Below are 129,242 nucleotides of genomic sequence, written 5' to 3' on the forward strand. Positions count from 1 at the left end.
CACTGATGTTGGCTGTAAGGTGGCAAGAAAACTGCCAGCATACAGTACATATAATGTAAATGAACAGGCTTGGAAATGGAATCAAAGTCTTTTTTTAGTTAAAGAGTTAATTATCTAAACCCCTACAGATATGAAGTAAACAGAAATATTCTACACTAAGACTTATGTAGCTTTAGGAAAAAAATCAAGCACACATACAGTATCTTGAAACGTTTTTCCTGTCTTTATGAGGTAAAACAATAAGGGCAAGAAGGAACTAAAGCAAACAAACAAAAAAAAACTATAACATCAACATTAAAAACCCTTGAAGGAATAGTTTGACATTTACACTGCACATGAAGCCAGAGCCAGAGGAAGGTAGCTTAGCTTAGCATATATATAGCGGAGGTGGGACCAAGTCATTGTTTTGCAAGTCACAAATAAGTCTAAAGTCTTTTTACTCAAGTCCCAATTTAAGTCCAAAGTCAAATTAGCATGGACCTAGCACCAAATTCTGGGCCCTATGCATAAGCAGTCTCTGTGAGCCCCCCATCCTTCCTTTCTTGATCCATTTCTCTCTCACACAACTTTTTTCCCTCCACAAATTCAGTTTGCTGTCTTTTCATTTCCTTTCTTTTCATTTTGGACAGCAGCATACGCAATCACGCACTCTGCTTCATTCAGAGACGAATTCTAGTGCAAGGGAGGACCAAACCATTTTGCGCCATTAAGGGCTGAGAGGGGTCTCAGAGAGCTTCTGCTATTTTTTATACAAAGCTCAGACTTCTATCTAATTTATTCTGCCAATTTGAATTTAGTTAAGGAATTACATAGAAAATGAAAAAACAACTGCAAACAAAACCAGGCTTCTTGAAGGCCTTCTGTTAGGGCCCCTGGGAAATCCTACTTTTCCCCCAACTACAATGCCCCTGCAAATCAGCTGAGTCCCAAGTCAAGTCCAACTATTAAACTTTGAGTTTTGAGTCCTAAACAAGTCATAATTCACTCCTTGCCAAATGTAATGCCATCACAACAACAGAGTATTAATATAGAATAATTTACAAAAATCATGAATGCTTTCTAAAATGTGTAGGGTATTTCTCTGTAAGCAAGCTGTCCAAAACAAGTCAGACTTAGTCATCAAAAGCACTGCTGACATGGTACTTTCAAAGCATATAGCATTATTAAACATCAACACAAGAGAAGGAATTTTGTATGTTTCTCTCCTATCTTGTCGTAATTAACTCATCTTACTTTGGAAAAAATTCTATAACTTTCTCTTCCCAAATTGGCTTGGAAGAAGATAATGAGTATTTTAAAGTCAAAAGGCCCAAGTCCAAGTGAAGTTATTGCTGTTAAAGTCCAAAATGAGTCTTTCTTGAGTGTAAAATAATCAAATTGGTCACTAAAGTTTAAGTCGTGTAACTGGGGAATAACTTTTGGAATAACAGTAAAAATCACAACTTTTCTTGTTAAGGGCGTATCTAATTTTTTTCTTTTTTTTCCAGATAGATTTAAAAAAAGGATATAACTTGCTAATTAGTATAAAAACATCAAGTTGTAGTTTTGCCACCACAGTTTGGACTATGTCTCGGAGCAGTGACTTTCAGGAGTGTTAATAATCTTTAGAGATGATTGTAGTTTGATTTTTCTAAACCTGTGGACAAAGCCAGGCTAGCCAGCTCGTCCTCTCACAGTTTTAATGCAAGTCTAAGCTAACCAGCTGTTGGCTGTGGCTTCATATCTAGCGTAGATAAATTATAGTGGTATCGAACTTCTTGTCCAACTCTTAGTAAGTACGCCTGTTAGTGTATTTCCCAAAATGTCCAACTGTTCTTTCGTTGCGTTTTTTGAAATTGTGAAAGAAATAAACATATATGGCTACAATTTTTCTAAGATGAAATGAAATCAACATAAATATATTTCTTTAATAGCAGCCAACATCTGTGCCGAATGTTTTAGAAACTGACAATCAACTCAAGAATTATTAAGCGTGGATTATAATCTGCATTTTTTGGGAGCGCCAAAAACATGAAAAGTTTAGTCTCTTTCACATTCACTGCTGTCAAAAAATAGCCTTTATGATCTAAATCGGCGGGCTATGTTTTATAGTGGCACACATGCAAGTACTAAACATGCAAAACAAAAAAAAGAAAAGAAAAAAAAAAGAAAACATTCATACACATAAACAGTGGAAAAGCATAGCTGTGTATCATTCATGGACATGTTTAATGTCGAGGTTACTTTTTGTGACGTTGATGAAGCTCAACATGTTAGATGAGGTCATTAATACTGTGCAATTATCAAGTTTGATTACGCGTAAAATTGGCAAAAAAATAAGACACATAACCTCCACACGCATAGACGCCATGTCACTTTCACCCGCCCCTCCCTCCCCCTTCCCTCCATGACACTGTGGCCAATTGTCTAAGCGTCATTACTCTCATATGAACGTAGAGCAGACGTTGTGTTTGAGGTCAAAGGATGCAAAAACATGAAAAAGAGGAAGAGAGACTGACAAAGGACAATTTTGCTTGTGGATGGCTGCAGTTTAGCATTTTTCAAAAAAAATAAAACAAAACAAAACAAAGAAACAAATATACATATACATACAGTACATACATACAAATATATCTGTCAATTTATAATACAGTGATTCTTTTTTATTCATAATCATCTCTTAAATAAATTGCTGTTCATTGCACTTTGTTAAAATAATTAATTATATGATTTCTCTTAAAGGCAATAGTGTGATTTTTTTTTAAAGGTGAAAAAGATAGTGTACCATAAGCCTGATTTAGGATAATAGTAAAAATAACAGGATCTGTAATATACATACTGTATCTGTAAAAGACCCTCACCTCCTCATATACATGAACGGTTGTTCGTCTCCATATATGTAGCATGTCCTTTTTGATATGACATGTGTGCACCGCGCACACCTTCGTGTACATGCTAATGCATGCTTGTATGCCCGTTTATGTCATACCATGTATCCACGCATACATATATATAAACATACAATATTATAAAATAAATAAATACAGGAAAACATTCTTGGTTCGTGGTTTAACGGTTTCTTTCACAGCGGTTTTTGGTGCAGTCTTTGACCGACCGTTCTCTCTGCTTGTTTGGGTTTAAGTCCTTGCTGATGGGATCAACAGTCGTCTGAGCCTCCCTGAAAGATGCACAGGTGGGGAGTTGCATTTGTGTGTGTGTGTGTGTGTTTGAATATGTGTGTTTATGTGAGTAAAAACAGTCTATGTCCAGTGTAAGAAGGGGGGACCAAAGTCTTTGGCCTGAGGAGAAAATACAGCGAGCGCTTGTGTGTGTGTGTGTGTGTGTCTGTGTGTGTGTGTGTGTGTGTCTGTGTGTGTGTGTAGGCGAAAGGGACGGGTCTGCATGCACCCTGTCGTCCTCTGGTCCAAGTCACCGCTATGAAAGTGTCAGATTGTCCCGAAAAAGAAGCTCAGTCACAGGTTCTGTCTGAGTGCACCCTCTGTCAGAGGGTGTAGTACAGCAGGGATTCTGACAGCGTTCAGGTGGGGGGCGTTCAGGGTGACGTAGCACCCGTCTTCCCCTCTGCCCCTCCATGAAAGGGTCTCACTGACTTACTGACTGGGGGCTACTGGTCGGAGCAGAACCCTCACTCCACCCGCCTCCCTACTTTCCCTCATTTCCATCTACGCCACCACTCCTTGTGTGTCCGAGAGACAGGGTGGAGCGTCTGGGTCTCCACCAGGCTCAGTGGGGGCTAGATGGGTCCCTCGTTGTGGGCGCTGTGGTTGCTTCTGCTGAGGCCTACACAGTTCTGCTGCTGATTGAGCAGGTGGGACGTCTCGTTGGCCACAGACACGGACACGGCAGGGGTGGTGCTAGTGGTGCTGGCTGTGGTGGTGACAACGGTGGGGGGCTCCACTCCGTCATGAAGCTCCGTTAGCGTGAGCTCGATCTTAGTGAACTCACTGTCTGTGGATTGAGGCGTTTTGTCCATCCGTGACGCCATGACAGCGTTTTGATACTGTTGGCGTGTTACCTAGGAAACAGAGGGGATGGATGCACGAAAATTCTAAGAATTATTTTTTAATTTTGTGAGATTAGCTGATGCATAAATAATTGATTTATAATGGAAACCAAACATTTTTAAAGTGCTCCAATTATTAATAGAAAGCTATTCATTTGTACAGAATTTGAGCTCCTTAAAATTCATTTATTACACTCATTTATTACAAACCTGAGCAAATCTTTCTTTCAAAAACATGGGAAGAAAGCAATGAACAACTTAAGAAATTAATTACCCAAAAATAAACAAAAAGGAAGTTGCCTGTAAAAAGTGCCTAAAAATAATAATTCTATAAAATATTTTAAAATACAGAATTATGATAATTTATATATATATAGCTGTTTTGTAAATTTTTTTCCTCTCTTTATTAAAAATAATTTCTAAATCTTTCAGGCAATTTGTCGAACATTTCTTACCAAGTTGCTCATTGCCTGTTTTCCCATGTTTTCAAAAGAAAGCAAACCAATTTGTTCACAGTTCAAGTGATTAAATGCTTTTGAAAGGTGTCAACGCAGCACAAGAGAAGTGATGTCAATCCTGCTAATTCATTAATTTGTTAATTTGTTGTGTCAGATCTTTTATTTAACATTTTTTATGGATCCTTTTTTCAACTTTACACTTAATCTATTTATAGATTGCCTTGTGATCATATGCAAGAATCTTTCTTACCGGTATTTATGTATACACATGTGAGCCTCACTTTACCTGACTTGCTCACCTGTGTGTGTTCTCACCTTTATATACTGCAGGTCTGTGCGCGCTCGGACTGAGTAGTCAGGAACATAGATCTGCAGGAAAGAGTTGAGCTGGTTGTTGCTGCTGCCGAGAGTCGGGGTGATGGCATCTATACGATCACTCCTGTTGAGCGAGTCCGAATGGTTGAGTCCAAACGGGCGTGGAGGAGATTTATTTTCTGCAGTGAGGTGACGGGAAAGGTAAATACATTTAAACACCCCAAATGTATGAAATACACATTAAAGACCAAGTCGAGATAAAGAGCAACATAGATGAGTTATTCCTTAAGCCTTCGAAACCTGAGCAAATTAGCTTGATTTCTCTCAAAAACATGGGAAGAAGGCAATGAGCAGGGAAAGAAGAAATGACCCCCAAATTAGCTAGAATTTACTAAAAAGTACAAGATAATTACTTGAAAATGAGCAAAACAACAATAACAAACAATAAGTGATAATGATATTTATTCAGGGTTCCTACACATTTTCATGGACAAAATTTTGAAACATTTCCATGACTTTTCAAGGACCCATAAAACATTTTTTATGCTCCAATTTTAATTTTTAGCTAGCTAAAATGGAGAGATAGAATACAGGAAGGCAAATAAAGAAATGTACGAGATGGTGAACAAAATGTCACACGATTCAAATTACAGCTACGTAACGCTGGCAGCTACAGCAAATAAATTTGCCTTTATGTTACAAAACATGGAAGTTTATCTTTGGAGGATCGCATTAACAATTTCATTACACACAATAAACTTCCATGATTTTTCCAAATGTTTCAACAATTTTTACTAATTCCATGACTTTTACAGGCCTGGAAAAATGTAAATGAGAAATTCCATGACTTCTTCAGGTTTTTCATGACTGTGGGAAACCCCGAACATCGCAACTTTTTGACATCAGTATGTTAGCATCGTCATTGTGGGCATGTTAGCATGCTGATGTTAGCAGTTAGCTCAAAGCACTGCTGTACATAAGTACAGCCTCACAGGCCTGTAGACTCTTATTCGTGTTAATAAACAGGGATGCCAGTCATCAATCACCATCTCTCACATCCCCACTGCTCTAACTGAATATAATTCCAAGTTTATATGACACTTGTTATTGATCCATATGATTGTTTTATCTGGTTAGATGCTCTCATCAAAGTGACAAGTACAGTACATCATCTGTTTGGACTCTGACACTATCGGAGTTGTTCAGCACTTCAGCTCCTGTGTGCTGGTAACATTTTTCCAGGTTAGTGTTCGACGCCAGCACAGATGCTGGCTGTGATTTATGGAAATCTAATTTCTACATAAAGTCTTTAGGTGAGGGGAGTTTCTTGCAGCAGGTTTTGAGTTGGTGGTCTCCAGTGATGCTGCTTCCTTCTATGTGCTACCACATAGACGACTTGTTCTGTATTTTTTATTTTTTTAAATTTTTTAATTAAAGCCAGATTATGTTTTCCACTTCTTAAAGAAGCCTAGTGAAAATCACACACAACAAAGTGGAAACGGCTTGGCCAACGCTAATGCTACTACGCTGACTGGAATGTATGTAATCCCATGTTGGAATACGTGTGTGAGTGCGTGTGCGTGCGCACCGAGCGCAGTGGGCAAAAGACCTGGCATGTGAACTCTTGTGGATTAGTACTCTACTTCTAGGGGCTGCAGGGGCCAGGTCAGCATACAAAAAAGACAACGTGTATCAAGAATACACACATAATGCATTCATGAACACGCAGACACTTAAACGTGTGCGCAGCGGGGCACAATGAACACGTTTAGAGGTGCACTTTGGGTCACTGCTAAAGAGAAGAAGAGACTGTATTTGTTCAACTGCATTTCCGGGTACATGTGGGTGTGTTTGTGTTCGTGGCAGTTATGTGTGGAGTGTGTGTGACTCTGCGTACATGTGAACATATGTGTACGTGCGTGTCTTTGTATGTGCGCTCAGTGGTGTGTCCAGCAGGGGGCTGTAACTGTAGGTCTTGTTTATGTAGTCAGAGGGTTAAAGGTTAGGGGCGAGGGGGGCGGAGCCTGGGTCCGCTCTGGGGCCTCCAGTCTCCAACACCATTCAGCCACTTGACTAATGGCTCAGGGGACGAGGGTGTTAAGTCTCAATCTGAATCTGTTTTCCTCTCTCACTCTTACTCTTTCACTTACACACGCATGAATATACAGTAAGTGTTGCATCATTCAGGGACCAGCAGACTTTCAAGCATGCAGCCTTTGACATCTTTTTGGTCACATAAAACAAAAAACTATGATCAAAATGACCAAACACTTATGCAAGTTTACATAAAGAATGCAGGTCAAACTTTGAATACAATCTTCTGTTCAATTTCTTTAAAGTTCATAAAAAAATTTGCTTTCTTTTTCAAACTATCTCATCTAATCAGTGATATTAGTATGATGTCATATGTGAGGATGGGTGTAGGAAGAGACAGAAAAAGTCCACTGTACCTGGAGATCCTGCTAATGATTCAGCCCTACTGACCACAAATGTGCGAGACAGGGACAGGGGCACTGCGGGGGAGAGAGGGAGCGTGCAAAAGAAGGACAAAAGAAGAAGAAAAGAAAGATGAGATTGTCAAAGCGAGAAACAATCAATGCATATACACACATAGTAAACTTGGATACATTCTAGTCGTAAAGCAACAGCGGGAGCAATCAGGTTAACTGCTACCGAGCAGCTAAAGTTGAAGTCAAAGAAAATTCACATCATGTCTTATTATGAAGTAACTGATTTCTGACGGATGGGCGCCGCACACATGACATGAAGGTTATTCTGCTATTTCACCAGTAGGTGTCTCTCAGATCTCACCACCCATGTGAAAAAAAGAGTCTTTGAAAAAAGGCTGAAAATAGTTCTGTAGTTTATGAATGAACTGAGAGGATCACTAGGTGACGCTTTCTCATGATGTCACTGCAAGACAGCCACGTCAGTCTTACAATCATTGTTCATAATCCTTCATCAAAGGGAATGTGGGCTTTTAATAACAGATGGTGTTAAACTGATCTGCACAATGCCAGCATGGTGACACAAACAGTGATGGAAAAGTATTCAGATCCTTTACTCAAGTAAAAGTGGTAATACCACCCTGTGAAAATACTCTGTTACATCTGTCTGTCTATGTATCTCAAAATTATTTGAAGAAAATAGAAAAACACCCTAAAATTAAAAATTATTTTTTAATTTTAGGGTGTATATCCATATATATATCCGAAAAACTCAAAAGTATAAAAAATAGGACAAACGCCCAAACTTCGAACTTCAAAAGAAAAAAAACATCTTAAAACTCAAAATTATTGAAAAATAAAAATGGAAATGTGAACATGAGCTACTCTCTCTCAAAGCCAGAAACCAGTGAAGTAACTCTCAAAACGTGTGATTTCACAGGCAAAGGGTATAAAGTCTTGAAATGCTGCATAGATGATGAATGGAAGCCTGATTTTGTGGACCCACAAATTATTTGTTTTCTTTTTGTACACCCAAATGATCTTTATGCAACTGTTGTGTTCTCAGTTGTGAAACAAATTAGGTACCCATATATTCAGAACATTCCCCCCACGCTGCTCTCAGTGTCATCTATAATATCTTTCATCATTCATTGTCTATGAAGCAGCTCCAGACTTTACAACCCTATAACATCACAAATCTGACTTTAGCGCTAGTTTTTGAATTTGGAAAAAGCACACAGTCCCCTTTTAAATGTTGCCACAAGAACAGAAGCAGCTACCCAATAACTTTGTTTGAACAGAACATAGTCAAAGTTTGCAAAGTGTGGTGGTATGGATTTTGTCTGTTTACTGGTGTTCTTTTTTTCTGCATTTTTGGGGCTGTTTTTTCTGCTGTGTGTGCTTTCAGAGGCTGGTCGTGGCTGCCAGATTGTTTCTGCATCTCTCAGTGATGCTTTCGGCTCTTCTCAAGTGAAGTTTTTTGAACTTTTTTTTGAACAAGACGCATGAATCATTCTTATGTGTTTTCTGGATTCGTAACAATTTTTTTCTTATTCCAGTGCCTCCTTCCTCAGAGCTCCAGTGCCTCTACCACAAGCCACCCATCCTCTCACCACCTGTGCCTCCCCCCTCAAACCACTGCAATCAGCCAACTTCATCCATCTGCAAACTCTACAATCAACCCTTTTTACCAACACAAAGTTACTATTTAATCCCTAATTATCTCGGCAAAGAATAAACTAAAAGGAGCATTTTGATACTTGGTGCCACTGGTGATACTTGGACACATTTCAGTCAGAGCCAAAATGCAGTTATGTTTGGTGACTAGCTTTGGTTGTGACTTATCTTAAACTGATGTAAGCTACAGTCAATTCCAATATGAGTGGACTGGACCTTCAAAAACGAGAGAAGAGCTGCCTTTAAAGTTTCGTTCTGTAGTTTTCTCTCATGACTTAGTTCAATGTAAGATTTTTCAAATGTTAAACCGACAAAAAAACTTTGTTCAACCACTCTAAGAAACTTCAGTTTACTTTTGACATCCGTAAGAGATTTTACCTGGTGAGGCAGTCAGAGCCATCATCCCGTAGAAGGAGAACGGTCCTGCTTCAAACTTCATCCCCTCCTTCCCTGCCTCCACCTCCACTTTCCCCTGTGACGGAAAGATCCAGAGATGACAAAGAACAAGGAGTTAAACAAGCAATGTTCTCCAATTTTGTTATTGCTTTTGTCCACATTAAACCAAAATCAACAATCTAGGCTTTTAGCGTTTAAAGTTTTGTATTCATCCTTTCAGACTGTACATGTGTTATCACACTTATTTTATTTCTAATTAGCTCTCAATTGCACATTTTCCAGTTTGGAGCATTAGTCCTTCGATGTGTTAATTATCCTTTCTATCTAGGATTTCCGCTACAGCTTTGCAGTCACACTTTCACCCTGTTCAAAATCTGCCACTTTTCCTGCTCAAATATATTTATTCATCCTACCCGTGAGTTTAGAACAAATCCACCCCGCCCCTCTTTCCTTTCCTTTTTACTACTTGTCGAAAATCCGTACTCTGTTTAATAACTCCCAATCTACTCCAAAACCCCGTCTCAAGGGCAGTGACCCCAAAACGTGTCCAACCTGGATCTTATTTGAATCGGGGCTATAACACATTAGTGCAGTGGTTCCCAACTGGTCCAGCCACAGGGTCTAGATTTCTCCATAGTCATTAGATCAAGATTCAGATATTAGATACATTACCAAACATTTAACTTTATTTCACAAAATATAAACAACATGTTGGCTTAGAACACAAAGAACAGAAACGGCACTTCAAAATAAAAGCTCTGTGCTGGAAATTCACTGTACAACGAAATAAAGTGTGCTTTTTTTCACAAACTTGAAATGTTCTTAAGTCACTGGACTACAGGGGAAATATACAAAGAATGAATATATAAGACTTTCAGCTCCACTTGAGCACCACTGATTTGGGATTCCCCTTGATCTAGATCCTTTTTAAAGACTTAATACTCCCCCTAAGACTAAAGAAGAAGATGCAATGTTGGCAGTGTCAGAGACAGCACTGACATTCGGACCAGTTTTCAATTTGTAGGCTACGTGAAGGTCAGCAGCGCTTGTTTTGATCTGCTTTTGAATAAATAATTGTAACTCTATAGCAGGATTTCTTTTAGGTGTCTGCAAAGAGAGAATGGCAGGGAAGAAAGAGATGGATGGTATACAGTAATACTACTGATGCACTACATTTTTAAGTATAGCACAGTAGCATAAAAACATGAAAATAAATGTATTTCACTTTCTATTTGTGGTGTTTTTCAATAAAAATGGAGACTGCAGTCATCATTTTCATCATACTAATCATATTTTTTAATTTATTTTGAATCGTTCTTGTGAGTGTCATATCTTAGGCCAGATGTTTATGTTACAATATAACTGTTTAAATTAGGTATTGTTGCTTGCTTTAATCCAAACTGCTCTGCAGTACAATCATACCATGCATACCTTTTTAGGATGCGTGGCCCCTGTGGGAAAAAAACTGCAGTACAGTTTTGTTAGAAGGATGGCTAAACTGTGAAAAACTGCAGGAACAGGGAAGACAATAGCTACCAACAGCAGCATATCCCTTTTTTAAATGTGTTTCGTATGATGTATAGTTTAGTGTAAGAGTGCAAATACTTTTTTACTGAATGAAATATCGTTTTATTTTGTGAGTGACATGGACTACTTTGCACCTCATTGTGTCCACACACCTGCAGTACGAGGATGAAATAATCCACAGGCTTGTTCCTGTGGAAGAGGTAGTGCTCTGCCGCCCGCTTGTTCTTCTCATCGTATTTCAGCTCCTGGATGACGTTGGGGTGCTTCAACAAGCGCAGCAGAATTTTTTCTGACATTTGCACTGGTGCGAACGGTTCGACCTCTGAAGAACCAGAGAGAGACAGAAGGGGAGACTGTGAGAAATATGAAATATGAAGCACAGACAAACACATACACACGAGGCTAATATCAATATCAATATTTGAGCTTTCAAAGTCAGCGGTATATTGGCTTATAATGTTTTACTCACACAACAACTGATTGATTTTTTTCTATAATTATGAATCACATATTTTAAAAAGTTGGAGTGTGGGTTTGACAACACAAGCAATGTGATGATGTCACCTTTTGCAATGATTTTGATTCCATTTTCACTAATTTCTGACATTTTAAGGACTAAACATCCAATTAACAAAGTGGGCCTCATTGCAAGAATTACCCATACAAACAGCTTCATTCTTCAGTGGCAAGAGAATTGGTGACCAATTCCCCTGCAGTAATTCTCAACCAATTTTCTTGTACATAAGAAGGAGCAAAAAAAATAAACAAGGTGTCCAGACCCGTCATATGAGTCATGTATTGACAGACCGACTCTCTCCACATGAGGAAAACACACTCATTTGACTTAAGAACTATAATGCTATCATCTTGATGGCTGTGGAGTATAAAAAAAAAACATATAGTTCAGTATATTATCACCATTTGGCCACTACTGGGGACTTCTATAACATCTTATATTATCTGATTTTCTTTGCATATTCTGGGCTGTAGTCCAGTCGATGTGTCAGGTCTACTTTATCGCCTCCCATCTAAGACATTTTGCTTGAGAAAGTTGTTTCATGGCATCTAACTTCATGTCAAACTATTCACTCTTTAAGTCTGTGACTGCTCTAATGACACACTGCTGGCAGCAGTAACCTACAGATGCTTTGGTATTTGCAGTTTCCGGTCTTTTGATACAGCAATAGACACTGCTTAATTTGTTTGTCTGCTGATCTTCAGCAGGACTTAAAGCTCTGCGGTGTGAAATTTTTTTCAATCTTGTGTGTCACACACGAACAGGGCTGAAAAAAAGCCTTAAATGGCAGTTTTAGGGGTGTCCATTACACTAATGATGAGTAGTATTATTATATTAAGTATAATAATAATAATAATAATAATAATAATAATAATAATAATAATAATAATAATAATAATAATAATAATATAATAATATATAATTATTATTATTATTATTATTATTTTATTATTATTGTTATTATTATTATAATTATTATTATTATTATTTATCACTTACAGTGACCCATGAAAGACTGAAAACACAAGAACTTTTTCTGGCTAAACAGTGCTTCATTATAAGTGAAACTTGAGACCATTTTTAAATGGAAGTATATATAAAAAGTCTGACAATCAGCAGAGTAGGAAAGGAGATGCGTGCGCGCAACTAAAATTTTGCCATCGGGTGTTCATTTTTTTTTTTTTTTTGATATGGTAGACAAGAAAATGTGCATGGTGTGATAACCGTCAAATTTCATACAATGATGTACAGTTTAAAACTGTCTATCGTTACCTTTATCAGGTCAAAAAAAGTAAATTTAAGTTTGTGCAATTGAGAGAGTTTAGTGAATCTTACTTGGAAATCTCATATAAACAAACCTTAACGAAAAAAATTGGAGAATTTTAGGAAAAGAACACAAAAATGTAGTTGCGTGAGGCCCAGTAAATTTCTCCATATTGTCATTTAAAAATTGTTACTCAAGTCTGCTCTTTGTTTATATGACACTATTGCATCTTGTCCCCTTAGAGGGTTATTATTTGTGGAGTTTTTACTTCTCCAAATCATAAGAATGCATGTTCTGTTGACTGTAAAATTATTTGAGGCACATTTGTAGTTTGGGGTAGTAAAGGTAAAATGAAGCTGATGTGACTATATCTTAAAAAAAATAATTAAAATATACTGTTGCAGCCCAAGTTTAAGCTGTTACTACATTTATCCAAGTGAACAAACATACGAAGTTGCCTAAAAACTCCATAATACATTTTAAACACTGTATCTAGATTGTGACTGGTCTGCTTCATCCACCCAACGGGCCAATCAGCTCCTTCAACTGAGCGGCGGTGATATGTGTCAGCTGGCTGCTGGCTCCACCACCAGGAACTAAACTCCCTAATAGCCTTTAGAGGAACTTAATCAACGCTTAGCTGCTAGGTCAAAGTTCTGAAGCAAATCCAACTGCAACGAGGCATAGTCAACTACTGCTACTGCTGCTGCTGCTGTAGTAGAGCTCGGATATTCTGCAGCCTGTTCAGAAATCCATTTCCCAAGGGAAAGCGGGTGAAATATTTCACATTTTACACTAAGTATGTCGACTTGTGTGAGAACCCCGATCATAGGCCAAAAATGCTGGACGTGATGTCACTGAGGAACGCGTGTAAGCAAACAGGGCGGTGTTTTTAAAGCTGTGAGCTAAGATCTCAACATGTAACCATCAGTGCATGACACGCAAGTAAATAGACGCCTGTTTTTTTTGGGAGGGGGGGGTTTGGATCTGGGCACAGTGTGCACAGACATCCCGTGCCGCGCTCCCGAGAGGCCTTCCACCTCCGTCCTCACACAACTCATTCCCTCTCACACACACACACACACACGAACAACAGATACTCATTCTACACACATACTCACTCCTCCCTGCACCCAATTGCCCAAAACTCAAAGCCCACATGGGCACATGCACACACAAACAGCTCTCACATACGCACACACAAACTTTCTCCACAGTGGGGGCTGAGGGCACACTGGGGGAAGTCAAGCAGCAACGCAGCCCACTTGCCTGTTGCTAGGAAACGCAGGGTAGCCAGCAGAAGCTGAGGTGATATTTTAACCTTCATTTCATTGTCGGTAGGCTTGAAGGCCGAGAAATCCTGCTTCCTTTCCCGATGGGTGATTTTCTTCTTGGTCTTGTTGTCAGCTGAGAAGGGAACATGAAAAGTCGAGTGTAAGACACAAACTTAAAACTTTTAGTGCAACAGCACAAGGTTGATCCTCGCCACTCCACAGACAGTGAGCAAGTCCTCCCAGGTCATAGGGTGACTAAACTTGAGTTACCCAAAGCTTATTGCTTTTTCCGGAAATGTAGCTGTGGCGTTCTTTCTCAGAACTAAAAGAGAGCTATAGGGGGCTACATTGTTAGCTTACCACATTCTTAGCATTACTTAAAGCCATATGTATTAGGGCAACAAATAGACTGGCACGTACTCCAAGTCTGCAGGCCTTTAGCAATAGAGGTGTGACAGTACAGTCAGGGCAGGCTTTGGTATGGTGCACTGTACTATGAAGTTAAGAAATAAGTTTAAGTTATTAATTCCTCCATGAGTATAAAATGTAAAGTTTTGGTGCATGAAGCATTTAACTGAATCTAATCTAATCCTTGATGAAAAACATGAAGAAATTCTTTATCCACATAGAAGTGAAGGAAAAAATATCATTACGATTCTGAAATTAGTTTAAGTTATGCTCCTGAAAGACCACAGCTGGCCACAGACCTTCATTTAAACATTGTCACACAAAGTGACTTAACATTTCTGACTCAGGACATTTTTCAAGTTACTAAAATCAGTGTTTATATAAAAGACTTATAATAGTAACTTGACAAACACTGATCTACATGTAATGTGAAAGTGGTCTCTCACAGTGACAGTTCCCCTTGGCTCTTCCTTGTTTTTAGCATCTGTCTGATCATTGTTTTGGTTTTCTTGTAGCAACTTTATTCTTTTTGAAGTCACGCTCACTATTCTCATTAATTATGTTTTCAGGCGCAGCAGGCATATGTTGTCATCAGTAAATTTAGGAAAATCAACTGTATGCTACCTGCTCAACCCCGAACAGCAGACAGACAAAGTCGGTAGTAGTCATTTGATCCTTTGTTAATGTTAAAATATTGTCAACTGCAAGTTTAATGATGCACTTTAATTGGAGTTTATGGCATGAAAACAAAACTTAGTATCATTCAGAATTAATGACTGATAAAATGTTATGAAAACTGTAATCAAAATTCAGCTCCACATTACATTTTTGTACAATTATATACTGTGTCATGACCATAAAACATTTCTCAATGGCCTAGCAGTGCTGGTTTTTATTTGAAAGCCCATGCAAGTTCACAAAAAAATGTATATTAAGATTGTTGCTGGATAAGTTAAATAAACATCAAGGTTAACCCTTTGAAACATATGCAACTGGATTGATATCTTTCATTTATAAACATGGGAAGAGGGGAATGAGCAATGAAATAAGTAATGACCCATAAATTAGCAAGAAATTACAGGAAAAATTAGGGGGGGACTTGGAAAAACAAAGAATTTCTGAATATGTAATTTAATGTAAGTTTTTCCCTAGCTTTTTTCTTTTTACCTAGACATTTTCCCCAAGCTTTTAAAAATTAAACTATAACTTCCACTAATTTCTTGCAGTTTGTGGAACAGTTCTTACAAAGTTGCTCACTATCTTCTTTCCATGTTTTTTTTCAATGTACTTGCACAAATGCCTTTAAGGGAAAGTGTCTGAAATTATGTCACTTCAGGTTTCAAAGGGTTAAATAAGTGATACTCAACTTATGGCCCGTGGACCAAATCTGGCCAATGATAGGGTTCTTTGTGGCTAGCTGACCATTGTTTAATTCACGATTAAAATAAATTGACTCAAACTGGATTTTTTGTACTGTTAATACATTGCCTAATACATCGCCATAAAAAGCATCAAAACAGAGCTTGTCTTTACAAAGCTGACAGGGGAGGATCCCCCAGACACCAGACAGAGGTCCAGCCTAAGCTCAGAATGTCCTAAATTCTAGAAACGCTCTTGGCAAAGATGAGTGAGGACAGCAAAAGTCAAAAGGTTGGGAACAGGCAATTATTTTATTATATAGACTGTTGAATACTCATATTTGTTAATCAACAGGCCCCTTGACATCTGTCATTTTCCAAAAGTTGCCCACAGTGTAACAGAGCTTTTAAACAGAGCCACATTGCTGGGCTTGGTTTATATCGGGTCTTGGATTTTATACCAGTTCTAATACAGTGACAGGCTGGAGATGTCATGAAGTCTTTTAGTCTATGAGGGTATGAGCTTAAAAATAGGAACCTACTGTACAAGTCAGTCTCGTCCAGGATCTCTGACTTGATGATTTCTTCAATTACGTCCTCCAACGTGACAATACCCAGAACCTCGTAGAAAGGGTCTCCCTCACCCTCATTGTTCACCCTTTGAACTATGGCCAGGTGGGATTTTCCTAGCAAAACATACACAAACACACACGCAGATACACAAACACAGGTCATAAAGTTAGGGTCATATAATGATAAAGGGAGTTTAATAGAGGTCAGACAGTGATGGTGGTACAAGGGCAAAAACAGGCAAGGACACACATGGCTGTTTATGCTTTGATACATTTTATAGGGTAGCAATTCAACTTGTATCACAGATAAATACTTTATACATAGTATTTATTACTGTGAAATATTTGCAATAAATCACTCATGTTGAGTAGTGTTGTGACTGTCATAAAACTGAGGCTGCAGTATGCATTACAGCAATCTGATGATTACAATCACTCACAGAGAAACTGTTCTCGTATCAGACCAGGGATGCAGGACAATGGCAGGTCAAGCGTTAACAGAGCCAGCAGAAACTCAAACAGCCAGACAGACAGACTGACAGTCAGACAGTCCTTAATTTCATCATACGAGTCCCCTTAGCTTTCCCTCCCTCCACTTCTGTGTTCCCAGGACCCTCCTGTGAGCTTTACCATCTGAAAAAAAAAACACACAAACTGCCGTGTATGCAGAGAATACTGTCAAGCAAAACGCTAAACAAATTCTTTGCCTTTTCTCAGCTTGTGATCATTTAAAAGGAATTTTCCAGAGGCCCAGGCTAATATTAGCCCCTGCAAAATGAAGTTTCCATTCCGCCCCGGCGATATTCTCACCGAGCGAAGGAACAGACCGGGCGAAGCCTCCGCTGTGTGATCAGATTGTCTCGGAATGGGCCGTTTGCATGCAGATACACCTTGGTGAAAATAGTGGAGTGTCGGTGTGCCTGTGTGTACGTGTGCATGCACATGTGTCCGAGCGTATGAGTGTATGGGTGCGCAAGCATGTGTGTGTGTTTATTTCTGGAGAACACAGGTACATCACTGAGTCGGTGCTCACATGCTGTTTCAGCTAATGCTGTCAGCTTTGGTGCAGGCGAGTGCAGACTCAGAGAGCTGAGAGGGCTGATCACCAGGAGTGTTTTATTGCACTGCAGCTCACTGCTTCCTCACAACCCAGTGACAGCACACACTGATGTGCGGCGTACATAGTCTGAGTCTGAATTTGAGAATGCTGCGAGCATTAGATGCAGAATTGATGCTTTCGAGAAATATACTCGGGTTTCACCTAATAGGCTCGCAGGGTAAGATCCTTAAAGAGCGGTATTAATTATGTAAACACCAGAAATCCACCATGACAAAGAGTCTGCAGACGGCAGGCGATATTTAAGTCTTGTCCGAGGAAAAGCGTCTTTCTATTTCTATTAAGATGTCAGTGATATCTTAAGCATGTTCCTTTATCGGTAAAGGGGTTGGGTTTAACTAGGACAAACACAAAAGGAGCCTCAGTGGGTTAAAGCAATCAGGTCTCAGAAGTCCTTGAGCAAGCAATTACTCAGAACTGCCCAGAGATGGAAAGGCAAATGGAGAGGCCCGCAAAGCACAGTACAGTGAAACAGATCAATGCTCACTTCCTTTTCTTTAATGGCATCCACTCCACTCATATCAGGTTTTTAAACAAACCTTTCAAATGTAGGTTTTCAGGCAAAGAATGTCAGCATGACATGCCAACATGACAACTTTTACCACTTCATCTGTTTTTAATGTCTCTCTTTGATGTCATACACTTTTAGTGTTATGAGTGGATCTTTAAGTGTTTAAAAATATATATTAATTGCGACTGCTTTATGTTAACTGTATATATTCTATTCTAATCCTCACTTGTAGGAAAAAACTTAGCGGAGTGTCGTTCCTGTACACCCGGGCAGCATTGAACCCCGCTCTTGCCTGACAAAGAGTAACTGCACAAACCCGCTATTTATTAACATCTCACTGCGGGAGACTCTCACTCCAGCCTGCAGCCGTATTCTGTCGATGATAAACAGGGAGCAGCATTCACTCTGTATCGCTGCTGAACAAAGAAACACAAAATACAGCGAGTGCTGCCGTAAAGAGCAGAGAGTGACAATGACCTCACCTACATGCAAAAGCACTGTCTGCAGTGGAAAAGCTCAACAGATCTAGGGTTTAGGTACCTGTTCGTTGGTGTTACTTTTGGTCCCAAAACTACTTTACCTAAAGCTTTTTCTGGAAACGCAGCGTATGTGTCAGCCCTGTGACTGTCTGGCGACCTGTCCAGGGTGTACCCCGCCTCCTGCTCAAGGTCAGCTTGGACAGGCTAGGGACCACTAATAGGATAAGTGGTTACAGCTAATGAATGAATGAATGAATGAATGAATAAATTAATATAATATAAAATGATCAATTTCCAGCACAAATAAGCATTCTTTGTTCCTTGTCATTTAAAGGAATACATTTTGATAAATACACTAATGTCATTTTTACATAGATGAGATCTACACCATTGCTGCAGCCAGTTTTCTTAGCTCAGCATAAAGACCGGGAACATCAGGATACTGTTTGCCTGTTTTTGTTAAAATATAACAAAATCCAACAACCAGCACTTCTAAAGTTCGCTTATTAACAATTATATCTTGTTTGTTTATTCTGTAAAAGAAACAAAGTGTATATTGAACACTTTGTGGCTTAATGCCGGAGGGGGGCATGTCCTGAACTGTTTTCTGTCTTGGATATTTACTTCCTGAAGTCTTCACTAGAGAGAACCAGGCTAGTTGTACATGGATGTACAAAGAGAACCTGATGGAGCATCAAAGGTGGAGCCCCCATTAATCCTATGAAAGTTGCTCTGTACCAAACAAAGACAAAATGGTTTAACTTCCTTGTATACAATCACCCATTCGATCAGAACTGCTTGCACACTGTGCAACCCATAAAACCCACTAGAGAAGACTTCCTTTCATTATATAGGCTTCTGTGAACTTGAATTGGGATTAAATAATTTAATTGTGTCCTTTAGACCTTACAAATGTTATCAGACTGAATGGATCAAACCCCCATAAGGAAACAAGTCACTTTGAAGGGGTTGTGACACTTTAACAGATGTCTCTTTTACCATGTAAGTCAATGTGAAAAAGTCTTTTTGGGCCACTGGGCATCACGTAACAGATCCAGAAATCGTGATTACACTGTTCGGCCACAATGAACATTGGCGGGCCTGTAGCTGTTTCTTGTCTTTATGATTTTTTTTTATTTATCACACTGGCATGAGAGTGGTACCAATCCACTCATCTAACTTTCAGCAAAAAGGCAGATAAACATATGTTACTAAAGTGTTTAACTATTCTTTTAAGGGATTGGGTTGGAAGCAAGAATAAGTAGTTTGACCTACAAATCCTTAAGCAAGGATGACTAACCAGCTTTTTATAGAGGTTTCAACCTCTACAAATAAGTTTTCATTATCAAACTTATACATAATTATTGTTTACATACCAATATCCAAACTAGAATTATAAAGCTTATGATCTCACCCTATATAACCCCACCAGCCTTCACATGACCCAAGCCTCATACTGAGGTCACGTGGTGACAACTAAGAAACTACTTTGAATTGCTGTTGAATGCTCAGAACAAAAGCTGATAAGTGGACCTTGGGTTGAGATTACTGATAAGGTCAGGAAAGGACATTCACTCTCAAGAAGACAGAATTTTAAACAATATCTATATTTTGTGTTAAAATTAAAACAGCTATTAATATTCTACAGACACTTCCCCAATGGAAAATAATATTATATACAACATAACAGGAAACCTTTCAGTACAGTACACAACAATATAACATACCGCAACCACAACAACTTCCAGTCTGTGGGCCAAATCTGGCCCCCGATAGGGTGCCGGCTGCCACCCCTCCAACCATTTTCTTATTCACTATAAAAATAAATTGATTCAAACTGAGAATTTTTTGTACTTTTTAGTATAACAAGATGCCAGAGTACATAAAACAGCATGAAAATAGTGCTTGTTTATTCAAAAAGTGCCAGAGGAGGATACCCCATAACCCTCATAAGAGGTCCTAGTTAAGCCCCTTGTGTCCTTAAATCCTAGAAACATCCTAAAATCCTTGAAATGTCCTAAAATCCAAGAAACATCATAAAATCACAGGAATGTACTATAATCCAAGAAATGTGCTAAAATCCTATAAACATCCAAAAATCTGAAAAATGTTCTAAAATCCCAGAAATGTCTTAAAAGCCTAGAAACATCCTAAAATTCTGGAAATGTCCTAAAATCCTAGACACATGGGGTTGCTGTGACTGGCCCCTGGCCTCCTGTAATTTTGCAAAAGTACCCCCCAAGAAAAAGCAAGTTCAGTTTCCCTCAGTTAAACCATCACAAACAAAAGTGAGTATTGTAATTATTAATTTAAGTATCCTTTGCAGGGATATAGTATTCAGTTGAATGTTTAGTAAAACTGTTCTTGTTACTGCATTCATCCCGCGTGGAATGACAGGTTTTGCTTTATCAAAGGAAGAGGAACAACCAATAGGAATGTGTGTCAACACAACCTTACCTTTCTGTCACTAACCGAGGCCCGAACTCCGACCTTTATGTAAGCCGGCTGATAAGAATTGGAGGACATCACTGAGATCACACACAATCTGTTCTGCTCTTCAAGAGGCCATGTGCTTAACAGTGCAAGTCACTTGTTTGACAAGTTAAAGTAAACCCATCAGGATGTTTGTTCACACCAAGAACACTTTCCATCACCTCGTTCTACAGAGGAGTTTACTCAGGGTTAACTATTAGAGATGACCCGTTGTAAGAGCTTTAAATGAGGTTGCATAGGTCACGAGTGAAAAAGAAAAAAAAAAGAATTAGGGAAAAAATGAATGGGAAGCTATTCAGTAGAAAAACATGTTCATGAAAAGTTTAGTGTTTATTCTAGAGTCTGTCTCATGGGCTAAACTGTAAGAAGAAACATTTCACGAGTTCCATGGAAGAAACAACAAAGGGATATCAAACACCCACCGCTCCCTTTATACTATTCATATATTTTCTATGGAAATAATTTGGCTGCATATTTAACTTGTGACAATTATTGAGAAAATATTTTTGCCATGCTGGTGCTGTGGTTCCAGGGATGGCAACATCAGTCAGGAGTACAGCTGAACGACCACTTTGTTGCAGAGTGAAATATCTCAACAACTACTGGATGGGTTGCTAATGAGGTTTGTGCAAACAATTCCAGGTGCCAAGTGGATGGAGCCTTCTAACCCTGGTGATCCCAGACTTTTCCCCTAATTCAAACCAGAATATCAAGTATATTACTCTTCGTTTGAAATATATTCAAATCTTCTGGCACACAGTTTGGTGCAGACATTAATGGCCACCACATGATGAATCCTTATTACCACCAATAGGTCATTTCCTGTTCCCCATGGCTTGAATTGTATTAACTTTGGTGATCCCTTTTCTTTATACCAAGTTATATTTGAACATCTACTTGGTAGATTGGCCAGCCTGTTCTCATTCTGCTCGTATAATAGCGCTGCTTTGTCAGTGCTTTTGGCATAAGACTGTGATGCCAAAAGGCACCTTTCACATGTGCATGAAACACCACTGGACCGTGTCAGGTGAGAACACAACTGGTTCGGTCGAGCCGTGGTGTTATTATATGCCAACGGACAGCACCTGTCGTCCTCCAGGTCCGAGTGACTTGAGAACGTGAAATGCTGCTGGTAATGAAGGAGCACAACAGCACCTATAGGGCGGGTGGAAGAGGCAGTGGATGGGTCGAACAAACCTGGACTTTGATGCAGGAGTCCAGTGTTCACTTCCCATTTAAATGTGATGTTTTTTTTTCTGCACCTACCCATGTGCCTCCTTACCCCAATCCTAACCATCGATGACTTTTCCCCCTAAACCCAACCATCCATATCAGCATGTGTGTTTGTTGATGTTCGGGTATGGGTTGCCATGTGCTGAACATAACTATGTGCAGTGTCATCCCACCATGTGCATTTGTTCACATCAAGGTGGCGGCATCCTGAAACGTAAAGAGCAGACGCAGAGGATACCTAAAATGTAATATGTGGACGTGAACTTCCAATGACAAAGCTGCAATATGTGAAAATTCGGGATGAGAACGCCCTGGATTGGCACAAACTTTTGTAAAGGCATTCATGGTTCCAAGAATATGAATCCTTATGAGTTTAATGATCCTTTGACTTTACCTCTAGTGCCAGCATTGGTTGACACTTTTTGTTCTGACAAGCACATGTCATTCCTTAGCTCGATTTGTAATAATTTTCCGGATTTTTTATCCCTGCTGAACTTATGACAAACTAATCCACCTCAGCTGTACTTTTTGTTATTTTGTATCAACTAACATATGTTAGCATTTTAACTTGCTGATGGGAACCTGGTAAATATCACAACAGAGTTTTAACATCTTCACATATTTTATCAACGTTATGTCAACAACTACAGAAAATAAATGTGCCTTTATGTTACATTACATGGGAGATTATCCATGTAAGATCATTATAACAATTTCATTACCCACAACAAAAATCCATATCTTTTCCTAAACTTTAAATGATTTTTACTAATTCCATGACTCTTCCAGGTTTTCCATAGCCATGAGAACCCTGCATTTAGTCTTACCATGAACAAGATTAAGAGTCAGTAGGATTCATCCTCTGGGAAACAAGAATGGATATACAACATTTTGTGGTAATCCATTCAATAGTTGTTGAAATATTTGAGTTTGGACCAACATAGCTAGAGCCATTGTGCAAGCATACATATACATCTTGCAATTTATAATTTATTTTTCCTTTTTACTCCAAATACTCTTACATTTATTTTGGGGATGCAGTTAGTGTTATGTGTCGTGTAATATACAGTAGTGGTAAATGAGCAATATAACAGTCAACTAGGCAATAAAACATATCTGACCACCTATATATATTGAATTTTAGCCTTCATAGTGAGAGGAACAGACACCTAAGTTGAAAATCACACAGTGAAATTGGACTTTTTGCCCAACTTACAAATTTGTCAAGCTGGATGGATATTTAGGTTTGAATACTTCCTTTCTATACATCAAATTTATGTGCAGACGCTTTTGTCAGTAGTGACTTACAAAAGTTCACTGAAAATTGAAATCAGCTTGATCAACTGATCTTTATGAGCACCACATGCTTCTACAATGACAGTAGTTTAAAACTGAACTATTTTATGTAAATGATGATCTAAAAGTTTCCAGTTCACAACAACTGCATGTAAACTCCTCTTCTATTGTTGTTGTCTAAAGTAATATCTAGAGTCTATTTCTGTCTCTGTCAATGTTACACACAAACATACACACACACACACACACACACACACACACACACACACACACACACACACACACACACACACACACACACACAGTCGCCTTTCGCACAGTAGCTCCACTCCAAATCGTTTTGTCTCGCAGTCCCACAAGATGAGTGCATATTTTCTAGTTTCCCACAAAGACAAAATACCACACAAGCAATAGAAAAAAATGTAGCTTCTGTCTTCCATAAATATATTACGAGACAATGACAGCCTGTTTATTCATAGCTCCTTAGCTGCTGTTATGGCAGTGGGTTTTGTGAGGGGGGACTGGAGGTAGAGTGGGGGGGCTGACCCTCTGGACCCTCTGAAGCCTGGAACTTGGCCGCAGGCCACAGGGAGAGCGTGTCCTTGCGAGGACCAGTCGTCTGGGGTCCTATAAGCCACCACTGACATCTGGGGCTGTCTAGCTGGGCTGAGGCTGAATGCATGCTGGGTATTCCGGCACACAGGCACACTGCACACATCAGGGTCAGGGGCCAATTCACTTTCAATTTCATCTATTAAGGAAGCATGTTTTCTTGGGGTCAAAAACTAAAATGCTTCAGTCATTAGCTCTTATGTGCGATTTCAAAAACATTTCTGGGAATAAAGGTTATGCCATTAGACCTTTAAATGGCAGTTTAAGTTTACATTTGTATTTGAAGTAAAAAAAGAACACACACACAGTATTATTTTGTTTCCCCTAACAACACAGCAGCAGATGACATAGGTATCAGGAGGTGCTTAATCTCACTGAGTAGAGAGTCAGGGACCACAATGCATTTATTCAGTTGTGTGCATTAAAATACTTGCTGTGGAAGGATGAAGATGCATGGTAAAATATCTGCTACACAGGGTTGTAGTCAGAATTTTAAAAATTACTGAGGTAACTCCTGCGTAAACCTCCTGGTGGTGGAAAAGTCAGAAAATAACTAAACTCAATGGACTTCCTCCTCTGAGAACCATGACTGTCTTTGCAGTAGAAAGATGCAAATCTTATATTATTTGATCAGCACTGCTTAGTTTTACTTTTTGATCTCTGTTTTTTCAGCCACAGTTTTTTACTGTGCAGGAAGCAGTATGGCATCCACTTCCTGTTCACAAACTCTTGCTATTACAGTTACACAGGGCACTACAATATGTTTCTGAAAACATTTTTGTTGAGTAAAAGGTAACGCAGTAACAATCTTGATTTATGTGCGATCAGCACTACTTAGTTTTACCGTTCGAGTTTGAGAGAGACTGAGAGGAGCGGGTAAGTGTCTCCATCCAGCTCTATACTCTTTGTGTCCGAAGTGGTGGCATGGATGGCGAAATACGAGAATGCAGAAGTGCAGCCTGTAGTTTGAGCAACAACTCCGAAACTATGGTATCTAGGCACTTATTAGATGGAGGGAAGTTTACCACAGTTCATCAACATATACTACCCACATTGTTTTGCTGGTTGAAAATTGTTGGAGTATCTGTTTAACATGAATTCCCACCACACGGTTGTATGCTTCTCCACACCAGTCAAGATGCACTAACAGTTTACATCCATGTCTGTGAAAACATAGATGGTTCACACACTTCTTCCCCCTAGCAGCGCAGAAGATATATACAATCAGCACGGCTTGAAGGACCAAAGATTCTTTAAATATAGCCAAAAATATGCTTTGTAAGGTCACAGTGACCTTGACCTTTACCTTCACCTGTTCTTGAGTTATTGTGTTCACAGGAATGAGACAAATGCAAGGTCAGAGAGACCTTTGATCACCAAAATCTAAAAAAACTCATCCTCGAGTCTACTTAAACATTTGTGCCAAATTTGAAGAAATTCCCTCAAGATGTTCTTGAGATATTGCTTTCACATGAATTAGACAAACGCAAGGTCACCATGACCTTGGCCTCTGATCACCATAATCTAATCAGTTAAAGTTATTGTGTTCACAGGAATGTGCTACATGTATGTATGGAAAAAAAAATTCCTCCGGCCTTGGCCAGTGCTAGCACATAAACAAATCTTACCTTGTGCAACCATAAATTATAATATGTAAACTAGACATCCTTTAATTTCCAGATAAAACATCACATTGACCAATAACCCCGGTGATAACTACAGCCCTGCTACTGCTTTGCTTGAGGGATACACTATCTGAAGATATGAACGGCAATAGATCAATAGAACAGCATGCAATTGTGGCAAAAGAAATAACAAGGTGATAAACAGGAGATAAAAAATGAACTTTTAATGCCCGGTGTGCCTACATATTTGTCACCACAGTAAAGAGAAATACCACCAGCACTCATAAGACTTCATTTATTTAGGGCAATCGTGGATATGAATGCATTTTAGCTCCCAAGCTGTCTTGTTAAAGCTGAAGATAGCTTGTTAGTCTTATGAGTTCTGGTGGTTTTTAATGGAAAGTGCTTATTTTACCCTGTAGATTGACAAAGCCCAAAATCAAAAGCACTTCAACTCTTGATAGCTGCAAAGAGTAAAATCATCCATCCATCTATCCCTCCCTCCGTCTATCCATCCATCCCTCCATTCATCTGTAATCCAAAGCCAGGCCTGAGAACCTCCACTCAGGCCTACAGAGACCAAGCCGTGTGCTCTTTTCCACCATTCCCAGCTTATTTATGGAATGCAGCTTTGTCATATTTTTCCATAGCGCAATTTTCCCCTATTAATAGGCACGTAAGGCTCAGAGAGTTGGGGTGGGAGTATGAGGGGTCAGTATCTGTTGTGGACACTCATCATTGCCCCCCTCCCTGTCTTGCTCTCCCCCTATTTTTCCAAATATTTGAGCTCTGACAAATATAGTGCAATGGTAGGGTGATGGGAACCCATTGGACAGTCTTTCTTCTAAATCTACCTCCAGTGAAATTTTCCAGCCAGTCTGACCCATTTTTCCATTGACATGGACAAAAACTTTACCCTGATGCCGGTGACATGTCAACTATTTAAAGCCTCTGCATTTACATAAACATTTAGTCTGAATACACGCAATAAATAAAATTATTCTGTTGGTCTGGAGACATCAGTGGAATGTGTGTCTGTCTGTATGTTTGTGTATATAGACGTCTGTGTTTCTTCGTTTGCTAATATTATAGATAAAACAGATAAATAATATAAATATGAATATCAATAAATATAAAAGTGAGGTCACTCAAAGCATTTGACTACTGATGGGATTTTTGGTTCCTTAATAATCTTACACACTTGTCAATACAGAAGTGTTCAGATCAAACACAAAGCCAATTTTTGATGCATCGCAAATACATATAAAATCAATACAAAAATTGTGAATACACATCTGCATGGGCTAAAATGTTTTAACTTGAGCACAAAATTCCTGTGACACCGTGTCACAAAAGCTTACCAGCTTTTGAGATTCTCCTGATGTCACTGAGCGACAAACTTAATGTTACCGCCTATGGCCACCCAGAGCTTTATGACTCAACGTCAGCACTGTACAGAGACAGAACAAGCCGGAGAGGGCTCCGAGAAAAGTGAGCAAACCCATGGGACTACATGGTCAATTCTGAAAACATGCATGAGTGAGAGAGGCAAGTGGACACAGAGACAGACTTGCACACAGTGACACACACACACACACACACACAGATACACACACACACAGATACATAGCCAGATACACAAAGGCAAGCAGGGACAGAGAGATAGGGACAGAGCTTTCCATGTGAACAGAAAGGAGCAGAGAAGGAGGATCACTGCTGACCAGCACAGAAAAATGCGCTCCTGGTGTGAACGACCAGGCAACTTCTAACGCGCCGCTACGCAACAATTAAGTTAGCGATGCACTTTCTTGTCCAGTGTGAACCTGGCGTTCAGCTACTAGCGGTTGTATTTGCATGAGTAAAGCTAAGCGGAAATTTGCATTTGGACTGAATACACCTTGAAACTTTATGATGAGCCAGAACTCTATTACATGGGACCAAACGCTCGAAAAAGTTTTAAAAGAAATTCCCAATGCAATGCAGAGTTTAAGAAAAGCTGGTGTTTACTTGGACAACTGCTACAAGTACTTGCCAAGACCACAGATTGCTACATGATATGAACAACACTGAACAAGCTAATGCTAATATTTGCAAACACTACTTTAAACACTGACATTCATCCCTATCTGGAAGTGTAACAAACACATTACCGCTTTAACATGCTTCCAGAGGCTGCATGTAAGCAAACGTGCCCAGTTATCATTCACTTAGCTTTTAAAACTTCTACAAACATATACTTTTTTTGTCTGTCTCTAGAAAGAAAGAAAGTTAAACTTAAGCTTAGTCATGACAAGAGGAAATAAGAAAACAGGCACTTCCTCTCTGGCTGACTTAGAAAGAATACAAAGAAGAAGAAGAAGTTTGCATTCAATTTTTTTAATAACTCTAAATGAATCCAACCAGATTTTGCCATGATCTCCCGAAGACAATAAAAATTGTTGCCGTCATATTTATAACCGTTCTCCTCTCTGTTGCTGTCAGATGTCATTTCAGGACGCACAGATGCAACCCTCCTCCACCCCATTTATCCTCCCGTTTTCAGCACATCACTGCCCAGTCCTGCCACTCACCCCATCAGCCCCATCCTTTAGCCATCCCTCTTCTAACCTGCACCACCAGTGTCTAGACTACACTGGGGGAAATATTCCTCAACTATCCATGGCATCACTACAAATACGTTTCCAAAGTCTCAGGCCATCATTTTTGAGTTATGAGGACGGTCTGTAATTCACTAGTCACACAGCTAGCTAGCCAGGAAACACAGACATAAGATTCAATAATACACACGCGCACCAACAGTCACACACTAACAGTTCAAAGACAATAAAGTATTACCAAAGCTCAACAGTCCTTGACGAGCAAACATTAGGAATTACAGATGACAAACTGGAGATCTATTTTATGTCACCACAATCATATCTAATACTTATATTGAATTTCTAACTGTAATATTATTTCAATAGCAAAACATGACAAGCACAACGTATCACTGCTGACACCGAATACTATCAAAGAAATGATTGAATTGTAACCATGCACTGTCTTCAGCAGCACATTCTTCCATCACACGTACAGATACTTTGCCAGCATCCTGTAGGAATTCAGTAAAATTACAGGCCTTTGCATGCACAACACATTCTGCAATCACATGTGTAGCCCACACTACTGCCAACACCACTGCATTGCCTAAGCCAAGGGACTACATGCTTTTAAGTAAGTTTTGACTATATTTCATATTTGTTTATGGTATTTAAGTTAACCTGCAGATAGTAGCCTAAAGCGGGGATCTTCAACATTTTTCAGGCCAAGAACTCCTTGGTTATTTCTCTGAAAGAACGATGGAGCAAGGACCCCCACTACATTTACTGTATAAAATTTAGTTGGACTAGAGATAATTTTCTGAATATTTTGGGGTCCTCTCTAATTTGCAATTGCCTATCGCTGCTAAATCAGCAGCAGCTGTAGCATGGCTATGTGCATTAGCTTTAACCTCTGCACCTTCGCCAGTGGTCTCTGAGGTGGATGGTATGTAAGGGTCTCTTACTCGAAAACTTACAAAAAAAATCCATTGTGATTCACAAGAATGTCCATAGAGTTGACATATCTGGAAAAACATCGCCTATTTGTGAAAACAAGTTTGTTTTTTTTTGTTTGTTTTTTTAAAGGTGCTGCAGGATTAATGGGTAACAACATTATTATTGTGTACTGTAAACTAAATAGTTTTAATGAATAGGTCAATTTATCTTCACTAACAATACGTTAGATTCAGGTTAATGTAAAAAAAAACCCAGTGGTCACAAACCCCCTGTTGAAGACTCAGGGCCTATAGCAAAGGTACACCAAAGTAACACCTAATTTTTTGCTGGCCAGCTGATATCATGTGAGTGTAGCTTGATTAAGCATGCTAACTGAGTGTTTCAATTAATCTATTTCCATTCATTCTTTACTGTAAAACATATGTTTTATAAATAATTATTTACATTAATCCCTAAGTTTGCACACGGCCCACACTGTCAGTTCAAAGACTCAACATACATCACCCCACAGGAGTGTAAATATAGACAGTGCAGGTCATAGATAGGCTATTAGAAACATAGATACGTTATTGGCCACTGTTCTGAGCTCACTGCATGTATCTTTATGGGGGCCATATTGGGGAGGTCAAGATATGCTGGTAAATAAATACATGGATATTGAGAGATTCAGATTTCACAACAAAATTGTCTGTAACTCACTTAACTCAAACAGTTTTCATAAAATTTGTTTTGTTGTGGACATCGGAAAGTAAACACGATAGCGGTTACTTGTTTGAATTAATTTCTGTTACTGGAGGAAATCTAATCAGTTCTATGACAAAACAGTAATATGCTGAAATGCTAAAAAAAAAAAAAGTCTGGTTTTCTTTAGTATTTTTGTCAGATTAAGATGACGATGACTGCTGCATGATGTATGCTGATGTTGTACAATGTCGAGTCTATATGATCATGTTACAAGACCATATTACATACAGTAGCAATTTAGGTGAATAATCTGTCTAGACTGACAAGCGAGCACAAGTTCAGTGTGCGGTCATGAATTTCAAGCTAGAGTTGGGTTTATATATGTTTTTTCCTGTCTGGTCTGATGTACAAGCTTAAACCAGTTCGATTTATGCAAAGTGACCAAAACGGCATTTGTCATTATGACACGTTCTAGCAATTCTAAAAGTGGCCTACCACGTCGCTAAATCTGAGTCAAATTACATTAGTAATAAGCAATATGACAGCATGAGTAATATATCAGCCTATCATGTTTATAAACTTACTAATGGAGCAACTAGTGTCATACAGGCTGTGCTTTAATTTACTGCCGGGCAGAGGTGGCTGGTATCAAACATGAGAAAGATCAAATTTCAGCAGAGGTGGGAGAGCGGCGCACGCTGTTTGTTTACTTTTTAGTGATGAGAGGAGACATGGTGACATGGAGTTGTTCTCTAAATAATAAAAAAATTTGCGCCACTATGACAACATTTTGGATTTGAAGCCAACAAAACAGCTATATTGGATGCAAGCGCTGTTGTGAGCTGAATTTTCTTAGGACACTGTGTTTCTCTTTATATCTATTGCTCGCTTTGAAAGCACTGCTGTGGACAAGTACTGGCTGATTCATGAAGTTTAAAAGAGGAATTGTTTATATGAAGCCTACTTTTTCACTAAAAAAAACTAAACACAGTGTCAGTTGGCTGAAGGGAGATGGCTGGGAACATTTCTGCTTAGTTAAATGACCATTACTAAGAACAAGCTAGGCCAATGTTACTAGCTGTTTGCTATGATGTATGTAATTTTCAGTTAATATCACAATATAAAACTGGGGTTTTCTGATTTAAAAAGTAACGTTGCAAGCATAGGAAGATAGCAAGTGGGCTTCTCACCCATCTTTTAAGTGTTTACATCTCCAGTCTCACCTCAAGCGCACAGCTGTTAGCTACATGGTTTGTTAACATGGAGTAACAGAAGTTCATATTTAATCAATTCAGTGGTGACAGAGAGCTCTGGTGTTATGCGACGCTGTCAAGTGTCATTATGTTCCCTCGAGGACTGACTGCTGAATCATGTGGGATACCTGGCGTAGATTCGATTAACTGGTCTGGTCAATTGTTTGGCTTAATATCAAACCAGTTTGAAAATTTCCACACAGACCAAACCCTATTTCAAACATAAAGGCACCAGTGAGAAAAGACAAGAGAAATGGTAGTAAAGCTGTGTATGTTAGCACTTCTTAACCAGTTACCAGCATGCACTAGGGCCCTACATAACAGTGTGCACTGGGGTCACTGTTCCCCCATTTGTTTACTTGCTAGCTAGCCAACTCACCACATAAGCTTTATACACTCAGTGACGAGAAATCAACAAGACGCAGATGTCTACCTGCTCACTTATTTTAGCCTTTTGTTTAACTCTGCTGGTGCTGCACAATATAGCAGACTTATGTCAGTTTGACCTAAACCAGTCTGGGGCTTGTTTTCAGTCACTGACGCTTTGGTCGCCTGGCCTTTAGGTCAAACAATACAGTTGCACGACATGAACTAATCAGGGTAACACAAGGAAGTTAAGTCTGCTCACAGCTCCTAACCGTCATTAAGGGGCCTTGGTCACAAGATCACTCTGCTGCTACTAGCCAGTGGTGTTTCACTACACATACACACATACAGTACAGCAGTGCGCGCACCCACGCACACGCATACACACACACACACACACACACACACACACACACACACACACTGCTGGAATGACATTGTTGTTCATTCAGAGAAGCAGCTTGCTGTCGTAGCTGGCTGCGTTTGTTGTTGAAAGGTCCCCTGGGTGGAGATTCCTTTGGGCCTCAGTCATAAGGAGAGGCATCAATGGGAAACCAGTGGGGATAAATGAATGGGCCTGTGGTCAGGTGCTGCTCTGTTGTGTGAGTGTTGCAACTGCTGAATGGTGAGCACATCACACAACGATGACAAGAACTGGGGGTGTTTTTAAGTAGCAAAACACATTAAAGTAGAACTGTGTCCATAAGGATTTTTAACTTAAAAACAAATTATGTTCTCATAAACAACTGCAACTACTTTATCATCATGTTTCATCACTAGTCTCATACTGTTGTTTTATTCTTTTACTTGGTCTTGGTTAGGAATACACATCTGGATTCTTACATGATATATAGCATCTATAGTTACACTTGCAGAAGTTGGCATACTTTCTTTAACATAACGTAGTTATGCATTTAGACTAGAAGCTCGGGAAAATAATTTAACGGACTTGTTTTAAGTTGGAAAAAAGAAAATCAACCCCTCTAAAGCTTACTGTACTTATGATAATGCATCTTTTAACTCGTATCTCATTTTTTTAGTTTGTATACAAAAAGGAAACTGGAACTATAACTTGACAACAACAGTAAGTGCTGTGACTGTTTGTGCATCCCTAAGTCTTATCAGAGTGAGGTTGGCAGGTTTGTTACCACTGAGCCTTTAAAGTGACAATTAAAACTTTCGGTGAGCAATCATGTCTCACAATCCACACCATAGCTTAGAAAGCTGCACAGAGGTCCTGGGTAGTATAGTTACAGTATGTGAATCCACCGAAAATCAAAGGTTGCATTTTTTTTTTGTTTTATATACATGAATTAAATAAATGAGATACAATGTGTGATCTCAAAAAGGTGTTGGCAGACATATATTCTTTCTTACTATGGGCAGAATAAGGCAAGCCGTTTCTCTCTTTCCTGGTGTTTACACCAAGCTAGGCCAAACATGTCTTGACGCCAGCTCTGTACATAAAGCAGGACTATGCAACTTTTGAAAGGCAACATAACACAATTCTCCCATTGAAAGCTGAATTCATGAGTAACTAGAATCACTGCCTTGCTGTTGTATGCCTCTGCCAACCAGTTAAGTTTCAGCAGTTTCAAGTTTTTATCCATGACTCAGATGAAGCCATGACAGTAGACAATGCTTCAAACATGGGTGCTGCTGCAAAGATGCTTAAAAATTCTACAACGCAGATGCTTCACACACATCATCCACCCAACAGCTTATAAAATCCCTACAATCAGCACAGTTTCAAGATGAACACCCAAGATTAGTGCCACCGATTCAGTATCTAACCAAATGTCTGCCCTTCTGTTCCTGAGATATGACGTTAAGTAATGACTAGAAAAGCTTTTGCAGAGCATTATGATGTCACGGTGAAGTCAACCCTTAACCTTTTGCATATAAAATTTCATCACTTTATCATTACATCCAATTAGATGTTTGTGTGAAATTTTGTCATATCTAATAAATGAATTCTTGAGTGCTGGCTAAAAAATGTGTTTTGTGAGGTCACATTGACCTTTGACCACCAAAATCCAATCTCTTCATTTGATAATAACCAGATGATGCATTCGCAAGAATAGGAAGTACGAATGGACAACCTGAAAACAGAATGCCTAGAGCCACGGCTGTCGCTGGTGCGGAGGCATAATACAACACAACCAGGAGTTTTGCCTCTAAAGCCTTTCTTGGTCTTTAGTGGTGGTTCTTAGATTTTGTTGTGTAACTGATGGTACTCATTTGGTTTGTTGACTTCATGACTCTTCTTTACCGGTCTGCTGTTATATACATATATATTTTTTTTGGGGGGGGGGCTTTTTTTTTGGAATATGCCAAATATTTTAAAAACTAATGTTTTACATTAAAATCACTCTTTTCCTGAAAACCTTAAAATAGTTTTGACGACTTATCTTAAATTTGGGGGCATATACAGAAATTGATTCAATAACTTATGATTTGGATGACTCGCTAACCTCGCCCATTAAAGAGCGTGGTTGAGGTCTATTTTTTTTAATTTTTCCATCATCGTGTTCCCCTACTGATGCGTAGGTAGAGGCAAGCTCTGCATCTCTGTGCAGCTCTGTATCGTGCCATACTTGCTAAGCCACGTCCGCTTTTGAGCAATCCAATCAAATTTGAGGGATTTGATTTTAAGCCTTCTCATTATTACTTTCGCCCCACTATTCTGTTTTACATCACTTTATGGAGGCTAAAGACACTTCAACTGCTGCTCCTTGTGACTTTAAGCTCAGTGCTATTTGCTTTTACATACAGTATGACACATGTTTAGAGTTGAATACAACAAAAGATTTAGCTTACTTGCCAGGTTGTTAGTAGGTGCAAATTTGGGTGGTAAGCCGTTGATCATTTGGGTGGTAAGCCGTTGATCATTTGAGCGGATCGTTCACTAATCACAGGGCTGGCGGATCGATCCCCGGCTGTGATGTGTGTACTTGTGTGTGTGTGTGTGTGTGTGTGTGAGTGAGTGTGTGAATAAGAGGCAAATTGAAAAGTTCTTTGCATAAAATTGTTGTTTAAATGCAACCATTTAACTTATTGAAGTCACCTGTCATTGTGGTCAATCTTCTACAGTCTATACAGAAAAGTGTGATACTGTATCAAAACCAGGAAATAATAAATCACTATCATGCTTCATATGGATGCACCCACTAAGTATACTACAACTCCAAAATTTATCAGTGAATATCAGCAACATCAGCAGCAGTAATATGTCACTACTGCAGCTGAATCATTTGACGCACTCCTCATTGGTGACACAGAAAGAGCAAGCTAATTAAACACCTAAAAACACGCATTTTTGGCACCCAGCACTTGGAGCTTTAAAACTCATAATTAATACCTCAATAAAAACAATTAGCCGTGGCGAAATCCTTAAAGCTAGAATGAGCTAAGTACTCCATAAAAAAAAAAAAAAGCTCCCATGCTTTGTGCAATAAGCTTTGAGAATGTGGGTTGTTCAGGAAAACATGAAACCTGCAAGAACATTCAGTAGCCTGAGTTGTTTTTATTATATTACTGGCAACATGAATCATCGGGATATGAATAATATGATCCTATTTCCGTGTAACTAGGCACTCTATTGGAAATTTCACTTTTGGTTAAATCTAAAGAACAATAGTCTGGTTTAATTGAATGTGTTTCCCGTTCAAATGGTGACTTATGTAGGGCAACGTATTGTATACGGCTCAATGCAGACTTAGGTTCTCCTCTTAACTGACTGTAGCTTAAAGACATGTTAGTAGCAGCATTTTCATGGACAGAATTTCAAAACTCCTCCATGACTTTTCAAGGATAAATAATAATAAAAAAGTTTATAAATAAAATCTATAAAAGCACAAGTTTCACTGTGTCTGCAGCACTTGTTGGCCTGTTATAGTACTTTTTAACACACATGCTGGAAAATCTCACCTCCCATAAAAAAATACCGGATGCTACTATTACACATTGCAATGTCGATACTGAAACCACATATTGCGTAGCCCTAAGTCGACATTTTCAAAGCCACATTTTGTAAACATAACTTACAAAAAACAAATCTGCCAGTATTAAGTGGACATTAAGTGAAAGGTTACCTTCAGAAGATTAGTGTAACAATTGTTATTACAGACAACAAATTTCCATGACTTCTCTAAAACTTTCAGTGATTTTTACTGATTCCATGACTTTTCCAGGCCTGGAAAATGAGATTGTGAAATTTCAGGAATTTTCCAAGCTTTCCATGCCCATGGGAACCCTGTAACATGTTCAAAGAATATCAATAAGTTAGTAGTTTAAAAAAGACCTAGTAAGTATTTCAGTATTTTGTGTGTCTTATGTATGTATATAGTTTTATAATGAAACATGTTCATATAAAATGGCCAAATTTCAAATAATAAGGCTAACATATGGAAAAGTCATTTGTGTGATCAAAAAGCTCAGGCTTCAGATCATTCTGAATTCTCTGTTTCCAATGTTTTTTTTTTACTCTGGCTAAAGAATGATGCCATAGTGTGTCAGATTTCTTCATATGGTCATCTGCCACAGACATGCTTCTCCAAATGTTTATCTCAATGACGGTGCAGCGACTCAGAGATATGGAAGACCTGGAAACACTGACCAGTCAGAGCTGACCAGTCTTTTTTGGGAGGGTGGGGGGCTTTAAGAGACAAGTGCTAAACAGTGTCTCATACAGGGTAAACACAGGTATTCCACCACAGAAAGTATGGGGGAAATGAATACTAAAGCACGTAAACATGCTCTAATATAAACCCAAAATACTAGGGATGTCCTGATTGGATCAGTATTAGGCCCAATCAACTTATTTTTTAATTGATCGGGATTGGTTAATTTGAGCATGAGCCCCGCCCGACCCTTTGTTTGCATCTGCCATCACGCAGGTGTCCTAAACAGGGAGCACGATTTGCAGCACAAATTCAGGTTTTATTGTGATGCTGCTACTCCGATGAGTAGAAAGTGATTTCTATTTTAAGTTCAACTTAAGCTGCAGCATCATTTAAAGTGGAACTAAAATTTTTGTTGTTCATTTTTGGTGAACGAGTTTTACTATAATGCTGTAATAAGCAGAATTGTGACCGAGTTTTATTTGCTGTGACTGGGAAAGTTAAGTTTCAGCTATAACACCAGTCACTGTGAAAACACAGGAACAGCCTTAAACAGAGACTCACTCAACACCATACTGTATTACCTAGAAATGATTTGAAATAATTCTGCTCAAACAATAAAAGTATTGATCCTATTTCCATGACTAAGATCTTATAGATGCCAATGCAATTTCACGTTGTTTTGGATTATAGTTTTATCTTGTTTGTATGCATGTATTTCTGTTTAAACAAATGTCTGCTTCACACTTGAGCTAACATTAGCTATCCATCAGTAGTGACTGTCAACAGCATCATTAAGCAATATGCCTCACTGACTGAATACTCAAAAATCTCATGTGCCTCAAATCTTAGTGTGAAAGCCTTGATTAACCTGCTATACAAGAGCTTTTCAGCATTTTCCTGTTTCTCTCCTTTTTTTGACAGCATGTTTCTTTCCTCCAAAAGGGGGCTTGCCCTTGGCAATGATGTAATGCTGGTCTGGTCTATGTGTATCATGTGATACTAGTGACTAGTTGTCACTGTCAGGCAGCACAGCGTTACATTGTAATTCATTAAGAAAAGGGGTGTATTTAACCTAACTTTAGACATGCTTTGGGTTTTACATGAAAATATTTTAAAAATAAGCCACAAAGATGTTTTTTTTTTCAAATCATTATGTTAATTTCAAACAATTTCTAGCCTTGCAAAGTTCATAACTTTTCCAGGTATTTTGTGACCATGGGAAGTCTGCCAAAGGGAAAATCTAAATATAACAGATATTCCAATGATTTCAAACAGTGAGTTATACGAACACTGCAACTTTCACCTGAAACAAGAAATCCAGACATTAAGACTTGCTAACACACTAAACACAACTCCCTCTTTAGGCACAGAAAAATCAAATAGCAAATCACCGTCAGCCATGGCTGCAAACAGGACAGGAATAATAAGTGAAGCCGGAGGCTCAGCTGTGGATGGGGTTAATGCTCAGAGCCTGGATCTGAGTCTGGAGGGTCAGCTAGAGCAGTGGCAGGGGCCTGCAGACCATAGTGGGGCTCTACTAGCAGCCCCCCCCCACCCCTCGCTGTTAGTTGGGAGACACCAGCGAGGGAAAAAGTGCAGGCATACGAAAAGAACTGAATGACCTAAAAAATGTGCATTTACAACAAAAACTGCATATGCAGATATTTGGTTTCTCTCTGGTTTATTTCTGTGGCTAAATGATCTGAAAACTGTGTTTTCCACCTGCTTTTCCCCCCATTTACAGGTCTCATCTGTGCCACATCACATATAAGAACAATAAACTGGGTCAGAAAAAGATGCCGATTTTGGAGTTTGCTTCATTCAGATTTTAATTGGTGAATACCACCCTTGGTTATAATTTTTATATATGTTACATCCAAATGGGCTTTACGTAAAAGCAGAAAAGGAGTTACACTAAACTACCCAAAAAAGGTGTGCGTCTCACAGTCATTAAGTTATTATGGGCTAATAGGACTGCAGTGTGGAACTATTTCTATTTGTAAGATGAGTAAAATCACCTTGTAATGCCTGTAATTTCAGTGTAAAGAGCAATTTATGATAATATGAGGTGCCACTTTTAAAGGAACTGAGCGTTTTAATGACATTGTTATATTATTTGTTTGCACCTTTATTTTGTAAAATGTTATAACTATTTAAAAAAAAAGCTGTGATGCCATATATTTATTCTTAATAAAGCGATGATTATCAATTGGGGTCTTGGGTGGATTTTCCCTTTTAACAGTACTTGGGTAGTGTGAGGGCATAAAATGATCACATGCACTTGAAAGACACTGTATGACCCATTGGCTTTTGCTAACAAATACTTCTGAGTGGCTGGTGCCAATTTCTCACAAACCAAAATGGCAGCGTGAGAGTTTTCTTAACGTCAGCGAAAAATACTTTGATTAGTTTCAAACCCATCAACTTTCATTAATAATTAAATCATAAGATGTTAGAGTAAGTCTAACGTCTTGATACTCAATCCATTTTTGTTGTTGTATCCATTATTGATGTGTTTTACGTGGCTGGCCGAAATGAAACACTAGCGCTGCTGAAGTCTCCGAAAAGTAGGCTCCATCAGCTGATTGTAAAAAAGCGCTGGTGTCTTTCGGGCCTGTGAAGGGCCCGTCTTGGGCTTTTCCTCCTGCCAGTAAATGGAGAGACGGACAGTGTGCCCGGTGTTATCAATGAAGCCAGCCCTCTTGGCTCTCCAAAAAGTGCAGCTTGGAAGGCGTCCATGGCAGGGCATTAGGCAGGAGGTTTGTGTCGTTTGTAATTTATAACACTGAGGGAAATGGGCAAGAGGACAATATGGAGAGAAGAGGGAGAGAGGGAATGTGGGAGAAGGGGGATGGGACTGCTTGCTGCACAAGCAAGTGGCTCTGCTTCCCTGAGTGTGCTACACAGAGCCTGGTTACTAGGCTGACCAAGCTGGAGGGCTTTCTGTCCCTCTGAGGCACAGCCTGAAAGGGCCTCAGTTTTCCTTCTGCTCTAGTCAAAGTTAGACAGAAACTTTACAAAGTACATCCATAGTTAAAGATAAAAATAAGTACAAATACAAAGAAAATGAACTGTGGAAGGAAAGGAGTGATTGGTTTAACGAATAAATGAAATATCAAAAGCTCTACACTGTGCAAGATGCAAAGGGCTTGATAGCAGCTAGTAGCAGCTTTAGTGTACATCAGAGACTCAGAAGGTGTCAAAGAGAAACCAGTAGATCAAAATGGATGACTTTCATAAAGTATATCTACCTCCTTGTTTTACTACTGCACTGCACCTCTGCAGCTTAATAACTTAACCAATGTGACAGACTGTCACTGTGAGGAAAATGGGCCTGATATTTATTGGAAGCTTTACAAATTTGCACATTTCAGCCCTCACTGCAACACAGCGATCATCATCATCATTCTTCTCCTCTTCCTGATCTTTATACAGCTACACTAATAGCAGCAATTTCCTTTCATTTCATGAGAATGACATAATGCACAACACCCAAATTACCATGATAATATCTTAAAGACACCACTGTAGTCAAAACAAACATGTCTATTATGCTTCCTCTCATCAGAGACAAAAAGAATATGGCTTTACTTTTTACAAGGGACAGAATTAAAGTTTTACAAAAAAAAATCGTAATCAACCTTTATGTCCTTTAGCGAGGCAAGATGTGACACTGAATACACAATTAACCTCTCTTAGCTGTCTTTTCATGATGACATTAGGGAAAGAGTTTTTGGTGTCCTTAATGATGACTAAATGGTCTTGATTTAACTTGCCTTGCACATTTAATATTATTTTCTTATAGGGGAATGAGATCTGCTACTACATTCATGAATGCTTTGGACCATTCACTCAAAACTGTGGATGTCACCAAGCGTATCACACAGCTTGAGACCACACAAACAAGAACTGAATCTGTCATGTGACTGACACTGAGAACTCAGAGATGCTCATTTGGTGGGGATGTCCTGGTCCGATCTCAAAGATCAGTAACAGGGCAGATCAAAGTATTTTTTAACTGACTGGGATTGACTATAATGAACTATATAGAGCACAATGCAAACCTTTGTCAGCTGACAGCAGTGCAGAGCTAACGACAAACTCATTATGCCACTGCAAGTGCATCAAAAGCCTTCGGAGCACAAAGCTAAGAGTAATGTATTAATGTAGCCTAATCTGCACAAAAGATACACAAATGACAGAAATAAACACTCAATGGAGCATAGTAGGCTAACTCTGAGCGAAGCATCAAACAATGAAGACTACTCAGGGACAGAGAAATTTCCTCGAGGAAGCAACATGGCAACAAAGATTAAAGAGAAGGTTTTATATGTAGTTTGTTATTTTGTAAAAAAAATGACTTATAGAAGTGCTTGTATAGAAATTTTTATTTCTCATTGTATTGCCATTCATTTGTCGAGGAGAGGCTATATTCAATTAATTTTGAAGTATCCTGTGAACTGTGCAGCTGTATTATCTGGGAAAATACTCAATATTAAATCATACACACACTATACACATATCAGTAGCCGATTTTGTTCATTTTTGCCCAATTTCAAATCATATTCCTGCTGGAACATGAGCAATCGTGAAGATTTTGGTTGAGAAACATTTTTGGCTGCAGTGATGGTGCACAGATGCTGAGATGTGGTAGACCTGGAAATGCTGACCAATCAGAGCAGACTGGGCTTTTTCAGAAGGGAGACTTAAAGAGTAAGGCGCTAAAACAGAGCATCTCACAGAGCTTGCACAAACAGTATGAAGTGTTGTTTTTCTTTTTACATTAAAGAATGTAAACAAGTTCTAGTATAAAACCAAAATACAAATAGAAACCTGAAAATGAACATAACAGGTCCCCATAAAGTACAATACACTGTCTACACATAATGATCAGGCCTATGTTTGACTGCAGAGGTGTTACAAATGAAGCACTGAACAGTTCCACTACAAGCTGCATTTCCTCGTCTTAGTCTGCTGTTATGGTTTCAGTTATAGTGTCTATATAATCTTCTAACGCTGTGGCCCTTCAAAAAGACAAAAACACACACACAGGTCCAATATGATCTCTGTTTTGGGAAATAGCTTATTAAAAGGTATGTGGGGGTGGTTGCATTCTGGATTGCATAATAACAAATTTCCTCAGTAGTGCATGACTACAGATCCTTGGCAACACGTGTCTGAAGCAGACTCAGCTCCTTAACTACATCCACAACACAACAGTACCAAAGCCTTTCTTCAGGAACAGGAATCATCAGAGGCTACCAGAAACAAAGTGAGTCACTAATGAGTCTACGGTCAAGTTATTAAGAAGAAGAGACGTGACGCGTCTGATGTAAAACTGTGCTGGAGAAAAATAGCAGTCAAAATGTGGGCAATATGAACAATTCATTACACTACTGTGATTTCTGCAGAGAGAATCCGAACAGAAGAGACCTTAGTAACACAGAAAGACGAGTATATCTGTTACAATAAATGCATTAGATGTATCCTACTCACTTCCTGGGTACAATATGGGACTTATTCTCAACTGGCTCTATTTTAGTAGGCATCCATTGTAAATCTATAAAAGGCAGTCTTGATACATCGCCATTGCCCTACAGAGGGAAGGAGGCCAGATCACAGAGGTTTAGATCAAAAGTCCTCCATGAAAGAAATCCACACAATTAGCTCTTCAAAGTGAGATTTCATAACACCTCATCTTCAACACAGGGACCCTGTTGTGATTTTTTTTTTTTAGGTAGCAGCACACTGTGTATCCTGCACGATTTGTTGGTTGCACACTGATTTTTCCAAGTGTGGTGAATTTGGAGGCAAAATGTTTTCCAAGTAACACCAGATATGACAAGCTGACACTATAACACAGTTGAAGTGAATAACAACAGTAGGAGTTGTAGGTAAGCACCACATCATGGTAAAGGCTACCCGGAGACCTGACTTCAAGCAAAGCAAACATTTGACCTTTATAGCACACACATCACTGAATGGCAAATCTGTGGTGTTTTTGTTTTACACACATAATATAGGGTGCCCAAGGAGAAAATAAACGTAAAGTAAAAGTCATAATGCCAGATCAGACAGGCTGTGGGAATGCACTGCGCCTAGATTCACACTCCTCAACTGTTGTACTAATCGGGTCTTAAAAGCCTACTCCATGTTGTACCAGAATCTGAGGAATGTAGGCCAATTCAAAAGCCAGTCCTTTAACACAACAAACTCAAGAGTTTTATCCAGACAATAACTAAATCATCAAAAGTCAATCATGTATCCTTTTTTAATGAATGGGGCTAATTACATATTACGACAGATGGGGAATTTCTATAAAAAGCATACTGTACTCTACTGTGTCGCTCTGTTTAATATATGCACTTTATCCACCATAAACTGAAAATACCATAAACTGAGCATTTCTGATAAGAATTTCCTAAAGCATACTTAACAAATGGTTTAGATTGATATTCTAATTACAATCCACCACTGATTTCCATTCACTTAAGTGTGAAAATCAACTGCAAAGATTAAATCAACTTGGCAGGTGCTTGAAAAAAATCCATCAAACTAAACATTTTGTCATCTTAATTATTTGTAAGACTTACGCTATTGTGGAAAGTTGCAGCATTTGTTAAAAGGGATGATTTTGAAAACTTGGTTGAGCACTCAAGGACACCCTGACATCCCGAGACCGGTTTAATGAAAAACAAACCAAGAAGACAAACAAGTTGTGAATAGATAATTTCAGTTTGGTTGGCTGTTTTTCAATTGAAGTGAGGCAAACAAGTCTGAGATCCCAGAAACCTGAGAAAGCTGTACTAACAAGTATTAGGCTATTACAGAAATGTTGAATCAAATGACTATGTGTAATGCGGAGGGGTTACTGACACTGAGATTATAACCCAACTCTGCAGTTCTACAAACCGGATTACATCTTGGAGCTCAATGTTTTGGTTTTCCAGCTAAAAAACTGCACTGATACTCGCACTACACACTATCTGCCTAACATCAACCATGGTCATTTAGACTACACTGTGAACATAGTGGAGTATGAAAGTTTTCTGGAAAAGTTTTGCAAAGAGATAGAATATTGACTTCATTGCCAGGCATCTGAAAAAAAAAACAACTACATAAAATAAATTTTAACAAGGGATAGGCACGTGTCATGTTTTCCCAAATCACGACATTGCATGAATTACTCAAGGAAGGACCTTGAAGAGGGAAATCTATTTTTATGAAGGCATCTTAAACAGCATGGCAGCAAGAGCAATGTACGGTACTGTATTCGGTGCATATTGCTTATTTTATGTCAACAGTCACAGCTACCATTAGATATATATAAAAAAAATCACAACTAACAAAACGTCACAACAAAGCATTAAATCATAGGCCTAACATCACACAAAAGCACCATCTATCAACGTATTAAGATCAAAACAAAAATGGGAAGGGTCTACAGTCGCTTGCAGTTTTTCACAAGTAAATGTTACAAATAAAACTGCAACATTTGAAACAAATAATAACATTTGAAAAATAGAATTAACGTGCCAAAATTGGAGAAAAAGGAAGACAAAGTGACCAATGCCCAGTTCCTCTGCACTCCACTTAGAGCTTAAAACCGATTTTCCTTCTGAGGTACATTCTCGCTCAAGAAAATAAGCATTTTGATATGCTTAGGAAAATGGCAAGAGCGATTTTGATTAAAGATCAGGCCCGCTGCGGAAAACACAGATTACACAGTCAATTCAGATTGCTTGCCTCAGAATAGTTTCATTTTTTAAAACTTAATTTAGTTAGTTTTCCATTCATGGAGCCAACAAATAGTTGTGTTTTAAATACCCCCAAAATATTTTGAAAGATATGAAATATTTTGAAATTGAGTTCTTGCAGTGACCCCTCAAGTTCCCTTATAATTGCAAGTAATTTAAGAATCAGTTACTAAGGCCGATCCCCAATTGTAATGTCACTACATGTCTGCTAGATGTATAAAAATGACTTGACAAATTATTTGTTTGATAATAAGAAGGCCAAAACAACATTTGCCATTAGCCTAACTGTGACAAAAAGTAATCCCCATGGCACTTTAACTGTGATGGATCACATACTGTACCTCCCGAAGGTTTCAAGTCTATGCAAATCAGTCCTTTGAAACAAAATTCTGGCATTTATGTATTCATCATTTGTAGTATAATGGGCTGAATCCTGCAAAACAGCAGGTGGTCCTTTAAATTAAAACTCAAGAGTACAATAGAGGAAAAGTTACCATGCAACAGGTTTCTACAACAGCAGTTTTTGCTTTCCCTCTTAAAGTGCTGCCAAAGGGGTCGCATTAGCACATAAAAACTCAAATACATGATAAATGACACACAGGTGCAAATCAAAGAGACGAAAATTCTCATTCATATACGAACTATATCGTGAGATTTAAGTCGCAGAAGGCAGCACAGGTGACTGGACGAATCAGCAGGAAACACAGCTGATGGATCTTTAAAAGTCCTAATAAAATACATTTTTTGTTCCAATCAACAGCATGTGTTAATGTGTTAAAGCTGTTTGTTATATGTACAGGCCACATGCCAGTTTTGTATGAAAATTACATTCCACACAAGAAAATCCATCTACTACTAATGCCATCTCCTGTAACACAAAGTACAGTGAAATGCAGACAACCTTTAATTCGAGGTAATTAGTTCTGATAAAGTGAGCGGCTGGCAGGAGAAGTCTTGCTGAGTTCAAAGGGGTGTCCCTCATCAGGAAACATTAAGTGTTCTTACCAACATGATGCCATTTAATCCCAACACTCGTTGCAGCATTAGCACCAAGGGTTACCAGGCAAACACACACAATTTCTAGACATTTGCTATGATACGCTTCACAAAAACACCCAGAAAGAATAACAGCGTTTGAAGCAAACCACAAAACTCCTGTCAGTGTTTCAACAAGGCCAACAGAGAAAAAGAGTTTCACTTTAAGACAAAGTACTGAGCAAAGAGACCGTGAAGGCTGCTGAATCTGAATTAAGCATAGATTGGCCTATATTGCAGCGATCGGGGAACTAGTTCAAGACGTGCCAGGCCTCATGTAGGCTCATTTACACTGGGGATCTCAAACTGGGAAGCACATATACCCTAGGCTATGAGACACTAGCGGAGAAGATAACGAAACAAACTGTTTTGGTCATTTACCATTAGGATATTCACTGGCAGATTTTCAGAAAAGGCAATTATAAAAATATGATTTAACTTTGTCGCTTTAAAAGGAATAAACTGTGTAACTTTACATAAACTTATACACCAAGCTTACAAAGGGGTGTCTAGAAGTATCAGGCACTTTGGTGATTTTTACAATCTTTTCAAGATAAATATAACCTAATTAAGACAGATTTTGGACAAGCTTTTTTTTTTATTCAAGCATCACAGGCAACCATAAAGTTTAGTTTTTATAGAGATTTTATGGAGATTTTATGTAGGAACATAATTGTTTGAGTGAGTTAGGTTAATCTACATTTTGTCAACAGATAAGTGCAACTATTAAGTAAAAATATATGAGTACTCCAGGATTAAGTTCTAAAACCCAGAAATAAGTTAGCTTTTTAGCACCTCCATTTGCCTCGTCTTCGAGGTCAATGTTTTTTTTTTTAATGGGTTTTTGGTTGGATGCCAGAAATAAGGTCTGTGGTTAACACAAGCTTAAGAAAATTTCCCGTTTTGTCAAACAACACAGAATACATCAGTAAATCCCCCACTCATAAACTTTGAAGCTTTTATGTGTAAAGGACGGTTGCTAACAAATGGCTGAATGAGACTACAGAACGTTACCACGACCCTTTACAGCCCCACTGTGAGGCCGACATTAGGTCGGGTGACCTAGTGTTGTACACCCTAATGGGAGGTTAGTTTGTTGATAGCCTAACATTAGCTTTTTACCTCAGGTCGATCACGCTGAGACATGTCGCTACAAAAGCATCGCCAACAAGACCATTGTTTCCTTATGGTACAGCGCTCAATTTTTGGGCATAAAAGATGAAATATTTTGTACTTTTCCACTCAGGGCGCAGAGTCGCACCGCTCATCAAGGCCACTTTTGGCCATGCGCACGCAGTGTGCGCACCCAGCCCTGCTCCACAGGCGCTCCAAGCTGTTTTTCCAGATGCGCTTCAAAGGCGTTTTTGGAGCTGTCGCGCCTGGCACAATGTGTCTCAGTGGGATCAGCCCCTTTCGGCTTCAAAAATCCTAAAAGTGGAATTTATTTTTGAAGATTAGCTTGCTGAACAAAGCGTGCAAGTATCATAAATGTTTGTTTGCCACAGAGCTTATTTTCTGCCATGATCTAAAATCCACAAGAAAAATCCCATAGGCTTTTTGACAAGAGAACCAGGATGGTTCTAACTTCAGCATCAACCCACAGAAAAACATCATCCCTGGAGCACTCTATTCTGTGACAGCTTTAACACCAGAAATGTGGACTTCCACACAGAAGAGCTTGACTTGTTTTAACAAAAAAGATATTAAAAGATGGATAAATGAAATTAGATCAAATGTTTGTGGACATTAAGATCTCACAAATTCGCATGTAAGACTATTTAGTGATTTTTAGGGTCTCATATAATATTTAAATTAAATGTATGACTTTATAAGCACCTGCAGACACCCTGTGCAGGTTAGAGATAAGGACTTGGAGTTTGTGTATTTGTATCCATTGTTAACAAAGCAGGGAGACAATTTGCAGAAAAGGTTTTCTTGTCTCTGCTGAGTGAAGTCCCCAGTCCCTCTCTGGACTCCCATATTCAAGTTAGGCAAGTGTCCTGCCTTCCCCAGGGGCAGAAAGCACACATAACCTGATTTTGAGCTCTCCAAACATCCATACAGTCGATCCCGTCCTCCTCTCAAAAGGCTGGTTACACTGCATGTGAGTGAGTGAATCAACTTTCACTTTCAGGAATATCACACATAACTAAGAGTCAGAAGGGCAGCTAAATTCCTGTTTCTGACTCAACTGCTTGGTTTAGTCCCAAATGGCACACACTGACCCACTCATTAACTGGTAAACCTGCAGCTTGACAAGCAGCCCCTGGATGACAGTAATTGTTGCAATCGCAGATGGAGAGCAATTAATGAAGGGTCAGAAGTTTCCAGAGGGGTGTCTGCCTGAATTAAAAAGCTCTCCCATGAATCTGACTGTAACCCTTAACCCAGGGCCGGGGTCGAGCGGGAAAAACATTAGCATGTGCATTAGAGCAGCAACAATTTATCGATTAGTCGATCGACAGAAAATGAACCGGCAACTATTTTGACAGTCGAATGCTAAGAGTTTAGTAATTTTACATTTAGTGGTTTCATGTTTCTTAAATGTGAGAATTGATTTCGTTTCTTTGGCATACATGGTAATAAAGTGAATATCTTTGGATTTTTGGACTTTTGATTGGATAAAGCTTCTTCATAAAAAAAACAATATGAAGACATCACCTTGGACTCTGGGAAATTACAGCAAGAGAGATGTTTGACTATTTTCTAACATTTTATTGACAAGACGATTCATTGATTTATCATGAAAATAATGGGGAGTTTAATCAATACTGAATATAATCATTATTTACAGCCCTAATGTGCACACAGTTGGGATCATTTCACTCACTACCAAGAGATTGTTAAACTAGGGTTCCTGCAGCTTAAGGCGAGTGAGATTTAAGAATTGCTACGACTGATTTAATGTCACTTGGAAAAGACTAATTTCACAATAACCAAAATTGAAGGAAAAAAAATTGATCTGACATCATTAACTTTTGGTTAGGGACAATTTTGCTCAAATGTTTATTGTAACATAAAGCATGATTTTTTTTTTTTGTTCCAGTGAAAACGTTAGGTTATCTACTTAAAATGTTGGAAAAAAAACTTTCTCTGCATATCAGAGACGAGGTTAGACAAGGAAAAGAAAAAACATCGATAAAATCCTTGTTTTCAAGTGTTCGAAACATTTTTTCAGGCTTCAGAACGATTGATTTAAGACATCTTAATACCTTATTTTTAGATAAATGAATTCCATGTCTTTAAAGCTTTTTAGGGCTCCACAAGGACCTGTTAACAAATAGTACATTTAAAGCTCTTGCTTTGCTTCCTATTGAACCATCAATACTTTCATTTTTAAGGGTAACATCAACTCACTGTGATTTGAGGTGGAATGGAAAAAATCATATTACAGCAAACTAAAAATTGTTCTAAGGTTGAGAATGTGAAAACGAAAGCATCTCCTACAAATCAACCACAGCAAAGAGACCCAACTTGCCAGAAAGTTGATATCCAGTGCTGCAACACAGTCTCTATAAAAGCACGTTGCGGGGTTCTTTCATTTTTGTAACAGACTTCAGACGACTGTGCAGCTCCGCAAGCGGCATCAAATTAATTAACAATGACTTACAATACAAAGCACTTTGAACTGAGTGTGCACTGTGAACAGAGCCAGATTGACGGGAAACTTTGACCCCGCAGCCCTCCCCTACAACAGTTGCTTATGACTTCCATAAGACGCTGAAGGCGAATTCCCTCTGGCGCAGGGCCAGTCGCACCAACAGTCTGCCTCAGCCATGACACATCAGGACCAGACCTATACGATATATAGTATTATAGACCTATACCTATATAGTATTTGAGGTGTTTGTTGACACTGACTAGGATACACTGTCACACTTTGTATGGGTTTTAAATAAACTGTGCAGGTTTACATTGTGGGCTGTTATTCAGCTCGTGTCAGATGACCATTGCAGCCAAATGATTAAGAAAAAACTATTATAATGCAAATCATAAAGACCGCTGTATAACAATATCCTGTATATCTGGTACAGGTTAACACCTTGATAACATTATACACAACAAAACCACACTGCCCAAGCTCACTGTTTGAGATACACTTTGCAGCATTATCTGAAAAAACAATAGAATCATATCCCTCTCATTCATCACTTATGACTCACTAGAAGTGTGTAGTGGTGCATTTTTCTGCAGGGGCTCTGCCCTCTACCTGTATTACTTACTTTTTGAGATCAGGCCATTTATGCATGCGTACCCCCACAGCACTCAGGTGAGGGGCTTTAGAAAAAAGTAGCGACCAGATGCCAATCCATCAGCAGCAAGAATCCAAAAACACAAATATAGTCAGGCAAAACACCAAACAAGAGTGAATCTGGGTTTGGCTTTTACTTTCACCAGCAAGCATGTCCACAAGCAATAACCGACAATCCTGTACAGTATACTTTTAACGATTTCAAACACTAGTTTGCACAAAGCTAGAAGACTGACAACATCAACTCTCATTTAGACATGGAACTGGAGGCGTAAATCACGAGTTTCATCACAATACGATATGAAATCGATTTCAGCAAAGAGTGCAAACTGTAGCTAGCAAGAGGGGATGAGACCTGATGCGACAGGGCAGGTGGTGAGTAGAAAAACAAAACCTGGATGCAAACTGAGGAGTTTCCCTAAAAAAAAGGACATTGTGAATGAAGCTCATGTCATAGCTTCGTGGTAAGACTATAAATCTACCACAAAGGCTCCAATACTATTTTCAAACAAAGTCCCATACTGTTACTTACTCCACTTAGTTTAATAGTTAATTTTGAATAAGCTTAGTATTATTTATATAGATAGCAGAGCCAAGAGTAATGAAGGTAAAAATCAATACTGATAAATCATCATAATACATTTCTGTTAGAGACAGGGCTTCCACTAGCAATTATTTTCATTGATTAAATATTAACTATTAATGCATTAGTTATTTCCTCTATAAAATGTCAAAAAAATGTGAAAACAGTCAGTAATTGTTTCCCAAAGCTGAAGATGACATCTTCAAATGGGTTGTTTTGTACACAACCCAAATATATTTGTTTATTGTTATAAAGGAGGAAAAAAAGGAAAATATTCCCACTTAAGAGGGTGTAATCAGAGAATTTATACCTTTTTTTCTTAAAAAACTTTTCAAACCGATTATTGGTCATCAAGTTAGTTGCCAATTAATGGTTGACAACTAATAAATTAATCATTTAAGTTTGAGTTTGCAAATAATACTATTTTCAGAATGTGTTCAAAACAAATGACAAAGATGTAGAAACCGTAATGAGCCACTGATCCTGCATCAGCACAACAATTTTGCATCCACAATCAGAGATCTCGCTGCTTCCAATCACCTATTCAAACTTTCAATAAGAGCTGAAAACATATGTATGTGTATTTGTACATGCCATTGAATTCAATATAACGTTGCATCCTCTGACTTGATTTGAGCTGCTGGCTGTCTCCTGATACTCCTTTCGCTATCTGTTTCTTCTTAAAATAACCTTATTAGCTTATTGTAATAATGCAGCAGAACAATGTGCAATCGCTTTGTCTGAAATATGATTAACAAGGTGAAGGGAATCGATGTTTCCTGCTGCTTGTGAATGTTCGTAAATAGTCGACTGTGACGAAAACAAACAAACCCCACTAACTAGTATATTATGCAATTCTAATTTGGCATGGAGAACTTCACCTAATTTCTAGTAATGGAGCTGAATGATTTTCTCTGTTTTCCTCCCAATTAATCCTCTTAAAGCAAAGTGAATATTCTAATGAGCACGCAATGCATCTATCACGCTTTCCTCTCACATTTTAAGTATTGACAAATCCGTTTCAGTACAGGTGTGCCCGTGTGTCAATGGGCGACTCTCATAGCTGCGCATATGGGCCTAGAGAAAGAACAGGCTAAATCTACACACACTGCCAGGAATAACTTAGTCAGAGGCAACAACAAGAGAGGGGGGTGGCTATGCAAAACATCAGGTAAACCGTGGGTGAGGTAAACATCTTTCTCAAACTCCATGCGCATACACACACAACACATGGGGGGGCTCGAGGGTGTTAGAGGCTGTTATTCATTATCCACACGACTGCATTCCAGGGCTGGACAAAAGGAGTTATCGCCACCATCATTCAGAGGCAAGCACAAGAGAGGTAGAGAGGGATTTAAGCAGGTTCTCAAACAAGATGCCCCCACCTGATAACCTTAGCACTGCCGTTGCACCATTCCCACATGTCCTGATGCATTCACAAATCAGAGAGGGAGGGAGAGAGGGAGAGAGAGAGGGGGAAAGGGGAAAGAATAAAAAAGACTGAATGAGAGACAAGGTGAGAGGAGGAAAGCAAGAGGAGAGAGAGAGAGAGAAAGAAACTGTGTGAACATTAACGCTGAATGGAAGTGATGGAGAAAGATAAGGACACCTCCACCTCCCCTTTACAGGAAGTGACCAGTGAGGTTGTTGCAAGTGCACCTCACTATGAAGAAGAAACACCAAAACAACTCTTTCTCTTTTTCCCCTCACTACCTGGAATTTCTTGTGAAATCTTGAAGGGGACTCTAAATTCTCGTCCTTGTTTTATTCCTGAAGATCAGGTTTTAAGCTATATGGCAAGGCCCTTTGCCCGGGGGGGGGGGGGGGGTCACCTGTTCAGTTTGGGAGGTTGGAAGTCCTCCCCCAGAAAATTCAGTGTCAAACACTTAATTTCCTGCATTCTGGTGAATTTTTACCAAATTGTGCCTTTCTTGCAACTTTTTTCGGTGGAAATGTCTTTAATTTAATTTTTTTTTAAGTCTTCTTGCAAAAAAAGCCCTCACTAGGCCCTGGGTACTTCCTGTAACTTCCTGTGCTTTTAGGATTCCCTCACGCCTTGACCTTTTGATGGACTGAGCATCACAGGCATTCAGCACAGACTGAACAGACAAGCTGTGGTTTCTTGTATGATAACACCTGAAATAATTCACCTGTCCCTCATCCGAGGGTGAGAAGGCTGGACAAGTGAAAGGCCAACCAGCTTGTGCTATGACCTTTGACACTTGCAAGTCAAGAGGGATTAAATTGAAAACTGAGCGGGCTCTTTTCATGTGACATCAGAATACTAAATTAAAGTTGATAGGGTGAGGTCAAGTGATGTGGGACACATTTTGGAGGATTACCAAAATAAACAACACTTAAAATCTGAATAGAACCTTGAAAAAAATTGTTTTTGATCTCTGCTATATCGCTAGAAATATATATATTTATATATATATATATATATGTATGTGTGTGTGTTGTTGAGTAAAATAATTTATAAAATGTATACCTTGTTCAAACATATGGAGAACCTCAACCACATGCTGATGACATGTTCAGGTAAAATGTGACAATCATGGCAGTTTTTTAAGTGGTTAAATCCATTCATCATTTCATTCATTAATAAACTAAAACATTATCTAACCTGAGGATATTCACTTAAAAAAAATTGTCAAACTTTTGTGCCTTACTTTCCCTGTTCTCTGCTGCCTGTTTCCTCAGTGCAATATTATCCACAATGTACAGGTGTGTGTGTGTGTGTGTGTGTGTGTAAAACAATGATAGTTATGCTATTCACAGCATCCTTTTGAATATTTTGAGCGACAAACATAATGTAAATGTATGAAATGTGACAGGGTGGCACACAATAGCATAAGTCCTGATTTTATGGCATCTGGTAGTCTAAAAGAACTAGTTTCACTTCAGAAAAATGTTCCATATGACCGAATTTTTTGTCCCATTTTACCTGAATGCTTTAAATATTTACTCAAAACCCATCTCCATAAAAGGTAAGTGCATTGTGAAAATATTTTAAAAATAAGTCAAGCTGTTGATAAAATGCAGCACCCTATAACCATCTCTGTTGTTATCCTCTTTTGGTTTTAGCTGCAGTGCTCTTATGACCATCATGAGATAATCAACATGCCACACAGTTTTCCTACAAATTGTGGGCCCAGTGGGTTTCTGACTCTTTTCTCTGCCCATACTATTTATCTCTAATAAAAATGATTGTTTCATATAAAGCACATTTAAAGCAACAACCCAAGAACATGTTTGGTGTCCGGCTGCTAATATTTTAAGAGGCCAAAATGCAATGTGTCCCATTTTACCTGACGTCCCACATTACCTGACTTCACCCTTACTGAGAAGATCTGCGCACTGTTTCCAGTTGTCTCACCTTTTTTAAACTCCTCCAGCATTGCATCCAGCTTGGTGTCATTGAACACAAAATGTAACGGGTGGCTGTAAAACTTTGTGATGGTTTTGAGAGGGGTGCAATCATCCGGGTCCACAAACGCCAGGTCCTTGACAAACAGCAGATCCACAATGTTGGACCTCTCGCCCTCGAAGACTGGGATGCGCGTGTAGCCGCTCTTCATGATCTCGGACATGGTGTTAAAGTCAAGGGTGCCATCACCGGGGATCATAAAGCAATCTCTCAGCGGCGTCATCACGTCCTCCACGGTCTTAGTTCTGAGCTCCAGCGCGCCCTGGATGATGTTCAGCTCCTCCTTCACCAGGTCGTTGTAGGGGTCCGTGACGCGCAGCATCTCCAGCAGCTTCTCCCGGTTGTACACGGTTCCTATCTCCTGTCCCAGGAGGTAGTCTAGCAGCTTGCTCACCGGGTAGGAAGCAGGGAAGGTGAGCAGCATGAAGAACTTTGTGAGGAAGATGGTGTTGGCCCCGACAGCCAGGCCGTGTCTGGAGCAGATGGCCTGGGGCACGATTTCTCCAAAAATGACTATTCCAATGGTGGACATGACCACCGCGACCAACCCGGAGCCGGCGATATCATCCAGCAGGATGGTCAGCGTGGTGTTCACCAACACGTTGCCGAGCAGAAGCGAGCAAAGCAAGTAATTCCCTTGACTCCTGACCGGCTCTATTTTTTTGGCGTAATTCTTCTCCTTCTCCGTGCCGCAGTTCTGCACTATCTGGAGCTCCATGGGGTCCAGAGCCATGAGCCCCAGGTTCAACCCGCTGAACATACCCGACAGGCACAGCAACATGGAGATGAAGATGACCTGGAGCCAGAAAGGCAGCAGAAACTTTTTCTCCTCCACCACTATCACTTTGGTGTCATCCCCATCGTGGTAGATCCAGGTGTTCTCCGTCCACGGGTCGTGCATCCCGGCCACAGCCGGTGTCGCGGTGGCAATGCAAAGGTAATACGCTTTACTCCTCTCCGTCTTTCGCAGAGGTTTGACCTCAATTTCAACTATTCCGGACGTCTTTCGATTCAAGATGATGTTGGGCAAAATTATTATATCCGAAGTCCTAATACCACACGGATGCAAGCCGGACGAGTCGTCCTGGCTCTGGTTATCCCCCGAGGAGCTGTCAAGCTCCCCACCGTCCTGCTCCGCTCGTGTTCCGTGAAAGCAATTTTGGACCAGGTCTCGTTGTTGATGTTCTGCCCGTACACCCTTAATTTCACCCGAGACCGCTCACTCACCCGCAGGTAGCCCTTATCCATGAAGGAAATGTCGTCCGTGTCCTCCAGTCGGAGCCCTATGATGACGGTCTCCTCGGACCCTTCCTTGCCACTTGTCGGGGTGACACAACAGCCAGTGACAGTTAAGAAAATCATCGCCAGAGCTCGGACCCGGTTAAGTGACGCCATTTTTGCAGCGGTGGGCGCTCGGGATAACGGCTCTGCCATATTGATAACCGTTGGCAACCGACCTCCTGAATGAAAAGGGCTTTTAAAAATCAGAGCCAGTCGGAGTCCGCCTTCATCTCCGCCGAGGGTTGCCGTGACTTGTGCATCGGGACCTGCTCGTTCCACTACGTGTCCGACACTGATGACTCGCGAGCGCAGGCTTATGGCCAACTCGTGCCTCCCCTGATGTCCCCGAGACAGGCGACGGAGGCGACCAATCAGGAGGGGCCGTTGGCCCGGGGGCGGGGCGTTCGCAGCCTCCTTGGCGAATGAAATTCCAAAACAAGTGCACCTCATGTTAAGAGACAGACAGGACTCTACTCGTGACTTTTTTAACATATATTTTTAGTGGTGGATGAGGTACAGTAATGTGCACAAGTCCGAGGCCACCCTAAACTATATTTTAGTAAGGCTATAATGATCATAACCATTTAAAGAAGAGAAATTGTTTCTATATTGTTGTTTACAAAAGGAGCAGTAAGTGTCAATGTCTGTAAACTTAATAAGTCAATTAGCAGGGTGCATGGATGTAACACTTTGAGATGTACTTATTTAGCCTTATTTGGGAAGATATATCTAGTTGCAGTATAAACTGGCTTATGAAAAAATTCATAATTTGACTCAGAATCATAATCAGAAATACTTAATTTATCTCCCACGGGTGAACTGTGATTTATTAGTCACTCTGATGCCAAGCATAGAGAATTAGATAAAGAAAAATAGGTACCAGCACAGAGTATGTAAACATATAAATTACAGTATATATTAAAAACCCTAGTATGTGAATATTAAAAAAAACAAATATTTACAATGTGCTGAGTGATTAAAGAGTGTAAAAATCTAAAATAAAAACCATAAATACAGTAATAATAGGAACAATTAGCACTAGTATGTGACAAAAAATTACAAATATATGTGCTAAGTGTGTAAAGTGTTTAAGAATATAAACCTATATGCCTTATGCTACAAAACAGGGTATAAAATGAGTATGTATAGTTAGAAATATAAAATATGAGTCTGATACTACAATGTACAACAGATATACAGTACTGTGCAAACGTCTTAGGTCACCTTAAACTGTGTTATTTTAGCAAGGTTATAATGATCATACATATTTATTTTTTATAGTAGTCTCTTTAGCAAAATACAACCTGAGCATACAAGATAGATAGATAGATAGATAGATAGATAGATAGATAGATATTATTAAAAATGCAAATAATTCAGAATAAAACATCAACAGGCTAAAGCTGCACGTATTTAGTGTGAACTCTCTTTCCACTTCACATGGTCTTGAACTCTTTATAAACAGACAATGTGAGATTTACAATTCTTGTCTTTTGGTGTATTTACAACAGGTTGCATTTAAATCGTGTCCAAAGCTCAATACTGATTATTTGAGCCACATTTTGTTATGGTTGTACGATTCTATTTTTCACACTAAATATTTTTGCACAGTACTATCTGAAAGCCATACTTACATACATACTTGAGTAAAAGTACAGATATTTGATCAGAAAATGCCTTTGGAAGAAGAGTCACCTTTTAGGATATTACTTGAATCAGAATCAGAATCACGTTTATTGGCCAAGTTCAACAAATAAGGAACAAGGAATTTTTTCCGGGTTGGCAATGCTCACAGTACAGGGGAGGGAAATAAGTTAGGGATAAGAAAAATAGAAAAAAAGACAGACATAGACATGTAATTGTATTTTCAAAAGGAAGAGATAGCGAATATATACAAATGTACAGTATGTAATTAAAAAATATACAGTATGAACAGTTTAGTGCAAAAACCACTGTGTGTGAGTTAAGGTCTTAAAGTATATGATGTTTACTGTACTTCAATATCAAAAGCAATGTCATGATTTTAAATGTAGTTCAGTATTGAAAGTAAAAGTACAAGGAAATGCTGATGGGGAAAAACGAGAATTATGAAATTTCTTCTTTGTAATATAAACCAATGTAAAAATGGATTAAAGGGCTTCTTTTTTTTTTTTTTTTTTTTACAACTTTAATGATTTAAGGAACAAAATCCAGAATCCCAAATCCATTTTCTTTCTCTTTCTTTCTTCTTCTCTTTCACTCCCCATTTTGTAGTGAGTAACTAAGATGCTTGGGGGAGATGTAGTGGTGTAAAAATACGAGAGAAAAACTGAGCGTTGACAGAAATATAAAATATAAAAACTCAAGTGCATTACAGATACTCTCAAAACAAACTTAAGTACTGCAATGAAGTATTATTATTTTGTTACATTACACCACTGTATATCTTAATGTTCTTGATAACCAATGTAAATGGTTTAAGTGTATTTGTTAAATATTGGCATACCTATAAAGATTGAGACAGTAACATGAACACCTCCACAGTATAATTCAATGCAATATGACTGTTATGTTCCCTTTATAATGAGACTTTCAGAGGTGTTTAACTACATGGTAATTGTTGAGATACTTAATGTATTTTATTTATTTGCTTTGCAATGCGTTTCATTTTTTTGAAAAAGAAAACAAAACAGAGATGCAAAACCCTGGCTCCTATCACAGTGGTTCCCAGACTTCTTTTTTTTTTTAAAAAAAAAAAGCTAACCCTTAAAATGAAGCACTATTTGTGACCTTCAATAAGTTAATATGGATGCAGGTGTGAGTCAAGGGCAGTTTGACCAAAGAATACACTTTCCTTCTTAGATTTTTTTATTTCAAGGATTTTAAGGCAACTGGAGCGGGGAAAATATTCATTATTTCACAAGTAAAAGCAAATGTTAGAAAAAGTTGTACCACTACTACTACTACTACTACTACTACTACTACTACTACTACTACTACTACTACTATTATGTATTTAAAAAAAACAATTAAATTAGAGGTATTACAACAGTACTGATGTTATTTGTGAAGGCATAGGTGGGAAAGTCTGATGAAGGTGTGAATGGCACAGTTAAGAAATTCAGATGTCTAAGATTGTAGACAGATGGAAAAAAGCCTTATAGAAAAAAAGGCAGTTCTGTCCAAGATTATGTACAAGTTTTGAATTTGTAGGGATTTGGATCCTGCCTTAATAAAACCAAAAGTCATACTCATGCAACATTTTTATATGAATAAATTAAATGAGGTTGTGGGGATTAAGAGGAAAGTGGGCGCCAAACATCAACAGCACAGATGTTTGTGTTGAAGTTATTAATTTTGATTTTTTTTGATTGCTGAAATCTTTTTGAAATGTTAATAAGACACAAGATTATGACACTACATGATGCAAAATTAAGTCAGTACATTTGTACTACTGTTATGATGCAAACACATTATGATGCTGAGCCTGTATTTCACAGTGCTCTTCCCACAATCACTTGCAGCAGGTAGCAGACTTAGTGCTGCAGCATCCCCCTGTGGCTGAACCTGGACTCTGTTTCTCCAGCTGAAGGACCAGCTCGAAAGGATCCACAATGCCTGCCTGTTATCAATAGTCCAACAAGGTAAAAATCAGTGGGAGTGTACAACCTATATCCACTTCTATCTAAGTATTACACACATGATTTTTTTTTTTTTTTAAGGAGCGTAGAAAAGTTCTAAAAGTTATTTCTGTTTCTAATTTTCCAGCAATAAACAATAAATAATATGCTGAACACTTTATGTAATAGCAGAAAAAAAACGGTGTTCACTGATGCTTTTTTTACTCCAGGTATCAGTACCTTTTTTATCAGTTTAATCAGGTATCTGGTTGTTCATTAATTGAACATTTCACAGTAGCCAAGCTTTCAACAACAAGACCAAAGGGGTTTTATTGCTATTATCACCAGCTAGCTGTGGTGATTAGAGAAAAGCATCTTGGTCCTGTATTCACTTCAGAGGGGCAGTCCGAAGGTTAAACCCAGCCACAAATTAAGATAAATCACTGAGATTTTCAATTTTTGCTTCACAAAAACGAGAGAGAAATCCCTCAATAGCAGAATAAAATGAGTGATTACAGGATTAGGGTAGTCACTGAAAAACATATAGTAGTGTTTGTAGATGTGTGTGTGCACAGAACGACCATGAGTGCTGATAAGATGGCATTCCACTCGCTGAGAAGAGAACATTCCTCCCTGTTCAAGGTTCCCCAGCATGACTCCACAGTCTGGTTATGACTCCAAGACAGCTGCTTGACCTTGTGTGTGTGGATGTGTGCGTATGTATGTTTGAGTGGGTATGTGAATGTGTGTGTAGGAATTTGCAGCATGCGTCCCGGTGCACACATGCGTGTGTGACTTTGTGAAGTGGGGGCTCTCTGGGTGTGTCACACACTTGAAATCGATACGACAAACACACTGACCTCTAGTGCTCAAAGAAAAATCAGACAGACGTTTTTCTACATCCAGGAATTTAGCTGTGACACTGACCTTAGGTTTGGCTCCGCAGGGCTCACTGGGGCCTCCAGGTGGCTGGAAAGTGAAGTCCTCTGTAAATCTGGACTTGGTCAGGATGGTGGCTAACTCTCCATCTACCTCCGCCACTTCATTGACCTGTGGAATACACGCACATGTGACTTAATTTCAGGGTTCGCACAAACATGGAGTCAAATTCAAGGATGTTGACAAGTACTCTTTCAAGCACTCATTTTTATTTTCACTGATGAAATTGTTTTCCACACGATCATCTGTTGTAAGAAAAATGTGCAAATCTGTAAATGGAGCAAATGTGCAAACCAGAGCTTAAAGTAAACTTTTTCATTAATTGACTTTGCTTATTTACTGCCAAAGTACAGCTCAAAACTCATGCTAACGTCTGAAACTGTTCCAGTGTGAGAGTTTTGCAGGCTACCAAAACATCTTGGTGCCGTCAATTTACTGGTCCTTACCAAAGATGAACTCTCATATGGCATTATCGAATAACTCTATCTAATACATTTAATAAAAATATTTATCATTCTGTTCACCTCTCAAATATATTTAAGTACTTTTTCAAGGACAAAGATCAAAAATGTCTGATTTTCAAGATATTCCAGGACTTTCAGTGTCGCATATTCAAGTACTTCAAGCACCTTGTGCGAACCCTGTAATTTGCATACAATGCATGAGCTGAACACCAAGCTGTTCTTGTACTGCAGAATGTACAGACCTTGAACGTGTACTGACAGTCAAACTGGAAGCTGTCCTCTACTCCAGTAATGCTCCCGTTATATATGACCTGACAGGGCTTGGTGTTGCCTTTAGGAACCTTGAACAGGCGGTATGTAGCAGAGACAAACTTGAAGTCACCTGTATTGCCAGAAAAGGTAAGAGAGAATCAATATACGCATCAGTCAACCTCGACAACAATCTACTGATCAATGAACCGCTGATCCTTAAGTTGCACAACACGATAAAAAGTTAGTGATAAGTTTATTAGAGCCCAGTATAATGAACGGTGAACATTAACCATAGTTGAGCTACATTAAACAAAATAAAACTCTAGCTCTGTAAATCAAAATGAAAAAAAAAGAAAACCTAAAGCTGTCTATCTATTGTCTAAAAGATGATGATTAAATGAACGTAATTTTAGCATTTACATGACTCATACTGACAAAAATTATAATATTAAATCTATTTATTATTAAAAAATAATACAATAGATGGTAAAATAGCTTATTTTTTTTAATCCGGTGTTGTTGTACTACCTTTTCCACAATACAACAAACAGTGGAAATGTTGGTGCTGGTCATAGCATTTAATTATTTCCTAATCAAAAGCTTGCCAGCAGTGCTCCAAATTTAGCTTAATTGATACATGATTTGTATCAATTCCAGTTAAATACAAAACAGTTCTGTAAAACAATTTGGGGGATTTTACCTGCCAGAGTAGCCCGCAATACTACAGACTGGGCTGGGCAATATATCAATATTATATCGATATCATGAAATGAGACAAGATATTGTCTTAAATTCTGGATATCACAATACCATAAATATTGTCTTTTCCCGGTTTTAAAGGCTGCATTACAGAAAAGCGATGTGGGTTAGTTTATTTTTTAACTTACCAGAATGTTCTAGCAGTTTAATTACTAACTTTTACCAGCTTTTTCAACATTAATATCAAGGTGTTTGGTAAAAAATATGACAATAAATTAATTTTCAGTCAATCATCAAGCCCTACTTCAGTGTTTTTATTAAAGCATAAAACTGTCCTAAAAAAACATCAAAGACAGAAGTACTTGCTGTTACTAAATGCACAGGACTGAAGGAAAGAGTATACATGTATTAACGCATACAATTCTGTCTAGTTCGAAAGCGAATGCTCTTTACTGCCACTGACCCTGATTTATAGTTTCATGCACACAATGTAATACACAAAAGTAAATAAACAGGTTAGAGATAAAGAACAAAACCGTATCAAACCCAGAATGTCCTGCAGCTCTTTGTTGTCCACAGTGATGATGTTGGCTGTTACCAGCCGTGGCGGACTGAAGCCCACTTCTTCAGCCAACTGTAGCAGATCCTTCCACCAGAGCGCTCCACCAAGACACTCACCTGCCAAGACAAATTAAACCGTGATGTTTTGACGTACGTGTGTGTGTGTGTGTGTGTGTGTGTGTGTGTGTGTGTGTGTGAGCTTTTATGGCAGTAGGATATTAATTTGACGCACCCCAAAGGACTTTGTGATTTTTAATTTCCTCTGTTAGCCTGCCACTGCTATAGACGTCACTGAAGTAGAGTTCACCACCATCCTAAAGACCAACAAGTCAAACAGCGCATGTCATGAAGATCAAGGCAAACTACAGACTAATAAGTTCATTATTACATATTTTTAATTGCCTTTTGCCACAACATTCTCATCACGTTTTGTTAAATTTGAATGTTGAAAGAGGCTGAAACTCAAGTCAAAAGCAGCGTACCTTAAGCACACTGTAGGCTTCAGCCAGTACTCGCCTCTTGTCTGGAGAGAGATTCACCACACAGTTGGAACTATGGTGGAAAATAATCATTTCAACACGTTTTCTTTAAAAAAAAAACCCACAGCATTTAAATACAATAAGAAGTGAGACAAATAAAACGCCTTACATGATGATGTCAAATGAGCTCTTTTCAAGATCTGCTTCTGTTAGGGCCTCAATGTAGCCCCGGACAAAATTGACATTGGGCTTCTTGTAGCCAAACTCTTTGGTGTGATAGTCCACATACGTCCTGGCCACTTCAAGCTAGAAGAGAGCACAATGGTGCATTTCAATCTGAATTTTCTTTATGTGATGAGTCTTACATACTAGGGAGCATTATTTAATCTTTGAAAATCCAGAATAGGACAACAATCACATTTAAGTGGAATGAGTTCCTATTTGGCATTTTACTCTCAACATAAACAAATATAAAAACAAAATACTTACTTGGAATATTGAGTTTAGCTGCTAGAAAAGCAATTACAAGGATGCCCCATTTTATAATAGAAAGAAATACCTTTTCAATCAGGTTGCATGAAAACATATTCTGGAAAGATGTGGAAAATGTATATTTCCCTGAAACACTAATCTTTTGTTTAAATATGATAACTCAGCTCTGTGTCTTTATTTCTATTCATTTATCTTAAATGCTGAGCACCCTATTTTCTATTTTCTGTTGTTGTTTTGTTGTGTAAAAAAATGGAAAAATGGTTCACTCTGTGAACATACTTAATTGAAGGTGATTGTTGATAGTTGCTAGGTAGTGAAAACCAAATAAACAAAATGTCAAACAAAAAGAAAATCCAGAATAAGAAAGCTATTGTTTACAAAACAGAAAGCCTTCAGTCAAGTCCCTGGGGAGCAATTTTTATTTTTCCGTATTGACGCTTCACCATGATAGTGATACACAGTACCTGTTCCTCAGTCATGTCAATGCCAGTGACATGGCCCTGCTCGCCCACCAGCTGACTCAGCATGTAGCAGTCTCTCCCACTTCCGCTGCCCAGGTCCAGTATCCTGCAGCCCTCCAAGCACTCTGGCACCACCAGACCACAGCCATAGTACCTGAGGGAGAAGGACACCCACTGTAAGCATCTATGGACCAGTGATTGTTGCACTGTGAACACATCTGAAGCAACAACTGAGAGAGTTTGACAGCAGCCCAGTGACCTGGCAGTGACCTCGGGGTGCACTTTCTTCAGAGCCTGGCGGATGAAGGCAGGGATGCGCTGGGCTGGAGCCACACAGGCATTGCTCTTTAGGTCTGCGGAGTTCTTCAGCCTCTTGCCATAATAATCCTGTTTGAGCGCACCAAAGAAAGTTATAACTTTAATGGCTCCTCATCATAAAAAGGGTTGCCATCAGTTAGTACACAGCATGTGGGTACAAGTGTAATATTGACTGTTGACTCATGATAACACTATGGTCGGTTTATTCACTTAGAGATCGGAGCTTTACTGAAGAGCAGTAATGAACTACAAAACAACTGTCTGTTTTAGCTAACTTTATTATTAAAGCACTTGAGCTAGGCTAGCTAAAATGCCAAGTACAGTGATTAGGACATGACATGTGATGCACGTTATATTACCTTGACGTCCACGTGAATGTTGCTATCAACGAAGCCTTTTGCACTTTAAACAAAAAAAGTTTTCACGAGTTAGCTAACTTCAAATAGCAGTATGTCAAAACTAAGCTACAATTAGTTAGCTGTATGCTAACTGCTAACTCACATTGCTAGCAAGCTACAGCACATTAAAAGTTATAACTTCATTCAACAAGTTTACAGTTGCAATTTATTATTTAGTGTGTCGTTGCTATAAAAACATATATTTCTGTCTCAGTCTAAAGTTACAGGTGAGTCTTATTTGACACACGCCACTCGCTTCAATGCAAACGTTACGTGAAAATGCGATAAATATGATAACAGGTATGTTTTGCGGTCGCTCTTACCTGTTTTCTTCGGCCATTGTCCCGAGCAGTGACAAAAGTCCACCGTTTACAGAGGAGAGCTGTCAGTAGTGATTCGCTCTCTGCATAAAATGAGCATTACAGTGTAGAGTTGACTTCCTGCTAAACAGCACACCCTGCCCTTTGATGACTAACATCACAGCTGAACCCTCGTCCGGTCAAAAAAGTTTAAAGACACAGTGTCCTCTGACATGCGCAGCGTGTGGCACACACACCACATCTGCGCATGCACTGGTGCCCCGGACTGCTTGATCTGCACTTAGTTGATAACTAACGTTTGATTCCTTCACACTGCGCAGTTAATCTGTTTGTGTTTCATATCTTTTAAAATGCATTTTACTGTTTTTTTTTCTACTCGTGCTATGTGCCCAGGGAGATACCCCGCTGTTTTGTTATTTTATGCAACAAGATATGATGCGTGTTTGATAGTTTATCAGGTCTACTTATCTAGAAATGTTGGTTCTATAAACGTTCTGAGAACGTTACAATGTAACCAGTGCGATGTTTTGGGAACGTTTTCAGCGGAACGTTTTCTTTTAGTTCCCAGAACGTTCCTCTTAATGTTAGGGTAACGTTCTCTGTAATCAGCAGTAGTCGTACTTATTTCAGTTTTTGAAATCTACAGCATATAAGTAAATGTTTTTTCTTTTATTTTTTTTTGCTGTTTTTCTTCAACTACACTGTATTTATGCTACATAAAAAAATATTGTTGAAACGTTGATTTTCTGGTCTATCAGTTAATGTAAGTGCCAGTTGTCTGAAATTTTGTTGGTAGGTAGCACAGGAGTCCAGGGAGCGTCTGCTCTCCCTGGGACAGTTGGGACAGTATTATTTATATGAATCAACAATAAGCAGACAAAACAAGACAAAGGCTTTTCTTAACAAAATAAAATCCACTGCAAATTGACTATTTTAAGGTATGTTAAGTCTATTAAGAAAGTAAGGGTGCCAAAATTAGTAGGCCATGTAAAAAACAAAACAAAAAAGAAAAACTTTATATAGGCCCACATTTAAATCTCCAAATATATTTTGAAAGTGCAGAGATGAACTTTTTTTCTTAGTTGTTAATGACTGTATTTCCTTAGAAAAATGAAACAAACTCTTATTACCTAGAAACCTATAGACTACATGAAGCCAAATCGAGCTGATAGATGCAACTAAAATGAAGACTCAGAAGACAGCCAAAAAACATATTTCAGTAATTTATGAAAATATAATAATTTTACAAATGTTATTTTCTCAAAGATGTGTTTGCATAAGTGTCAAATATAAGGTATTCAAACTTATACTGCATTTTTTCTTTTTCATTTTTTAAATATTGGCCCCGTTATTTTTTAGCCCAGAGGAAGGTGTCCCAACTGACCATGGGAGGCAGAATTTTGGAAAAAAACGCACTCCTGGTACATTGAACAAAACGGTGCCTTTAACATTTAGGATGGGCTCCAAATAAACTTGACAAATTGTTTATTGACACCTGTATCTGTTAAGGGATGACATTATTTCAATATTGTTCAATTAGTCTGTAACGGAAGGTTCTTTTGTCGAAAAGAAAGCGTCCCAACTAAACCTGCTTTCCCCCAGTTTCCCATACAAAAAAAGAGTCAGCTTGAATTTGAAAGGGCAAATTTATTGAACATACATCCATCTTGGTTGTTGTAATAAATGGCTTATGATCAAAACATTCAAAGAATATGTGCAAAACCACCTTACACACATGATGAAGAAAGAAAACGTGTCTTTGGCAAGATGCCCCTGATCTTGTTAACAAATAATCTACTGTGCTGTTAGTCAATCGTACCCTTCAAAAGAAGTTGTCTTTCCTTAACAGAAAAAATAATATCCATAATGAGGAAAAAAAAAAAAATCTGTCCATAACAATAAAGCTAATGATTTCATAAAAATTATGAAAGCAACTATTTGGTTCACAAACATGTTATATAATATAATACACATTTTCAAATATAAAGTGGTTCTGACATTTTATACAGTTCCAATAATTCTTCTTACAGGATTCAGCCAATATGAAAAATAGCTCGTCTTGGTACCACATGTACCACAGTCACACAGTATCACTTCCTAGCTCACAAAAAGGATTACATATAAAGCACTTTAGAGTGTATTCAGGCATTGATGGGTAAGATTCAGTCATCTTACTGTTAATACATTAAAATTTAACTTGTGCTAAGTAGTTTTGAGAGACATCTTCTGTTAGTTTGTTTTAGGGTATAAACAGAAATCTGCACAACCAATGGCTGAAACATTTGTGCTTTGCAGACATTGCACTGTGTGCAGTTTTGAGGGTGCTCAAGGAAATCAGAAAAAAAAAGAAATTGAAACACCATTTGCATCATACAGTGGTATGAAGCATTGCCAAGTTCCAGTTAATTTCAGAGCGGGCAAATTAAAATTTCACTTAATTTGTAAAAGATACCCACAGCACTTTCATTATATGACCAGTGGCATTTTTCATGGTACATTCATCATCTATCAACATCTACTGTTGTAGCTCACGTAAAAGTTTGATTTCAAACATTCAAGTCCTCATAGGCATTTCAAACGAATGAGTCTGAATCAGATGATACATTAACAGAACTACGTGGTTTTTGCTTTCTATCCACAGTGCAGCATTATAAATATTGCTTGTTAACTTGTAGTTTATTCATCATAGAAAAACACACATGCTCCTCAGGCATATCCTGTTTGCAAACCCTTGTTAATAGATATTCAAATATTAAAATTAACCAAGGGCAACTATCAAACTGTTATCTTATTACCTCATCTGACCTGTCATTTCCTCAGCTTTGTATTTACTGTTTTGGTTTATCATTTATTTAATCCAAACTCAATTTATTTTAATCCTTTCCCATTCTTCAGTGCCCAGTGAGGTATTTTTCCTCTCAACTCTAACTGTTGATAACTGTTCTAAAATTGCCCTGTTGGGTTTGTCACTCATGTTACAGATAATGTGAGATATTTGCTCCACAACCACAGAAATTATGGTATAATTTATATTCTTAAAAAGGGGATGAATATCCCTTAAATAATGAAAACACAACAGACAGACACTTAAGGGGTTTTTTTTCCCTAAAAGGAGCATTTCCTCTCTCACGCTGAACAGAATATATGCATGGGCAGGGTGGCAGAGTCATCCATTGGTAAAAAACAGTTTACAAGCCATATTTAGTCCAGTTGACTGAAATCAACCTTTTTGAACCCTTTAGGAAGCTGCTAAAAATGTTTATTTATGAATACCACATCAAAAGCATGGTCAAATGTGCTACTATGAAAATCCAATACAAAGAGTGTAAATGTTTTTATTCTGTATAGCTGGTGAAGGTGGTAATCTACTGAGGCGACTAGCACAAAAGTTTGAGGTCTGACGTTGCCCATCTCAGTTTTAATCTCTAAGAAGTTTTTTTTGTTTGTTTGTTTTTGTTTTAATACCTGCTTTATAATGGTCTCACTGAAATCATTGTTCATCAAAGTTCTGCTTTTTTGGTTGACACAAACTACAAACATTATTTAAATTAATCTAAAAAAAAAGATTGTGTACTAAATGAATCTGTTGCACTCCCTACTAACAATTCACAGACGTCCATTTCTTACAGATGTTGCAACAAAATCCTAATCATGTACTGCAATTTAAGACTGAATTAATTAAAGCAATTTCTGTTTTGATTTTATTCTTCAACTAAAGACTTCATGTATAAAGATAAATACACTTTGTGCAAAATAGGAACTGCTCACATGAAGATTTGTAAATGCACTTACACTTCCTTATCACTAGCGGGGCAGATAGAGAGCAACAAAAACGGACACAAGGCAGAGCGGTTTTTAATTGCTGCAAAAAGCACTTAAGAAGTATGAATCTGACTCTAATGGGATGTCCCACACAGTCTTGTACTAATGTCCCTACAGTATCAGTTTGCATAAGCACACACTGTGGCAAATCCACATTGCACTCATCCAAAAAGTTCCTGCTGTTTTTTTTTTTTTTTTAATTCTACGTGGTTTCCTGCCTGCAGAGAACAGCTTTGCAGAATTGTTGCAAGCACCCGGTGAGAAGAGCTGCTTTTAGCCTGGGCAGTGAACGTCGTGTCCTGACGTCACAGCCTCAGCGATCACGTCTTTGACTGTGTATCTGTAGCTTTTGTTGCATGAGAGGAAAAACTGAAAGACCCTGTGTGCGTGTGTGTGTGTGTGCGTGAGCAATGTGAGAAGTCTCAGTTGCCACAGGCTGTTAAAGGGCTTGTACTGCCCGAACATACACAGGTTAAGGCCACTGTTCCAGTGTGGAGTCAAGCAAGCTCTCTCAACCTTTGGATCTCAATCATATTCAGTTGAGATGCCACTTCCTTCTCCCACACCTGTTTTATCTAAGATGCACACAATCATAAAAATACTCAATCTGAAAGTATTTAAACACAACAAACTTGCTCTGATACAAAAGCGCTTGCCTCCATGCTCTGTCTCAAGTGCTCTCTCCTTCCCTCTCTGATAGGTGTGTTGATTGTGGTTCACCCCTGCGGCTCAGTGCTGCTGCTGTGGTGCGGTCCCTCCTGCTCATTGATGGTGTGGAGGAGGAGGCACACTGGAGGGTGGAGCGAGGCGCTGCCGATCTGGTGAGCCGGCTGAGGAGCTCCTGGTGGTCCACGTGCGACCCTCCTCTCCAGCCCGCCCAGCGCCTGCTCCTCCTCCGCACTGAAGGAGGCTCGATGGCCGCAGCTGTCACAGAAGTCGCCTGCCTCCTCTTCCCCCTCTTCCTCCTCTTCATCTCCCTCTCGTCCCAGCAGGCGCTCTAGCTCTCTCAACTCCTTGCCTTCCTGGCCTGTCCCTCCAGCTCCGCTAAAACTGTTGCTCCCACGTGTGCCACACACACACACCTCAATCCCAGAGTCCCCTGTAAATCGCCTCCTTCTCCCATTGGGGAGTCGGTCTTTGTCCTCAGCAGAACCCTCCGACAAGTCCTTCAGCAGGGGATCCTTGCAGGAGTCGTCCCCACTTCCACTTCTTTTCTCCTGGCTGGTAAGTCCCTCACTGTTGAGGTGGTCTGACAGCAGTATCACGCCTGACTCTTGTGCTGTCTGCATGGGCTTGTTATCAGGCTTTGGCCTAAAGTCTAAGGTGGGGGGTTGTGGTTCCTCTATGCTGGGTCTGCAGCACAGACTGTCAGAGACCGGGGCCACTGCAGTGGGCTGGATGGCTGGACAGTGTCCCTCCTGCTGCTCAGGATCCAGTGGACTAGAAGCCACTGAGGATGGGCCTGTGTGTAAGGCACTGTAGGGAGGGGGAGGAGTCGGTGGCCGATTGACCACCTCTTCATAATCAGGCAGGAGGTAGTTTGGCAGAAACCCTGCAGAAAAAAAACATACATTTGCCTATGCAATGAAAATGATTACACAACAAGCCAAGGGCCATCTAAAACTGCTTTGAGGGCCACAACTGACCCTGGGGCCGTACTTTGGACATGCCTGCTTTAAACAAACCACCCCTACAAATTTCAGTATGACCTCATTGAACTTCCCAGACCACTTTTCAAACATTCCCAAAGCAATAGGGGGAAAAATGTGACAAAACAAGCTAATTTCTGGGTCAATTCTGTGCCGAAGGCTGTTGCAGCACTGTGCGAGATGGTGTTGCAACACTGGCGAGGTACCAAGAGAGCAATACTGGCCGTTTCCTGAAAACTGGGGCATGCAAACAGGCAAGGTTCTGACGCTGTGTGAAACCAGGGATACATGTCAGTGCAAACATTACATTTGAGCCAGGGTTTTGAGTCAGTACTACTGCCTTGTTTGTCACCAGTTTTAAATCCTTCAATTTGATGGAACAAGAAGACCACTGATTAGAAGTTTGAATTATTCAGTAATATTCTTTCCAAGAAACAATGAAGGAAGCTTCTGGACAACGTCAGGAGTACTGCCTGTCAAACTCTGCAGCTGGTGGGCCAAGTGATGGGCTCAAATAATAAAAATGTATACGAGCAGATTTAATGACCAAATAATTTATACACTCTGTGCACCAGCATTAAATAGAGCTTGCTGGGTTTCACAAAGTTATTCTGTGCACCAAAACTTTTTTTTTTTTAACAGAGCAGAAGATTGATTTTCGTTTTTCACCAGCTTCTTAGCAGGCCAAAGACATGCACAGCCCTGAATAGGATAAGCAGTTACAGATAATTAATGAATTAAATGAGATTGTGTGTAGTGTGGCGAAAACTGACAGTTCTTCCAAGCTAAGATGTTTAGGGGAGAGAGGGGTAGGACCATCCTCAAACAAAAAAAGAAGGAACCATAAATACTTTTCATCAATAAAGATTTAAACCTGATATTCTGAGCAGGCCTTTTTTACCCATTCAAACTGACTTGACAGTGATACGCAAACTAACATGAAAAAAATTTGTCAACTTTTGAGAAAAATGGCACCCTTTAAAGATTCTACTTTATTATCATTATTGTTTTTTATCTGATGGTTACTGGAGATTTATTAAGTGTGTAAAATTAACCTGTTTCTTTAATTACAAAGCTCAGGATAGATAGCATGAATGGATGTTCACCAAGTAGTTGGAGGATAAAAAAATTAGATGTTTTTTTTTGTTTGTTTGTTTAATTTCCACTTAGGGACAGCGCCACCAAGCTGTAAACACAACATTAATATTATCACCTTATTAAGTTGTTCACAAAATAAATCTCTCTACTCATTCCACAGACACAGAGCATCTTAAGCACGTGTGTCTGTCCACCTGGCTCTTTAACCAACCCCTGAGAAAAATATATCTGTCTTTTTAGCAACTAAATGCTTGACTGTGTTCACCAGCTAGTGACTAACTTTGTCTGTCTGTTGTTTGGTACGGCGCAAAGTGACAGAGGGTTTATAAAAAAAGTTTTTGTTTGTTGCAGCTGGAGACAATGCAGATAGGAGCAGTAAGACTGAATCAAAGTAGTGAAGTATTGGGCCAAAACATTGAGATAAAAGTGGTTTCACACTATATTAAGTTATAAGATCCATTGAGATCATTATGACAGTGTTGATTATTGCAGCTTTAGCTGCTGCTCAGTACTCATATCCATGCAAAGTAATTGTCATCAGTCATCAATAGAGGTCATATCAAGTATAAAATGAATGCAACCCAGAAATGTTACTCATCAGGTTTAATCATCAGGTTGTGTGTGTCGGAGTGGCAGCTCTTACTGAAGTAGAAGGGCACAGAGGGGTAGTTGTGTGCTTCGCGGTAAGCGATGAGGTTGATCTCGTGCTGCCGTTGTTGCTGCTGCAGTCGATGTTTGGTGCGGCGATGGTGACACACGCAGCAGCAGCTCAAAATAAAGATGATTGCCCAAACCAACCAAAACCCTGAAGAGAGAGGAAGATCAACACTGTCATGATATGTTTACCGTGGAACCCCGAAAGAAGTTAATGTGATTGTTGGCTTGATATTTTAAACAATAGTTTTGAACGGTTAAGACTGTGCTCTACAGTATCCATCCTGTTAAACTGTACCAGCTTGTGGTGATGTAACATAAGTTGCCTCCTGCTAACACAAACATAACACTGCAGATCAAACTCTGCCAACATCTGGTTCCAACATAGTGAAACATTTACATGTTTGTATCGTGTATTGCATTATGAATTTGATGGCACAGAAACAATTTGGTCATCCTTGAAAGGTCCAAGTCCGTTCTTATCTCTGCAACAAGGCACTGACAGATTTCTCTCTGGAGCAAACACATGTATGACACTGCAGCAAAACACCCCAGCACAGTGTGATTGTTTAAGAACAATCTGTGCTTTTTCCTTTTGACGTCAAGTCCTAAATTTTTTACAGAGGTTTGTGTGTGGAACTGTACTATTTAAACAGCAGTCTTAACACCAGCAGCAAGCAGAAGCTGGTTTCAAAAACTCCAGTTTGTGATGACTGTGTGTTTGAAGTAAGAGGAACGGCATTACGTCAACACAGAAAAATGCTGGGACTTCACTTTGAGGACTATAGGGAAAACAGCCAGTTTCTCTATAAAATAAAGTACTCAGTACAGTGCATCTCCGCCATTCTGTCATCAAGACATGCTAATTCAGTATTTGAGATTTTCAGCTGAAGTTAATAATGGCCAATTTATCTGTCTGCAGTAGCTCTAATATCCATGTGGCAGGGACAGCATGACTCACTCACACCCTGGACTACAGCATATTCAGAGAATCAGTTACCTCTACCAGTGTACTTTCAGAAAGAAAACTACATTACTTAAACAGGCCTAAATTGTGACATAAGGAGTAAGAATATGGTTTTATTTTATTGGTGCACAAAACAACATAATTACTTAAAAGTGCACAACTAATAGCATAGTAACATAATATAATGCAGTTCATACATTAATGTAAATGCCAACAAATGGAACTGAAATCCAGTTACATAAAGGACATTTAGATTAATGCATCTGACCAGATTCTGAAAGCAGAAAAGTACGAAGCTCTTTTACGCCTTCATGCCAGCGAAAGCTGAGGCGGGAGGCATTCTGTCTTCGAGTTGTCTGTCCATCCCAGACTCGTTAACGCAATACTTCCAAGAATGCCTCAAGGGAATTCATTCAAATTTGGCACAAAGGGTTCACTTGGATTCAACAGTGAACTAATTAGATTTTGGTGGTCAAAGGTCACTGTGACCTTGAATCCATCTTATTCTTGTAAACACGAAGGAGAGAATTTCCTATTATCTGACACAAACATCCACATGGACTCAATAATGAAGGGTCAAGGTCACCGTGACCTCACAAACTCTGTTTTAGGCCGTATGTGAAGAATTCATTTACTAATTGACCCTTCATTAAGCCCTGTCCCTTTGACATGGTTAGCATGGAGCTCACCATGTGACTGATTGCACTCCCTGAAGAAATAATGTCTAATTTCAGGGGACATTTTGAAGCCATTTCACAGAGACACAGACGAAATGTTTCTGAAGTATATGTTCAGGACATCAACCTCACTCAAGTGCAGAAACAGGTAAAAAAAGATTAAGATAGAAGCTAAAGCCTAACGTACTGATCATACTGTAAAAGTGAACCACCACATCAATTGGCGATTAAGACTTCCGAAAATGAAAAAGAAGGGAAACTTCACCGATATTCAGCAAGCTGTGTGTAGTCTTGTGTCATTACAGTGTGTGCAGATGAACAGTGTTTGGCTTTCCCCCGTGCTGCCGCCAGCGTGCGGTCCTCCGGCAGCTGACAGTTTGGGAGCTTTGGGGGAGGACCATGCGCTGGCAGTGGCACGGGGGTAAGCTTAACACTGTTCATCTGCACACACTGCGATGACACACAGCTGGTTAAATACTTGTGAAGTTTCTCTGATTCCCCCCACCTGTTCCTGTAGGTGCTTATTCACCGTTATAATCATTTAAGAGCCAAAGCAGCACGTGTATGCTTTCAGTAGCCAATTCAGCTAACTAGCTGACCTTAGCTAGGGTAGCTGACTAACACAACACTTTTAAGGGTTTGATTTTAGAACAGGTATGAAATGTTTATCTCTTTCAAACCTCTCCAGCTAACGAGAACCATTATAACAACGTTTGGTTCAAAATCCACCGAACCAGCCTGAAAATAAAGAAAATCTGAAACAACTGCATGAGAGTCTATGGACCACAGTGATGTAGTTGTCGGACCCTTGATGGAGTTGACCGATGCCACACTATGATTGGCCAGTCTGTGTCGAGGGGTGGGACTTAGTGAAAGGTCAATTATGACAAAGTTTCACAAAAATGCCAAAGAGGATAAAATGATAAGTGATGACGTTTTATATCAAAAGGTCAATGGTCAACTTCAATGTGACATTTTAATGTTCTGCAGAAACACTTTTCCATCCATTATTCAGTTTTGTAAACCGGGAACAGGAGGGGAGACCCCAGGTCACATACTGAATTGGTGGCACTTATCTTGGTTGTCCACCTTGAAACTGTGCTGACTATATAGATCCGCTGTGCAGCAGCGTTGAAGATGTGTGTGAACCATCCATGTTTTCACAGACATGGACACAAACCGTGACTGCAACTTGACTGGTTTGCTGAGGCATGCATCTATCATCTACATCTGATGTGACTGGCTGGCTGGCTGAAAAAAATAGTTTAACTTTTCCCTGAAACAGGCAATGATCAAATGCACAAGTCTGAAAGTGTATCTATTTTCAAACACAATTGGTGACACATAAATAAAGGTATGCAGTGAGTTTGAATTAATATAAGCAACTACTCACAAAGACTCACAGTGACTTGGTCATTTCATCGGTTTGAGCGACAGGAATTTATGAAACATCCTGCATTAGTTCCTTCATGAAATCATCACAAGTTATGCATTTCTTACGCCTGTTTTGTACACTCATCATAAAATGTTACAAAAGAGGCTGAGTAAGGTTATTTGCATGTAGAAAAGAAAAAAAAAACTCTGCTGGAGATTTATTTATCGACCAAATCTTTTAAAAGTAATGTCAGATAATAAAAATACAATATGTCATTAAAATGGCATAGCATTGGCAGTGCAATCAAAAAATTCTAGATCAAAGCTGTGATTGTATAAATTCTGGGGTAATAAATGTAAACTGTATTTGTTGACATCATGTGAGCTGGAGGTCACTAAAATAAGCTAAGAGTTCTGCTCTATGTCAAAACCTGGTGATGCTCAAACATCGTGGTCTGAGCCTGGAAAGGAGGATCACAAAAAGAGAACCCATCAGCACATGTAGCATGACTACTGCACTAATGTCACACCCTGTTGCAGAGAGGATTATGTAAACATACCCTCTTTGAGTTTGAAACCCTTGTATTTAATCTACAAGTATGTGCCCCTCTCCTCTCCAACTGTACAGTGTCACGTCAGCAACAAGGTCTGACGTGGACTACATCTTATTTCAGGGCTGCCTCGTGAAACAAATAAGGCCATGTTGCCACAGACTTTTAAAGAACACTTTCCAGACACAGCCTGTGTAAATTACGACATTTGACATTTCACGTTCTTAAATGGAAATAAGAACAGCTAATACATAGCGTTCCTGACATTATAGTTCATTTAACTCATTTTAACAATTTCAAAAACCAGAAGGAGTTTCAGCTTATACATAACATTGAACAAATAAAGAACTGTAGTTAATTTTACAAAAATGTATTTTGTTAAGGTGAAAAAAACCTAAAGTTGTGTTTCACAGAGGAAGTGAAACCCTTACAAACCCAGCCAAATTACATTTCTTTTAGTTTTTAAAACTCCAGGAGACCTACCACCACTCCTCAACCACTTTATGGTAGTCTGAATGGCTAAAATTTTAAATATGTCTTATCTTAAGGTCTTTGCACACTGACTCTGAAACTTTTATCCATTATTAAGGTTTTTGGAACAGGTTAAATTTTCAGCATTTTTCAAATCCGTCAAAAGTTTTCAGAGAGTTGTTTGACCAAGAAAGAGTGAAGAAAATGTGGCGGCTGGACACGTCCGCGACAAGACAGAGTGCAATTTCATTACTCAGACAGCTCACTTTAACAGGTCAGATGGTGATATTAAGGCAGATGATGATGACGAGGAGGTTGATGAGGACCATACACAGAGCCAGAAAGCAAAAGTGTGGAGACAGAGAAGAGGACAGTTTCATGCAGCTGCGGTGCCTAAATGCAAGATGCATGGAGACAGTGGTGAATGCCAGAGAGGTACCTCCAGTGGAGAGAAGCAAGGGAGCAAATGTGTCTCGTATTGCAAATTTTTGCAATAAACAAGAAGCTTAATATGCTAGAGTACATTATCCGAAGCAACTCGATCAGGTCTCCCTCCCATCCCTCAACAGTAGATGGCAGAAGTATGATGACACTTTCCAATTTAGGGTGTGACAAGTTGCGTTCCTTTATAATTTTTTTTCAAAAAGCAATGGAGGAATACTGTAGCTTACCGCTAGGAGATGCTGGTTCAGTAAAAGCAATGACAGAAGGTCATATCCATAATTCCCACTAGGAATTTTGGGGGCTAGGAATATTGTGGACACAGAGAGGGAGAGTGAGAAAGGGTATAGAAAGCAGAAAAATCAAGAACAAACAGGATACTTACACCAAAGCTCGTAGTAGTAACTGCAGCACTGAGACTCCCCGCAGCAGTGTCCCGACTCACAGATGTAACTCTGGTTGTTGACACCTTCACAGTGCAGGAGGCTCTGCAAAAGAGAGGCTGTGTCACTTTAATAGGAAAGCATTATCAAAATCTCAACTAAAAAAAAGTAAAAGGGAACAAAAAAAAGAAAAGGCAACACCACGTTGTGGCATCCTGTTACATGCTGAACCACTAAAGAAATAAAAAACAGAGCCCCCCCCCCAGCAGGTTTCATGTTTTATTTTTTGACTCACACAGCATGAATTACGTTTCTTCTGTTTTACACTGATCAACAGGAAGACTGTTTATGGCCAATGCAAAGAGAACTCAATTGATCTACAATGGTTTGGGAAATATTTGGCCCTATCATGATGACATAACCTCAGTCGTAACTGGTTCAGTCAACTGCGTTTGGAAGCTACATAACAAGTTCAGTTGAGTGACAAGCATGAAATAAAGTGAGAGTGACTGTGATTTTATATTTACCACATTATGCACATTATGTTCAGCCCCATCAAGTGTTCACAGAGCTGGGTAATGATTAAAAATAAAATGGTGCACTCAGGCCAAATGATCTTTGTGTTTTTGGAGGGCTGCTTATCCTGTTCATAAGCTGTTGTCACTTAATGTATTCAATTTATTTTCATTGTTGTTCATGTGTTTCCTTTTTAATGTCATGGTCAGTTTCTTAAAGCCTTGGTACTCCTTAGCCTACACAACCAAAGTGGTTTGAACTAACTGTCATCGTTAGAGCACCACGCTCTCTTAAGCAGGACAAAAACTGGAGCTGGGTAAAAAAAAACAAAAAACACTTTTTATTTTCAAATCAAGATTTTCGCTTCCAAAAATTGCAAAAACAAGAAAATCTAGAAAAAATCGTTTACTTTGCCACATTCTGTTTCGCAATGATGCTCTCATTTTGACTTGCGTTATAACTTCAGCACACCCCTTTCCTTTACAGGGGTGCACTCTATAGATCTAGCAACTTTTTTGACCCTCTAGCAGCCTTATTTCTTAAAAGCAACCAGTGACAAATTTAACAACTTATGCAGACCATCAGGGGAAAAGTACGGAATATATTCACATATATTATATTCTAATTTATTTCCATGGGTGCTGCTCAAAGTAACTGCTGTTCACAACTTTTCCTTCTCCTCTTTTGCCATGTTTGATTTATATTTCTATTCATCTATTTTTTATTATTTAAATACGTTCAATTAATACATAGTGTTTTCAAATTCAATAAGTAATGGGTTAAATAATCATTAACTCAACATTAGACAGTATAATCATGATTATGATTTTTGGCCATAACTGAGCCGCTCAACTTACAAGTTGAGTCATTTCTAGAGTTTCCCTTCTTTTGCTTGCATTTTGTCACATAGTACAAAGAGCACAGGTGACACAACAAGGACCTTTCGATACAAGTGTTCCAGTGAGCCATGACAGTGTGGCGGTGGGTCAGCCTGCATGACTCTAGGACCCAGAAACCAAAGCAGCTCTAATTTTATTATTCACACTTCTGCTTTTCCTTCAGTGACATTAGGTCAACATGTCAACTTTCTCTGTGAGAAAGGAATATTTTTGATTTAGTTTGTTCTGAAGCTGGTTTATCGTGTACTATTTTCCTCCGTTTACTGAAATGCGCGCTGTGTCCCAGTTCCACACATAAATACATATTTCTTAACAGGTTTTGTGGTGTGAAGTATGTAAACACAGGGAAAAAAATGATAAAACTGGGTATTTTTGAAGACAGTTAGTATGCATATTGTGGATGTACACTTCTGTCCCACAGCGCAATTCACTAAAGCAAAGAGAAGCAATGTGCAAGGCTGAAAGAGAGAAAATCTTTCTCTTAATGAGGATTAAATGCTAACTTTAGTTTTTTTCCAACCTGGACCTTATTTTCCCATGGTTTTGTGTCAAGTGACTAATGGGTACATTGAGGAAAAAAGTAATGCCTGCACCCTTACTCCTCACCACACAAGTTTCATGAACATCTTCTTGGATCTTCATTAGGCCAAATTGTTTAAAAAGTTGAAACCACACTTATATTTCTACATACTGCACACCAATAGGCTGACAAACTCTATGGCGGCAGTTGTATTTAACCATCTCAATCACTCAGGGTGGTAAAACAATTAAAAATCAACAAAAAACACGTAGAAAAGAAATAGAAAAAACATAAAAGATATGGGGAAAAAAAGGGAAAAACAGTGATACAGTGGCCATACTACAAAATATCAGACATATATCTTAATTAATAAAACATTACATCAAAAATAAGTGACTAATGGGAACAACAATGTTTGAAATTGGCCCAGTATTGAGTGAGAGCGCTGCAGCAGCGAAACCGGCCGCAATGTGATCCCTGCAGGCAACTGAGGAACTTCAATGTGCATTCATTAAAATAGCTTGTTTTTGCTACTGACAGGCTCAGATTGTTATTATAGATGTCTGAGAAACATTTGGAATGGATTCTTTTTGTTAAAGAATAAGGGCATTTTTATTTAACCAGAAACAGATCCCAATATTGCCATTGCCAAACACACAAGACTTCACTTAAATAATTGAATTTAATGTGTACAGAGCCAGCATATTTTCACCTCTAACTGCGTGAACTGTTTATTTAAACCAAACCAGAGTTGGTGATTGTTGGAATTGTGCAAAGACAAAGCTTTGGTGAGTTTTATTATGTTTCTGCTGACTTGGAATTAAGTGTTTATAATATTGCTAAAATTACTGATTATGTAATTGGAGCTTAGATGATCTTACTCGTTGAAAAAAGGTCTATCTCTAGATATCCTTTCAGTAATGCTGTCAGACACATAACAATCTGAGCCTGTCAGTGGCAAAATAGAGCACTTTAGTGGACAGCAGCGCTCAATTTCACGCAGGGTCTACACTGCAGCCAGTTTATAAAAAAATGTTCCATGTTTCCATAAGTCACTGAGCACAGAAACATGAGAAATGAAAAAACATGAAAAATACCAAAGTTACCCTTTAATTTTCAGGGGAATTTTAAAATCATATTTGATGTCCGATAACAAATGTATTGTATCATTTGCTGTTAGTTTAAAAGTACAAAGTATGCTTATTTCTCATAAACTAACTACAAAAAATAGACAGCATTCTATAAAGACTATTACATAATGCATACATAATGCATCCTTTGTACACTGAGTAGTATAGGGTATGAGCACAGTGTTTTTAACATGTCTAGCCCTCATCTTTGAATAATCATGATAACACTGCAGATATCTTGTAACTAACATTTATACTTAGCTCTGGAGTAAACAAGTCCCAACCACTTGTGCTTGTAAGCTGCTTAAATTTCATCAAAGGCCCATATCAAGTGTAAATTTCTGAATCGCAGCCAGTGCAAAACCAGTATGTAGCCCCAGACCTAATAAACAACTTCAACTTAAAAGTTTAGCCAAGTGGCCAAATCAGAGTGTTAAACTATCAGAAGGTGTTTGGCTCAACAGTCCATTTTTATCCAAAATCAATCTGTTTCCAATTCAACAGTACATTACACACTTTAGCTGTCAATAAAGCAAGCTAGGAGCTCTGCCTGATCAAAAGTTAATCTGAGTAAGCATTTCCATCATACCCCGTGAAAAGTTGTGAAAGGACACAGATGGATCAGCACAGTGCCGAAAGACAAGAGATCACTGTAATCAAAACCCTCTCATAAGAAACGTCTATGGATTTTTCCATATCTGCGATCCCTCAGATCTTTTCTTCGAGACTAGCTTAATGATTAGCTAGGCAAATTTCTATATCAGGATAGTTTTGCTCTCTATAGATTACCAGCGCAGGTCCCAGATTGTGAGGCATGATGATCCAGGGTCCAAAAATCCCAGACAAGTCCCTCCAACCTCATGGGTCATTATCCCACAAAAGAAGTCAAACAGCTCTCAAACATACTCTCACTCTCTCCCTGCCTCTTTCTCTCTCTCTTTCTCTGTCCACCCAACACACACACACACACACACACTCACACTCACACACACACACACTCACACTCACCCCACTCCAATCCAGGCCCAAACAGTGGACAAGAATTGCTCTACGGAAATTTCCAAGCAGCAGCGGAGGGCGAGCTCCTAGCTGGGGCCGCTGCGTGATAATACGTCGTACAGAGTGGTGAGACGTGTGTGTTGAGTGTGAGGCAGGGAGAGAACAGCAAGAAAAGCCCTGAGAAATCCAGACACAGAGCAGTAACACAGGAATGATTCGTCACACACCAGATCAACACAAACCAAACTGCTGACTTTAAATGTGGCCACAACCTCAAACCCAACAGATTAGTCATTTCTCAACAGCTGTTTCAACCTTATCAACATGACATTAAAGAAAACAGCCCAAACACAGAGGGATTGCGTTGTCTGTGTAATAAAAACATGATGTTCTGTCTCCACTTTGTCTCTGATAACTTCAGCTGTTTTCACTGAGTCACTAACTACTCTTCACCATATGCTCTCTACTTGGCAGGCGGAGCGCTTTTTGCAATTCAGTACAGATACGTATCTAGTTTGTTTGGCTCTTCAGTTACACAAAGAGTACTGAAGGGACTTTGTGAAGAAAAAGTGCTCGATCTAATTTTTAACATGCATGAGACTCCTCAAAATAAAACTAACTTGTGCAGCAAGAAAAAATTAGGTGATAGGTTGTCAATCAAACAGCTGAACCTGAAAAAAAGGTGATCATCTGAGATCATCCCTGGCTGACTTTTATCCTGTAAGACAAACCGAGCAAAGAATCCAGACAGACTAGATTCCTGTCAACCATCCAAACAGGCAAACATGAAACAATCCACCTCTCTCATGCTATACTGCCAGATTAAAGGTGGATTTGGTTACCGTCCCAGAAATTATTGCAGCGTTAGAAAATAATCAACCTATATAATGAGAAGCTGTTGAAATGAGCCGACAACGAGAACGGTTAAAAAATGCCCCTTTGACTATTGAATACTGCTCCTGGAGATAAGTGGCTGCAGTTCTTGGTTAATTCTGACTGCACAGTCAGCGTTGATCCACTTAGCACAGGCCTGTAGGACTTGGCAACTTAGCTGATGCACGTAATGACCTCATTGACCCCTTATTTAATATTCTGTCCTCCAGCAAAGAAAGGTGCTGTTTCATAGTCATCAAGGTTATCCAGAACAAAACACCCCTGCCATGTTTTGAGTGTCTTCCAAATTTCAACAGCTGAGGAGGTCGGTCGAGAAAACACAAATTACCATTTTTTACCTAAAAGTTAGAACCCAGAGTACGTTTGCCAGCAGTTTTAGATACAAGATTTAGACAAACTTTAACTGTTACTATTAAATGACTAAGCCTTTTCACATAACCGTTGGCACAAAATTAAGAGGTAAAGCTGTCATGACCTCTGTCCTGAAGCTCGGCACTAAAGGTGGAGTGGCAGGTAGAGTCAAGTTGAACATTCATGATGGACATCCTCGCTATACCTTGCAGAATTACTATCGAATTTGACACAGATTGTTTTTTTGTCATTAATGTATTATAAACACTTTGATGCATTAGCAATGCTGATCATTTGAGAATGTTTTAATGATTCAGGCAGACCTTTTTAAGACTGAGGATTTTGTCCTAAGCAGTACTGCATAAAAACCAGTACTACAAAACTTACAAACCAGAAGCAGAGCAGGGTGGAGGGATTGGGGGGCTTCTGGGGCCCAAAATGTTTTCTCAAAAGCCTAGAAACTTTTAGGTTTTTTCAAATACATTGGTGTCAACCTTGTGCTATTCAGAGAAAAATACATGCCGTTGTTGCGCATCCTGCTATGCCATTCTTTATCTCTCTGAATGTTCTTCTCTTAGCCTAATATTAAGTTCAGAGTATTAAAGACCACATTTAGTAGGCATTGTTGAGGATTCCTGATTTGCAATTGGAGCAGTTCAGATTATTATGAAATGGATTCAGTGTAATAGATTTTTCAGCAAAACATTCACTCAGTGAACTCTACTCCAGCATAGTTTTACAAACATTGTTTTTCAGATGCTGTTTACACCACATTCCTATCCTTCCTTTGTTATGCAGCTTACAATTCATAACATCAGGCAATTTTTGCCTTCTTTTAGGTGGCAGAAGTGAAATGTAGTCACCCTCAACATTTGTCGAATTGCGGCTGCAAAACAATGAAGATAGTTGGAGAACAGTTAGATAAAAAAAAATAGGACAAAAGCTCTAGAGGATTATCTTTTTTTCTTTGGCAACTATCATGTTCTCCCCAAATCATATAAAGATTTCTAGGCATTTGATTATCTTAAATGGCTTGATTATCTTAAGCCATTTTAGGCATTTGATTATCTTAAATGGCTTGATTATCTTAAGCCATTTTAGGCATTTGATTATCTTAAATTGGGCTGAGCCCTGAAAGTTTACGATCACAAACATGAAATCTTAAAATGTCTTTAAAAATTATGGTCGTCATCTTCAGGAGTTAAAAAAACCAGAGTATTTGTGTGTTTAAGGTGTGTGTGTGTGTGTGTGTGTGTGTGTGTGTGGCAGAGGATAACATGGTGCTTATAGGCTAGCTTTATTTTAATCAACAATGTCATGTGACTTTAATAGTCACCGTAGCTTTACAAGCTCTTAATCAAAGTATTAGTAAAAAAAAACAAAAAAAAAAAAAAAAAAAAAACGTCAGACAACTTTTGTTTAATATCGGTACTATGAACAGCTGTATAAAGGAACAAAGAAGTTGTAAGGGTTTTTATACAACAGCATCTAAATACATCTTGATGACAAAGTTACATCAACAGGAAATGCATTTGTTTGGCGGACAAGTACTGAAGTATACAAGACTTGTTAGTTTATATGGGCCTACATGTATGTATGTATAAATCTCTCTCTCTCTATATATATATATATATTATATATATATTTTTTTTTTTTTTTTTTAAATATATATATATTTAAAATAAATATATCATATATACAAACAAAAAATGATACAGAGCCATGGAGCTTTAAGAGTGAACAGTGTATATTGTTGACTGTAAGAACAGAGCAAATGCGAGGCATTAACCATAACGTCTGACAGTAACAAGAAGTGATCAGTAAGTGGTTATGATAATACTGTGAAAGATATAATATACCTAACTCTATGGTGTATGCTGTTAAGGAAGAACGCAAATAGCAGATATAACTCAGGGTCATGCAATGAAACTATTTTCTCCCTGAAGCCAAGGGCCATCAGCTTAACATGCACCAACAAATAACATACTTCTGTTCCAAGGGATAGTTTCCCACTATGCTTTTCTTTAAATAATGATAATACCTGTCTGCAAATACATGTTTCATGACTCTAGTTGGTTTATGCACACATGCGTGTAACAAACAGATACAGACTTTGCACGTGATATGGCACGTGGTAATAATAGTAACTGCTTGGGAAGAAAAGGTGCAGACACCAATCCCTTTAAATTAGTTTGTGACCCTTGTGCCTTGATGTCTTCTCTTGGACTGCAGAGGAACTTAAACCATCAGTACTAAGTGAATCCTAAGAGATATTTGAGCTACTGATAAAACTTGGAGGAGGAAATCTTGTGTGAGAAGACTGATTAAGCCCTGATCTGGGTGATACCTGATAAGTTTTCTTCCTACTTTCTCATGACTAGTAGCTCATATTTACAGTAATGCCAACACAACGCTGCAAACTCTTTTGCCGTGGCATTACAGCCATAGCTTTTCATGTGTATTTACTTTGACCAGAAGAAAACAGCAGTGATGGGGATACCAATGATGACCTAAATCTAGATTGTTGTGAAAATCTATTCAGTCTAGCTCATGACGAAGCAGCTCAGATGCATCCTTGAGTCTGTATTCAGCAAAAATGCAGATGCAAGAATGCAGAATGTTGTTACTGCATCTCGTTACTCAAGCTACTGGCAGGCATTATCACTTGATACAACACAATGCTAAATCTGCTGCGTTTCCTCAAACAGATATATAAAAAAAAAAAAACTACTTAGTATTATGCAAGTTTGTGGTTTCACACTTATCATGCCCTGGTAAAACATGTACCTCACATTCAGCGCTTCTCAGTGCACTTTGCATGCCCTTAAATGTTCCATACTATGATTGCTTTCAGGTTCATACTTGTATTTGGGGTTTCTACAAGAACATGTTTACATGCTTTAATGTTCAATAAACATATCATGCCTGTGTTCACCCTCTGTCTGAAACGCTCCACTTTAGCACCTCTCTCTTGGAGCTCTCCTCTCAAAAAAGCCTAGCCTTCTCTGATTGCTCGCTGTTTTCCACATCTGCGCTCTCTGCATCTCTGCACCATCATTGCAGTTTATATAGCTAATCTGTGACACTACAACTTAACAGAAGTCCAGACATCTTGTTGGAGATATGCATTTTACAATATGGGACCTTTTGAAGTTCTCACTGAAAAGTCACATGACCAGGAATAATTGCTAAATAACCATACCCTACACAATGGCAATTGCTGATGCGGAGCAGTACTGGATGCTAACTAATCACATTAACCTGCCCACTCAAACTATGCATGCTTAAGTTGAGTCAAAAGAATCACAACAATATATAATATTGAAACCACAGCATGTCTCCAAAAGATTTAGCATCAAAACGGTAACACTACTGAGACTGAGAATTTAAAAAACATCCCTCTAGGCAGGTGCAAATACTTTTGACAATGGATAATTATTTAAAGCTCACTTCTAATTTCTGCATCCTCAGAGGCTACATTGTGAATTCACTCATCCAGAGACAGTGAAGTGAGCAGTGACTTGTGAACCTTTGTAATGTAAAATTGCAGTACAATCTATTCAGAAATACAAACTGTACTCTGATCTCATAGGAAATCATTATGAATGCCATGACAGTATCATATAACACCCTATAATTATTATTATGACTTAATTATAAAGATGGAGGGAGAAAGCCTGGAGACTGTACTAAAATTTCTGCACACATAAACGGATATATATCAACACATAGCAATACAGTGACTATTATCTTTTAGCATATATCAATGTACCTGTTAGTCACTCCTTTTAGTAACTTCCTCCCATGTTTCTTTTTTTTTGTTTTATATTACTTTTTTGTGAATTGCATATTTTGATTAGGGGTCGACCGACATTGGTTTTTCAAGGCCGATAACAATTCCGATTATTAGTAGATATTGAGACCGATAACCGCTATTTGGAACTGATAGGCATTTACAATAAAAATTGAAGTCTTTTTGGCAATATCTAAATTTTGTAAGGTAACAAACTCCAACACAAAAGTTTGTTTAAATGCCTTTGGAAACTATTAAATCCAAACTGAGACATTCAGAATCATATACAGCAAGTTCCCAGCAATGTTTTTTGATACAGTCAAGCAAAACTTTAAATTAAAAAATGAATAAATACAAATAGAGGTTTTGCAAAGTAAAGGTTCCTACCATGACAAGTTTCTTTGCATCTAGTAATAAATCATTTTTTTAATAATCAGTAAAATGCCAAATATCAGCCCTGATAATCGGCAAGGATGATAATCTGTCAACCACTAATATTGATTTTGTATTTTTTGTTCTTTGTTGTCTGTCTGTAACTTATGGTGCTGTCTGTCTTGGCAAGGGCACTCCTAAAGCTCAAGAGGTTTTTTTTTTGGGTTTTTTTTAATAAATGAAATAATTTAAAACATATTAGTTTCTATAAAGAATAACACTGACTGGTGACCTGACTACTGGGTCAACTGGTAGGACAGGATTATTACAATGTCACTGACAAAAACAACTAACATTATCTTCACACAGAGAAGCTTTTGGGTTAACTGACTAAAAGAACAACTTTTTTGTTTTACTGGCAAAGATTATGCACTAATAACGTGCTAGTTGTTATGTCTACTAGTGTGGCTGCATTCATACCTGAAGAACTGCTTTCATTGTTTATGCAACTCACTTCTGCCTAAAAGTCAACCCTTTACCATAAACACAACAGCGCGAGGCCCTGACTCACGAGCGTCCCAGCAATGCTAGGAGCGTTAGCAGCTAACAACCGTGCACAGCAAACAGGCTAACATCTCTCTTGACAGTACAGTACAAGTTAAAGCAAGTTAATATATAAAGACAGCATACTTACTACTTTCTAACAATAAAATGGGTTGTTGTTCTATGACACAATAAATGTCTAGTTCAACAGTTTACTACGTTAGCCTGGTAACTAGCTAGCTAACAGTCCCGTGAGAGAGAGCCTTGTTTTCGGCTGCTCAGCCTTACCCTGTCTGCTGCGGACTCGGGAGGGGTGACAGAGCCAACCGCGTGCAAAAACAATCCCATTTTAACAGCCGAACACGCGCCTCTCATTCCATTCAAAATAAAAAGTGGCTACAGCCTCGGCAAAAACACAAACATGCAGCGGCTGTCGTTCACAAACTGTGTCCGAGTATCCTCAACTACTTGGCGGCCCCTGTGGCGCTGCGAGGCCGCTGCATGCGCCGCCTCCTCTGGACATTTCAACAAGGCACGGAGCTGCTGCTGCTGCTGCTGCTGCTGCTGCTGCTGCTGCCGGCGGTGCCACTGGCTGATACAGCTGTTACACAAGCCGTTCCTCCAGCACTCTGCCTCGGTCTGCTGGGTGTGGCGTGCTCACCCTGACTCGATCCATGTGCGCAACGTGATGGGCGTACAGTTGCGTGGATTGCCACTGGTTTTACGGACTGACACGCGATTGGACAGCCCGGGCCAGCTGGGGAGAGACTGACCAATCAGTGATCGGTGCGTCTCTGGTGCATGGCCTTGTTATCTTCCTGGGTTCCGCTTCTCGTGTTTATGGGAACACATGTTCACAAGGGAAGGCATTCCTTTCCTCATGACCTTTTAACTTTGTTATCCACGTTTATGAGACTGTAGTCAATGTGAGACGTGATAAATGACTGGAGAGAGGTTTTTATTGTTATTAGAGACTATGTGTTTGGACCAGAGGCCGCTCAAATGATGTTGTATGTCATCAGCCAGTTTGTACTGCAACTCAAATGAGGCTAAATAATTAGGTCTCAAATGTTTACAGAAAACATACCCTGTTGATTGTTTTATTGCTAAATTTACAGATATTGCCACTTAATACTCCCTTTGTAAACAATATATTGGAAAATCATTAATATTTGTTAACAAAACAAACTGTCCACATTATTTACTTTGGGATTTTATCCGCTCATAATGTGAAATTGCTTTTTATATTCTTAATATGTACATGCTTAACTGTATTTTGTGCCTTTTTATTTCAATGTTGTCCTCTTTATTGTTGTATTTTTTAAAATTATTTTAGGATGCCTGTTAACATCGAGCAAAGGACTACCAATGACAACTAGTTCCCCGGCTAACTCTTGTGCATTTACATTTGTTTGAATGTGGATTAATGTAAATAAATAAATAAATTACAAAATTATAAATATAGAAACTATTTATCATAGCTAAAATGTATTGTCTTATAATATTTAGAGGCTTTACTGTCATATATTAACAGTAAATATACTTCACACCTTGTGTGTAATTCAGTTATTTTGTGCAAGTATCAATAATGAGCATACAGTATCTTTTTAAGTGAAAGGTTTATGTAGTGTATTTACCAAATATCGTCCCTGATCTATTTAAATGTCATACTCTATTTTAAATTTATGTAATTTGCATTTTTTATTTTATTCTATTTTTTAGCACTCAATCACTTAATTATTTTTATTATTATTTTTTTTTCTTGCTTCAGACTCTCGAGCTGTCAAACGTGAATTTCCTCAGTGTGGAATTAATAATGATTTTAGCTTATCTTATACCCAAAAGATTTTGGACAGATCTGGAATCGATATTTTGAAACCTCTCATTCAGGGTATTCCTTTAACTTGAGAGATATTATTTGTTACTATGATAATCCAGACAACAGTGTTCTTGTTTATCTCATTAGTTTATTTTAAATGCAATTTCTTTCATATTTCAGACATTCTCCCAGTCACTTCCTAAATTTTCATCTTTTCTCCCAGAATTGAAGGCTTTTTTTCAAATCACTTAGCTTACTAACTAAAAAAAAGTATCAAGCTTTTGGAAAATCATCCATCTTCCACTGAATCCACTGACTGAATATACTTTTTTGATCTGTATGCTCATACTCCTGTTTATCTTTCTTTTTTAATGTTGTTTTTAAATTATTCATTATTTTATGTTGGTTTTTGTCACTTATATTCTTCATCCATACTTGTATCATTCAGATATGTTGTTTTTTATGTGTGCTGTTATTAGTTACCTGATGTTTTGTACATGTTCATTTTGTCAAAAGCCAAAAAAGACACTCATTCCAGACTGTAGCTTGTAAACATAAAATAGTCCTAAATAAACTATTGTGTAGTTCTGAAAAATGAAGGAAGATGCAAGATGAGATGTGCCATTACCCTCTCACATGTTTTATTATCATTACATATCTTTCATAAAACATACAGTATCAATCATCTCTGATATTAAAACATCTTTAAAAAGGGCCAGTTCACTAGTGTTGCCAGAAAATCAAAATTTTCCACTTACCTCTAGTGGTATCTAGCCCCTCACATAGTGTTGGATTTACCTGCTTAAGTTTTGAAATATTCACCTTTGAAACCTTTGATGCAAGCATTATTGAATGGAAGTTTCACAAATTGACTTGAAACTCAACTGCAACTTATCTTTAAACAATGTTCTGGTTCACTAAGATTAATCCTTCTGTTTAAGAAACAGACCATACAGCATTATTCCATTCATTGTATTGGACTGGGGTGCCAGCAGGAGTTTCAGAAGTGGACATTGCAAAACATCAGCACATTCCACCTAAACAATCTGTAGGGACAAATACAGCAGAGGATAAGCAAGAAAAATATATTGTTCTTGATTTGAGTCAACCTGAGCTTTTAAACTGTAGAATAAAATTAGCATTCAAGTCAAACGCTGCTCTTGCATGATCTTTGGAGCAGTTAAACATTCTTAAAAGTGGTTATTTGAACATAATTGCAGCTTCCATTTCATCATCATTTTCTATAAAACCAGAAAACTGATTTACTTGGCTACTCATCACCAGTCCCTTTCATGAGGCTGTCTGTACGGTATGCCTAAAAGACTAAAAACATCCTTCTCTGTCTGTGTAGTAAACGGAGTGCCGCCGTACACCTTCAAGCTACCCTGACGCACCACGTCTTTGTTCAGCGAGTGCTCTGATAAGCTCATGTTTTTTGTCTTTGCCAGAGCTCTCATTGAGCGGTTAAAGTGTGCCGACCCGGTGAAATACATGATAGCGCAAGCAAACTCATTGTAGGGCACTACGATGATGTCAAGCCTGCGATGGCGTTGGCCGGGTCCTGGCAAACGGCAAACACCCAGGTACTTCTTCTGCTCTCCATTCTCCTCATGGCTCACCAGGTCGTCTGTTAAAAAGCCTTAGAAATAAACAGTTGGGTCGTTTTAGGTTTCACTGAAGGAAAACCTACTAACAAGTCATGAGAAAATCCTCAACACCTTAAGAGGATGGAGCTTACCACTGTCATGGAGGATCTGTAACACTTTGCTGAAAACCCCCTTGTGGGACTTGCCATCAGGATGGGTTATAAGCACGTCAACATCTCCACAAGTGGCCTTTCCTCGACGGTACGAGCCACACGCCATTGCCACCAGTCCTGGGTCTATGGTCATGACAGCATCCTTCAACTGCACATTCACGCAAAAAACGACACAAAATATAGGCTATCATTTATCCTGGAGTTTTTTTTATTTATTTTTGGCTCCTCATTAACAGAAAAGCACAGCGCTTACTCTGAATGTTCTCTTGTTTTTATCGTGCCACTGGCAAACAAGTAAGCTATTACCTGTTTGCAGCCAAATACTGGGAGGTAGGCTCGCTAAGGCATCACATATTATTTTGACAAGCCTGAGGGAGTACACGTGCTTTAGTCATCTATATAATGTGCACTTTCTTTTTGGCAGCTTTGAAGGAAAAAGAAACTCCAAGTAATACAATATGAAAACAACTAGCGTTGTACTCAACGCTCTGGAGTGAACAGGTATCTGTGCAGCTACTTTTTTAAGTTTCAAGAGTGAGCGTTCCCCTTTGGGATGCTCCAATCTGTGAGAACACAGTCTGCTTTTCCCATTATCAAACAGTCAAGGAAAGCTGACACAAACTTTTTCCTCCTTAAAGCCCTCTGCTTTCAAATTACTGGAGGTTAGAGGGGGAATCTTTTTCAAAGATATCTCACCTCTTTGTTCTTGGATGAACATATTCAAGTGGTGAAAGATGCAGTCGTCATGACAGAGTAATACACAATGAATGAAAAAGCATTACCACTTTCTCTATGGCTGCTGCTTCTTCTCTGGGCATGCGGTTGAGAAAGTCATCGTAGTGTTTGAGTCCTATTTTCTGAGTGTTGCTCAGGTGGGCTTTTGTGCGGATGTCCTCCAAAGTGCGAAATCCCTTAAAGACAAATAGTATGTTTAGAGTGTCATCAAAGAATACGATCTGTTCTACATTAGATATTGATCTCTTAAAGGGACAGTTAGCACCTATATCGAAAAATGCATATTTTTTGTCTTGCCTGTAGTACTGCTTATCAGTCTTGGTTGTTTTGATGCAAGTTGCAGAGTGTTGGAGATAACGGCTGTAGAGATGTCTGTCTTTTCTGGCATATAATGAACCTAGATGGCATTCTGCCTGTGGTGCTCAAAGCGCCACAAAAAAATACATTTTAAAACTCAGCAGCAACGTCTCTTTCCAGAAGCCATGACCGAGTTACTTAAAATTAGATTAAAAATAAACTTGTCTGTGCTCTCTGGTGGACAAAGTATGGAGACATTGTTTCTTAGTAACCTCAAGCATATCCTTGGCCTTTCTGTAATATCTTGTTAGTTATCAAATAACACAAACACCAATATATAGGTAATAAACTGTTATCAGTACTATATCCTGATTATTATATACTGATTTATCAGTAAGGCTGTAATCCAGAGTTTCAGTGTGGACTGTATTTCTATTATCTGAGTCCAACATATCTGTTAGCGCAAGCAGATATCTTGTCACAGAGTCGTAAATTGTACTTTGATGTGAATAGCCCACAGGCGATTAAAACAGCCTTGGTGCAATATAAGAAAAGCAAGCCTGCAGTCATATCAAATTCAAGAATGACAGTGACATTTTAATTCTGTGTGTGTGTGTGTGTCTTACCTGTTGGTACCACAGCTGTGCAGTTTTCGTCCCTGCACCCCAGATGTTAGTAAAAAGCTCCAACACTGGCACAGCCTCACCGATGTGATCCAGCTTCCGCAGGTGACCACTTTCCATGATCTCATCAATTTTGTCAGCCATGCTCTTCCCAATTCCCGGGATCTGACAAGCTTCCTAAAACAAATGAAAAATATTTTTGTATTTAAAAAAAAAAGAAAATAGACAAAATAATCCCTGTATTATGCACTAAAAAAAATAACCTTGTCAACCAACCAAAAATACTTCATACAGTTTATCCAACAACTATAACAGCATCATAATAAAAAGCATCTGCATCAGCTTACCTGATACGACGTAACAGGCTTGTGGTAACTCTTGAGTGCGTTGACAGCCTTGGAGTAGCTCAGCGCCCTCCACTTGTCCCCCTGGTGTGTGTAGGCCTTGGCCAGCACTTCCAGTTTGTCTGTGATGTGTTTGTTGAAGTTGTTACTTTTGGACTGAGAGGACTGGGCACAGACCCACTTCCCTGAGACCACCTTCTGAGCAGCGGAGTCTGGACTGGGGTTGAGACTGCAGCCAGGAGTCTCCTCTTTGGGGTGCTGGCCAGTGATGAGAGCTTCCAGGTCACTCTGAGAAACCCCGTCTTCGTCTCCTCGCACTTCCTCTTTAGTGTCTGGGAATGTCTGAGAGTAACGTGAAATGTTAAACAGTAGTAACAATCCATCACACAGACTTGTTGTTTTTATGTGTTCAAGGTCTAGCATTTGTCCCCTACTGTGCCAAATAATTACTGACTGCAAAACCTGCAAAACCTGTACACATGACCTGGAAACCTACTTTGTCTGTGGTGTCCTCTTGTTTTGTTTGATTTGGTTCTGGCTCTAGAATAGTTTCTGCAGCGGGCTTGACACTCGGTAACTCCTCTTTAATGTTTTCATGCTGTGTTTCAGATTCCCTAAACAGGAATAACATTAAAAACATTAAGAAACTGACGACTCACTGAATTCCTGACATATATGTGCTGTGTCAGTGTCAACACAGTTTGTAAATGCTTTGATTTTAAAGCATTAATGTGACGTATAAGTGACAAGTAAATACACATTCACCATGGCATGCTTTTCTGCAGTTAATTGACACGCACAAGTCTATGTGATCAATTGGAAACATCATGACATACAGGTTAGCATTCTAAAAAAAATATGATGAAGTCATTACAAACCTCTTGGGTAAAAGAAGGCTGTAGCTGTCCACATCCAACAGCTGTTTCTCACCGATGCACAAGCTCAACCAAATGCACTTCACCAGTTGGACTCCAGAGGGCATACAATCGACTTTTAGTAAGCGCAGAGCTCTTTCACAGTCCATGCTGTCATCCACAACAACATGTGTGACACTGGGACACAGCGAACTCTCCGTCTGTCCTCCATTCTGCTGAATTTGTCTTTGAAAGATCTGGCATCGTGCATTTCCTATTCCAGCAGGCAGGATGTACACTGTGACACCATTAAAGGTGTTTCCTGGGACAGAAGAGAACAATGTGTTAGAATAAGCAAATATGTTAAATTTTCTGGCTGATTTTTTGTTTTTTTCCTCTTAATCCATCTCTCTTACACAGCTTTAAGATTTTTGTCAGTCTTTCTTACACAAATGCACACACACACACACACACACACACACACTGACACAGAGTAACAACCTGTGACATCACATTCTTCAGGTTTCTTCTTTACCGGGGGTGCATCCTTTCCTGAAAATACTTTGGCTCTTTTAACTTTGGGAAAGGCTTTCATAATTCCGTGACGAGGCTCCATCTCGTCTCTTGAAGGGGGGCGCCAGTGGCCTATGACATAGAGAGCAGAATTATTAAGTTAGCTATAACTTTGCAAATTAAAACCCACCCACAAATCTAGATCATAAGTTATATATCACTAATTTTACACTAATATATAGTAATAATAACTGAGTATGTAGTGAGTTCATGCAGATAGACTAAGCAAAATTAGCAAATTTAAGTATTAAACCTTTGATAGTCATTCTTTTTGCTTGCCATTACTTTGCTTTTTATATTTTAAATTCTACTGTAGTTTTTGAAAGACACACTTTGATGTTAGTAGCATTACACTTGGTCTCATATTCAAAAAAAGTAGTTAAGTAACAGAATTTAAGTAATGTAATCTAATTTCAGTATAAACGTTATACTTCACTTAACTAAGCAGCACAAAACTGAAGTACAATGACCTAAAAATTGTTCCACAGTACTAAACTAAATGCAATTTGTGCCACTCCAACCCTGCAACGTGAATAATGCCTAGTACTACACTGTAAAGTACGTTACATTTCTCGTACAGTTACTGCATAAAAATGCTCTGCATTGTCAACATCAGCGTACACTTTATACTACCAGTATATAATCATATAGCACTAGACACAGGAAAAGAAAATGTGGGATATGTTTCGGCTTGTATCTACTGCTGCTTTATCTATCACAGCTGTTTATCCTGCTCCGTAAAACAGACACAGTAATCCAATCTGTGATATTACAACATAGACAAAAAGTATATCGCGATCAAAATATACAGCATACGTTAAAAAAGATGTATAGTTTTCGTGGTTTGCTAACTTCCTTTAGCTCGTTAAAACGCTAACCACAACAAACAGGCGATGTTAGACTGTTTCAACTTTTATTTCCACTCAGTATTTAAATTATGATATAATTCATTTCAACATATCCAAATATAATTTAACAATTTAAGCTGAAAACTCTCTAAACTGTGATATTGTTGGCTCTTACCCCTGGTCAGATGGAACCATACGCACACAAAACACGGAAAACTAAACGGACAACGTTCCATTTAAATGTTGTACTTCCGGGTTATTTATTTATTTATTTATTTATTAAATTGTAGGCCATCTAAATTATACCCTAAATGCACATGACACATCTTGGTTGTTTTGCATATATTTTAATGATGATAAAGCTGTAACATCATTAATTCTATAAAATGTTCCTATTTGGAGTTTGACCTCGGTTGCTGTGGTTACGGTTTGAGTCCGGAAGTGGCTCTCTGCAACAGAAACATCTTTAGAAACATGGCTGTGCGCAGCTGGAGTGACATCCTAAAATCCTCAAAGAAAACAGCTTTGATACACGATGGTGAGTAACTTAGAAAAAAAGAGAAATTATTTATTCAAATAGAAAGGTTTGCTTTTGTCAGCGTGGCAGAATTAGCGTCGTTTAGCCAGACTTGGACTGCTAGCTAACTTTCCAGCTATCATAAATGCTACAAGGCAACAAGCAGGTGGCACAACTGACCATGCAGCTTATCACACACGTTGTTTAAACATACATAGACCGTAAACACATACATTTTTAAGATTTAGCACAATGTCTGAAAACGTTGTGTCCTAAAAAGAGGTACAATGTGACTCATTGCTCTCTGGATGTCTTTACAGTCTAGTTAAGCTTTTAATTTAAGCATTTAACTAATTGTAAGATCTTATTTATCCATAAGTCTGGTTTGCTTTCCTCTTAGCATCTCTGCTCACTTAACACGCATTCCTGTTACAGTACCCTTTAGATATTCATGTTCTTCTCTGATTACAGCCATTAGAACAGTTTTTATTTGACAAAAATGCATAGTTATTGTAGTTTGTATGATGAAAGACATGTTCAATATACAGCTTTCTTCGTCCTGAGAATGAACACATGTAATGTTGTGTTAGTGCCGACATTAGTTGGCTTTTTTGTGCTTCTGTTTTAGGCTAGATTGTATTAAAACCCTTTTTAAATTTCATCTTCTCTCAGGAAAAAGGAAGATCCACTACCTTTTTACAGATGGAAAAGAAATGGCAGAAGAGTATGACCTGAAAACAGACGAGCTCATTGGTAAGATATTGAGCTCATTGGTAAGATATTGAGTCACATACAGCAGCATGTAGAAGCGGACGGTCTGGATTTCATTATGCCTCTATTTTTCTAAAAAAAATTTTGATTCTTTTCAGTACGAAAGTGGCGCCATAAAAGCACACTTGGAGCTCAGGGCCAATGGCAGGTAGAGGTTGGGGAGCCACTTTCTGGCCCTGTCACTGCTTCGAATTCGGAGTTGATCAAGGAGAATTGCTCCAACGTAGGTTTTTTCTCTATCTTGTCTATGATTTTGACTTTAGAAATACAATTTAGTTCCTTCATTTTCTAATGTGCTTTTCTTGTTTAAGTTCTCCTTGATCATTTTTAGAGAAAATTCCAGTTGATGTCTTATCTGTAAAATGGATTTGAATGTTTCTGCCTCCACAGCCTGTGTTAATTCGGAAAGACACAAAGTCCATCTTTCAGTGGAGAATCCGCAACCTTCCCTACCCCAAAGATGTCTTCAGTGTTTCTGTGGAGCCATCTGAGAGATGCATCATTATAAAAACTTCTAACAAGAAGTAAATATGCATAAGAACACTGGGTTTCTTTTGACATCTTTTCATTCACTTTTAAACTTGTTGCATGTAATCCTTATGTCCTCCCTATAGGTGGCACTGTATACAATACATTTGCCATTAGAGTGGCTTGACAAACCTGTGACATCCTCTCCATGTCTTTCACAGGTATTATAAAAAGTTAAGTATTACTGATTTAGATCGCAGTCAGCTGCCATTGGACAACTCCGCCCTAAGCTTCACTCACGCCAGCAACACTTTAATTGTCAGCGTAAGTCCTACACGACAATGAAAAATGAAAGAATCTACACCACTGATTGAAAATATAAAGATTCAAGTATTAAAGCTTATTTTTTTTAGATATATGTTTTAACCTGAAATGTCAAGTGCAGGGACCAACATGATATAATCTCAGCCATCTCAACAGTTGCAAAAGTATCTGCATAAGTTAAAGCATTCTATGCAAATCGTATGGATAAGATACAGTTGTGTTTTTTTTCTGAGATTTTGTACGCTATTTCTTCTCTGTGCACCTGCAATTCATGTCTAAGTTTTTGACATTACATATATTTTTAAGGCTACAACATTTGCTGTTTTTGTGTTATATTTGCTTTATATTTTGCACACTCTTTCAACATGACGACACTGAAGGATCTGCAGGAGGGAGACGGGGAGAATGTTGAAGTAATTATTTTTCTTCTCTCTTGTCCAGTACAAGAAACCTAAGGAGATCTTAACCCTTGAACAGGAGCTACTGAAGGAGCTGAAAAAACTGAAGGGGACCGGCGAAGGGGACGTTGACTGCAAAACTCAGTGAATTCCGACTGTGGGAGCGAGAGGGACAATTCTGCGTTGCATTTAAAGCAGAACCTCACCGCATAATTTCCTAGTCATATGTGAGCCCTGTTTATTTTTTTTTTAGCCGATCCCCTCATTAAGAAGACCTTTACACAGTGCCTTGTGAGTGGTTAAAAGCTTCTATTTGTGTTTACTAATTAGATGATGTATTAGAGTTGTTTGTGTTGAAAGTTTCATTTATATTTGATACAGGCATATTCAGTGAAACATACTATGCGTGTATTGATGTCTCACAACCAGATTTATTAGCTTTGACACTGATATGTGAAACTGTTTTTTTCACATTTAAAAAAAAAAAAAAAGTTGAATTGTATCTCAACAGTTTCTATTTTTGCTTCTTGTTACCAAACCTACTGGGGAGCAATTTTGATGGAGGTCACATAACCTACCACCCTCCTTTCATTGATGTCCTTGTAAAACACTCAAAACACACAATGCCTCATCCCTGTTCGTTCCGGGTCACTGTTACGAGCACAACCCATTTGTGTTAACTGAATACCCTCATGTTCCTTGCATGTAGCGGGCCACCCTGAAAGCCATTACTGAAACTCTGGTCAGCGAGCGAGCTAGTGTTACTGTTTCCCTTCACAACAGAGGGTCACTTTGACTCTGTGAGCTCCAGCTCAAGCTACTACACACACACACGTCAGACATAGGTGCAACTTTTGCAATGAATTTGATATTATTGTCTCACAAAGACATATATAAAAAAGGTATTTATGCTTTTTGATTTTTTTAATTCTAGAAAAGGAATAGAATTTTACAGGTCCAGGCTTGAAAATGGGATATTTGTCTACTTTTCCACAAGTCAAATAAAAAAAAATACACTGTCTGGTCAGAAATACTTAGACAGTGGATAAAAAAATAACAGTTCTGTTTAAAAGAGACAATGGCATTTAAATATAGCTTGTTTTAACGGTGTGATTCCTTGCATTTTTTTACCACTTGTCCAAACCCAGAGAGCAAGTGCAAAAAGCAGAGACAAAACCACAGGTCTCGCTCACCATTGTGCTTTGTCTTTTTCCAGATGGAAAGAACAGGAATTAAATACAAGAAAACATTTTAAACTGAGCCTGTCCTGTTGTTTTGCAAATTCCTGTGAGACTTTTGTTTTTGTTTGACTTGATAAAAATGCATACTTAATGAGCTAGTTTGCCTCTGTGGTTTTTAAACAGGTGCTATATTACCAGAGTTACCACACATTGTCATGGACAAAATTTTAAAACTTTTCCATAACCTTTCTATTTCTGAATTTTTACTTTTATTTTTACAGTTTCTGTCTATTTTAAATGGTGTAATTTGGAAATTTTCAAAGAAAACGTGCCCTTCAAACCCATTTTCTTGAAAAAAAGAAAACAGAAAAGCAAAACAAATCACCAAAACTGTTAAAGTTTTCTATAAATATTACCATATAAAAAAGTAAAAGAAAGAAAACATTTGGAAGGTATGTTTTCCTCAAAAAATAGGCAGTAAAAAAAAAAAAGAAAAAAAAAAAAGACATTTAAAGTTGCATGCCCTTCCCCTGAGCCAAAAGTGCTTAAAGATGATTTTACATTCCTTGTGGCATACATGAAGGGAGAAGACAGAACCCAGGGAGAAAATGAGGAAATTTTCATGGTAAATAATAGAGCTATGTTGCATTGTCAGCCACAGCACATATATTCACCATTATATTACATTAGGGTAACTAATTTGTTACACACAACACATTTCCATGACAAAACTCTAAGTGATCTTTACTAGTTCCATGACTTTTCCAGGCCTGGAAAATATTAATGTGAAATTCATGACTTTTCCAGGTTTTCCAGGACCGTGGGAACCCTGTAATACTACTTCTGTTAAGTGGATGCCCTGAATACAAAAACATTCATTCTGAGATCTTAATTTTCGTTATTTATTTTAGTGCTTTACAATTTTAAGAGTTCAAGCTGCTATCAAAACAAAGTCCCACGGGCAGCAAACACCAACTAACAAATTGGACATCCAGCTCATGCACTGTGAGAGCAGCCGAGTCCTTCTGTTCAGGGTCTTCTTCCTCCCCTGTCGTTTGGCCTCTGATGGTCATGCTCAACTGCTTCTGGGAAGAAGGGTTTCTTTTCTGCCTCCCTTTCATTCCCGAATGCCTCTTCCCAGCCATTCCCCCTCTTTCAGCCAATGCCACATTTTGCCACACAGGCCCCGATGCTTTTTCTGCAAAACCCTCTGATCAAATGGGCCCTTTGTGAAACCTCATATAAAAGGGCATGTTATACAATAGTACCCCTCCCTGTGTGACTGGCTTCTTTTTGATAACTGACCCCTCCTCGTGTTATTATTCGAACCCACTATTGTATAACATGCCCTTTTATATGAGGTTTCACAAAGGGCCCATTTGATCAGAGGGTTACGGTGTGCGATCGTGAGAAATGCAACTACATGGTGGTAACCTTTGTTTGGGCCAAAATGGTGGGCTGACCTCATCGCTTTTAATGCATAGCTCGGGCCATTCAGGCCCAAGTCTCACTTGCTGAGCACATTGAATTCAGTAGCCTGTCACAGATATTGCCCCTCAGTTATCTGGGTCTCCAGCTTGAAGAAGAAGAAGAAGAAAAAAAACAAGTTTTTTAAGGACAACCAACAATGTATGCTCGCTTTCCATCCAAAAACAACCACACAAGAGAAAAGCAGAGCAGCTTGTGAACAGATTCTTTAGTGGTTTTAATATACACTCTACAATAAATATTCCCATCATTTGACACAATTTACATTTTTACAGTAAAAATATATTCATATATGTAGAAAAAGAAACAGGTTATTCTCCAGAATGGCCTCCTAAATGCATGTCGACTGAGACTCAGATGCTGTAACCACAAGAAAATCCACAGATAGCTGCCGTGTCTAGCTTCATTGTACTTGTTTCTCTTTCAAACATTCTTTGTTGCAGAGCTCGCTTCAGAGGTTTTCATTCAGGACGATATCTTTGAGCCCTTCAGACTTTAACTGCCCCCTGATTTAATAAGTAAAAATCTGTCCTACAGTCTGTCTGAACTGGAAATAACTAGCAGATTAGATAGTCAATGGTTACATACAATCCAGTACAAAGAATTACACAAAAGTCCACAAAATGAGAAAAAAAAGTGTATGGGCACTTGACTGTAAAAGTTAATTTCTCTGGGAGCACTTGTTTCCCCTTGTAGTGGTTCTTCTGTGCTGGGTCGTCCACAGTTCTTCCTCAGTGGTTTCAGTCCTCAGCGGCCCCCTGGGCGCTGGTGATGGGAATGTTTAGTCCGCTTGCCCAAAGGGTGCGCAGGGACACGCAGAGGAAGGACATCAAACGGCCTCCTCTCACTCAGCAAGTGCCCCCTGGGTAGCCGCTTCATGAAGTGGGCCTCCCTCTGGTGCTGCTTGGTCTTGGAGGCCTTCCTCGGACGGCCCTTGCGTGTGAAAGCCATGTACCAGCCCTCGTACTTGGCGTTCTGCAGCGCCGTGTAGTTGTTTTCCAGAACAATCTCGGTGAAGATGCAGTCTTTGCCTCGTCCTTTCCGCTGGGAAAGAAAAAGAGGAGGTTAGAAGCTGAGGTATGTTGGACAATTTCCAGGAAGCGGAAACATTGCCTGGATTACCAGACGATCAAATATCCTTTGAAACCTTGAGAGAGCTACTCAGACAAATTGAAAATCAAATTTGTCCTTGCTTCGAATGTGTCTCAACAATGTGTTGCCATAAGCTGCAAAATCAGGATTAACATTTCGAGGGAAGAAACAAACTTCAAGATGTTGCCGCAAAACTATGAATTCCAGATTACCTTGCCGATCAGCTTCCCCCTCTTGTTCATACATATGTAGTATCCTGTCTTCACCCCTTTAATGCGGACACGGCTTCCAAAAGAATCCGTCTCCACCTCCAGTTTAGCTGCACAGACAAAACAAATCACAAATAATAAGACCACACAGTTCTGACACGGAGATTATGAGGTTACAGCATGTGAGACAAATGTGTTCTTAATGTATGGTGGAAAGTGTAATAAAGTTACATTATGTCATCATTAAATGTCAGTAAATGGTTTTGAAACAATCAACCAGAATCATGAAGATGACAAATAAATTCCCTCTTAACCCTTTTATGGTCCAGTAGCCGCCTTCAACAAAGCATGCAAGCTGTCCAAAATAGCACCAAATGATAGTGCTTTTGCACGGCGCGATTGTTGTTGAACGTCTGTAAATGCCGTGCTGTGATGCAGTTCAGACTGGGGATAAAGGAGAGTGAGAATACTGTGGTCAGGGACACAGCCACAAGCACAGAGCAGCGGTCAGATTTGGGCCGGTTACAAGAGTGACACCCACTTAGGATGTGTGGCCAATGTGTGCATGACTGACTCTGTCTCCCTCTGTGTGTGTGTGTGTGTGTGTGTGTAGGACGAGAAATTTAAAAGACAAAAGAGCACACAGGAGAGGCAAGGAGAGGAAAAGGTATAAAGTGAAGATGCTGACTTCACCGCTCCTTATAAATTGAGTCATACATTGAGTTGTAAAGCAATGAAAATTCCTCATAAAATGAGCCTCCAAAAAAGCAGGCAGCAGCAGCAGCAGCAGGCATTGAGACAGGGATGGATGGTGGTGGCTGTGGTGGAAAGATGGCTAGACACACCAAAATCCTTTGGTGACAGGATTTAACTTTAAGACATTTTTTTCCCCCTGGTTGCTGCAAGGACTCTCTCTCTCTCTCTGAAGTCCATCATAACAGGTGTCAAGGACTTTCTAGACACACTAAAGAAATAAATCATCTTCATAAGGCCATAAAAAGATGGCAACACTGATGCCACTAACGATGTTTACAATTGCTACTCCTGTTTCTCCTGGCTCACAAATTTTCCTACAGGCTGCCAAAAACGACATAATTTATAAGGCTTTTCAACACCGCCCCGTGCACCATTGAATTTAAACAATTCAAGTGTTTGTAATGTGCACGTTTCCTATTTTATTGTTTTCCCTAGGTTTAAAAGCAATGAAATGTAAAAAAAAGATGGCCTTTAGCTGTCATCGGTTCAGAATAATCTGACTATAACACACCGGGGCTTCAAGTAAAGTAGCTTTATCATTTCAAACATAATAAAGAGGGTTCCAGGACATTTTACAAATAAGTTTTCAAAACTTTTCCTTGACTTTTCCATAATATTTTCCCCCAATTTAAACACTTTATAATAAGGGCAGACTTTAAAACATTTACTTTGCAGCAATTTGCAAAAATGCAAACAGCTATAGCGCCTGCTATCTTTACTCAAAAGATGGACATTCCTGCATTAACTAGCTTCATATGCCAATAGAGCAGACCAGCACATACAGGTACTTTGCAGAACATTAAGGCTGCACCTCTTTTGGGGGGATAAATAACCGAAAATCCAGTCAACGATCAAGCAGCACAACACTATATTTTGACTATAACAAATTTTGTGTAATTTTAAGCATGTTTTGGCAATTCTTTGAATGTAATTTAAACAATAGCCAAAACTTTTATTCAAAACTTTTTCAAAACATTAAATGAATTCCAAACCATTGCCAGGCCTGGAAAACAGTTTTCCTAATTTCATAGCTTTTCCAGGAATTTCATGACCACAGGTACCCTGATTAAAAGTGCTCCCACTGAACATATGACATATATGGACTTTAGTTTAGCCATTTATCATGGAATTATGTTGAATGTGTAATTAAACTCCAGAAAAAGTAAATTTGCTAAGTTGTCAAAATCTGTTTAAACATGTATTCTCGCGATAATTAGTTTTTTTTCTCATCATTTGACCTAACTAACCTTGTTCTGCCCTTGTTCTGAGACATAGACTACACTTTTTAATTGGATTCTGAATTATGTTTTGTTTTTCTTTTCTTGTTGTTTTATTTTAAGTTGTATTTTTTTTGGCTCTTTAAATAATTTTCATCACTCTTTTTTCCCTACCGTGCACCGCTCCGTCGTCTCCGTTGGCGTTGACCCTCTTGTTGGCCAGGACCTGGACGTGTTTCCCGCTGGTGCGGCTGTACAGCTGGTAGGTCCGAGTCAACCTGCGGCTCATCCGGTCCGACAGCCGGCTCTGCTCGGTGACATGGTGCTTGAAATTAGGAGGGGACTGCACAGTGTTCTGACGGACAATAGAAAACACATGTCATGAAATTTGAAATGGCTTTTTAATGTTGCAGGTTTTTTTTTTAACTTTTCATCTCAGGGGAAAAAAAGTCAAAAATGAGAGAGAGACTAAAGCTTGCCAGTCAAACAGCAGAGGCCCAGGTCCACAGTTCATTATGTCATTCATCACATTTAAATAATACATTCTGCTTCTCTTTCATTTATTTGTACACGTGCAGTATCTTTTTTGGAGATGCTTTCATGGACCCTCGGGGATGACATTTCCCTCTGATGGGTTGTTTTTACCACCGATGATCTTTCACCCCTTTTTGACTTCTCTTTTTTTCCTCATTTCAGCCGTTCTCTATCCACATGTGTTTTAACAATTACTTTTTTAGGCTGGAGCTTACCTCTTTTCAAGATGTTTGAATTGTTGCCAATTGCCATAGCGCTCATAATAAAATGTTTTCATTGTTATTGCAGCCTATTGCAGATGCAGAGACGCTGAACTATGAGCCGCTGAGCACGGCGCCTGCATACCTGTTAAGTTTTACCTACTTAATTATAGAACTTAACGCAACATTAATGCTTTTTATTGAAGTGAAAATGTGAGTTACCTGTGCGTAAAAGCAAAGCGCCGTGAACTGAAGTAACCTGAAGGGAAAACAGAAAAAATAAGCATGTTGCTCAAATTCAGTGTCTCACATGTGCAACTAAATTATCTTGGCATCTCTTTACTTACAGATAACCTAACCTCGATGTTCTCAGCCTCATCTTGTAATAGTTCAAATATTGCTTCATGAATACTCCACTGATTCGCTGCTGGAAGCTCTCAGAAATAAAGTTCCTCCTGATGGGGATTTCAGATAAGTTTTATCCCCCTCTTGTGACACATAGAAGGTGATAGCCGTGACAATTAAGAGATCCAAAACTGTCAGGGTCCCATGCGGATACGGGATCAGCTCTCCTCTCTGCTGAAACATTAAAAAGTCCAAAAGATTTAAAGGCGCTGCAGTGCCAATCCAAACTGAAAGTCCGGAGAGAAAAGTGTCGCTGTCACCATCAAATCCTCACAGTGTCCATCACTTTCTCTGCGATGAAGCTTTCAAGTCGAAATAAATCCTCTCTGACATCTTGCTATGACAGAGCAGTGGCGATTATTTTTTTACTCTTACGCACGGATCTCAACGCATCAGCGGTCAGATGCGCGTTGTGAATTTCCTGAAAATACGTGATTAAATAAATTTTAAAAAGTTGAATGAATCCCACCAACACGGCTTTATTGGTCTGCTGTGCCGTTACAGCGATGATGCTTCAGCTGTCCCACTATACGATGCTCAGATGGTAAAAATCTCCAACGTCAACCTTCCTCCCACACGTGTGTTTCTTGCGGTCGCCTCCAGTCCACATACAGCATCTGTCTCCCTCTACATTTAAATACTTTAACTTGCGGGAAAGTCAATATCCTCGGCGAGAGCAGGCGGAGCGTTGGAGCTGGAGCCAATTTGAAACTGAATACTTATTAAAACACTTTGCCTGCACCTATTTGCTCACAAATCCTCAATACACATCCATCTATACGTTGAATGTTTAAACAAGATGAAAAATGGAAATATAAAGTATTTTATTAAGAGAGGAGCTCATTGTTCAGGTTTAAAAAAAATCTAATAGTTACATTTCTTCCAAAATGTTTTTTAACCAAGCACTTATTCACAATCATGCACATATTGTTTTCGACATTTCTGTATCTTCATTCATGTAAAATCACAGAGCACTTCTATAAGCAGAAATGTCCACATGGAAAAATTCCCTGGCATGTACTTAAGAAAATCTACAGTTACATTAACTTATTCCCTGACTGCAGGTTAGAGGTTGTTTGGTGGTCCCCCAGGACAGACCTTGATGTACTTTTTCATCCTACATATGTAAGTAATATGTATTCCATGTGAACACATGACACAGAATGGTTTTCACATAACATCTAAAGCCTTCGCCCTGGATACAAATGCTCTCTCGCTCACAATCATTCTTCCATAACTTTTCACAAACCTGGTTTGATTTTCAAAAGTGTGTCCCTGGCCCTGGGTCTGCTACTTTCACAGCATGGCTTCATGCACTACATCATGCAATTATATTGTAATTATTCTTTGTGACAACAAAGCTGCAGGGTTTCCTTCAACATGACTGTGAAACACTTGTCTGATAGGGAAGAAAGGGGGCGGTTGTAACATGGGACACTTTGAACTCTTGCCTGTTAGGAACAGACTCTAAACTTGATCAGTTGTGTAGACGCCTTTTTCAGTCCAGCACTGTGAGAGAATAGCTGTGAATAAAGATGTTGAAGTAGCATTTACTTTCTCCAAATTAAGGTTTTGTTTTTCTTTTTGGATAAAGGCCACACACTCTCACAGTTTGTAGCATACATGAAGCATTGCATTTGAAATACCAGTAGTATAAATTTACTCCAGATTACGCGTACTCTAAAGTGTTCAAGTGTAACATTTGTTTTCTAACTTTTAGATACAAAATAACTCTCTTTCTCTTTGAAAAATGTAACAAAAAAGTGCTGGGCAAATAAATGATAGAAATAAACAATATGAAGAAAGTTCTGCAAACTGTAGCTCTGTTTCTCAGCACATCCACAAGTAGCATTTTGATCTGATACTCTTGTTCAGTCTTAATAAAAGCAAAACATCAATTGTAGATATATTCAAATGGGTTACACTTAACAGAAAAATGTAACACATTCGCATCAAATTTTAAAAGTGACCTACAGGAATGCTTCACTGACAAATGAAATCATCTGTATAAAAATCACTCACCAAGTGTTACCTGGAATTCAGGAAGAAAATTTTATTTTTCTAGCACTGTGAACAAAGAACAAAAGAATCAAGAAGATTATTGATGAATTGAAGTCTTATGGGACCATGTTTAACAATAAAACTATGTCAAACCATCGGTTTACAAACTCACACAACTCATGCAATATAATCCAGGTCTCTTTTATCCAGTTGTATGCTCAGTACTTCCTAAACACATGCATTTTACTTAAATTTTGCAATTATATGCATATTATAATATGCATGTGCATATAAGTGGCACATCTGGGCAATTGCACGAGTTTGAACTGTGTGAGAGTTTGTAAACAGATGTTTTCATATAGTTTTGCTGTTCTTTAACGTGGACCCCAATACTTAAATTCATTAACAATTTTCTCCATGTTTGGAGTCTTCATTCAAAGCATGCAAGAAAAACTAATTTTCTTCATAAATTCTATGTAACACCAGGCAAGTAAATGATATACAAATCGTAATTTCCGTGATTACTTACTTAGATTTACTTACTTTACTGACTCCCTCAGACTGGATTATTGCCCCAATGAACCAACACAGATTTTTTGACATTGATTCTTACCTGTGAATTCTCACAAAAGCAGGCTCTTTTTCTCTGCATGAACAGTATGGGAAACTTCTGCAGCCGTCACACAGTACAGCTGTACAGGAGTAAAGTTTAACATATACATATATATATAATTGTGTGAGTTTGGTCAATGTCTTAGCTGTAAATCAGTCATTTCAGCCAATACAGGGGATTTAGAGGGTGAAAATAGACCTGCCTTATTAGTTCCAGCGGGACACTGTAACAAGTGATTTTGCCACCTGGAACAATTCAACTCTTTGTTCTTTCATATTTTGACCCCTACAAAGCAATGATCACACATCCTAAATCTGAAATCCACATGCATGATAATTAAAGAGACTGAGTTTTATGAAGACCACACAATGACTCATCAAAAGTGCTTGTTTGACCGTCTGAACCCACAGATTAGTTCTGTCACGAGTCATTGAAAAAGAATTTGATTAGGAAGAGGAAGCCTGGAGAGATGGCTGGTCTCTGTAACAGTCTACTGTACATAACTCAAACTTAACTTCAACGTCAAATACATTATTCCAGAGCAGAAATGTTTCTTTTCATTCTCTGGAGCGAATTCAAGCAACAGTTTTCACATAAAATATATAGATAAATGAATCAATCTCATCCACTAAAAAGCTCCTACTCGTCAACATCCCTATTGTTTGAAAATAATAGCCAGTGAGTAAATTTAAGAAGAATTACATTTAAAAATAATAAAGACTGTCTGATTTCTATGATGATGAAAAAACCTACATTAGACTTTTTCAGTTCTTTACAAAATGAGCACAAACTGGTCTGTATTTTGTGAGTATGCTGCCTATAAGATCAGTGTATCGTTTTTCTCTGATCAGTATCTGCTGTTTGTGTCGCAGGTAATCATGTGAAGTGAGCGAAAAGCTTTAATACAAGTTCTGTAGAAAAGAGGCATATGTATTTGTGATAGCAGAAATTAGTAAACATTTTGCTTAAAAAGTGCCGCCAAAACAGAAAATGCTCAATGGTACCTTTACTAACTCTGACCTAACTTATTTTTACTTAAAGGAATTGTTCGATAGTTTTGAAAATATGTTTATTCACTTTCTTGCTGAGTCAGATGAGACGATTGATACCACTCTCATTGCTCTATACTCAATTTATGTCTACCCTTGATGCATTACTCAAAAAAGGGCCGAGGTAGGACCCCCAGGTACCCTGACAGAGGTCCAGGCTAATCCCCAAATGTCCTCAAATCCTTGAAATGCTCCTGCATACACCTGATCTGTGAGGGGAAGCTGCGACTGGTCCCTGGACTCCTATCATTTTTCTAAAAGTGGCCCTCAGGCAAAGCATGTTGAGTATCCCTGGATTAAAGCAATAAGATAATTATACTCCTTTTACACCAAAATTAGCACGTGTACATGTTTTTTTTATACACAAAGGAAAACCTGCTAAAAATAAGTGATGGGTAGGCGATCCTTTCCCACACAGCAGCAGATGAATGTCATTCTTTATGTTTTTTTTTCTGGTGTGTCAAATTCCAATTCACAGATGGGCAGAGAAACAGGTTAACAGTAAAGCAGCATGGAGGCCAGTGAAACTCTTACGGTGGCTACTTCTTTTTTAATATCTCTTACTTATTCAGTCTCTCTTTATAACTTTGTGCAGACTGATTTGGAAAGATGTTTGAGTGCTGCTTGGACAGAGCTGGATGGTATTTTGTGGTGACGCGTTATCACAAAAGGTGCAAAGGAGCTAAAATTAGCACGTTCACCCAGGTGTTGTATTTACATTAATGGCGATCGGAACTGTAGTAGATAAATACCAGTGATTACTTGAACCTGTGAATGAATGCTGTTTGTAACCTTTCCCATTAAAACAAAAATAACAAACAAACAAAAAAACAAAAAAATAAACAAACAAATAAACAAAAAAACAGATGTTAGTGGGTGTTAGTGTTTTTTTGTGAAGTGGGAAGGGAGATTTAGTGTATGGTTGTCTGCGTATTTTTGGTTTGTTTGTTTTTTAACCAAGGACAGAGCCAGAAAAGCTGTTTGCCTATGTTTCCAGTCTTTATGCTGAGTTAAGCCAACTAACTGCTGGCTGCAGCTTCATATTTAACGACAGATGCAAGAGTGGTAGCAGTCCTTTTGTCTAAATTTCTGCAACAAAGCAAATAAGTGTATTTCCCAAATTGTTGAACTATTAATTTAATTACATGAAAAAGTTTGGCTTGTTATTCTAACATGGAGTATCTGCACTAAAGCCTCGGCTGCTTTAAAATACTTGAACATTTGGTTCCGTACTGTACAACTGATACGTCTGTTTGACTCGACTACAGTCTAAAACAGACACTTACAATTTAGAAACAATTCTGTCTCTGCAAACCTAAATGACATTCAGTTAAGGTGACCTGTCAGCCAATTTTAGCTAAAATTCTCCAGACTTTACATGAAAGGTTCCTCTGAAACATGATCAAAAGCTATCATTTTTTATTCTAGTTTTTTACATACCTAACTGTCTGCCGCCTCACTCCTGAGATTCTCTAGTGAGTAGCTTTTCTGGCTTTTCTTTTAATGAGTTTGAGAAGAGTTGACACGAGTCCAAGTTTTGCCCCAGATCCCGACTCTTTTGCCTTTTCTCTTGGTCTCCCAATGCTGCTTTTCTCATTTGGATCACAGTTTGCTAACTAATACAAAGCCCCGGTATCAGCGAATGAGGCACAAAAACAGCAATCACTGGACACGAAAAAGAAATCACAGAGAGGAACTTCTTGGCAAACATGCACATTGGTTATTCTTAGAAGAAGAGTGACTGAATGTCTGAAAAGGCCCCAAAGCAGACTACCGTTCAGTGAGAGGTATTATTCCCGCTAGCTAATGTGAGACATAAAAATACACACTCTTGCATAAGGCAGAGCCAATGGAAAGGTAGACACCATAGAGAGAGAGAAAAAACAGAGCCAGTAAGGAAGACGGTCAGAATTTGAGAGAGAGAGTGTGTGTATGTAGGAGTGTGGAAAGAAAATGTGGGATGTTGTGATTTCCAGTGTCATCTGGTAGCAGTGCTGCTCACTGCCCAAACCTCAGCGGCTTTTTAGAAGAAAAACTCTTCAATCACCTGTTGTAATTATGCACTGCTGCTTTGTTGCAACAACGCGAACCACATAATGTGCCTGTAACCACTTTACCACACTTACCTTAAACTGACTGGAGAGTGTGCTGACAGTTTGTTCCTGGTGCGTTTGCAGGATGACACAGAGGATTAATGGACATGTTGTACTAATGGATTTAAAATGACATTTTTAAAGTGAGATGAAAAATTAACTGATGATGATGGTAAATTGGAAGACTTATACTACCCCTTAATAAATCTTCCGTTATGGAGGATTTTATAAACTGTAACAAATGCTACATCAAGATTAGACCATGCTGTAAAAGAAGAACAACTTTTGGGTGGCCAGATTGTGTCTGTTGTTTGTTCTTCCAGCACTTCCTTTGTCTTCTTTGCACTTGAGCTCATCATTAACACTCCTTCAATGGACCATTTGACCTCTGACCTTCTGGAAAATAGCACTAGATCTGGACCAACATGAATTTGTAAACTACTTACAAACATTTCACTGAAGACTGTAGACAGACTTTTATTTAAAAAAAAAAACTGATTCCCATTTCAACATATATATGACTTATTCACTCTTGCTGTATGATTATCAAAAAATTAGAAACTTTTGACTTGTTATGACAAAATAACATTTAGAACTGCAGATTTCATGGTTTAGTACCATCTAATAATGACTTACTAACATGGCTGGATGAACCTGTCAAGGGCCATGGGGCTTAAGTTAGCTGTTGGGCCCCCACTGACCCCTTATCTGCTACCTTGTGTGCAATCAGTGTGTCTATTAAACAGACATAACATACACGATGGTTGACTAATATTTATAACAGCAGACATGATTGTTTATTACATCAACATTTATAACTGCAGACTCTATTGTTTTTTGGAAAGTAAAAAACTTATTAATGATTCAGTAGCCAGACAGATTTTATTTTAGAATCTGGACTATAATGTCAGCAGAGAAGCAAACAAGGTGGATGGATGGGTCAAACAAACACAGGACTTTGCTCCAGGAGATAGTTGTTTTTATGCGAAGCCAAAAGTTGATGCTGAGTTATTTTGAACTTATGTGCGTACATAACATAACATGCTTAACATCACATAGTGCCATGTCATCGAGTTACATTATGTACCTAATGTGATGACATGATGTTACATAAAAATATAAGTTAAGTTATGCAGCATATTTATTTTAGCCCAAACGATTCTTCTTTTCATAAACCTAACCTCACCAGTAGGGGTGCTAAATGGAAACCTCCTGTGGTTCATATTAGAGGGTAGGAACAGATAAGTTACATGGTTGTGTCAGCTGGAAGACTTGTTAGTAAGACATATTCTTGACTCAGTGAATTAGAAATGATGTGCAAGTTGCATAATTGCATATCCTGCATGCAGAGTTGCCTGCGACATATTTTTAGGATGCAAATAAGGTCTCATTTATGCCCATTGTAAGATATGGACAAGGATGAAGCCCTCTCTGGACTCTGTACGTTTTGTGAAAACATAGGGATACTGACGAAATGGAGTAGTAATACTGGAAATTGTGGGGCCAGTGTAAAGTACTTGAAGTGAGACCCAACTGCAACAAAAACATTTTAAAAAACTGCCATGGACTGAATCCGCAATATAGCCAAAGTGAAAAGAGTTCTCCATCAGCATGTCCCTATGTATTTAAAGGCCTCACAGAACATTGCCATCTACAGTGTTGCCTCCGTTAAAAGACACATTACGGCCTCCTTCACTGTGGCCATGTTTATTGGTATCAGAAACATCTGACTCCGCTCTCCAGAGTATGTATCTATGCCAAAATAAAGGGCGCGTGAAAGTATGAGGGCCGTGACAGTTACAACGTTGAAAGTGAACTTCTCTATTGTCGTATGTAAAGGGAATGTTAACGAACCTTAAGTGCCCAGTTTTTTTTATTCCAGTTATGGTAGTTAAGAGGACGATGCCTATCATATATCCTCTAGTGTTTCTTTCAGAGTCAAATTTTTTTGTTGTCATCTTAGAAATTAATTTGGACTGATGGAAACACAGCATGAGACAGACGGTAATTGTGCCATTAAAATGAGGTAATCAGGATGGGGGTGGGGGATGGGGGTGTCTGTCTACCTTTCAGTCACCCGGAGCAGCTCAGTCACACACTGACGCTGATTTGCTGAGTGTGCTGCATGTATAAACGAGTGTGTATGTGGCGGTGTCACAGTGCCAGCGCCTGAGAAAATTGTTACGGTGAGAAAATTTGGAAAATCAAGTCAAAGTTCTCGCCACCGAATGACGTTTGAAGTACTTACTCGTGTTGTAGCACAGCAGAGAGCCTGAATGACTTTTTAACTGGATGAAACGACTGTCTGGGAATGACCCCGGTGTGTAGAAGTGATTAAGGGGACCCAATTTTGCCATAACCCAAACGTGTTTGCATAACGACTTTGAGCGGTGTTCCTGGAGGTATTAAAAAGCTCTCTGCTGAAGCTTTTAACAACTGTTGAGTATAGCGGCTCTGTTTTGCTATTTCTCTTGGTAGTCTTGTTTTTTGAGTATCTCAACAACAATTTCATCATTCAGTGGGTCTTAAATTACTCATTTGCTCTTGTCAGGACAGATGAAACTGAAAGAGATGAAGACAAAGGGGCCCACAGTGGCGTCCTCCATCAAATCCCTGTGAGGAAAGGTGTGTGTGTGGCGTGAAGTGCTGGCAGTGAGGTAGAAAGCTGCAAAGTTGTCGTTGGCTCTGTCGATGTAGTCTTCCTTTCCAGCGACTTGGATGTTTCCCCCGTATTTCACCCCATAACCCCCCACCCCGAATGGAGCGTGATTTACTGTCTTGTAAACACATAGGAAGTAGCATTGAAAATGGTTTAACAAAGTCAATAAAAGCAGACATCATTCCTGGTATCAGGGGGTGGTGAGGGGGAGGAGGTCCGGGGTGGCTGAGGGCAGGTATCCTCCCCTCCCTCTCCAGCTCCCCCCTCACTCCCCCATCTCTCTGTATTTTCTCCTTGTCTGTCATCTGTGTCCTCTGTTCCTTCTCTCCCTCTTCTTTGAGTTTCTCTTTACCCTTGTTTTCATATCATCCTCTCTCTCCCTCTCACCCTCTTCTGCACTCCCCCCCTCCCTCTCTCTCTTTTCTCTCTCTGCCTTTTTTATTTCATGCGTTGGGCAGTGGACAGCCAGAGCAATGGCTTTAACAGACCTACCTGCAGGGCTGCTTAGGGCGGCTCTTTCATCTGGGCTCTGGAGAAAGAAGCCCCCGGCCCTGAAACAGCTGTGTAGACCTGGGAGTGAGAGGACCATGAAAAACGTAGAGAAGAAAGAAAGGAAATTCAATGGACCTCTGGGAATCATACCTCCCCATGCCTCTCTCTTGCTCTTTTTCTCCTTCTCTCTTTCTCTCTATCTTTATCCTCCTCTCTTTTTCTTCATCTCTCTCCTTCTCGCTCATTATCTTAAAGAGCTTTCTTGTTTTCTCAGTCAGTCCTTCAGTCTTATATTTACTTATCTCCATTCTCTTGCTGTTACAACTTGTCTCTATCAAACCTGAAACAACTCGGCTTTAGATTCACATCTCCGTTATACAACATGTCCTCCTGCTCCCTTTCACCACTAAATCGCTAAAGTGCCTGAAAACAAATTGAGATGCAGGGCGTCTGTGAAGGTCAACCATGGACTGAAAGACGGCCAGGAGCAGGGCCAAACTCAGCTGTGAGAAACTTAATTCAGGAAATTAAACCTTTATAGTCTCATAGTAACCTGACAAAAATGAAAAAAGTGTAGACATAAGCCTTTTTATTAATCTGTTTCATGATAAATTATTTTCAGTTTTATGTCTAAAAGGTTTGGATTGACTGCAGAATTTCCATCCACAAAGTTAACACTTCACATTATTATTCAAATAAAAAACATTTATTAATTGGCACCATACTCCATCAGTGCAGTATATGTGTAGTACATAAGTCTTTAAATATTTAACTCAGAAGAGGAATCCTTTAAATTCATCTGAATTTTTGCCATTCAAAGTTAATGGTTAAACATTATTACCATAACTCATTAAAAATTAAAAACAATAAAACTTAGAAATTTGCTGCTTTTGGACCTGTATTCACCACTGTCAGTTTATGTTAATGTTCAAATAGGTCAGGCCAAAATTACAAATACAAGTAAACACAGTGTTTAAAAATGAGACAGTCTTACTTAAGCCCCCTGCTGCAGTGTTTATATGTAATTTATGCTATATGAGCGACATGAACATATAAAGATAGAAAAGAAATACATCTCTTTGAACAGGCTCAGTTAGAGGTTCGCAAATTTTGATGACCGAGTACCAATTTAGGGAGCTAACAAATGATTGAAGGCCACAAAGGAAATATGCAGTCTTTTAAAGTTTGCCTCCCATTCTGTCTTATCACAAATTTGGTCTCCATCAATTCCTGAGAAAAATGTCAGCCGTTTTAACCACCTTGCTAATAGCAAGGTGCTTGACTTCCTTCACCGTCCACTAGTTTAATGCAGTGTATGCTGTTCAGCTATGTGCTCAACAGGTAGCAGACACAGGCCTTGTATGAACTTAATTACTGAAAAACAGCTGCCCTCGGTTTAATATGGAAACAGTTCAAATACGTGAGACTCAACCAAACAGCCAACCACTAATCACTAGATCTGTTGTTTGATACTTGGCTCTTAGGTATTGAGTCATCCTCAACCCCACTGGTTTTACACATCAAAGACTGTTTACAGCTATTTGCAGAGTATGACTCCATATGTGAAATAAAAAATAAAAAAAAGGCCTTTTGTGGCTCCAGAGGAAGCTGCACGAAATCTGATGAATTGCCTCAGTGACATTTGGGATGAAGACTACAAAAGTGAGTCCAGCCCTGTTGGAGTGCAGTGTTAAATTGGTACTCTTTTAAAGAAAACAAGGAATTCTATATTGCTCCCAATGTGTAGTTTCTTGATTTAATTATCCACTGGTGCACCATTGATGATCCTTCACAGTTTTAAAATAATGGGCATCTAAATGCATTTATAGCTGTAAAAGACAATGTATTAATTGTGTTTATTGCTTACTAAATGCATTTAAGATTTCAGCTTGGAATAAAACACAATCACTTATATTTGTGCTGCAGCGCTGATACAGTAGTGACTCAGGTTTTGGGCTCTAATGTGCACATTAAAGCCATCATGAAACTAAGAGTATTGGACAAATTTCTCATCTCTAGCACAATGCATTTCAGCCTCAGCTTCTGAAAAATAAGAAAGAGGAGCTGGAGTTTTGGAGCTGAACGTAATGTCCCTCATGCATCATCACCATCAGTCCACTCTGTGGTGAGATCACCATCCTGGTTTTAAAATTCCTCACTCTCCTCCAAGTGGTGGGATATAATAAAAAAATGAGCAATTGGTGACAATCCATACCATCCCCATGGGTGCTGCTCAAATAGCTTCTTTGTTTTATAACTGCTCCATTTTAGGCTTTCTAATCCTATAGTTGCCACTCTGTACATACCAGCCACACCATGCACTGTCTCTATTAGTTGATTTGTTTTTGTTGGACACCGTTGTGCTTGCTGGGATGTCTCAGTGTAGTGACTTGGTTTCATGATTGCTTTAGATTGCTTTAAGTGTGCACTTATGACGATCTCAAGTTTTAGGATATGTATCTTTGGCCAGTGAGTGCGTGTGTGGGAATAAGAGTAGTCAAGTACCCAGACGCTCAATTTGGTGTAATTGACTTTCCTTGGTGTGCTGAGCCTCCAAGCTAACAAGTGCCATGTGTGGTTTTAGCGGTTGCATCACTGATGGACATTTATTCAAGTTAATATCATGTGTGAGCCATGTGTGTTTTCTGTAAATGCACACATTTTTTTGTTGCTGACAGTCACATGTACATGCTATGATTTCAGCTTTTATGTCATAAGGTTAGGTTAGCATAAAGCCTGGAAGCTGGATGGGTCAAACAGGCACAGGACTTTCACCCAGGAGACCGGTGCTCATGCCCCAAAGTCAATGTTTACTTTGTTACTTTGTCTGACACCATCCTGTGCAGGTTCCATCCGGCTGCGTTCTCAAGTGATGCCGCCCATCTCTGTACCATACAGACAGAGCAGGCGCCGTCCAGCCATCTACTGGTATAACCCCGCAACCAGTTCTGTCCAGCTGCATTCTCACATGATGCTGTTTCATCTGGACACGAAAGGTGGCTTTTGGCACTGCGATCTTACACCAAAAGCAATGTCAAAGCACTGGTATTTCACGAGTTTGGAATGAGAACGGGCTATAATATCTCACTTGTTTAATATAGTGGCATCAGTCCTCTCATAACTCTTGGCAAAAAAACCCAAATAAATAATATTTCCCAAAATGTCAAATTATCTTTTTAAATTAGCTTCAGTGAGCATGTTATACCCCAGTACAGACTGTATGTACTTCAGCACACAACATATAGAGATTATTCAATGGAGTATCATTTAGTAATATTGTAATGCTACTGCTATTGTGCACAGTTCTGTCCTGAATCAGACAACACACTGCATGTTAAACTTTTATTCATCATCATCTTCTTTTTAAATACATGACAAGATTATAGATATCCATACACAGAATATCATAACCCACTCTGTCCTGTTAAAATAATATCAGGAGAACCTAGAATACTAAGAAGAATCAAACGTTTTCCATTCCTTTACAGTCAAGTGTTTTAAAGGCCACTTAACAGTGGGGACATTAATAGTATCATAACACTTATGGATTACTTGTTAAGTATTCCAGCAGCTCAGTTTCCCCCCTCAGCTTAAAGCCAACTTTAGAAGATGTAAAAAACTGACCTGTGAATCACCTGGCCCTTCTCTCTCTCTCCTACTCCCAACTCTTCCTCCCCAAGAGGATCTGCACAGAGAGCGAGACCGCAAAATCTAAAACAAAAAACGAAGATGAAGGGATTAGAAATTTAGATAAGGGGGGGTGGTTGGTCAACACCAGGGGCTAAGTGCAGCAGGTATTAGAGTGAGAAAGCAGAGAAGGAAAATCCACTTTAAGGCAGGGAGGAAGAAAGAACAGTGAGTGGACGGGCTGGTGTTGAGTGCTGTTGTGTTTGTTTAGTCCCCTTCAAAGGTAAGCTTAATTATTTTACCATGCTGTGTGTGCCTGCAGAGACTGCAGGATTCATGAGCTGCTCTCAGCCCCTATCTCCTCCGACCAACTGAGGGCTTAACCCTTGATACACTTCAAATGTTCACGTCCAAGAGAATGTCAGAACTAAAGATTCAGATGATCATCCCTGACAATAAAAATGATCCTGGAATATATGCATAAAATACTCCTTTTGGTTCATTTACTTTTTGTCTCTGGAATCTACATTTGATTGATAAAATGTCTCACCCTGTGACAGTGAGCCAACTGATGACTCTGTACACATTTCCTGTCCAACACAGCAAAGCATCTTCACAAAGATGAATCAGTCTCTGAGGCTGGACTGGTGCTCACTGCCTGCAGAATAGTTTGCTTTTCACCAGTGGGTGCAACAAATTTGAATTGGAAACAGCACAGTAACAATGTCACAGAATGTGAAAGTGTATCTGTACATATAGAAGCATTGAAGACCTTGTAACCTCTTTGGTGTAGGTGTCTAACGAATAGTTTGACATCACGGGGAATAAGCTTAATTTGCTTTCTTGTGGATAGTTTCAATCTGCTCTCTATTCTCATCTAATGAATTATTCCCAGAACTGGCCCTACTAACCCTGTCTATCTCCCAACTCTTCGAATACCAACACTTGGTGAGCAGCCCTTGGCGTCAGATACTGATGCACAGAGGCACCCTTCAGCAGTGGTATGAGACACACTGGGTGGTGCCATGCTTTGACATTCCTGACATTTGACAACTCAACTAGCATAAGGAGCATCAAAGTCTGCACTGGGGGGGGGGAGGGATGGGTCAAACACACACTGTTTGCATCTCATTTGAAACAAATGTCAGCAGAGTTTAAAAAAAAACAAAACAATTTAGTGCACTGATATGTGTAACATACTACACTAGTGACATAAACAAAAACTGAGAAGTGAAAAAACCATCAGCTTTTTCATGTAATGCAGAGCAAGTGAACCTAAATGCAAGGTATGGCAGGCAACAGGAACTCAAAAAGAGTACTCTTTAATGCAAAGACACAGAAACTGAACATCACACAAGCAAATCAAGGATGCAACAACAACTGAACTGAAAACCAGGACTCAAATACAACCTAGACTGATGAGGGGATGATGTGCAGGTGGAGAAACCAGGCGGAGAACCTCAGGTGAGGGGAATAAGGTGATGAGGCAGAAGAACAGGCAGGGAGCTGATCGGCTGAGAGTAACTGAGGAGCAGGGAAAGACTAACGAGGCAGATGCAGGGCAGGTGTGTAGATGGGTAAATGAGGGAAAGGCAGCACAGGAACACAGGAGGAGAAAACACAGTTAACTGAAAGCCAAATACAAAGAAAACACAATCTTCCTAACAATAAGCCAGCCAAATGAAAATTGAGACCAACTAACCAATAAAGGCAATTTAAAAATTTAAGTCCTAAACAGACACCTAGTTTGTCAAAAGACTGGAGGAATCAGAACACAGCAGACTGGCAAGGTCAAATGGCAAATTTTGGTATGCAAAATACTTATAATTGTCACATACAAAACAAGCACTCCCAGAATTTTCTTGTAAAAAGAGAAGAAAGAAAAAGTCATTTGTAAGTTAGGAGGTAATAGACAAATACTATTAGACTGTTTAAAGTTGCTGTTAACAGGTCTCACTTTAGTCTTTAAATGCTTATTTGTACATTATGTTACATTATGTTGTGTTGTTATTTTAAGATAATATTTACAATACACATGTTGGTACAATGCCATGTGAGTGGCAACACATTACAATGAGTAGGGCTCACAAACCAAATCCTCCTCAAGGTCCCTATAAATCTAGGTCCAGCTATTATTATCACTCCCCTGACCGAGCACCATAATTCTATGTAAAAGGTCAAAATTACTTAATTAAAACAGATAGCTCAGCCTTCTCACTGATGTCTAAATCTGTAATCGTTATCTTTGTTTCTGTTCAAGTTGACGGTCGAAGTTAGCCATCTGTCTTGCTTGCCAACCAAGTGGCAGTGTTGCTCTCATTACTTTGTTGAATCACTGGATGGGTTCAGGCTCTATAAATGTGTCGGGATAGAGTCCAATAACCCATTTAAAGTCCTGACACGTAGTTGAGAAACCAGATTTTACACTATTTCAAGTTCTTTTTAATTTAGAGGACGTGGTAAAGGCTTACATTTACTAGATATTTGACACGTTCATAACACATCTATGAAAACACCATTTAACATCTGTGATACATACTTTTCAATACATCTGGACCATAATAGTTTATCCATGACTTTACTTGACTGCAGCTGTACTGTAACTTGGCTTAAGGTGTTCCTGTAGGGAAAATTGACCATTTCACAACTTTAGAGATAACATGACAAAAATAAGTTTAGATCGTTGCCTGGCGACAGGATGTTTTATAGGTAAAAGCTGGGATAGGGAAGTGTCATATAGATGCTTTACAGTTTAAATAACACAAGTACTTTTTTGTCCATTTTTATGGCTGCAGTTTCATGTACAAAAGCACAGGGATTTTGAACATTCAAATTTAGTGACTCCTTCAAAAAAACTGTCTAAGAGGAATAGTGTCAGTGATCTTGTTCACTCAGTCCTGGCAAGCACACAGCAGATCACTTTACGTCAAATGGGAATGCCAGTCACTTTAGGAATTTATATGTGTTATTACTTTGGTCTAGACAGTCCAGGACAGATGTCATGGAGATGTAAAATTGGACCTGTTCCATAAAAGAAATGATCTATGCAAGATGGTGACGGTGTCTGCAATAAGAAAAAGTACATCGTTGTGTTTTTCTTAAAACATGAAATATAAAAGTCAGGCAGTTTGCCTTATTCTCAGCTCAGTATTGTGTGTCTTAGAGATTGTGCTAAAATAAAAAAGGATTTTAAAAAAACCCTGTAAAACAAGGCATATTTCTCTAGTAGTATCATTAAGAAATTTCAAGTATTTTTCTACCTGTATTTGCATTAAAGTATGTTAAATTACTTCTCCCCACTGACAGATTTTTTTTATCAACCCTCTTTTTAAGAAAAATAATATTTAAAGAGCCCTAACTAGATTAAATGACTTGTAAGATTTCCTGCAGTGCGACAGCACCCAGGGTGATTTTTCTGGGAATACCATTTTCTGCTCCATAACTACCAATAATACAGACTAAAGCTCGTTGGGGTATAAAAAGAAATAAATACTCCGAGGACTCACAAAGTCACTCCTTCATCTGCTGAACAGTTCCAGATTTTACCTCTCAATGGCATTACAGGTTTAAGGCTTTGTGCTGTGGCTTTCTGGCCATTCAGTTGACTTGTTCATTATCACAAAGGCTGAAAATTCCTTGTTATTTATCCAACAGATAAAATACCAGGCAATAGGAAAAAAATCGTTACACAAGAGATTGTTTGCTCGTGGAGATTTGCATCTCCTTACAAATTACCTTTACCTTACCTTACCCTTCAAAACCTGAGCAAAAATGCTTGATTTCTTTCTAAAACATGGGGAGTAACATATGTAAGAAGAAATTACCCAAGTAATTAGCAAAAAAATTAATTAATTTTTAAAAAAAAGTGAAAACAATGGGGCATCCGGTGGCTTAGTGGTTAAAGCAGGCGCCCCATGAATAATGGCACTGTCCTCTACGCAGCGGCCACGGATTCAAGTCCAGCTCGTGGCCCTTTGCTGCATGTCATCCCCTCTCTCTCCCCCTTTCACACTGTTGATCTGTCCTATCTAATAAAGGAAAAAATGCCCAAAAAATAATCTTTAAAAAAACTATATGACTGCTTAAACAAAATAATAATTATGTAAAAAAAAAAAAAAATTTAAAATATAATAATAATGATAATTTTTAATAATTTTTAATAATAATTTAAAAACTAATTTCCTACAATTTGCAGAACAATTCTCGTCAAGTTGCTCAGTGATGTCTTCTACATATTTTCAAAAGCAAGAAAATTTAACAAAAGTTTTTTAATGTAAAGTGAATGGGCTGAGGGCTTTGGGGTGATGAGTAGGGTGTGAGAGCTGGCAGGCGGTTTGGCAAGGTGTTTGGAGAACAGGTGTAAATCTTCAGGTTGACAGGCAAACAAACAGAACTGAAATCTCAGTGAAAAATGACTGAGCAAAGGATAGATTTGTGTCTCATCATAAGCCGGGAATGGCACAACAGTTCAGCGGAGACTGGAAATTTAGTATTTGTGGTGGAGAGGAGGCGGCTTGATTGGAGGACCAGTGTGCTTATTGCAGATGATTCGCAGGTGTGTTGAGAGCAGGAGAGTAAGGGGGGAGGGGAAGAAACGAGCAGACAGACAAAACACAACAAGGACACTTCACTCAAACAAAGAAAACAAAGTCAGATTTAGCGGGTTTAAGTATGTTCTAGAAGTTTTAATAACCATTTTTCATCATGTTTTTACACTAAATATTAAAATGTCCATTTGAATGATCAAAATGTCCCACAAGTGTTCCTTAGAACTGTATAAAAGTGACAAAGGTCCACATCCAATTTGGCAAATCAGGTTTTCAGACTGTTACCTTTAATTCAAAGGTCCATGAGCTTTCATGAATGACAACAAGTAGTTGTCCTGCTGATGGGCTGTCTTGGGATCTATGTCTGACCCTGCTCTCTGACCTCCCTGTGGAGGGGAGCAAGTTGAAAAAAACAGTTTCCCCTTGGGATCGACACACGATCACAAAAACAACTAATCATTTCACCCGTTTCTACTAGACAAGTCTCTGCTGGACAGGGGGCCTAAAGAGCATCACATGTCATGAGAATCTAGAACAATGCTTTTTTAGTACATGAAATGCTCTATAAATATAACAACACTGAACAAAATGCAAAGAAGTTTGGCCAACATCCCTCTATTATCAGATTCTCCTCTGGTTCACCACTTTGGTCCAGAAGCAAACATCTCAGCAACTACTGCATGAATTCATGATCCCGAGAGGATGAATCCTACTGACTTTGGTAATGCCACCATAACACTGGCAGTTTTTTGTGACCTCTTGAGGATGATAATTTATTTGATTTCCAATCTGCAGTCATGTCCCTCTCTAACACATTATTATACCAAGTTGTCACATATTGCAGCTTTATCAGTGGACTTTGGCATCTAAATGTGTTGTTTTAGGTATCCTGCGTCTGCAGGATGCTGCTACCATTATGTCAACAAATGCACATGATGGAATGACAGCACATGGCAACCAACGCCAGGATGACAACAAACACACATGCTGGCATGAATGGTTAGGTTTAGGCAGGAAAAGTCACGGATGGTGAGAATTATGGGAAGGAGACACATGGTAAGGTGTAGAAAAAATACATCAAATTCATTCAGGAAGCGAACATCAGACGCTTGCATCAAAGCCAGGTTTGTTTGACCTAATCCCCCCCCCCCCCGCCCTTACATTATTTGCAACATTTAAACTTGACCATGTCCTGACACATTTCACACCACAGCCAGTTATGTCCACCTGCAGTTATGTGCCTTTTGACGTTGTGCTCTTTCGCCAAAAGCACTGACTATTTTACAAGCTCAGAATGAGAATGGGCTGCACTCTCAGTATGAACTGTAATAATTTGTAGATCCATTTACGTTTTATCTAGTGCCATCATCAAATCACAATTTTATTTAATTCAATACTTTAGTTTATAAGCAAATACTTACAAAACAAAATAAATGCCTAAAACTTAGTTTTAGTGCTAATTAGCAAATATTAGCCTGCTAGCAAACTGAACTAACATGGATCTAATACTGGAAACCTGATTTGCCCTAGGCATGTGCAAAGATGGTTGGGGTCGAGTGTTTAGGGTCAGGACAGCTGATTGGTCAACCTAAAACATTAGGCTATGTAATCTGTGTTTTAGTGAGGCATCAGGGATTGAAAGCTGCCATCCTAATCCAGTTCTCTCCAACAAAACCAGTCTCAATACTGCAGTAAAAGTCATTGTAAAACCCAACAGTTGCATCATGGAAACAGAACCCTACGCTCCTCTCCCCGTCCTCCCATTTCACCTTTTGATCCCTCCTCACCCCTCCTTGCTTTGTCTCTCTTCTGTCTTTTTCATCCATCTGATCTCATTTTCTATCTGTGTTCTGTGTTTCCCCCTGCGGCTCGCTCTGCTCTCCATGTGGGCCTCTGCCCGATCCCTCCTTCCTGTACCCTCCGCTATCACTCTCTCTCTCCTCCAACTATTTATCCGTCTCTCACTCCCTGCTGTTCCTCCCCACTCTCTCACCCTCCTCTTCTTGCTGGCTCCCCTCTTTCTTCTGTAGTCTGCAACCTGTGGAACCAATTAGACCTTGTAAGCGGGGGGCTTTTGCCACCGTCGTGTGGTCGGTTTAACCTGCCGCTCCAAAAGGACCTTGCCTTAGCATGACCACCACCTTGCCTTCCTCAGTGGGTGGGTTTGGGATGGTGGAGTAAGGGTGTATGTGACCGCAGGAGCTCGAGGACCACCAAGGCTTTTTTGAACCCCTGTCCTCAGTAAAATCCCAAATGTGGGCTCGACTTGCCTTAAAGGTGAAAGGATGGGAGCCAGTGGAAGATTTTTGTGCTTTTGGTAATGAAAGTCATGAGAGATTCTGAATAATGAACTAAAACCAAAATTCATCACTTTCTTGTTTACCATCTCTACCTTTTGTGTGTGATTATGTTGCAGGCCTGTTGGGATACGGTTCATCCCCTTTAGGGGTAAACAAACTCCTCTTTTAGCACCAGACCGTCTCCTTTCACCCTCTTTTCACCCTCACCCCAACTGCCAGGAATGCTTTTAACAATTCACTGTCGGACGCAGAGCAACATGGGACTCTGGGAGATTGTCGCATTCCAAAGGGGAGCATTTTTTAGTCGCTCTTCACGTGTCAATCAGCGACACTATCGCCTTGTCGCCCCTTTAAAGCTCCCCTTCCAAGACACACAAACACACATACACTAACTGTGTGAGCCCACAGGCCGCTTTGCTGCATCTCAGTTTAAGGACACAGTCGTCAATGTGTTAAGCACCTAAGAATGCGGGCCTTATGGCGGGTGCAGGACACACAAACACAGTTTCCTCAGACTTCACACAAAGGACTCTTCCACTTCCAACATCTGTGATGTGGGTCACTGAGGAGCTCCTCTCCTCTGGTGAAATGTGGAGAGTAGCAGGTCTCTTTTAACAAGGAGTCCCTGAAAAAGAAAAAAAAAAAAAGTATAGGTTTCCAGCCTCGTAACTCATCTCAACTAGTCAGTTTTTTTTCCCGAATATGATGATTTCTTGCATGTTTTGGATCCTGACTGAAAACTTTCTGGACACTCACAAAGTGTACAAAATATTGTCAAATCCATCAAAACACGCAGCCAAATCTATATTTTTGTGGCTTAATCTGAAATGATAAGCAGAAAATAGGGTCAGGAAGGACACACGCACATGAACACACACACACTGTCACATAATACAGGTCAACTTTCAACGGCTCTCCTCCCAACAGACACATTCTCCCCCCTTACAGTTGGGATAACAGTCCTGGTGAAATTCCTTGGCACATTATCAGTGCGATGAAAGCACCTGACTGGTATGTGACAGTGGCAGTTAGTGACAGTTCTCCTTTAAAGTGGGGGGCAGGCGGTGGTGGGTGGGTTTGGAGGGTAAAGGGTTGATCCATTTGATACGCGTCCTGCTGGACACTTGACAGGAGCTGTCAGTGAGCCGAGGGGAGGGTGGTGCTTATCGATCAAACACCCCTCCTATCTGCCACGCTGACCTTTATGTCCTCAGGAGGGGTGTTTGGGTGGGGAGGCTGTACTGGGAAACATGGGGTGGGAGGTAGGGGATTTGTCTTTTGATTGTGAAAGTAAATTCACTACAATTTCAGAGTTAAGTTGCAAATAAATGATCATCAGTGTGTTTATGTGAGTTTATGCTCCTGACTTTAAAGGTTAAAAAATAAGCACAGGAGCTCTCATTTTATATCTTTGTTGACTTATTAATTACTTCTATTTGTCCAGGGTAAGTTGAATGACAATGCACTGCAGGCCTTTCCTTATTAACTGTAAAATAATCAATAACAATGCAGTAAGACTTCATTTTACACATATTTAAAAAACTCTGCATTCAAGTGTAGAATTTCCAGTAACGTGTATCAAAAATTAAAGTATTGAAGCCTGGAAACCCAATGCATTAGTAAACCAAATGTAATAAAAAATTATGCCTACTAATGTAGCTGATGATTATCATCATTATCAATTCATTTGTTTATTTTTTTTTTTGCTGTTCAATTAATCCATTAATAATTTAGTGTGTAAAATGTTGTTTTATATTCTTTATGTTCTTATATTTTTCCACAGCCTAAACTGACATCTATAAGCAGGTTGTTGTGTCTGACCCACAGTTTTAAAACATATAAATAAAATTTTAATATAACTGAGAGAAAAGCAAAAAAATCCTGACATCTAAAGGCTAAGGGCATAAATATTTGGGTTTTTTCACATTAATAATTGAAAATCAAAATTATTTTCTTGTAATTCTCATTCAATTGTCTTTACATTTAATCAAATCATTGTTTCAGTACAAATCCCTCTAAATCTAGAACAGATTTTACACACTAACCAAAAGTTGCACTACTGACTTAATTAACTTACTACTACTAACTACTGACTTAATAACATAATCAATCTTTTTTTTTTTAAATCAGATAACACATTCCTATTTGTCACACTGGCAATTTTAAACTCTTGCAATGCATCATATATGCATTTCAGAATAAAATAAATTAATATACTTATATTTCAGTATTTTAAAAGTGGACAGTATCTCATTACATGCACATAGTTGCACTTCACCCCTTTTCCCAAACACAACTGATTTGGAGGTGAATCAACCACAATCCTGCTTTTCTGACCTCCAGGCTCCTGCAGCCCCTGTTCACACAATCCGTTCACTTCAGATGACATAACATTGACTCACATTAATTTCCTGGAGACTTATCCTGACCTTAAACCCAACCACTACTTGCCTAGCCCCTAACCCATGTCTTCACATTAAAATCTAATGATTGGCATAATGGGGACTCGTGTTTTTGTCCCTGAAAGGAAGGCACGTCCCCACAATGTGACTGTGTAGGTTTATCACGTCCCCGCAATGTGACTAACACACATCTCACACACACACTGCACATGAAACTCCTTTCAAAATTAAGAAAGTTTTCAAAGTGATTCACCAATCTACCGAACTCAACGTTCAAGTAAACATTCAAATGACACATGAGCGGTGACAGCATCAGCAGTGATCCTGAAAACTGTCTTTTTAAGTGATTCTTTCTTCAAAATCTGGCGCGGCATCACAGTTTATTTTTGCTGGAGAGGTGGACGCTGTGCCTCACACCAACAACGTGCAAAAAGTGAGACAGAGGGACAACCAGTCATCTTGTGGTTAACCATAACCAGTGTTTAGCCTGGACAGTCTTTGGCCACCGGTCATTACAGCACCATGCGGGGCCCGCTGCGCTGTTGTCAAAACACTGTGCTTGGCTGGGACTGTGTACAACAGAATGTAAGTGGAGAAAATATGCGTTCAAAACTGTGTGGATTTGATGTGAAAGTTTTGAGCATCTGATCACTCCGATGTACCAGTGAGTTGCAAGCTGTCTGTCTTGTTTACACTTTTTGGTGATGTGTTGTAGTGAAAGAAAAAGCCATGTGTGCTGTGTGAGGGAAGCTAACTCAACATATAAGGTCTGATGTGTGGTTAATGGGCTCCCCCTGCTGTCTCCTGACGTCCTCACAGCTCTGTGACGTGTGCACTGACTGACTTTACGTTACTGCAGAAGAACAGCTCAGCTAATGTGCTGGAGCATAGCTTGCAATCAACACTAAAGCACAAGTGGATTTGATTGCATTCAGATTCATATTTCCCATCACATCTATATTTCTGTGAGCACACTTCTTCATGAGCCACTTAGACACACATCCTTCCTCTTCCTCCCTCCCTCCCTCCTGATCTATAAATACTCTCTCATCAGCAGAGGCTGGCTGCGAGAGGCGTCGACCCCGGCCTCTCTCCGTCCAGCAGAGCAGTGATTTATGGGAGCTCAGGCTGGCGCTAACCTTGCACTTGGGCCTTGGCAGTATAAATGATGGCAGGTCAGTGGCACTGTGGATGGAGGGGAGCGACTCTTCTTTCTCCACCTCCGTCTCTCTCTCCTCTCTGTCCTGTTATCATCAGGGTGATGGAGACATCATCATCATCTCCTGGGAGTATAAATAGTGCTGGATCAGGTGACAGTGCCGGCCCTGGCCTTTGATGGGAGCTTTAATTTCATGCCTAATTTCTCTCGGCACAGAGAGGATCGATGCTGCCCTGCTCGTGTTCCCCATCCCTCTGCTTCCCTCTGCTGCAAAGACAAGAGAGCAAAGAAGGACAAATGTTCACTGCTGACTGATGTGCATGCGCCGAGACATTTAGCTTACCTGTAAACACACATGCGTGCAGACATCCTTCACGGGGGGGTGCATTGACAAATAAATGCCAAGTCAGGGCACACATGCGGAGATCCGTTTCTGCAGTCAAGTCAAACAATCAATACAGCTGGAACAGATAGCTTTGGAAATAAGGACAACAAGCGGAATATAACTACACAGCGACCCACCTGTGTGTTGTGTGTGTTACACATTGCCATGGTGATAAATTTAAGCCCTCTGTCCCCGCTCGCAGCCCCAGGGAGGCATTGAACTCTAGCCCCTCCATAATGACTTTGTCTACCTATCGATCCGGCTATGATCCATGTACTGTAATTCTTATATCATCAGCCCCGGCCCCAGCAATAACTCCAAGTCATATTTCGGGGCCTCCCGTCCACTTGACAACTTAATGATGCAGGGGTCCTTGCCGAGTTTGGACTTTCACCCCCCTCTCCCTCCTTCCTCCTCTCCCTTCCTTTCCTCCTGCAGGGCTCTAATTTCTCCTTGTTCTTTCAGACTAATATCAGTAAAGGCACACAGAGGCTGTTCTCTCCAAGGACTCCCTCTCTCTGAACCACATATCTTCTCCTCTTCACCTCTGTGTGCTTGCAGTATAGCACAGGGTTAGTGTCTGGGACTGCTGTGCATCTGTCTCCGATTTGGAGCACAGCCCCTGCAGGCTCCCGAGGAGACTCAGCCGTCCCTCTTTAGACCCTGTTCTTTTTCTCCCTTTGAGCCGAGGCTATATTTCATTGTCATTTCAACCCTCTCTTCCTAGCCTGGGTGTAATAGCGGGAGATATATGGCCCCCTCGCTTCTGCAGTCTTCAGAGCTTCCTCAGCCTTTTATAAAACACTGTCAGAGTGACAAAACAGCGGCCCATGGGTATTCGGGCACAGATGCCCCCCTCATCCCGAGGCAATTTCTCAATATCCTGCGCTGATCCTTTTAGCAAAGAGATAACATCTGGGTCCTTGGACAGGATGAGTTGGAACAGTCATCGCGGACAGAGTCGTAGCTCATCTCTATAGCTCTGTCTGCCTACGAGCCATAGGCTGTCTGTCAGCTCTGTTTTTATAAGAGCTGATTTAGGGAGCAGCACTCTAGAAAATCTGACAAGTTGATTTTACTTTTAAAAAATCTAGGAAACTAATCACCTTGAAAATTCTGAGGAAATACTATTCGTCTTAATTTATGTGTACTTTATACTTGGGTTGTCAGTGTTAACACATTAATTGCGATGTCATTAGTCTGTAGAACACTTTTTTTTCTAAAAAATCACGTTAATCAACATTTCTGTCTTTAAGAGGCTATACCAGGCTGAGTTTTAAAGCTACAAGAAACTTACTACAAGACCCGAGGAATCCAGCGGTCTTGCTAGCTTCTCAGGAAGAGGGCTTAACAACGCTACAAAGTTAGGCTAAATTTTGGCAATGGAAAAATGGCATGGCCATTTTACAGGGTTCCCTTGACCTCTGACCTCAAGATATCTGAATGAAAATGGGTTCTCTGGGCACTCACAAGTCTCCCCTTTACAGACATGCCTACTTTCTGATTTGCTTTTGCTGTCATTTGATTGCTAAACAAGACAATCTAGTAAGAATTGCTTTTCCTTGCTAATATGGACTTCATATCTGTTTTTAAATGCAAAACAGTGGAATTGAAAGCATTAAAAAAATATGATTAATCGTGATTAACTATTGAAATTCTGCGATTAATAACAATTTTAAAAATATATCATTTTACACCCCTACTTTATATCTCATTGTCAAGTTTACCAAAAAAAATTAGTTATATTTACTTAAGTTTGTGAAATTGTTGAAACTTAGAATGACAAGTTGAATCAAGTTTTGGCATCTTCAGTAAATCAAGTTTGCAGTGCTATATATCTGTAATCTGACTGTTGCAAACTACTCTATCATATCTAACAAAACAGACCTCGCAGTTCTCGGAAATTCTATCAAGTTAAGTCAGACTAACTTGGTTTACTGAAGTTGCTAACACTTAGAAAGAACAAGGTATTTTCCTTTATTCATTTTTAAGTTGCAACAACTTCACAAAATTAAGTAATTGCAGTTACATTTTAAGTAAACTAACAATTAGATATAAAGTAAAAATAAATTATCTGCCATCTTGGAGGCTCTGAGAATAAAATAATAGTAGCTCTATCTGACATAAGGCACAGCACAACATGCCACAAGTCCCAGCTATGGAAACACTGGTGTAGTTGTCTCTTTATTAGACATTGACTGAACTATTTTAATGACATTATTTTACTCTATTAATTGTTTGTGAAGTTTTGTCTTTTTTATTTTTTATATGGACTCTGAGTCTGGAATAAAGGATTGATTGATTGATAAATTAAAATTAATAGTAATATATGCTTTCCTTTTTCAAGGCAACCAGTTTCCAATGTTATTTTAAGTAAGATCACAACTTACAGTGAGCCCTTGAATCCTGAGCCAATAGAGGAGCACAGGGGCATGCAGGACTACTTCGATCCAACACTGACACACCTGATACTGCTGATCAAGGAGCTTCAACCTGTTCAAGGCAGAATAAAGAGACAGAGAGTGAGGTTTTGCTCATTACTGTCGAGGTTTGAAAGGCTCTAATGGTGTTCCACCTGGCCGCAGAGACACATAACAACCCCATACCTCTGAGGCATGGCCCTGATTGAGATGTGAGTAAAAGAAACGAGGAGGAGGGGAGCAGATGGGCTCTGCAGACAATTAAAGCTGCATCTTGTGTTGTGGCGCCTCCACTTTGTCCCTGTCACTCCTGCCTCATCCTCAGTGACATATATCCTCTTCATAGATGCTTCCTCATAAATACCTGATTGTGAATAAGGTCAAGGAAGTGTCAAAATCATTCAAATGAACCACTCTGCCAAACACTACATGCAGAATTAAAAAAAAAAAGAAAGAAAAAAAAAGAGAGAGACATAAATAAAAACAGTGCATTTTGTGATGAACACTCTTTACAGCTTTTTTTGACATTGTTTTCACAACAAGAAATTCTGGAAGGACATTTGCAGATTCATCATGGACCATATCTTCACAGACTTATTTTAGGAAAATGTGG

The 129,242-nt window shown here is 39.1% G+C and overlaps 6 protein-coding genes across 8 annotated transcripts; 1 reads left to right on the forward strand and 5 right to left on the reverse strand.

Moving 5' to 3' along the window:
• Positions 1–3,046: 3,046 nt before the first annotated feature.
• Positions 3,047–54,589, reverse strand: cnnm2b (cyclin and CBS domain divalent metal cation transport mediator 2b). The gene is given in 9 exon segments (XM_042485420.1): positions 3,047–4,015; positions 4,777–4,955; positions 7,227–7,289; positions 9,279–9,372; positions 10,976–11,145; positions 13,874–14,011; positions 16,187–16,330; positions 53,053–54,219; positions 54,222–54,589. Coding segments are annotated over 9 exon segments (2,553 nt in total). The 5' UTR covers positions 54,538–54,589; the 3' UTR covers positions 3,047–3,733.
• Positions 54,590–57,324: 2,735 nt separating this feature from the next.
• On the reverse strand, positions 57,325–63,507 carry as3mt (arsenite methyltransferase). Its single transcript, XM_042485357.1, has 11 exons — positions 63,370–63,507; positions 63,008–63,050; positions 62,590–62,717; positions 62,334–62,484; positions 61,547–61,683; positions 61,381–61,450; positions 61,131–61,212; positions 60,884–61,015; positions 59,629–59,768; positions 58,911–59,033; positions 57,325–57,985 (listed from the first exon to the last, which is right to left on the reverse strand). The coding sequence occupies exons 1-11, from the start codon at positions 63,384–63,386 to the stop codon at positions 57,878–57,880; spliced, it is 1,131 nt and encodes a 376-aa protein (XP_042341291.1). The 5' UTR covers positions 63,387–63,507; the 3' UTR covers positions 57,325–57,877.
• A 3,022-nt stretch (positions 63,508–66,529) lies between these two features.
• On the reverse strand, positions 66,530–86,047 carry wbp1lb (WW domain binding protein 1-like b). 3 transcript variants are annotated; one of them, XM_042485401.1, is made up of 5 exons: positions 85,759–86,047; positions 79,527–79,694; positions 75,456–75,558; positions 70,579–70,740; positions 66,530–68,740 (listed from the first exon to the last, which is right to left on the reverse strand). In XM_042485401.1, the coding sequence occupies exons 1-5, from the start codon at positions 85,843–85,845 to the stop codon at positions 67,905–67,907; spliced, it is 1,356 nt and encodes a 451-aa protein (XP_042341335.1). In that variant the 5' UTR covers positions 85,846–86,047; the 3' UTR covers positions 66,530–67,904. The 3 variants fall into 3 exon arrangements, with proteins under 3 accessions (XP_042341335.1, XP_042341336.1, XP_042341337.1); XM_042485402.1 differs by lacking the exon at positions 79,527–79,694 and having other exon boundaries at positions 85,759–86,043; XM_042485403.1 differs by lacking the exons at positions 79,527–79,694; positions 85,759–86,047 and adding an exon at positions 79,308–79,385.
• A 1,866-nt stretch (positions 86,048–87,913) lies between these two features.
• On the reverse strand, positions 87,914–93,545 carry poll (polymerase (DNA directed), lambda). The gene is made up of 9 exons (XM_042485279.1): positions 93,498–93,545; positions 92,403–92,546; positions 91,926–92,223; positions 91,544–91,661; positions 91,051–91,389; positions 90,707–90,880; positions 89,831–89,959; positions 89,028–89,196; positions 87,914–88,928 (listed from the first exon to the last, which is right to left on the reverse strand). The coding sequence occupies exons 2-9, from the start codon at positions 92,515–92,517 to the stop codon at positions 88,567–88,569; spliced, it is 1,704 nt and encodes a 567-aa protein (XP_042341213.1). The 5' UTR covers positions 92,518–92,546; positions 93,498–93,545; the 3' UTR covers positions 87,914–88,566.
• A 224-nt stretch (positions 93,546–93,769) lies between these two features.
• On the forward strand, positions 93,770–96,308 carry dpcd (deleted in primary ciliary dyskinesia homolog (mouse)). The gene is made up of 6 exons (XM_042485696.1): positions 93,770–93,860; positions 94,512–94,592; positions 94,709–94,833; positions 95,001–95,134; positions 95,300–95,402; positions 95,844–96,308. Exons 1-6 carry the CDS (start codon positions 93,797–93,799, stop codon positions 95,946–95,948), a joined length of 612 nt encoding a protein of 203 aa, XP_042341630.1. The 5' UTR covers positions 93,770–93,796; the 3' UTR covers positions 95,949–96,308.
• A 2,279-nt stretch (positions 96,309–98,587) lies between these two features.
• fgf8b (fibroblast growth factor 8 b) lies at positions 98,588–103,466 on the reverse strand. Its single transcript, XM_042485482.1, has 5 exons — positions 102,825–103,466; positions 102,700–102,736; positions 101,918–102,098; positions 99,774–99,880; positions 98,588–99,513 (listed from the first exon to the last, which is right to left on the reverse strand). The coding sequence occupies exons 1-5, from the start codon at positions 102,881–102,883 to the stop codon at positions 99,217–99,219; spliced, it is 681 nt and encodes a 226-aa protein (XP_042341416.1). The 5' UTR covers positions 102,884–103,466; the 3' UTR covers positions 98,588–99,216.
• Between the last annotated feature and the right edge of the window lie 25,776 nt (positions 103,467–129,242).

Source organism: Plectropomus leopardus, chromosome 4, assembly GCF_008729295.1.
Source record: "Plectropomus leopardus isolate mb chromosome 4, YSFRI_Pleo_2.0, whole genome shotgun sequence".
Classification (NCBI taxonomy): Eukaryota; Metazoa; Chordata; class Actinopteri; order Perciformes; family Serranidae; genus Plectropomus; species Plectropomus leopardus.

Excerpts from the sequence above, each read along its gene's own strand:
- as3mt (XM_042485357.1), bottom strand. Across the intron at positions 62,485-62,589 it reads CACCCCGAGGTCACTGCCAG|GTACTATGGCTGTGGTCTGG; the intron begins GTCACTGGGCTG and ends CTTCTCCCTCAG. Across the intron at positions 61,684-62,333 it reads TTGACATGACTGAGGAACAG|CTTGAAGTGGCCAGGACGTA; the intron begins GTACTGTGTATC and ends GCTCTCTTCTAG.
- wbp1lb (XM_042485401.1), bottom strand. The coding sequence starts at position 85,845 with ATGAGAGGCGCGTGTTCGGCTGTTAAAATGGGATTGTTTTTGCACGCG. Across the intron at positions 70,741-75,455 it reads TTACTACTACGAGCTTTGGT|GGTTTTGGTTGGTTTGGGCA; the intron begins GTAAGTATCCTG and ends CTCTCTCTTCAG. Across the intron at positions 68,741-70,578 it reads CTCTGTGCCCTTCTACTTCA|GGTTTCTGCCAAACTACCTC; the intron begins GTAAGAGCTGCC and ends TTTTTTCTGCAG.
- poll (XM_042485279.1), bottom strand. The coding sequence starts at position 92,517 with ATGGAGCCTCGTCACGGAATTATGAAAGCCTTTCCCAAAGTTAAAAGA. Across the intron at positions 92,224-92,402 it reads TGAAGAATGTGATGTCACAG|GAAACACCTTTAATGGTGTC; the intron begins GTTGTTACTCTG and ends CTTCTGTCCCAG. Across the intron at positions 91,662-91,925 it reads AGCCTTCTTTTACCCAAGAG|GGAATCTGAAACACAGCATG; the intron begins GTTTGTAATGAC and ends ATTCCTGTTTAG.
- dpcd (XM_042485696.1), top strand. The coding sequence starts at position 93,797 with ATGGCTGTGCGCAGCTGGAGTGACATCCTAAAATCCTCAAAGAAAACA. Across the intron at positions 94,593-94,708 it reads GAAAACAGACGAGCTCATTG|TACGAAAGTGGCGCCATAAA; the intron begins GTAAGATATTGA and ends GATTCTTTTCAG. Across the intron at positions 95,403-95,843 it reads GCAACACTTTAATTGTCAGC|TACAAGAAACCTAAGGAGAT; the intron begins GTAAGTCCTACA and ends TCTCTTGTCCAG.
- fgf8b (XM_042485482.1), bottom strand. The coding sequence starts at position 102,883 with ATGAAGCAATATTTGAACTATTACAAGATGAGGCTGAGAACATCGAGG. Across the intron at positions 102,099-102,699 it reads CGCTTTGCTTTTACGCACAG|AACACTGTGCAGTCCCCTCC; the intron begins GTAACTCACATT and ends ATTGTCCGTCAG. Across the intron at positions 99,881-101,917 it reads AGACGACGGAGCGGTGCACG|CTAAACTGGAGGTGGAGACG; the intron begins GTAGGGAAAAAA and ends TTGTCTGTGCAG.